The sequence below is a fragment of the Clupea harengus genome, chromosome 17 (genome assembly GCF_900700415.2).
Source record: "Clupea harengus chromosome 17, Ch_v2.0.2, whole genome shotgun sequence".
NCBI lineage: Eukaryota > Metazoa > Chordata > Actinopteri > Clupeiformes > Clupeidae > Clupea > Clupea harengus.
In genome coordinates, this window is record NC_045168.1 from 7,052,066 (window position 1) to 7,196,244 (window position 144,179).

The 144,179-nt window shown below is 44.7% G+C and overlaps 4 protein-coding genes across 9 annotated transcripts in view; 1 reads left to right on the forward strand and 3 right to left on the reverse strand.

Annotated features, from left to right (window-relative positions):
* The window catches only part of gfod1 (glucose-fructose oxidoreductase domain containing 1), a 34,395-nt gene extending 28,684 nt beyond the window's left edge, over positions 1-5,711 (reverse strand). Inside the window, exon 1 of the mRNA XM_012816222.3 lies at positions 4,910-5,711. Within this exon, the coding sequence (XP_012671676.1) occupies positions 4,910-5,162 (253 nt within the window). The 5' untranslated portion in view covers positions 5,163-5,711. The remainder of the gene's footprint in view (positions 1-4,909) is intronic.
* Positions 5,712-11,282: 5,571 nt separating this feature from the next.
* Positions 11,283-79,206, reverse strand: slc12a7b (solute carrier family 12 member 7b). 6 transcript variants are annotated; one of them, XM_031584038.2, is made up of 26 exons: positions 78,887-79,206; positions 47,388-47,482; positions 46,626-46,757; positions 40,338-40,484; positions 38,543-38,597; positions 37,915-38,045; positions 37,394-37,635; positions 36,185-36,396; positions 35,109-35,276; positions 34,485-34,583; positions 33,944-34,001; positions 33,335-33,509; positions 31,760-31,878; positions 30,153-30,251; positions 27,802-27,921; positions 27,551-27,655; positions 25,385-25,553; positions 23,520-23,715; positions 23,015-23,184; positions 22,354-22,485; positions 21,787-21,894; positions 21,227-21,334; positions 19,645-19,820; positions 17,041-17,055; positions 15,289-15,422; positions 11,283-15,001 (listed from the first exon to the last, which is right to left on the reverse strand). In XM_031584038.2, the coding sequence occupies exons 1-26, from the start codon at positions 79,041-79,043 to the stop codon at positions 14,910-14,912; spliced, it is 3,414 nt and encodes a 1,137-aa protein (XP_031439898.1). In that variant the 5' UTR covers positions 79,044-79,206; the 3' UTR covers positions 11,283-14,909. The 6 variants fall into 6 exon arrangements, with proteins under 6 accessions (XP_031439898.1, XP_031439901.1, XP_031439896.1 ...); XM_031584041.2 differs by lacking the exon at positions 78,887-79,206 and adding an exon at positions 66,729-67,048; XM_031584036.2 differs by lacking the exon at positions 78,887-79,206 and adding an exon at positions 54,487-54,681.
* A 10,393-nt stretch (positions 79,207-89,599) lies between these two features.
* Positions 89,600-95,001, reverse strand: aoc1 (amine oxidase copper containing 1). Its single transcript, XM_012816168.2, has 5 exons — positions 94,853-95,001; positions 92,498-94,042; positions 91,635-91,923; positions 90,454-90,586; positions 89,600-90,123 (listed from the first exon to the last, which is right to left on the reverse strand). The coding sequence occupies exons 2-5, from the start codon at positions 94,032-94,034 to the stop codon at positions 89,854-89,856; spliced, it is 2,229 nt and encodes a 742-aa protein (XP_012671622.2). The 5' UTR covers positions 94,035-94,042; positions 94,853-95,001; the 3' UTR covers positions 89,600-89,853.
* Positions 95,002-99,736: 4,735 nt separating this feature from the next.
* The window catches only part of sspo (SCO-spondin), a 98,440-nt gene continuing 53,997 nt past the window's right edge, over positions 99,737-144,179 (forward strand). The window contains exons 1-59 of the mRNA XM_042710239.1: positions 99,737-100,286; positions 100,638-100,847; positions 101,919-102,001; positions 102,532-102,702; positions 105,878-106,104; positions 106,673-106,775; positions 107,008-107,166; positions 107,879-107,964; positions 108,488-108,613; positions 108,913-109,069; positions 109,407-109,647; positions 110,218-110,359; positions 110,829-110,955; positions 111,384-111,556; positions 112,518-112,736; positions 113,296-113,461; positions 113,992-114,238; positions 116,415-116,598; positions 117,141-117,235; positions 117,650-117,906; positions 118,260-118,394; positions 118,848-119,050; positions 119,518-119,645; positions 120,446-120,555; positions 120,790-120,939; positions 121,401-121,494; positions 122,008-122,414; positions 122,586-122,822; positions 123,407-123,637; positions 124,685-124,807; positions 125,028-125,128; positions 125,472-125,697; positions 127,175-127,327; positions 127,773-127,913; positions 128,294-128,476; positions 128,747-128,897; positions 129,073-129,266; positions 130,462-130,578; positions 130,878-131,126; positions 132,240-132,367; positions 132,678-132,819; positions 133,250-133,420; positions 133,714-133,955; positions 134,052-134,073; positions 134,367-134,487; positions 134,923-135,136; positions 135,547-135,688; positions 135,884-136,051; positions 136,439-136,660; positions 136,806-136,961; positions 137,332-137,493; positions 137,914-138,078; positions 138,279-138,464; positions 140,216-140,338; positions 140,581-140,710; positions 141,094-141,219; positions 141,611-141,702; positions 142,189-142,368; positions 142,714-142,884. Of these exons, the coding sequence (XP_042566173.1) occupies positions 100,234-100,286; positions 100,638-100,847; positions 101,919-102,001; positions 102,532-102,702; positions 105,878-106,104; positions 106,673-106,775; positions 107,008-107,166; positions 107,879-107,964; positions 108,488-108,613; positions 108,913-109,069; positions 109,407-109,647; positions 110,218-110,359; positions 110,829-110,955; positions 111,384-111,556; positions 112,518-112,736; positions 113,296-113,461; positions 113,992-114,238; positions 116,415-116,598; positions 117,141-117,235; positions 117,650-117,906; positions 118,260-118,394; positions 118,848-119,050; positions 119,518-119,645; positions 120,446-120,555; positions 120,790-120,939; positions 121,401-121,494; positions 122,008-122,414; positions 122,586-122,822; positions 123,407-123,637; positions 124,685-124,807; positions 125,028-125,128; positions 125,472-125,697; positions 127,175-127,327; positions 127,773-127,913; positions 128,294-128,476; positions 128,747-128,897; positions 129,073-129,266; positions 130,462-130,578; positions 130,878-131,126; positions 132,240-132,367; positions 132,678-132,819; positions 133,250-133,420; positions 133,714-133,955; positions 134,052-134,073; positions 134,367-134,487; positions 134,923-135,136; positions 135,547-135,688; positions 135,884-136,051; positions 136,439-136,660; positions 136,806-136,961; positions 137,332-137,493; positions 137,914-138,078; positions 138,279-138,464; positions 140,216-140,338; positions 140,581-140,710; positions 141,094-141,219; positions 141,611-141,702; positions 142,189-142,368; positions 142,714-142,884 (9,622 nt within the window). The 5' untranslated portion in view covers positions 99,737-100,233. The remainder of the gene's footprint in view (positions 100,287-100,637; positions 100,848-101,918; positions 102,002-102,531; positions 102,703-105,877; positions 106,105-106,672; positions 106,776-107,007; positions 107,167-107,878; positions 107,965-108,487; positions 108,614-108,912; positions 109,070-109,406; positions 109,648-110,217; positions 110,360-110,828; positions 110,956-111,383; positions 111,557-112,517; positions 112,737-113,295; positions 113,462-113,991; positions 114,239-116,414; positions 116,599-117,140; positions 117,236-117,649; positions 117,907-118,259; positions 118,395-118,847; positions 119,051-119,517; positions 119,646-120,445; positions 120,556-120,789; positions 120,940-121,400; positions 121,495-122,007; positions 122,415-122,585; positions 122,823-123,406; positions 123,638-124,684; positions 124,808-125,027; positions 125,129-125,471; positions 125,698-127,174; positions 127,328-127,772; positions 127,914-128,293; positions 128,477-128,746; positions 128,898-129,072; positions 129,267-130,461; positions 130,579-130,877; positions 131,127-132,239; positions 132,368-132,677; positions 132,820-133,249; positions 133,421-133,713; positions 133,956-134,051; positions 134,074-134,366; positions 134,488-134,922; positions 135,137-135,546; positions 135,689-135,883; positions 136,052-136,438; positions 136,661-136,805; positions 136,962-137,331; positions 137,494-137,913; positions 138,079-138,278; positions 138,465-140,215; positions 140,339-140,580; positions 140,711-141,093; positions 141,220-141,610; positions 141,703-142,188; positions 142,369-142,713; positions 142,885-144,179) is intronic.

Genomic DNA, 144,179 nt, shown 5'->3' on the forward strand with positions numbered 1-144,179 from the left:
TGGCTGATTTTCTGACTACTCATGCACTTGCTCCAAAAAGCACCTATACGCAAACTCTGGCTCCAATTTGGCCAGAATGGACGACCAATTTTGGCTTAATTTCTTCAGAATGTACGCACGTGACACCATGCTGTCCATCTTTTTTACAATCAATGACTAAGACAAACAAGACGGCGTTCAGACAGCTGCCAACAATGGAATGGACCCAGCCCACATCTAAACCTGATCCTGCATCTCAACACCAGATCAGAGCCACAGTTGAACCTGATTCTGTATCCCAACACCAGATCAGAATCAATAGTCACAGGCTGTCCACATTATTAACAATAACATTAACGACAACTGTAACTATAACGATATGTGTCCACACCGACCAATTGTAGGGAAAATATAGGGAAATATAATTCATGTTTTAATGTTGAAAAAATAGTATTTACAGTTGTTATTATTATAGTTATTATTAGTGTGGACTGGCCTTCAGTGTCTATCTACTGTTGCCCATGTTTGCAGTGGTACCTATCTCGCAATGTTGTGAGCTGATATGAATGTTTGATATAAAAGGCGCCACAGACATTTCTGGGAATATGATTCCCTCTGGAGTTCTTCTTTATTAGGCAACGTGAACAGCTGTGGAGGGGATTAATCTTGACTGTGTTTTGACACAAGGACAAATTTGTAGAAACAAGCGTGCGTAATACTCCCCCAGCATGTTCTATATTCTCGTGAATGGATTTAAGGCCTGGATGGAACAGGGAGAGGTAGAAGTTAGTGGCCTCTCCTTACAACACATAAATTACACAAACACACAAAAGCTTCCTTGATCCTGATGGAACTGGAAATATTGCTATTCTGTTGTTATAAGACATTAACTCCTTATTTTGTATCTGCAACTCATTTTGGATGTGTCTGTCTCACTGAGACGTGAACCCCCCCCCCCCCCCCCCCCCCAGATAGCCTCTTTCCTGCTAAAACTCTTTGTATCCTGGTATCACCGCCCTCCCCCCATAGGTGAACCCCTCACCCCACTGTCTCACCTAAAGGGTGTGGTCATCCCCTCCCTTATTGTAATCTACCTGACTGAAAGGTATAAATGCCAACACATTCTGCTTTCAGGTAGGCCTTTCTCTAAGCACCAGCTGAGATGGGGTCTCCACGCCGAAATAAACTCCAGAAACCTGACTTCAACTCTCTGGTCCCTTCTTCAACTTAAGCGTGCTTATTGAGATTCCGTCAATCCACACACTTGATCCACTTTTAGACACCATCCTCCGAAAGAGAGAGAGAGAGGGAGAGAAAGAGAGAGGGAGGGAGAGAGAGAAAAAACGAATATCTGTGAAACACTGCTGTGGTAATCCTAATGCTGTGTTACTCTCCAGAGTGCCAAGTCCACACAAACACACACACACACACACACACACACACAAAGGACTAGGAAAGTTCCTGAGGAATGCAGGGGGGCAGGGGGGGTAAAGAAAGAGAAATCCCCATCCCCATGGACTGAAGTAATGTTGGCCAGCAGGACAGACTGGTTTTGCTGTAATTCAGTCACGTGTGGTTGTGTGTTTGTGTGTGTTTGTGTGTGTGTGTGTGTGTGTGTGTGTGTGTGAGAGAGACTGCGTGTATGCGAGCGTGTGTGTGTGTGTGTGTGTGTGTGTGTGTGTGTGTGTGTGTGTGTGCGCTGGTGGGTGGTGAAGTGTCACTATGCCGTGGAACAATTTCCCAGCAGACTCTGAAAAGCCCTGGTTTCTGCTCAGTAATATTTTCTGCTCGCCCGCTCACTCACTGACTCACTCAAACAGAATTCCCCACACTCTCACAAGGAGAGAAGATCCTCTTGAGAGTCGGCCGTAAATATTTCCCCCATTCTCTCTGGGCGGTTTATATTGGCATTGTGTTGCTTTCCAAGCCTGCATTCTTCCTCTGGGCTAGCTGATTAGCCTTATCGACTCGCCGCACAAGGCAAACAGGCAGCATCGACCTGATAAAGATCATCCCACACCCTGCGAGAGGGAAGTAGATTTGCATTCTGACTCAACCTTTCGAGCACCACAGTCACCAAACATTCCTGGGCCCGCAGACTCCACGTACCAACTTTATCCTAGGTGTTTTCTCACAGCATGTGTATTAAGATAAAAGCTACATGGATGCCAATGATGGTCTTTGGTCAACTAAACTCAACTATGTGGCATACCATTGATATTGATATGACAATGTATGAAAAATGGTACACTTTAGTATATCAAAATATATGTATGACAGTATAGTACTACAGCCTGAAAGGAAGGAAGTTTAAATGTGACTGTATCAGTTACACAGAAAAGGGGGCGGCTAAAGGTGTCTCCCATCACACCTATCGTTTGTCTATGTTCATCATTCTCAGCAATAATTATGAAGACAACAAACCAAATAACCCTATACAAGCTCATCTCTTCTGTGGATTAAGCACATTTGCTATTTGTTGACAGACCATAACAGTTCACACATGGGGGACGCTAACACACCGAATAGAGATCACTGTAGTAAAACTCCCCCACAGTAACAACCAGGAGCTGACAGCTACTAGAGACCAGTGCTGAGGCAGTGATTGTGGAAATCCGAGAGCAGGGCTAAGTGATGGCAGTCTGGTAACCGAACCTTCTGTAAACTGGGTTGAATGGTTCTGAATGTACCACAAATGTCAATTCTTTAAAGAGGAATTGTGGGTAACTACAGGTGGATTGTGGGTAACTGTTGGCCACATTTTACTGAGGGTACATGACAATGTAAAAGTATGTACACCATATATGTCTTGTGTAAACAGTACATGAGCCCAGCCTTTCATACACTTTTGATTCCATGATCTGAACTGATCCAACAATTGATTCCAACAATCTGAACTGAATGTATCCATGTCCTACAGCTAGAGTAGATAAGGTCAGCTTGCTGCTCAAAAGACAAGGCAATCTCTGGGGCCTATAGCCTACTCTAAACCAGATGTCTGCAGCTTCAGACATGCAGTCATTTCATTCATCAAGAAGAAGAATTCTCATAAGACACATAGACATACAATGTCCTCAACATCTGGACTCACTGCTATGGAGGCAATGCGCATGATTACCCATGAACAATAAGATATATACCAGAGTGGTTTTTCTATCATCAGACTGTTTCACCTGAAACCCCAGTTATGAGTTTGTGAAACAGCATTTCAGGATATTTGTATTAGCTTGTGCAGGAGGTTTTGTGAAAAAAAAACCCAGTCTCATTTCCCTTTGTGATTTGAAGTATCGATAAGAAAGCTCTTTACTTGACAAGGTAAGCTATGAGCTTCAAAAACCCTTCTGATGCGGCATCACAGGTTTCTGCTGAAGGTCACGATAATTATGCAGGGCACCTCCAGTGAGATTATGTCTGCTCAACATCTCATTAAACAGTAATGCCAATACACAGCCACGCTTCATTACAGAGATGCAAAGCAGAAAAGCAGCATAAGAGAGAGAGGGAGAGAGAAGGAGAGAGAGGGAGAGAGAGGGAGAGAGAGGGAGAGAGAGACGCAGTGGTCACCCTCAGGCCAACAGGCTAGATCATGACCCACTGTTTGAAACGCTACTGAGAGTTGTAATAACTCACAGCGAGAGACAGCCCCCAACCCCTCCTCACAGTGCAGTCCTGCCACTGAAGCATCTAGTCTCTTACGTAAGCGCCAAACCACCTGCGGTCATCAAAGAGTGTATCATGATCCGCCAGCCGCGCTGATGCTGGCTGGCTCAGACACTCGGCCAGCCCAGGTTATTTTTGGGTCATGGGACATGATCACACGTCCGGAAAATGAATCAGACTTGGGCTCCCACGGCTATTTTCTGCTGTCACTGGATCCAAGTGTGCATCAGTCCTGTCTGTTTGTCAATGATGTGTAACTGTACAGTGCTATGCAGTGAGTAAACCTCACTCCCTGACACTTTAAGAGACATGCTAGTGACAGATGGTTGCACCCATGGGTTTTAGCCTCCTTGTTAGCAGGCCTGCCTCCCACGCCAGAGGTTGCAAGTTCAAGTCCGATGCGGGACTGTGCTTGTCCACACAACGCAGGTTACAGATGCATCTGACTACGGTTCATGAGCAGACATGGAGGTTTCTGGACAGTGAGTGGCTCAGTCAGTCTCTGACTTACAGTGATTCATTGGTCAGGTATGTTTGGAGAAAGCAGGTCTTTCAGCCCAGTCATGGGATAACAGTGACTAACAGCTGGCTTGACCTGACTGAGAGGCACATCTGTGAATAGTTCAGTAATGACAAGACTACCCTTAGCGGCACCAAGTAGGGCATTAAATCATAATATATGTGAGAGTGACAGTAAGGTTTAGGCAGTTATTTGTATTTTAGGCTACAGTACAAACCCAGATTCAAGCGTGCCAACCTACATTAGCGAATGGTGTTGAAAGTGGGTGTGGTGCTTTGAACACGTCTGAATTTGGGATAGGCAATAGGCGAAATGGCAGACCTGCAGCAGCCTCAGAAAACAGATGCTTAAAAATTCAGGCTTTTAAAACTGATGAAGATGATATCGTTATTTCAGTATGACGTAGCTTTGTCCATCACGAACACGTCAAACCAGTGGAACGAGATCGCTCTATTGTGAGAATGAGACTTACCCACAAACGGCTACACTGCAGCCTAATTTGGGCTACCGAATCGACACATCAGCATCATGTCTTGAAAAAAAGACATAATAACACAGAAAAAAATAAGGAAAAAAAATCACACCAGTCACACGAGTTGCCACTCATAAATCTGTCAAATATCGACAGACGGAAGGATTACCATGTAGCTTATCCCACGCGTATGTGAAGAATGTCGATATATGGCACGCAATGACTTGGTTACACTGACACAAAAAATCCCTGCCTCTTACTTTCCATCCTGAACTTACCCAGTGTTTTGACAGCGATCTGCCTAGTGAGTGGCGGCGGCAGGTTAATGCAAACCAAATCTACATCCTGATGCAGCAGCACGTCGTCGATCCGGTTGGTGTAAAAGGGCACATCCATCTCCTTGGCTAGCTCCTCAGCTTCCTCCTGCGTTCGTCCCCACAGAGCTTTCACGGAGAACCCCTCGTTCTTCAAGAGGGGGATGATTACCCTCGCGGTCAGGCTCGTGCCAAACACGCCGACCCCGGGCAGCATGGCTCGCCTTTCCCCGTCTTCACAGCTTAACTCCGGGTTTCTGCGCTGCCATCGCAGCCTCGCACTATAACAACGCGGCAAAAACGCGGAGAGAAAAGGACAGCGACTCCTTCACATCAGGTGGCCATCCACCTGCGCAAAACGACCCGCTGTCATGCATTTTCGTACCCGCTCGGGTCGCCTCGCCATGGAAATCGGACTAGGCAACACCCACCACTAAAGCACACTATTAAAATTCAGAGCGTTTTAATGTCGCTACACGGATGCACCATTCTTATCAGTTTCTTGTAGGATATGCAACGCAGTCTGCGGTGCTCTACAATAAGCACGTCGCTCTCTCACTGCCGCTAACCAGTTATTCAACTAAACCACCAGTTAATCCGCGGATTTTCATCAGCTAAATCATTTTTAAAATTAGGATCCATCCACTGAAATTGGCCTTGGCGGGTCCATGGTTTTCGTAGCACAGAGTGCCCGCGGATCCGATGTGAAATGCTACTTGTTATTGATGTTGCAGCCCCGTTGTGCCGTGGTCCGTGCGCGTGATACGTCACTGTCCCAGTCCAGCCCTCTCCATTTTTAACCCTCTCAGTTCCAGACTCCTTCTCAATTAACTCATGATGCAAATCTCGCCTGTTTGTGTGTGCGTGTGTGTGCGTGTGTGTGTGTGTGTGTGTGTGTGTGTGTGTGTAAGAGAGAGAGAGAGAGAGAGAGAGGGAGATATAATTTATCATATGTGTTGATAATGTCCACAATCATGTTTTCTTATTTCCTTTTTAGGTTTCCTCACTGGTGTAGGCTTTTTAATATTTGATGTGTCTTGTGTGCTGCCATGGGACATTTAGGAAAGATTTGCTCAGGAGCGATACCTACATTTTCATTACATTATATATCCGTTAGATCTGATGTTTCTGCGTGCTAGCTCTATCGCTTACCTTTGGTAGTATTATCCAAAGGTCAAAGGTAACATGGACTACAGACAGGCCTTTCCAAGCTCTCTCAAATTGTATCTTAAATGTGGTCTTTTGGGAGTGCTGAAGTCATTATCAGCCCTTTAAAGCACTACAGTGCCACACCGAATGCAGAGATCCAAGATCTGTGTTTTGTGAAGGTAAGTAAAAGGGTTTTACGCACCATTTTAAATGTGTTGCTTTACAAAGTCAAATCAGTTTCATGAACATCAAATGACATTATGCAACTTATCTTATTTTATATTTCTGACAGACATTTAATATGTAGTATTACTTGTGTTGTCATGCGTACGAGTGAGATTCAGTGACTGGTTGTTATGGTCCCCTCCCAAGGCTTCCTACTATCAGTCATCTTTGCCTGACATGGACTAATGGACCAGTAAACATTAATCATTGACTCATTACTTTAATTCTAATTGTCCATTGTCTACAGATTTTGATCACTCCTTCTTACTACAAATTAACTGGAATTTCACCTTAGGTTATTAAAGGTGTAATACATAGAAATAGCCTAAATAAATAAATATCCTTATTCAACTTCTGCCGTGATAGTTCTAAAGACAGAACATAATGAGTGAGAACATAAGGTGTTTAATACTGTGAGTTTCTCTCTTTCATCCTTAAATGCATGTGTTTACTTACTACTTACTTAAATGCTCCAGCAATGTAAAACAAATAAATGAGATATGACATTATAACATGAAACCATGTTTGTTTAGTGGACCCAGCAATGCAGTGCCTCAGGTTTGTGGTAGGCCTCACAGAATTTCCATTTTTCCGCTATAAAAACTACATGTTGCAGTCTATTTAAAATATTTGTGTGCTGTGTAATCCCAATATAGATTTTAACATTTGAGTATACTCTAACTGCTAACACATGTGTGTGGGATGAAAATGAAAATGTTTGACAGATCTCCTTATCAGGGTTCAGGGTTCGTTCAGGGAACTGCTTTGAATTCTGTGAGGAAGAGCCCTCATAGCTAGCAGCTAGCATTTGAATTTCCTGATGATGATGCGGTGGTGGCTCTCCAGCCTTTCAGACATTCTTGGGAGTGATGGCATGAGTGCATGGCTGCCCCCCGTAGCACGAGGGGTGTCTCTCAATCGTTCTGTCACATCGCCTTAATTTGCTGATTCCTGCGTGAGAAGTGACACAATTTGCCTCCAGGGACCGCGAGGGTCTGTGCGATGTGAAGTGGTCCATTCAGATGAAACACTTTCATCTGAGCGCATAACTCTGAACAGACTCACTGACTTTAATGGGTTTAAAGGAGTGTTTCAGATAAAAATCAGATTTTCACAGATTACTTACCTGAAACGAAACTGCCTCTCCAGAAGATCTGTAATGTCCATGTTAGGCGCTTTTATGCGTTGAGATTATCCAATGTAATGTAATGGCGAGGATCCAGTCTAACAAGGCTGGTTTTTATGGTTTCATTTCTAAAGGTCACCAAAATGTGTGGCTCAATGGTTTTCTTTTCTGAACAACATGAGTGTGGGCCTGAGTCAGATCAAGAGTGTATGCACTGCATGCTGGGACCTGTGGCCTTGGTACCTGCCTCAACCAATCTCCTGTGTAATTCTGCCAATGGCCTGATATTTCAGTGGAGTGTAATTACATACAGAGGAAGGTCAGCACACATCTTTTAGATGGCTGCCACTTAGCTGTTATACACGTCACCGTTTATTACTCACGCAATGCAGTGGTATTGTACGGACATACATTCATACGATGTTTGGGATGACATAGGCAAATCTGTAAATACTTTCAGTGTGTGAAAACAAGGGCAGTTGGCATAATGCTATATAATGGTCCTCTGTCTCTATTACTTAGTTAGAGAATCAACATTAGCCTACAGGCTGAATGCATGTCAATGTCAATGAATGTGCCTCCTCTAAACTTGGTTTTAGATTGACTTTCCAAGAACTAGACATGATACAAGGTACTATGTACAGATGACATTGATAAGCGAACTGTAAAAAGGCTGAACTACCAGTGATGTAATATGTGTTTTTGCATCGCAGCCTTCCACAGGCCCACGCTGTCCCAACCCCCCCCCCCCGTGATGTAATCTGCCGTGTAGTTTGTTCGTGGCGAGCTGCTCATTGATTGGGCAAACAACTGTAAACATTAGGGTTATCTAAACGGCCACAGCACTTTGCCTCATCCTGAGTCTGATGGAACCTGTCTCAGTGTGCAGAGGTCCGTCCGTAGACAGGGAGGTGGAGTGGTGGACAGTGTGGGCCAATGACTGATTCATTTGAGTGTTTCACCACTTCACTGCAAAATCTCTCTCTCTCTACTGACCATCTTCACTCACAGCCCACAGAAATAACAGACTGTTAACCTGTACACTGCATGCCTGTTAGATAACACACTTAACCTCTGGATGAGTGTGACTCCTCATTTCACCTCCAGCCTGCTGATTGGGCTGGGCTGGGCTGGCTATCACTGTCCCCTCAGTGTGTGTGTGTGTGTGTGTGTGTGTGAGTGTGTGCATGTGCGTGTGTGTGAGTGTGTGTGTGTGTGTGTGTGTGTGGTGGCTGAGCGGAGCCTAATTGAATCAGATTGTCACGCTGCGGCATCTCAGCTGCTGGAGCTTGCGACGTGATTCGGGGACGTGTGACCAGCATGTGACCGACATGTCTGGGAACAGCGTCTGGACCACAGAGACACACTGCAGGCATGTGCGTGTGTGTGTGGAGAGAGATGAAAATAAAATGACTTTGTTAAGCAGGAGTACTACCACATCTCCATGTATAAATGTGGTGCTCTGTGCAGGTCATAGCCACAGTAGAAAAGTTCTCTTGATTTTGTGTATCTGTGGAAAGTCCACGAAAATGAGTGAGTGAGATTTACCATGGACCTATTGAATACATGCACACTAAAATATGTAGCTACCATTGCAGTGCCATTGATAAAATGTCCTGTTTTCTCCTTAACATGTGTTGCTCAGTGTTATGCACAGAGTATTTGACATATTAATCACTCGCCTGCCATTAATCGCCCCTTGTTGCTCCCGCACCAGCAGGCTCAGGACGAGCTTCTCCCCTGAGGCGGCCGCCCTGCTGAGCTCCACACCACAGCCCAAACGCTGCTGCACTCATTACTGCAGTCTCAGTACTTTATGTCTGCACTGCTCATTCTTGCACGGGCTGAACCTCTCACATTGTTCACATTACTATTATTTATATTGTACATACAAACAAATTGTACATATTTTAACTATACTGTACAATATACAACCGTTAAATCCAACTCTGTCCACTTCACCTTTCTATATAATCATCCGTATGTTGCTCTTCACTGTTAATAAGAATGTACACACTGTAAGGTATAGCATCACTTATGCTGTAGTGCTTACTTACAGTATATACACTCTTATACTATCCTTTTGCACTTCTGGTAAGATGCTAACTGCATTTCACTGGCTTTGTAACTGTACTTTGCCCAATGCCAATAGAGTTGAATCTAATCTAATCTAATCTGAAATGCATCATGATTTCTCCTGTTATTACTTAAGCCTCCTATTGTCCTAAGAAAAAGTAACAATTATAACTCTTAGGGGCATTATCACCCAGGATTCAACTCTATTTTTCTTATAACTATATGTGCAGCTTTACAGTTTTGCAGTTTTTGTTACAATTACAATTACTAGAATTCAACCAAATAGGTTTGCAGTCAGCTGATTCCGTCTCTCCAGAAGGGCACATGCATTACAAATGAGAGGGAAATGTTGTCCCCCAAAAATAGCACCAATATTGTTTTTAAAGAGGTTCTTTAACATCCACTTAGATATAGATAAACAGGGCAGAGCGACGGCCCGTTGAAGGAATTATACAGAAAGGAAGTTTGTAGAAGGGGTTTGAGAAAGGACGGTGGGTTTGTTCTTGACATTTTGGAAGAATATACACCTTCACACCAGATGAAGTAGATTATGTGAGGAATAATGCACAATGGGGTGTGCATTTATGGGTAAATAACGCACATCCATTGTAGGCAAATGGCACCCAATTCGTGATCGTGGGAATGTGTCAAATGTGATACTAGTCCAGAACAGCTACATCATAGTGGTTTGATTCTGCTTATCCCTGCATCAACAAGTGCCCCTAAGTTTTTATCTCAGCAAAGTTAGCTATTTTCCCACCTCTTCAAACAACTGATTAGCCGAGCATCCAATGATCCTCTCATAATATCTCTAAATTGTCAAAAAATGAGTTATAATGCAGTCTTCTCTCATCATTAGAAATGTGATGGCAAGAACTTAACATGCTAATATAATAAAGATGCATAAAGAAATAGAAAGATTTTTTCTTTATCTGGACATTCTAGCCGGTAATGTTGAGTATGAGGAAAAGGGCACACTAGTTTATCACACACTGAGAGAGATATAGCATCTCATGCTTGTTCTACATCAAAGGTTATTTCAGGTCATATTGACCCAAAGATAATCAGCGTTACCTTTTTTTAATACCAAGCACACTGAATTATTTGTTTTATTGACTAAACTGCAAATACAACTGATGTGACCCAGTATAACTGTATGATAAGCCCCAGTAACGGTCTTACAGAAGGCACAAGGCCCTCTGCGTCTCACGGGCTCCTCATTTGTCATAGCCTTTGACCTCTGTGACCGTCCTGGTCAGCAACAAGGTCACTTCCAGGGAGGGGAGAGAGAGAGAGCTTGTTGTGCGACGTCACTCAATCTATAAATTACAGTGTCACCTGCCAATCACTTCCTGTGCGCTTGAAAGCCCTGAGCTTATCTATGGCTAAGAGGATTTTCTGTATTTATGACCTCGCTGCTCTGACCATACACGCTCAGATGGCAGCGGCAGAGTGAGGCGCCCTCGTGGGCCGCCATCTTTATGGATCCCAGCCTCTGGAGTTCATCAAGGAGATGGCATCAGGGGCCCTCCGCTTAATCAGTTTATTGATCAGTGCAACAGACCTTATCAACCCCATTCATTGATCTCTGTGATGGTAATGGTGAAAAAGTCCAACTAGAGAGAAAACAGAATAAAATCACATTTGCTTTGACCTTTCATCCGAATGAGTAGTGGTTGAGTTAATGCATATGAATTCACTCCCCTGGTATGCCGGAACCATCATAAACACAAAGCAAAGCATGAGAGACAGCCAATGTGATATGTTCCAGCACTTTATTTAAATTACTTAAGAGGCACAAATTTAATTTAAAGGGCTAAGCTCCACTATGTTTGCACCCACATTTAACATCTCACAGGTCTTTGTTATGACAGTCTATCTAGAAAGCATAACAGCTCAAATGCATGCACACAGACACACACACACACACACAGCTGACCTCTTAATGATGTATAGGCCAGTAATGCATACACATTTGCATGTATGCACACGCGCTTACACACACACACACACACACACACACACACACACACACACACACACACACACACACACACACGCACACGCACACGCACACGCACACGCACACACACAGGCCATTCCTCAGAATAGAGGATTGGGGAAATGAAAGACAATACACACTTTGTGTACACACACACACACACACGCCCAAACAACTGGGAGAATGATTGCACAGGTGTTGACCTCTAGTAAGACCTCCTTGAGGTAGATTACATTCTCATTCATATGCAATTACCTATGCCTGTGTCTCTGCTATGTGCTTCTGAGAGGGTCTATGTCGATGTGCTCATCTCCCTGTGATTAAGCTTAATCCCTCTACCCACCTAGCTCTTATCATCATAGCTATCTGTTTAGGTTTGCATACTCCCGCTTCATACAGTGGCAGACACATGCCCACGTTTGAGCGGAGAACGCTATCCGCTGTCATTTTAAACTACTTCCTCTTTCAGAGCTAGCCTTCTCCTGCCCTTCTAGCAGGTCCAAAAGCAGGACTTACTGAAAATAGCCAGTAGATTAGAAGAGAGAGTGAGAGAGAGAGAGAGAGAAGAAAAATGGTCACAATTGTACCTCACCAACCCCTTAAGAAATAAAATAGACGCCCGTCTGTCCTAGAGACGGAGCACATATCGATAGTCAAGAATATGATGTTATGACTTGAAGAGGCTATAAAAAACTGCAAAGTAAATGAGTATAGTGCGGGAAAAATAAACACATACATTGCTGGTCAGCTCTAAGGTACACCACCACAAAGTACTGTCGAAAAACAAACAAACAAAATTACACAGTGCTTTGGTAATGAATAATTGCAGAGCTAGCAGAAAGGTACCAGAGAAATATTCTGAACAATGTACAGCTTTAATTTGAGAATTTCAGGAAGGTCACACCGTTTATGCACAAGTGTGTTGTGTGCTATGCTGTGCAATGCACAACTACGCCCCCTGCAGGGATGAGGGGTAGCTACAGCTGATGTGAACTGACACCTTGGGCCAACTTCTTATCATTGCAGCGCAGCCACTTTTTCAATTCAGCACCATAGCCTCAGTGAATAAACTACTGCATCTTTCATCTCCATAGATTCTCTTCTTAATGTTGCGCTTCCTACTCATAGTGATGGTGTCAAAAGACTTGATCCCTCTGACTGACACTTTAAAAAAAATGCTGTGTTTTATTGGTCGATTCCACACTGGTGAGATGGGGCTACAGGAGCCGTCCCATTGGTCAGATGGTGCTAGAGGAGCCGTCCCATTGCTTGTGTTAGCCAACGGGAGGAACATAAAGAGCAAATGCTTCCAGTTCTTCCTTACTTGAAACGTTTGGCACATTTTCTCCTATGATACAATGTCAGAACATCGAATATTTTGCTAAAAAATATGTAACATTTTACAATTTCACAACATAACAGTGCTGGATAAAAGTATGAGCTACACTGAAACAACGGCTTCCTCAGTAACCTAGAGAAGAAGAAGAAAAACAAAAGATCTTAAAAATGATCAGCTGGACTAAATTCAAATCACAAGACACAATGTAACTACAACTCACTGCACATGAGATCATGAGTATTTGCTGTTGAGTACTGTGATGATGAACTGCTTCCTACTGATTCCAGTCAACGTCTGAGTGATAAAGCCAAAACTTAAAAAGATTTCATAGTTTTAAAAAAAAAGTCGAAAAAATAAAACAACAAACCCTGTTGTGTGGAGCCTTTTGAATCAAAATGGCTATTCTACTTAAAAGAACAACGACGACAACGACGATGACAATAACAACATTTTGACCTGGTGTGCAAAGACACAGAAATAGTGCATCATCACCAACCTCAGTCTACTGATATACAATAATCATATGTACTGTAGGTCTTTATTTCAACTACTTTCTCCTCTTCCTCCAGGAGGTGGCTGCTTCGGTAGATATGTGAGGGTAGTCGTTTCAATCCACTCCCATGTCTCCCGCTCGCTCGCTCACCCACCCACACTCACAACCCAGCCTCACCATGACGACTAGTCACGATAACAGCAACACTGAGATTTGCGTCTAGGCTTTGGTACACAACTGTTTCTGAAGCAGCACAATAGCGCCGTGTAAATATGGTGGCAGCAGTGGCCAGTAAAGACTGAAATGAAGACTCCCCTTCATGAGGGGTTTCCCTATGGCTATGCTCCCAATGCAATGGTTACTCGTTTGACTCTCCGCAGACCCTCAGGCGCCCCGTCCAGCCAGAGCTGATGACCAACCCAAACTGACTAATCTGACCTAATGTGGGCCAGACCTAAACCGGATCTGGTCCAGAATCAGCTGTTGCTTGGAAAGGCCCACCCGGACCCGTTCAAGAGATATACTGTACTGTGTGAAAAGATATTTTTGTCACTTCACATAGGAACAACTATTGCACATTCTGATCCCACACTTACGCATTGGGCCAATCCCTTAGACACACACAGCCAAAAAACTGAGGCGACATTAGCATGCCCCCCCCCGGCCCACAACAAAAAAAAGAATACAATCCCTTCATATGACATACAGTTTTGTGAGAATATGGGACTTAAAAGATGACCTCTGTCTGACTTGCAAAAACAGAAGGTATTGTGGAACGGACAATGGGCATAATCTGGGTCATATAGAAAGGTTAAACTCCCCCCCTGACCCCCTTCAAAAAACAAACATATATGCCAGCTCTGAAGGTATAGCACCTCGAGTGTCTGGAGAAATGTCAAGATCACTCTCTTCATACCCTAATCCTTTGAGGAATAGGAACAGTATAGATTAAAAGCGTCTTCATAGGCTAGTTAAATGTCTCTGGTCAGGGAGAGAGAGCAGCCAAACTGTATGGAAATGTGCGTCTCTTCCTTCATAATTACCCCCCCACCCCAAACCTGGACCCCCCCACCCCCCAAAAGAGAGATACAACCAAAAGAAACAATAAGAGCAACATGAGATTATGTGTCTTACATACACTGCCATGGTCTGCTTAATGTACATTTGCTATTACAGATTAAAATACACAAAGAGGATGCATTGTGCGCACACACACACACACACACACTAGGGAGACTGACAAACCCAAGCACGACAACACGGGGGGTGGGCAAAGACAGTCTGTTGCCGTGGCAACATAAAAATGGTAGTATTCAGCTCTGGCCCTCAGCTGAAGGTGGGGGGGGTCACTCTCGCCACGCCTGCCGTCGCTTCTCCGACAGGTGGCACGCCCCATGGCAGGGTCGCCAAAAGGGGCACCCCACCCTTGAAAGAAACACCGCCAGTTGTAATGCCACTGCTAAAAGCCCCCTGCCCTAAATGGATTTTTCCGGAAACTGTCGAGGCATGGCAGGAGAGGGGGGCTGATGGCTGTTACCCACGGCAACGCAGTCTTTAAGAGTAGATGGTGATGACCTCGCGGCCGCCGCCCCGCACCAAGAGGACCCGGTTGAGACCCTCCAGCAAAACCTCCAGAAATTCCATGTCTAAGCACAGCAGTCAAGGAAGGAACACAAGGGTCAGATGATCTAAACAAGCCAATCAGAGAAAAGGGAGCCACATCATCCTAACTGGCTAATCAGAACGTAACAAATCAGGATTGCAATATTTGTGAACCACTACTGCAATTTTTTACATTATACAATGTCTTCCCATGATTTGAACATCTGTGCTGTTATTGCATTGAAATGCGTGAAAACAATAAAAAAAAAAAAAATCACAAACAAACAAACAAAAACCCTTCAGATAAACAAAATGAGGTGCTAAAGGATACAGTTCTCATCTCCACCCCGGTTCCTGGGCGGGCCCGGCATGTTGAGGAGCACCAGGTGCGCCCCCTGCGACTTGTTCACCACCACCCCGTTCAGCTTCACCGCCGTGTGCATGCGCCGCACGTTTGACTGGTTCCTGCAATACAGAGAGGGGGGAGGGGGGAGGGAGGGAGAGGGCATGACCTCCTGCTCTCTGAACTCCACACACAGGAGCAATCTCATTGGATGGGAGGCACAACCAGAGCCAATCAATGCAGTGGCAGAGGTGTGGGGGAGGGGTCAGAGGATGGGCTGGGTATGGCCACTCCCACCCGGCCAGGTGGCCCTGTGCTCCAAATGGTTGCCATGGTGCCAATAGCTTCCTGGGTTCAGGAGACTTTTGGCCAATTTAACTTAAAATAGTTTTTGTTTGTTTAGAATTTCTTCTAAATTGGCCTCTTCATCTGAAATCTAACAAATCAATGACTTTGATAAGGGCTTTGGATCTTGGACCCACAAAGCCACTCTGACACCTGTTGTCCTTCTCTGTCATTACTTTGGCTTTTGCTTGAGTCTGGCCATACTTGTGGTCATCTTAGATGTTCAGAAATACAACCTCAACCAGCACTGTTGATTCAGATGCAAATGAAAATGGCTATTAAAAGGTCTTACCTTAATAGCAGAGAGTTGCACTTAAACCAATCTCAATAGAGAACATTACATAATAACTAAGATACATTCATTTAGTGTGGCATTTATAAATACATGAATATTAAAATATGAATTAAAACATATTCTTAAGCAGCTTGCATGTCAGCACATAAAGCAGGATAGCTCAGCTGAAGTTACACTGATAGTTTTTGCACAGAATGGCTGTCTGGATTTGAGCCAGAACAGGGCCAGATCCGTGACGAGGTCAGATGCCCTCTGACCTGGTGGATGTTTTAGTCTTAATAAGGGTCACAGGGAGTCATAGGCTGCTCGCAATAAAATAGCTGCAGAAAATCACAAAACACACTTAGATGGCATCCTGTTCTGCTGATCATGTCAACACAGTTTGTTGCCCCCGGTGACAGCTCTCCTGTCCAATCGGGTGGCTGTATGAGGAGGGGTCAAGCAAATGGAGGAGGACCGTGTGATGTGTGTTCAGGGTTAGTGGGCCCAGCCTTCCATATGCAGCTCATGAAATGCACAAAGCCTCGGCAAGACCAGCAGCATCACAAACTCACGCCAGTCACTTGCACTGTCCATCTCTGCCCTGCGGTGAAAGGCCCCATTTACTAACATTCTCTCAGGTGAGAGGTAGATGAGAGAGGATTCAAATAAAATAAATCACTAGTAATCACTCAATCAGAAATATGTTTTGTGGTACATTTCCAACAAATCTGTGAATTTCAATGTGATTTTCCTACTGAACATGGAAGAACGGAGTGATGCTTGAGCTGATGATACAGAGTGGATCTAGACAGTGCAAGGTTTGGCCACACATGCTAAAGCCAGGTGGGACACTGCACTGCACTGACACATGCAAATGGAATTACACGGATGCACTTGCTGGGCCACAGGACACACGGCCATGGATGAAAGCAATGGGAAGCATGGGACAGACATGCACACAAGCACACGTATGCAGACGCGCACACACACACTTATACACACACACACACACACTCACGATAGGACGGGACTACTAGGACAAATACATATGATAAATACAAACCCACGCACACACACGCACACACACAGCTTTGGGGCAAATAGAAATGTCGACTTACAGACTCTCCCACTCTCTAGAAGGAGGAAAACGGGACAGAACAACAGAAGACAGGCTTAGACGTCGGATTTGCAAAAAAAAAACACACAACCACATGCCAATCAACACAACCCTCCGACCAAAGGCAGGCTTCCCTTCCCTTCCCTTCCTTTCCAGAGGTGCCTGATGTGTGTTGGCATTGAGAAAACAAAACGTCTCTCCAGCTTTAAAACATCACTTCAAAGCCATTCACTGGCAAAGCAGCTGGATAGAGACACAGCTGCCCGTTGTGAGCTGGGTGATGTTTTGGAGGATGCCAACACACATGGACACACACACACAAACACACACACATACACCTGATGAAGTTGTGTATTTCTCGAACTCAGAGACGTGCCTAGGAGAAGGTGCCGTACCCCCCCCCCCCCCCAGCAGCCAGTGCTGTGAATTTGACAGAAATAAGCCCACACTTTTGGAACACACATATCCACTTTTGGCCGCAGAAATGCAGAGAGTATGAGCTACTCAGTGGGACTACATCTCCCATAGTTCACTGAGAGGAGGAAGAGAAGCCAAAATTAGAGCAGAGAAACATCCTTCTATGGGCCTTGGCAGAGGACACGGCACTGCTTTGTGCAAAGACTTCTAGTTACACAGGCTCCTCTACCTTCTAACACGCCTGTGCACAGTATAATTACATTTATTTATTTAACTTACATGGCTCATTGTACAAGGCATCTCAGATTAAACATTTATAATAACACTGTATATGCAGCCTCATCAACAGCCTCATGACCGTCAAATGTAGGCATACAATCAGGTTCTGCAGCTGATTAAGTGTCCATACACATTGATTGCAGGGTTTCCGTTAACCGGTAATTAGCGTTTTTTTGCCTGGTAAAATGTATAAAAAAAATGATAAATTAAAAACTTGCCGGTCAAAATGTCCAGCAATAATGCTCATACAACATGTAATTGTAACTTACGAAGTGAAACAGCCTATTAACAGCACTTCTTTCCCCAAAAAGGGTGCGCCTTCCCCTGAGGTGATGATTGAATCAGAAGCTGCACCTCTCATTGATGCCAAGTGCGCACAACAAGATGTAGTGGCAGTGATGACGGCACTTCACAGTTTTAAGGGTTTAACTTTTGCAACAGCTTGCGAAGTGCTTATTTATGAGTTCAGTGAGCTGCACCCCGACTGGGCCACACTGGCCAAAACTGCCTGTGTTCTGCCCGTGTCAAGCATGCCAGCAGAGAGAGGCTTCACTCTGCATAATCAAATTAAGATGGCGCTGAAAAGTTGTCTGCAGGAGGAGAGAGTGACACGGCTTACAGACACGTTCGATTTCAAGTCGGCAGCGTAGGACTTAACCGCAATGAGAAAAAGGAGAACATTAAATGTTACCAGGCAGGCTACAGGCTGCATTCCATGCCATGTAAGCCTTTAGAAAAAATGTGTTGTTACAGGTCACAGATGTTTCGTAAAAGCCTACATTTTAGCGGCTAATGCTGAGGTTTTGCTCAATCAATACTGTTCATTGTCATTCTTTCGTAAACCTAGATGAACATTATATTTACATTTGAAACATAAACTGAAACGTGACCGGTAATTTGTCCGGTAAAATTAATTCTTTCCAGACACCAGACTGGCAAGAAAAAGTCCTAGCGGAAACCCTGATTTACAGCAGTACTGAATGTGAATTTAAGTGTGAATAGCTTTATTCTTTTGGGCAGTGACATCATTTTGGCTTCTCCCTTTCTTTCAGTGGACCTTCAGCGGATTCGCAACACATTTCAGTGGACTGCCACTACCTGCACATAACAGCTCATGACTCTAAAACAGACCTGGCCCTGACCAAAGACTGCAGAGCGCTGCTCTCTAATCTTTGGCCCTGCCAGAGGCCCGAGTCAGGAGGCCCCACAGAGAGGGACAGCCATCTGAGGGGGCCTGGAGGGGCTCTGTGCGCATGAACACACATGGAGACATGGAAGACATGGTGCCAACATGACCATTAGTCTAGATGGGGCGTCTGCATGCTTGTCGACACACTCGGTCGGATGTGTGTGTGTGTTTGTGTGTGTGTGTGTGTGTGTGTGTGTGTGTTTGAGACCTCTACACATATTAGCTTACACTCAGTCATGTTTTACTCAAACTAATGCAAAGGGGGCTGGATCAATCAGACTCTCAGTCAGACCTGGAATGTGGAATAGCTTTGGTATTGTGGTGTTGTGGTGCATTGGGTGTTCACTTGGTGTATTGTGCCCATGTTAATAAACCATGTTGTAGGATGTGGCATACAGTTAGTACTATTACGGTAACATTGGTCATTGTGATACAAGTTTCCAGTATTTCTGTATGTGACTCAGGTCAATTCAGTTTTCAGGTTTACTGCTCCAAGGATTGGGCTTGTATACTGCCCAAACATCAGCATGCTCCTGAATTTGCATCCCTAATTAATTTGATCCTCTTTAATGAAACTGCTGAAATCAAAGGTTTGCTTGTTTGCTTGCAAATACAAAAATACATTGGTTTGAACAGATACACAGTGAATCAGGATTGTATCTGAATACACCGTGTATATGTGTGTGTGTATGAAGTCTCTGTGTGTCTGGCTGTACTTACGGCTTCATGTTGAAGAGGTCGCGTACGGCTATGTTGGCGTTGGCCTCGCGGTTCCTGTTGCGTTCGGTGAAGAACTTTTCCTTGGTCCAGGTCATGTGGACCCGGTCGGGCGTGGCGTCAGCCTTGTCATTCATGGCTGCGTGAGAGGCGGTGTTCCGGTCGTGAATGAGCTGGGCCTGGAGACGAGTGGCAGTAAACTTGTGTCAACACTCGATCACAATCACTCGATCAGTCGATCAGTCGATCACTCGATCACGATAACTCGATCTCGATCGAGGCCATCTGTTAAGTTACCTTGGAAACCGCTAATGACTGATGAATACAAAGTTACATAAAGGCTGGCTGTGTCTGTTTTGAGTCCATATTAGAGTCAGACTTATATAACAAAGTGATCTCAGATTAATACACTGACCAATTCCTTTGTTAAAAGTAAATAGTAGTTACATTATTAATAAAAAATTCTATCAGGATAAATAATAGTTTAAAAAAAAAAAAAATTCTATCTGTACTTTCTGTATCTACAACCAACACTTTTTAAAAAAAAATTTAACTTATTTTCATTTTTATGTTTCAACTAACATAAAGAAAAACATGTAAAATAAAAACACAGGGTAAATAACTTAAATGAAGAGTGGAGTTCAAAATGGAGTTATTATAAGTATAACATTATAAGTACTCATGCATCCAATATGAATGGAAGGTCTTGTCAGATGATCATCTCAACACAACGTAATATAAACCATGCACATAAATGTATAATTAAAACAACAACAACAACAAAAACAACAAAAATAATGCAACTTCTACGGTAAGATATGTTAAGGTGATCAGTGACATGCAAAGAGACCACTACATGTGTCAAAGTACATGAACCAAAGATGGCGACACTAACATAACAATGGTGATCCAAACTAAAAGCTAGTCAGGGTGATACGTTCACAGTGGGCCCCTTGCACATGGGCTGGGCTGGGAGGAGGAAAGGGAAAAAGGGAAGAGGTAGGCACAATCACGATGAAAAGGGAGGAAGTGACATCACCGTCCACTGGAGGTGATGCATGCGGAGGGAGGGGACGCGTGCAGGACACCGGGACAGTTACAAAGCCAGTGGGACTGCCGGCAGGACGGCATCTTTATCACTGAACGTTAGAGATGCCGTCACTCCGAAGGGACCTTTTCACTCAATACAGACAAAACGTCAGGAGTGATTTCACAGTGGATTTGACCTGCTGCATCCCTAGGTCTGATAGTCAACCAATCTAGAACAGCTGATGCCATACTGAGTTTGGATATTTATTTTGGATGTCAATGCAACACTCGAAATATGCATCACTGGTGCACAATCGGAAGCCAGGATTGCCAGCATCCTATTGTATGCAGATGGACATAAAAAACAGAACCATCAGCATCATTATTTTGGTCCTTCGGGAGCCATGGCTGTGTAAGTGTGTGTGCTGCGGGTCACTGGGAGAGGGGTGTCATTGGTAATGGAGGTGATTTGATGTTTGGGGGGGGTTGGGGTGGGGGTGGGGGGAGTTGGTTGGGCGGTCTGGGTGGACGGTCAGTCACATGGAGGAGGGGCTACCTCGTCCTCTTGGTTGTCCTCCGTCTGCCGGCTCGTGCCGGGTTCGCTAGCCCCGATTTGGTTCTTCCTGCGGATGGAGCTACGCGACTCATCCGTGATGCTCTGAATCTGGGTCGGGGGAACGGCCCAGCAAGGACCCCAGGTAGAGGGAGTGGTGGCGAGATAGAACAGGTGGCCATATGTCATGCGACTGTAAATGTGCTAAAGTGCTGCAGGGTACAATTCTGGGCCCTCTTTAGTTAATTACAATGAGTCGATGAAGTCTCATCTACAGAGCTGTGACATTAGAGTGCAACTGTCTTCTAACATTTACTTCACAGATAAACATGGTACAATTGCAGAGATATTAATCAAAGCTTTTATGTAACAGCACCCTACTGTGTGTATCACGGTTTTACAAAAAGGCGGATTATACCAACTCTCATTTCTCTAAAATGCAATTATTATGTAATTGATTCAGGCAAAATTAACAGAATTGAGTTGTTGGCAGAAGGCCATGATAAGTATCTTGCTATGCCTCCCCCACACAGAAGGGGGGCGTTGTTGAGCTGAGGCCTTACCTCTCTTTCCCTCTCTGTCCTGGAGAGCTGCATCTGCTTGAGCATCTGGGTGCGCTGTTCCATCACCATGGTCTTCTCATAGGTGAAGGCGGAGATGTCACTGTCATGCTGTTAATCACACACGCACGAAAACATATTCAATATTCAGTTTTAAGCCAAAGCAACGTACAAAACAAGCCAATACAATAGAACTGCTTGAAATTTACTTGAATGAAATTCATCCCACATATTCATCTTGGCTGGCATTTCATCTTTGCCCATTTCTGTTCCTAAACACTAAAGCAGGGGCGTCCCTCTCTACCTTCAAGAAGCTTTTGAAGACCCAACTCTTCAGAGAGCACCTCCCTTCCTAACTGGCACCTTGACTAGTGCCTAACTTGCACTTCAGCAGTTACATTCCGGCACTTCTTTTTCCTTTCTAGGTCGTTTTTCTATTTCTTATGTAAAGTAGTATTTATTAGGTTTTTTATTGCTCTTAGCTTGACTGTTCTCTCCCTTGTACGTCGCTTTGGACAAAAGCGTCTGCTAAATGACTAAATGTAAATGTAAAACAGCGAATGTTCTCACCATCTCCACCACCTCAACCTCAGCATTCAAACGCAGGTGGTAGAGGAACATCTGGAGGTCCTTCTTCATCTGGATGCTGTTGTCATCCATCTGAGCCACGGTGAAGATGCGCATCTTACACTTACGCCACACCTGGGAGAGAGAGGGAAAGAGAGAGAGAGAGGGAGAGAGAGGGGTGGGGGGGGGGTGGTGGGGGTTGGGAGTGAGAGAGGGGGGTGGGAGGGGGAGATTGAGAAAGGGAGAGGGAGAGAGGGATAGAAGGAGATGGAGAGAGGGAGAGAGGGAGAAAGAGAGGGAGAGAGAGAGACAAAGGGGGAGCCACCAAAGACGCCAAGAGATAAACATGAACCAATGCAAATTGACTTGTTCCACTACACATCCTAGCCAATTCAACAACATTGATTGTATAGCACCAATCTTACTAAACTAAGTATTGACAACGCCCTGATGTCCTAATATTACAGACTCGCTGCAGACTTGGAGATAAAATTAAAAAAGGAACAAAATGACGAATGTGTTTATTTACCAACAGCCACATCATTGATTTCAATTGATGATGCTATTGCTTCCGAATAAATCATGCCCTTGTCTCTGCGTGCCCATTGGGCAGTACAACTTCTGTAGCATATTCCCCATCTATGGAGGTTCTGCTGTGTTCTACCTTGTGCTGTCGGAGCAGGAAGGGGAGGAGCATCAGCATGCCTCCATCATGGACGATCCACCACACGTCAATGGTGCCCTCCCCCAGCCTCTCCTGATTGGTCGGGAAGCTGTCCACATTCTTGGCCACCAGCAATGCTTGACTGGCCGCTGTGGTCTCCCTCACAGTTTCTGATTGGACAGAGAAAGAGCGGTTATAGACCGTATTGCACTGTACTACACCTCTGCATGCATCAGCACAGCTCATTGGGGACACACATTGGCCACTCTGTAATCACATTCCTGTTTCCCATTCATTAAACATGTACTAAATACTTAAATGTGCATTGCATGTTATATTACATATTTATTTATGTCAGTGTGTACTGATATACTCTATGCACACCTCCCCACACACACACACACATACATCTCTGGGATAATGTGGCACGATAATGTGGGAATGGTAGCGGTGGGTCTGAGTGGCTCAGTGCCAGGGCAGAGCTAGGTGGGTGGGTGATGCTCACCGATGAAGTTCTTCCAGCACTGGGAGTCGTTGGACTGCCTCCAGCTGCCGGGCCAGGCCATGAGGACGCTGTTGTGTTTCATGCCCCCGAGACCCGCCGACTGGATGAAGTGAGAGAAGCCGTCGCGCAGGTTGGATGACACCACCACGTGGCAGAAGCCTTTGGTCTTCTCAGCAGTCATGGACGACTTGATGTTCTGCACACACACACACACACACACACACACACACACACACACACACACACACACACACACACACACACACACACACACAGGAAATGAGAACAAATCAGATCGAAGAAGAGGGACAAATATTTGGGTCTAAACAATGTCTTTGGAACAGGAAACTAACAGGACGAGGAGAAAAACAAACATCCAATCCAGCTGTGAATAATCTAGCGAATGTTTCATCCAAAGTGACACGCAATAAAACCAGCAAGTAAAATCCATTCTGTTGTCATCATCACAAGGTTGGCAGGTCCGAATCAGAGCCATTACTACTCCACAACTCCAGTCCCGCTGATGAACCAGGTGACCTAGAGGAACTGAAAGCTGTTATGACATCTGACTCTGAAGGCTGCATCAGGACTACTGGAGTAGTGGATACATCACACTGTGTGTAATCAGCGTCTGTCTCTACGCTGTTTAAAGGCTTGAGTGTGTGTGTCTGTGTCTCTGTGTGTGTGTGTGTGTCTGCGCGTGTGTGTGTGTCTGCGCGCGTGTGTGTGTGTGTGTGTGTGTGTGCATGTGTTAGTGTGTGTGTGTGTGTGTGTGTGTGTCTGTGTAACTACTTTCCATCGATGCACTCCAGCAGCTGTTCACACACAGTTTACACCCAATCACAAAGGAGGTCATGGATACCCACTCCCCTCGCGACACCCAGGCACTACAAGTAACCGGAGAACAGTGCCAAAGCTCTACGGAGATGCTGCCTGCACGACTGAGAAGGCAGACTGAGAGAAAATAATGTTATCTAAAAACTGCGAAAATACTGTTATCTGTGTTAATAGAGATAAGAATGAACATATCTCAGCTTTAAGCAGATACTGGTAGATAACGTTACCACTACCACCGTTTACCACCTATACGTGTAAATGGGTATGTTGGTGTATTTGTGTCTGTTATATATTTATATATTGTATGTATGTCTATTACGTTTTTGTCCACTCAGTGCTCAGGTAATGCACAGCCATTTCCTGCGAGAGCAGTCTGTAAGGAATTATCTTAATCCTTCTTTTCTGCCAAGCTGCTGTTCCTCTAGCTACCAGGAGGTGGCAGTGTCTACCAATGTTTCGTCACACTGAACCCAGTGGCATTGCTAATTGCCCGGTAATGGAAACATTGGCAGGCATTTGGACAGCTTATCCTGACACAGTCACTCAAGGGGAAGTGCAGCCACAGCACCTCATCCTTGGCATGGCAGGAGTAAACAACTTGCACCTCAGCTGGGGAGGGGGGGAGGGGGGGGCGGCGGTAACATGGCTTTCCTTTTCAGTACACGGCATACAAAGAAGACCAACAAGTAATTCAACATCTACTCACGCTACAAATACTACACACTATAATTAATACTATTGTTTTTTTTTGTGTGCAAACAGACGGGCCCTTCCTCTTGAATTTCATTTTGAATATTTCAAATATTTGTGGAACATGATTCTCCTTTTCCTTCCTCATGAAAACACATTCTTATTTGCTTTTAAACATTCCTTGTGAAACACAATCCCGTAATAAAAAAATAAAAAAACAGAATAAAACAAAACCTTCCTTTAAAAATTCAACACAATCCATCCCTGGTCTCTGGTGTCACGTAAACATCCCTGACATTCAGCCGTATCACCCTATCGCCCTGGTCTGTGTCTCTCACCGTCTCTGCCTTCTTGGACTCCGTCTCCTTGGTGAGGTAGGTGCCCTCCAGCACGGAGCCCACGATGGTGAGGCCCTTGCCAGCCTTGAGCTGGCTCGTTAAGGATAGCAGGCGCGGGTGCTTTACACACAGCTCCGAGTCCAAGTTCAGCAGCACCAACAGCTGGGGCCTAGAGGAGAGGAGGGGAGGGGAGGGCAGATGATTTGTAGTATCACTTCAAGGATCACTGAATCTCTGGAAGGGTACTTAAACAAAAGTGTATTTATGACAAGTATTACAAACATTACAAGTAGTAGAATATAAAAAAATGCTCTTTTACAATGTTAGTGTACTTATGACAGCTATGTAAACTGTCTGGAGTTTTAAACTGTTCAAGTCGATTCGGGTAAAATTGCTATATACATATTAAAGGAGTTGAAAGTTACGTTGGAGTTGATAAAATGTGTGGCAAACTAAAAAAGAAATTTAACAAATACACAAGCACACACAAAACCACTGATCCACTGCTTAATTAGCATGTAAGCACGCAGCTATCAACATGGACGGCGGATCGGAAGTTTCTAACAAAAGTCAGCATTAGAGTTATGGCTAATTGAATCAAAGGGTTTAAGGGTAACAGCGGGCCGCACCAGTGGCAGTGATCACTGGTCATGCCATACACCACCAACAGTGCACTGGGATATTTACATGCAGAGGTTGTGCAAGCACAAGGGTAGTTACAAGGGACTGTCCCCTGAACATCAATATTTGACCAGCAGCATGAGCCCTTAGTGTTTCTGACGGAGTCACGAATGTACATGACCAAAGTCCAGAGTTAAAAAAAAAAAAACTTTAAAAATATTTACTTTGCATTCTGAATCTATGGTGGTTTCATTATGTGACATAATGTGACATGTTTTCTGAACATGGTAAGCACATCTGTTTACCTTCATTAAGGTAACTGTATACAGATGGGGTCCATGGTTGCCTTCTTAGGTGTAAAACCCTTTCCTTATTCTCAGCTCTTCCCTTCCTCATAGGGAGGTCTAGTGGTGTTGCCTTGTGTACAACTCTCAATAGAGATATTTCAAAATAGAGCTGTGGTGTAATAGGGGCCTGTTTGTCTGTGGAAATAGACATGCTGTGTCGCGTCTAAAATAAATAAATCAAAATGACACGTGTCTGACAGTTTTGCCAGCATTTGACGTTGACAAATTGTCCTAGTAGGTGACGGCAGGTCCAGGAGAAAGGATGCCAAGGTATATCACCTCTCATCTGTGTTTGTATCCAAACTTAACAAGAGACACACTCACACACTCACACACTCACACACACTCCCTTCCAAACGGGATGGCAGGATCAGTCTTCTATTAAAAGACATGGCGGATCGGAGGAGCAAGGTGCAGGCGTGTGGCCAGGCAAAGAGGCTTAGTGCGCCAGGGGGAACAAGGTGCGCAGAAACGCACAGGAGGAGGAGGCGGAAGAGGGGGAAAGAGGAGGAGGAGGAGGAGGAGGAGGAGGAGGGGATAAACACTCAGATTTTGAGTCCTCGTCCAGATGGCTACACGGCCACGATATTGATTGTGATTGTGTAGGCGAGCCAGTGGCCCCTGGGGACCGAGGCCAGTGAGGACAGCGCTGCGTTTGTCCCGAGTGTTTTATCTCTGCGCGGCTCAGAGATTGCTAGTCCAGCCCATTTATTCCCTGTGGGATTAGGGCTGCGTGCCCGGGGGGAATCACACACTGTAGCAGTGAGCTGTGCAGATTATGCAGGTGACAGGCCAGCTAACACAATCACAGGCCCAGTGGGAGGGACTCAGATGGGCTTTACGCCCACTCTGCTTACGAGTTCTGCTGAAAGCCAGTGTGATTGCACTTAATCCTGAGTTTATTGACTAGCTGCTGGAAACTCATCCGCAGAGAGATCTTTTCATGGAAAGCGACACACACACACACACACACACACACGCATGTACACACTCACACACACACACAGTATGTGTGCAGTATTTCTAGCTATCCTTGCTTTGTCCTGCACATATGGTCACATACTGTACATATAAACTCCTATTGGTTGGAAAGGATTAAGCCAAGTGAGGCAGTGGTGCTACTGAGGTATTGCCCTGATCCAGACTACTAACAGCAGGCCTTGAATCACACACACACACACACACACACAGCACTCACCTCCAGTTCTTGGTGTGTGGTGGGGCTTCCTCCAGGCGCATCAGGGCGTAGCGAGCAGCATTGAGGGAGAGACCCCGAATCCCATCACCCCACTCTTTCTCCGCACTGAGGACGGAGAGAGAGGACCAGAGATTTACACACTGAATACACACACAGATGAAAAACACACACACACACACACACACACACACACACACACACAGACCATGACTCGGGTGGTGTTGGGGATGTTCTAGTATCCCATTACTTACCCTCTGTATTCAATGTACTTGTAGATGCATCCTGCAATCACCATGGCGACCAGGGCGTAGTACCAGGAGGAGATGAACATTAGGGCCAGACACAGACTCATGCCCAGGAAAGACAAGGCCCTGGAGAGGAGAGGAGAGGAGATAAGAGGACATTACTCATCATCTCCCATATCATCTAACACAGTGTGAATCAATGTGTGTATGGAAATGGTCTTCCACCTTTTGCACAGACATCACTGACTTGGTGCATGTTTGTACATATATTTCTAGTACAGTAAATCCAACAAAAGCAGATAATGGTATATTTTTTAAATCACATGAGGGAACTGAATCTACTGATGCCTTTGATATGGTGCTGAAAGTTCAGGTGTATGCTAGTAGAGTTCTTCAGACAATGTTAATCGTTTCAAACAAAGCATGTCTAACTCTTTGAACAGTCTAATGCTTATTTAAGATATTACTGCTCTTTAAAACCACGTAAGCACGGTCCTACTAGTACTTCATGGCACACAATCATAGATACACTATCAGCCGTGCACTGGAGGAAACGGGTGATCTTACAAATGTGCATCTACAAATAATTTAGCAGAAGTTTCTATTTAAGGTCATTGCAGTGCAACAGGACAGCAAACATTACCACACTGTTCCTGAATTACTGGGCCATTACTGGTTATATTTGGAGCCTGATGGGGTCTAACATACACACACATACACACTCTCTCTCTCTCTGACACACACACACACACAAACACACAAACACACACACACACACACACACACACACACACACACACACACACACACACACACACACACACACACACACACACACACACACACACACACACACACACACAGAAATATGTAAGAATGAATGCCTAATCTGTCCCTCAAATTACAGCATGTGACATGTTAAGTGGTCCATGCGCGCACACACACACTGAATGCTTCAGTGCTAGAGAGAGCTGCGGCTGAAGTGTGTGTGCGTGCGTGTGTGTGTGTGTATGCAGGTGTGTGTCTGTGTGTGTGTGTGTGTGTGTGTGTGTGTGTGTGTGTGTGTGCGTGTGTGTGTGTGTGTATGCGTGTATGTATGTGTGTGTGTGTGTGTGTGTGTGTGTGTGTGTGTGTGTATGTATGCGTGTGTGAGAGAGCGAGAGCGAGACCGATACCAGTAGTGTGGCCTTGTGTGCCTCACGGCTTTTGTGACGTGTTGTCACTGAGTCAGTCAAGACACGGCATCACAACAAAGTTTTATTCAGAAAAATTTCTATATATTTGTCTAACCAAGAGTTCTTACAGAATCCTCTTTTACAGAGATGCACCACACCAATTCAGCCTGGAAACTTCTGGAAAGCAATGAGTCATAGTGTTCAGACACACACACACACACACACACACACACACACACACACTGGTCAGGCAGACACTCCTGCTAACGTGTGGATGTCTATGGGCCTCAGTGTGCTGTGTGCTCTCACATCAAATACAGCTTCTCAGGAGAACCAGTTTCATTGCTATTATATTATTTATAGAGATTTATTATTATTTTCATCCCTACATGGAGACAATTAGTGGAAGTATTTGGCAGATGCTTTTGTCCAAAGTGAACTGCAACTCATTACAGTTAAACAGTTCATTGAAATAGATGTATTTCACTAAATCAAATTCATTGATTTGACTGAGAAAAAAAGGAAAACAAACGTGATTAATGGCCAGTTTTTTGCTCGCCTGATTTTGCCTGTGCCTGCGGTTTGGCTGGGATTATAGTCTGACCAATCTCAATCTGCCAGATTTCTGACTAGACAATCCCTCTCAGAGTAATTTCAGTGATGCTTGTTCATGAAACCCCAACATCCCAAACCCCACCCCTCCTCACGTGCACACACACACACACACACACACACACACACACACACACACACACAGTCTTGACAATCCTCCAACACCATAACCACAATGAATCTCTATGGAAGTAGATCCAGACCATACAGAACACAAGGAAATATGGAGACTGGAAATACAAGGCCAGTTTTCCTCCCCCACATCTCACATGTCAGGGATGCTTCCTTTACATTCCCCTATCCCTAATGATCTTCCGTCTCTAGAACATTCCTTCCACCTCTTGGCTCAACTGGTAAAGTGAAGTGTCATCACCATCACAGTCAAGGATTAGATTTCAAGTTACAAACCAGGAAGAATAGAATACTGTAGAACACGTATACCTTCGATATACTGTGAGTCCTTTTAGATAGAAACATTCCTAAAGACTGGCGTGTGTGTGTGTGTGTGTGTGTGTGTGTGTGTGTGTGTGCGCGCGCGTGTGTGTGTGTGTTTGATATAGGGAGGCTCACCAGTGGTAGAACTTGAAACGAGGCCTCCAATTGGGTGTCCGCAGCAGAGTCTGCAGGGCACAGGCCAGATTCACAAACAGGTAGCACATCAAGAAGAACCTGAGCGAGAGAAAATAGAGCGAGAGTGAGCGAGGGACAGAGAAAGAGGGAGGCAGAGAGAGAGAGAGACAGAGAGACAGAAAGAAAGTGAGATGGAGAGAAAGTGAGGAGGAAGAGATGGAGACAGAAACAGAGAGAGAGAAACAGATAGAGAGAGAGAGAGAGAGAGAGAGATCGAGAGAGATAGAGAGAGACACAGACAGAGAGAGAGAGAGAGAGAGAGAGAAAGAAAGAAAGTGAGATGGAGAGAAAGTGAGGAGGAAGAGATGGAGTCAGACACAGAGAGAGAGAGAGACACAGAGATAGAGAGAGAGAGAGACAGATAGAAAGAAAGTGAGATGGAGAGAGAGTGAGGAGGAAGAGATGGAGTCAGACACAGAGAGAGAGAGAGACACAGAGATAGAGAGAGAGAGAGACAGATAGAAAGAAAGTGAGATGGAGAGAGAGTGAGGAGGAAGAGATGGAGTCAGACACAGACAGAGAGAGAGAGACACAGAGACAGAGAGAGAGAGAGAGAGAGGTCAGCTCATTCTTAACCAGCCCATCTGTCAGTGTATTTAGCACAGAGGAGACGAGCACAGAACACAACAGCACAGACAGGGAGGGACATTAATGTGAGAGGACAACAGCACAGACAGGGAGGGACATTAATGTGAGAGGACAACAGCACAGACAGGGAGGGACATTAATGTGAGAGGACAACAGCACAAACAGGGAGGGACGTTAGTGTGAGAGGACAACAGCACAGACAGGGAGGGACGTGAGTGTGAGAGGACAACAGCACAGACAGGATGAGCACAGACAGCATTGAGACTGAAGAGGGACAGGCGTGACGAGGCTACAAGAGGAGTGTGTATCTAACCCACACAGAGGAGGAAGTCAGCTGAATAGAGGCCGATAGGAGCAGGGTGAGGGGGAGATAAGCTGAAAGGGAAGAGCAGGAGACTAGACTATCATAGAGTATCAGAACAGAAAGAGGGGATGATATGGACGATCCACACAAAGGAAATGTGTTTGTTTGTGTGTGCATGTGCGCGTGTGTGTCCGTGTGCGTTTGCATGTGTGTGTGTGTGTGGAGTGCGTGTGTGTGTGTGTGTGTGGAGTGTGTGTGTGTGTGTGTGCAACAACAGGATAAAACACAGATCAGTCAGTGGGGAAGGAGAACAGGAAGGATGGATGGAATGAGGATGATGGCACATGCTGTACACAAACAAAATTAACTTCTGGTGTGTGTGTGTGTGTGTGTTTGTGTGTGTGTTTGTGTGTGTGTAAACAGGAGAAAGAAGACAGAGAGACAGTGGCTGAGAAGGAGAGGAGAGGGAGAGGGTCTTAGAATGAGGAGAGAGAGAGAGAGTAAGTGAGAAAGAGAGAGGGGTGGAAAACTACAAGATGTACAGAGAAAGGAAGAGAGAGGAAGAATGAGAGGAGAGGCGGAGGGCAAAACAGAAAGAGAAGACACGTGGACAAAGAGAGACAGAGAGTGAGAGAGAGAGAGGAGTGGTACACACATGGAGAGGATGGGGGCGACGGCGTCCAGTGAGGCGATGAGGATGCCAATCTCACAGATGAATGCTGTCATCAGCAGAGCCCAGGTGGGTTCACCATTGGCCTTCCCATGGCCAAACACCTGAGGAGAGAAAACAGCACAGGTTAGCACATGATTGTGTGTGTGTGTGTGTGTGTGTGTGTGTGTGTGTGTGTGTGTGTGTGTGTGCTCATGTCTGTGTATGTATATGAAGAAAAGTGTGTGCGAGAGAGAAAGAGGGAGAGAAAATGAGTGTGTATGTATGTATGTATGTATGTATGTATGTATGTATGTATGTATGTATGATGTGAGTGTATGCCTATGGGCATATGTGAATTTTGTGTGTGCTATTTTAACCTGTCCACACTTGAGGTCACAGGTACATGCCCTAGACACTAACAAGCGGGGTCTTGTGCTCACACCAAAGGTTATCTGTTGTCCTGTTACAACAAGCATATATAGCACTGTCTTTGAACTTAGTACATAATACATCACAAAAGAACCCTTTGGGCAAACACAAAGCACAAAAGAACCATTTAGGTAAACATAAAACGGCAAACATGAAGCAGCCAGATCAATGCATCTCCAAACACACATGATCCCACTTAATGTGTTAAAAAAAAATACTTAGAACCTAGAACTGATGAAGTATTGTAAGAGTGGAATAATTCTCACTGTAAGTGCTTAGAACTGCTTAACACTGATGAAGTATTCTAAGAGCGGAAAAATGCCCACTGTAAGTGCTTAGAACTGCTTAACACTGATGAAGTATTCTAAGAGTGGAATAATTCTCACTGTAAGTGCTTATAACGGCTTTTATAAAACAATTGGGTTCTATTGAATTATTTAGCTGTTTCTGATTGGACGAGAGACGTTCCATGAGTTGAAATATCCCAGGACATCCCAACTCGGACTTTTCACAGCTAATAATAAATCACTCCGTGATGAAACATTCTATAGCACGTTGATACAATTAAGCGATAACCGTTAATTCAAAGTTCTTATAATTCCAAAAGACGTTGACAATGGAACTATTTTTTTGTTGCGGAGAAACAATGGCGAAATAAGGCCTCCGGCCTTGTGGCTACGGCCGAACACCACCCGTGGGAATATCCCTTACCTACCCCACTCGCACTCGTACTATATTGCTTAAATAACTGATGAAGTGTTCTAAGAGTGGAATAATGCCCACTGTAAGTGCTTAGAACTGCTTAGAACTGCTTAGAACTGATGAAGTATTCTAAGAGTGGAATATTGCCCACTGTAAGTGAGAGAGCAGCATAAGCATAAAAGCTTTCAGCGTTACTGGTCATACACACAAATTAAACCCCCAAGGCTCACTAACATAGCTAGGCCTTGATCTTACACACTGAAATGACACTGTGCAAATGGCAGAGTTATGAAACGCATGAGAACTTCTCACTTTTCAGAGCAGGAATTGCGTGAGTGACTGGATTTTTCCTATTCACTTCACAGTTTCAACTCTGGTCATGTCTATCGCATATAACACCGGTCATGCCCACAGGAAGTGACAGAATAACAGAGAGTGGGATCTGACCTCCAGGAAGGGCACTATGCCATCACGCGCAATGGCCTGCAGCAGCCTGGGGGCGCCAGTGAGACTCTGAAGCCCCGCTCCACAACAGGAGAAGAAGGAGCCAATCACAATCACCCATGGTGACGGCCAGGAAAGCGTGCCAATCACAAGGTTTCCTTTAACCGAATCACCAAACCTGCGACAAGATAAAACACACACAAACGTGACAGAACAGTTCAACTCAGTAAGACTATGATCATTAGATTAAGGGGACATAGCAAAATTGTTAGGTAAGTTTGTAAATCTGTGTGTGTGAGTCTGTGTGAATGACTGCTCATGTGTATGAATTTGCAGAAATCAGTGTGTCTGTGTGTGTGTAAGAAAGAGTGTGTGTGTGTGTGTGTGTGAGAGCGTGTGTGTGTGTGTGTCGTCGTGAGTGAGTGAGTGTGTGTGTGTGTGTGCGTGTGTGTGTGTGTGGATAAATGCATGTGTGTGTGTGTGTGTGTGTGTGTCTGTGTGTGTGTGTGTGTGTGTGTGTGTGTGTGTGGATAAATGCATGTGTGTGTGTGGATAAATGCATGTCTGTGTGCTTTCTGTGGTGGGAGACAACACACACACACACACACTTACTTGTCCCGCAGGACGGTGCCCTCGATGCAGGCTCCAAACAGCACCGTACAGGTCAGGTCTGCATGACGCCAATTAAGGAAATTAGCCTCCGGGGGGCAGAGCCAGAGGCAGCACAAACAGCAGCCCAGTTCACAACAACCGTGACTGTGACCATGACTAAGCCGCAGGCTAATTCACCCCCAATACATGATGGATAAAATGAAAAGGTAATAACAGTGCCATATTATCCAAATGAACAAATGAGGCCCTTTTCTTCATTTCTACAATATTCCCATTAAGATACAGATGGCATATGGCTCCTGTATCAATCGATGTAAGAATACACCTAAACTACAGTATTCCATGATCATCATGTTTATAGGATTCAAGTAAACAATATCCATGATAATGTGTTACAAAAATCTTAATTTCTAACTTTGATTCACTAATTTTAATTTTGTTTTGAAAAGTAACATGTTAAAGAGAAGCAAAAACATGATTGAGTGGTGAGCCTCATTTTACTAATGTGACTTTGAGGCTTGTTGCAGTGTGTGAAGGATACAGATGATGGTGGTGGTTACTATGGCGAGGATGGTTCCTACGGGAATAGACTTCTGGGCGTCCCTTAGGTCACCTGACCTGTTTGATCCTGCCATGATACCTGAGGAGACAGCAGGGAGACAAGATAACAAAGATCTCAGCTTATCCATCTCATCTACGAGAAAACAGAGGATGTCTGTACAAAGGGCTCAGGATTCACACAGAACTAATCACTTCAACATCTGCAGTAGCAGGGAAAGTAAACAGTTCTTCACTGATGTCTGACTCAATGCAAATACGACTGTTAGAAAACCCAGACAGGCCAATAATTCCCAAACAGGATACATTTTACTAATTTAGTTTGCAATTTCAATCATTCCACCAGTAGAAAAATAAACAATGTTTGAATCACTATGTTTAAATCATTATGTTTAAAACTAAACATAATCAATTACGATCTCATGTTTCCACTGTTTTCAGCTGGTTGGTGTGGATATGGGAACCTGGAAGTAGTGCATCACAAGCCAAAAGTGTGTGTGTTGGGGTTATGTGAAGGCGTTTGTGTGTGTGTGTGTGTGTGTGTGTGTGTGTGTTTGTGAGTGTGTGTGAATGTTTTGTATTTACTTAGGAGTATGTGATGGCGTACCCGTGACTGAGGGGAAGTAGATGCCGACCAGCAGGGTGAAGAAGGTGGCGATGTCGTTGACCACGTATGGCATATACATGTCCTGAGACGTGTTTGTGGCCGGTTTCGACGGGAAGTTTATCTTCTCCACAAGCATACCATCAGGGCCATAAGTTGACCACATGTTCTCTGTTGAAGAGAGAGAGAGAGAGAGCCAGAGGGAAAGAGAGAGAGAGAGAGAGAGAGAGAGAGAGAGAGTAGGAGAGAGAGAGGGGAGATGGAAGGAGAGGGAAACCGAAAGAGAGTGAGAGAAATGGAGAGTAGGGTTCAGTCATCACTCTTGTAGTCAGAATTAGGGTTAGGTTTACAATTAGTACAATACATTACAACACATGATTACTCACTCGAAGTATGCCACTGAATGTGTGCACTATCATGAAGATGGCATCCATGTTGTGGATTACTTGCCTTTCATGATTTGCCGTGAAATGTTTGTAATGTACACCTGTGTGCTTAGACCTGCCAGTTCATGTTTGCGTATTACAAGGGCTGCAGGATGCAAATACCCCACCCCCTCAACCCCAAGAGTCAAATCACTGCTGTCAGTCAAAAATGTACACAAAATGGCTTTTAACTTGTGCTTGAACCCTTTTTCGGACAATTCAGACTTGTTCCTTCGAGCAGTCCACGGCTTATAAATGCTCACCTCACACCCTATTTACTTTAATACATGTTTCCTTAAATTACATCAACTGACCAGTAGAGAGCCTTCATTCAGATTAGTTGACCTTTTGTTTGGCTAATGCTCCATCTCATGGTTGCTACCCAAGCCCAAAGCCTGCATTTTACATCAGAATGGGAACAGACATATATCTCTAAATTATTATGCACCACATTGCAGGGACAACCCACTTGGTTGTAATAACATTACATCTCCTTGTAATGGAAGACGACAGATGGCGTCTCAAAGTGGGACCGATCGGGCCCTGATGTGGAATGGACGTGCTGGATCCCTTCCAGATCCAGTTGTTCTTAGGCAGATGGGCGGACTGATCACAATAATAATTTTTCTTTTTTTAGCGGATGGGTTGACGCACCTAATATGAGCCCACTCATGAGCCCAGGGATGCCCTGCACTTGGGTGACTTCGTTGTCCCTGAAGTACTCATCGCACGAGGCGTTGAGTGAGGGCCCGTCGCAGAAGAGGCCCCAGAGGTCGGTGGTGACCGTCATGTTGTCTATCACCTCCGTCTTCATGCACTTGTCGAACCCGTGGTTCTGGAGAGAGCGGTTCCCCAGCCAACAAATCCTAAGAATGACGAGAGGAGAAACACACTCAAGTACTTAAAGGAGCAACACCAATGGGGTCTGAGTCAGGCACAGTTTGGAAAGTTTGTATTCACATTCCTATTTACTTTACCTATTTTATTATTAGTCATACAAATACAATGCCCAGTGGTGTTTTATTTATGGCAAAGTATTTTTAATAAACCCTAACAGACCGCTGGACGCAATTTATGTCCAAATTTGTTGGAAATTCACACCCCTTACTCTTGGTTGCATAGCTCACAAAGTATGCATGCATTGCCTCTTGTCAAACTAAATGGCCAGGACTAGCCATTGCTAATGATGCTACTTGCTAGTCACAAACTATTGTGAAATAATCCAGTTTTGTAAGTAATGTAAATTCACCCTTTCAGATGATGCTAGTTGCTACTCTGAACAATGTAGTATGAGTAATCTAGATTTTAAGCTATAAATTGCATACTATTTTACATATACAGAGATATCATGTCATATCATGACATCACCAGATTACATGTATAGACATTCTTGTCCATACATATCTGAAAAATATATCCTCCCTGACATTAATATCTTTTGAGATAGATGTAAAAATAGTCACATTAAATAGACACAAAGTGATTTTCCCTTAACATGAAAGTATAAAACGTATACAAGTAATATCATATCAAATGATGGAAGATGTGGATAGCCCTAACTGTCCTGAGAAAATCAACATATAGCATGTATGGCTACCCCTTGTATTGACCAAGATAAGTCAAGTTTAAAAGTTAAGGTAGTGAAATTATGCTGAAAATAGGCTAGGCGTGTCATACAGTCACGCAAGTACACATTATCTGGATGTTATTATAGTCAACATGTCTATTTCATTTCTATTCTATTTAGTTTCATGTATTAATTCATCTAGAAGATGCGTTTATCCAAGATACTGAAATCACAACCTAGTGTTGTTAGCACCTTGCTCCACCTGCTACAGTTGAAGGTGTGTGCATTCAACTCACGGAAAATCTGGGGGTTCAAAGATGGTCTTGATGACCCCCGCGTAGATGGAGAGGATGGAGAGCACTACGCACGCCAGGAAGACCAACGCCAGCTTGTTGACGTACTTCACGCCCACAAAGACCACCAAAGCCATGAGAGCCAGACAGCCGGTGCCATAGACTCTCATGTTATTCAACATGGCTGCCGCCTCAAACTCCTTCTCCGTTGCTTTGAAAATGGCCGCACTTGGCACTATATAAGTCTAGGGGAAAATAGAATAAGAGTATATAGATTCACTTTATCCCATCATGTAGTTTTCCTGAGTCTGGGAAGTATGGTTAGGAACATGTAAATAAATGATAAGTGCGCGTATCCAATTTTTTGGATATAATAACTGATTAAGTTAGAGTTAGGAATGAGACTTGTCCTTAAGTTAACCTGTACCAACTGATGGTCACAACAACAACAGACCAAAATTCTACATACAAACAAATGAACAACGAAAACAAAGTAAACAGTAATTAGGATCTTGCTGACTTACCAAGAGAATTTCAATGGTACCCAGAATGTACATTGCTCCTGCAAACGTGGTGCCTAGATAAAAGCAAAGGCCCACCGCACCGCCGAACTCTGGGCCCAGGGATCGAGAGATCATGTAGTATGAGCCTCCAGCTACAAATGAAGCAGTACATTAGTTCCACAGGGACCAGTACCAGGGGCAACACATTTGTGATACTCAATCATGTTAAATACCAGAAGCTAACCTTAGACAACCATCTTTGTGTCTGACAAGTACAATTTCTATGTACAAGAAGATTCAAAACAATCATGTTTGAGCTTCAAGCATTTCATTAAATACATGTTTGCAGTGTAAGCAATCAGAATTTAAAAGGCTACCAAGGGCCAAAGGCACAATGCTATAGTGGGTGAAGGCTTACTGTGTTCAACATGCTACTGACTATGTCAGGGAAAATTAATTCTTCGTCACTGGGCTGGTCATTGGTAAAGCAAGGATGTTATTACTAATATGCTAGACTAATCATAAGTCAAGCAGAATCACTCATGAATGCATTCAGTGCCTCTTCAGCGCTTTCATTTGAAAGAAGAAGAGATGATAAATCAAAGCAAGATAAATAAAAAAAATATGAATGAGATTAGCACCAACCTACCTGGGACAACACCATTTGTTGCAATGGCACTCATTGATATCGCTGTCAGCAATGTCTGTGTAGATCAATAAGGGATTAGTCAGACCCGGATGTCATGTATCTCCATATGTCAGTAAATCAAAGTACATCAGATATGTTGCATTAATCCACGTCAAAGCAATACAAGAACTAGACAAAAAAAAAGGCAGGGCAACTCATCAAGGGTAGGATTTAGCTTCTTTTCTGTGTTTCAAGAACATTAAACGTTTTTTCAGGGATGTCTGCATCTGGCGCTTACGTAACACACCCGTGTGTGCCTGTGTGACCTTGACTTGACACAGTCGGACTGACCGAAATAAATCCCCTCACGGATGCTTCCTGCTCCCCCACCCCCACCACCACCACCCCCCCAGCCTTCACTTGGAAAATCTGGCCAAAAGCCAATTAGCTGGTAATTTACCTTACACAGAAGATTAGTGTTCATAGGCAGACTGTTAGTACGAAGCCTCATCGTTAATATATGTTTAGACTGAGCCTGGCTCTCACGGAATTGGGCAAATTTTTTTTATGCTCATATTTGGTCTAACACAAATTACTGGACTAAAGCCAAGTGATTTCAACATATCAACAAAGATAAATACTGTTTCCTTCCCACTGTGCCTACTTGTATTGTAATTTATGTTTAAAATTGAAATACTTGAATGGACAAATTGGCGTTTCAATAAATTAAATTGTGCTGCAGAACGAAGTGACAAATGTGAAGTCTTAGCCTCCAAACTGTCAGCAAGAAATAGTAAGAGTAAATGGAACATATGAAGCTTCCTGATTGCAGTTTGGAAAAAGTAACTGACTCTAGGGGCCTAAAAGGATGGCCAGAAGAGAGCTTGTGACAGCGTGTGACAGCGTGTGACAGCGTGTGACAGCCTAGTCAGCCAGTACTCATCACAGTTCCCTATGTAGGCCACCCTAGCTCATTTCATTACGGCCATTACACAACACACAAGCACTCAGAGGAAATCTATGTCCCGTCATAGTCACCACCTCAGTTGTGACCTGATCAGCCACACACCAGACACAAGGTCCGGGGCCACATCTGTCGCTCGTCTTCTCTTCAGAACAGATTAACTTTTTTCCTTTCAATTTGTCTGTCTGTTCATTTATCACATGTATGAAATGTTCGCTAATCATGTTCCTTGTCCAATATCTATATTCAAAAAGGTCTTGTCTTGTTAGGGAACTGATTGGATTGAAATGACAGAATTAAAGTGAGATCAAATGAAATGAAGTGAAATAATTCCATCAGAGTGAGTGTAACTGAGTAGTCTGTGATTGTGTCTTAAAATAAGAGTGTGGGCCAGGCAGATCAACACTGGCGATTACACAGCAAGCTGCCATGTCCTGGCAAACACAGGAGTGCTGTCTAAGACGCAATCTGGGCTAAACTTGGAGCCATGGAACAGTGGCCACCAACAGATGAATTGACTCTTGCACCGACTGAATAAGTGCACCACACACACACACACACACACACACACACACACACACACACACACACACACACACACACACACACACACACACACACACACACACACACACACACACACACACACACACACACACACACACACACACACAGGCACACAGAAATATCCAAACACGCACACACACAAATAAACCAACCCATCATCTAACACAGAAAACACACATGAATGTAATGGGGCATTAAAAATTCACTGCCAAGTTGCCGAGTGGTTAATAGCTCGTATGGTGCCAGGTCAGTGAAAACCGTGAGTTAATCGCGCTAGGCACTCACACAGGAGCAACACATGGCCACGATGATGAAGGACTCCAGGATGCCCGCTGTGCCAACAATCCACGTCATTCTCAGGAAGAGGATGACGCCCAGGATGTTCTGCAGGCACGGCAGGTAGACGCCGATGAACGTGCCCATCTGAGGACTCTACAAGCAGGGGACAGGAGCAGAAACATGACAGGTTAGCACTATCTAAACACATGTAATGAAGATCCAGAAGAGTGTTTATATAGCCTTTAAAGTCAGTATCACTGTCTAACAAAACATACACATACATCCTAAACATGTACGAAGCATTATTATCATACATATATATTATTTAATATATATTACATATACACATCAATATACATTTAATGTATTACATATGATGCTACATATAAAACTGAAAGACAATAAAAATCCAAGTTATTGATAGCACGATTTTGAGGACTTTCAGTTTTTTCCTTATGACGAAAAATAATTTCAAACGCTAACGCAAATAAGAACACTGAGATGCCTTTCAGAGTGAGTGCCCTTCCAACAATAAGAAACCACAGGATGTGTGTCTGTTGTGATCGAGAGGTACATTATTTAATGCTGATGCCAGGCTAATTAATGACTGCTTTCCCTGTGTTCAATAACCCGTCTGCAGGATGCATCAAAAACAAATAATCTCCACCACTCCCCCTCACAGCTGTAGCAAACCGACTCTCCTCGAAAATAGTCTAGATAAATGCTCTTGAGGTATCGGTTAAGGAAAGTGGAGAGCGAGAGAGACTAAAGCCCGAATTATAGATCTGCGTCGGTGTCCGTCCGTTTTACGGATGGGCGGGGAAACAGATTCGGACGGATTCGGACGTACTGTTTTTGATTTATACTTCTTCGACGGCTGTGGGTGTTGAAAACAATTCACCGCCAGAGCAGTGGGTGGAGCAGCGGTTTTTTGGTCACAGACGAGCTACTACGCGACCTCTTTGAGTGATAGAATTCGTCGATTGTTTATCTCCCTCCTCCCAGCCGTCACGTAATCAAGAGCAACAGGTGTAGTCACATGGGTCTTTGAGACACACTACATTACAATGAATAGTCTGTCTAACGCTATATATTCACTTGAAAAGGCAAACTTATCTCCATCATGGTAGGTATTATTTGTGTGAAAAATAGTAGCAATCTATAACAAAATGATATGCTTATCTTACATACACTATAGAAACTATTAAAAACGATTCAATGAAATGAATACTATCTCATTTTCTTTGGTATTTTTTGTCATATTCAGATTTGTAATGATGATTGCTGGGTAATATGTATGCTGTTGTCCAATGTCAAGTCTCTATTTGATCATGTGACGAGACGATATGATAGTTTAGGCGCAACATCTGAACGTCAAGACCAACAAGCTGACTGGGCAAATAAATATCTGTGACAACGTGATTACAGGAGGCAAACTGGTATCAGGGAAGAAGTTAAAAATAAACTGTCATCTGGAGAGTTTAAAAGAATACAAAACGAGGGGGAATCTACTGTATGGAGATATTTCTGCTTAGTAGTCAACTCGGATTTATTAAACCTGGATGGTTGGGGGAGAGAGATGAACGTCAAAACCGACAAACCGGGCCAGAGGCAAAAGCACCTGCAAGCTGAAAACAATGGCTTTCAAACATAAGCGTGATAAGGCATTGAACATTCCATATTTAAATATCTTAATAAGTAGTCAAGTCAACGTGTCTGCCTCACGTGATGGAGAAGTTCGTTTTTGAGACTAAAATAAATCACATTTAGGATAATAGCCTTCTTGTGTGCGGGGATTTTTTTTATGTCCTAGCTGTGACAACGCGATTACAGGAGGCAAACTGGTATCAGGGAATAAGTTAAAAAATAAACTGTCATCTGGAGAGTTTAAAACGATACAAAACGAGGGGGAATCTACTGTATGGAGATATTTCTGCTTAGTAGTCAACTCGGATTTATTAAACCTGGATGGTTGGGGGAGAGAGATGAACGTCAAAACCGACAAACCGGGCCAGAGGCAAAAGCACCTGCAAGCTGAAAACAATGGCTTTCAAACATAAGCGTGATAAGGCATTGAACATTCCATATTTAAATATCTTAATAAGTAGTCAAGTCAACGTGTCTGCCTCACGTGATGGAGAAGTTCGTTTTTGAGACTAAAATAAATCACATTTAGGATAATAGCCTTCTTGTGTGCGGGGATTTTTTTTATGTCCTAGCTGTGACAACGCGATTACAGGAGGCAAACTGGTATCAGGGAATAAGTTAAAAAATAAACTGTCATCTGGAGAGTTTAAAACGATACAAAACGAGGGGGAATCTACTGTATGGAGATATTTCTGCTTAGTAGTCAAGGCATTGAACATTCCATATTTAAATATCTTAATAAGTAGTCAAGTAAACGTGTTTGCTTCACATGCTTCTCCCCTGTACAAAAGCGTCGGCTAAATGACTAAATGTAAATGGATTAGACCTCGATTGTTGGACTATGTAGATCGTTTTATAACGAACTTTGTGCACTTAAAGTTTAAAAAAAAAAGAAACTGTCATCTGGAGAGTTTAAAACGACACTCGAGGGGAAATTTACTGTAGGCCTATGGAGATATTTCTGTCGGATGGCATCATATTCTATGCGGATTCTAATGAGGCTGTTTGATATGTCCAATGTAAGAAGTGTGAAGCTTTAATGAAATATGATTGATGCCATCCTCTTTCTCCACAACATGGATTAAACATCGATGGTTGGACTATGTAGATACTTTTATAAGGAATGTGTCAAGAAAAAAGATAATCTTCAATGGTAAGACTTGTTTTATTCGCGCCTCTTCTGGTGTAGCATATAACGTGAGTTTTATTTAGGCATATCAGATGCATAGCGTGTGTAATGTGTAGGCCATTTCATTCCGTTCTTGCAATGTGAATAATTCATTTCAATATGCTTATATCCCTTTTGTGCGCGCTTGTGCGTTTAACGGGGCTTGTTTGTGTGAGCCAGTGCATTTATCATTCATCTGTTGATGCTCGAGTTTAATGAAGGCAGGCTATTCTTAAGAAACGTATGTAAATGTGTCAGTAGTATGAACAGTTGAGACATTGACTCATTGGGGTTCGGACTAAATATTTTACTTGCTGTCGGGCTGGGACAAGTCAGCGCGATAAGGCATTGAACATTCCATATTTAACTTGGCATAGTCGCCCCATAATGCCGTGCGGCGGGCACATACTTTTCTCGATGTGATGCAGCGCATAGACATATATACATGTCTATGATGCAGCGCCCAACGATGTTCTTTAACAATGTTCCTTACTGTTCTAATTGCATGTCGTTGTTCTGTGTTGGGACGGAGTTTATACAGGTGTGTGACTGTAGCACAGTCTGTTCGTGATAACTTGTAGCAGGGCATAAAGCCCGTGCCATTTTGACATTGTATTGTGTTTAGTGTTTAATTAAAAGCCATAACAAATATTCCACACTTCCGTGATTTGTTACAATATCTTAATAAGTAGTGAAGTCAACGTGGATTCTATGGATTAAATTCATTTATTGACACATCTTTTCAGGACGGCCACAGCGCTTTAAAACGACGTGTTTATAAGTTACATTATTCAAAGATGGTAGATAAAAGGCGAGATAATCGCCAGGTGTAATAAGCCTACTTTCTCATTATGTGTGTGTGTTAGGGTTTGTAATGCAATGGTGTTGGCTGCAAGTTAACTCCACTTCACGTTAAGGTTAGCTTTTGTATATGAGCATTCATTTCAACTGTTCCATCATCTGAAATATCACGGTGTCGAAAAACAAACCTTTGATCTAAACAGAATATTCAGTATGGAATGGGAATATTTCAGAGCAGGGCTATCTTTTATCGCGTTTGACAAATATGCTCCGATTGCTGTGATGTCTCCTGTGAGAATGGGATAGTATTCTCTCCTATGAATTCGCGGTCATTTGAGCGTCCTTATAAGTGTTTCAGAAATATCTTCAGACCTCTTCTGTTATGTTTGTTCATAATCAACTAGAAGAAGCTTGTGAGACGGTCTACAGGCTATTCATAAAAAACATACGTAAATGTGTCATTAGTATGAACAGTTGAGACATTGACTATGTCTGGTTGGATTCCGACAATATATTTGAATGGCTGTCTGGCTCGGGCACTACTCTGTCGGACGCAGGCCGGGCTCGGACAGAAATATTCGGCTGATCCACACTCTATAACAGAATAGGAACAGATAGGGAATGAAACAGGAAATGTGAGATTCCGGAAATGATGTCGTTAGGAAATGATTTCGTTAGCGGACCAATCACAGCCAAGGGGGTATCCGTCGCTATCCGTTCGTATCCGAAAAAGTTACAAAAATCGAGAGGTGCACGTCGGTGTCCGTCCAGCTCTCCGAAGGGCTCGGATGGGCTCGGATGGGCGTTCCACCACGGGGAAGGGTGTTGCCAAGGCGTGGCTATGTGTCCGGACGGACACCGACGCAGATCTATAATTCGGGCTTAAGTCCAAGGGTGCATTCACTGTAGGGAAGCATTAGAAGAGGCAGGCCGACAGGAGAGATAGTGGTGTCAGGATGAAATGAAGGTGAAATCTATCACCTAGCTGGCATAAACAAGTTGAATGTGTACCAAAGAGCTTCTACAATGCACATTAGTGGAGGAGAAAGTCCAGTCCAGCAAACAGAAGGTCAGACAGATCAGGGACTACGGGAATCTCCTTAACTACACTTCCCAACATGGTGGCAGCAGTTCCTGGAGGACAGGGTTTTGGGTAACACTTTAATTGGATAGTCCACCTGTTGAGACTTTACAGATGTTTCTTTTGTATTTCTTTTCTTCAAGTTCAGTCTTTCTAATTGTTCACTGAACATCACCTTAACCAGACTCAACCCCTAACCTTAAACATAAGTATGTAGTTAACAGAGTTTCAACAGATAGTTTGTTCTGAGCATTGGTAGATAATCTATAGGGCACCATCCAAATGACCATGACCATGCTGAATTAAGACCCTCTAACGGCCAGAGAAGCACCTGTTTGATTAGGTCCTGTTTTCCAAGTCTACATTTACGGAAGGTGTATTCTCGGTCTAACAGCTAAAACTAAGGGTCTGATATGATAATGGAGCGGTGTTGGGGCGGGGGGGGAGAGAGTTGCCCATCGCCCCTTATGATGCCCAAGAATCGGAGTAACCAGGCAGGGAAAGCCTTCCAGTCTTTCATCATAAAGAGTAAAGATCTCACTGAGCAACAGGCAGGAGCAGGGATTGTGGATTGTGCCGTATGACTTGGCAACATGAAGGAGTTTCACTGTCAGTGTTAAGAAACTGGATCCCTCAGGAGTGTTAAGCTTGTCTGACACAAAGAGCTGTGTTAAGTATACCTACAGCATGACAATCAAGCAATCAAACTAAAGTCGGGATATACCTACACAAAGAGAACTCTAAAACATTCTTATAAAGTCTATGGTTTTAAGGATTACAAGATGAAAACAACTCCCCACAAGCTTCCTCACTTGAACATTGAAGATGGGTCAATTATATTTAATAACAATAGGAATGATATCCATTTCCAAGGTCAATTACAAAGAGGAACAGAAGGAATGTGCTCTTTAGGGTTATCTGGCCCCTTGATGTTAGCCAGAGAACTCTGTGGATTGCTGAGAGCATGCTCACGTGTCGAGTGAGCCAACTTTAAAGCATGCAGAAAAATAAAATATTTGCGTAGATGTTCAAAGTGCAGAGAACATGGTCACCCTGGTCAGGGACCCTATTATGCAATGTATGGTTTGCAACAGGGTACAACATGAGAGAAATGCACATAGGTAGACAGTGATGTATGCTTAGTAGAACCATCACAGAACCTCTGTGAACTAATGCAACACAAACAGGCAGGATATTTGCATTAAAAATCACACAAGGCTTCATTTGGTACGTGGCTAGTGGTTTATGTCACCCTAGTGATGGGGAGATTTTGGACTCAGCGCTGTGCAGCCTTAGACAGGGCTGGTTTAAAGTAGACAGGGCTGGTTTAAAGTAGTCAGGGCTGGTATTGTTTGCTAATATATGAGGAGGCACTTCAAAGATGGCATGTGTTTTAAGCAAATGGTCAGACTAATAAAACTGTGAGCTTTAAAAAAGCAGGAATTAACAGCTCTGGCATGAACTTCACACGAGGACTACTTCATAAAAGTGACTGCCTTACGAGCCATAATGTTTAATTGGCTGCTAATGGTAACTATGGTAACTGGCCAGGAAACAGGCGAAGACTCCGGGCCAGTGTTGGGAGTGAGCTCCTCACCTTGACAGCCTTCTTCTTGGCTCCCTCGTCGTCATCGGCCTCCTCGTGTTCCCTGACCCCCTGGGTGAGGTTGGTGTAGTTTGCCAGCTTGCTGAGCAGTGAGGACACCATGGGGTTACTGTCCATCTCCTCCTGCAAAACAAAAACACAAGCCACACATTCACAACAGAGATAAAATCAACAATTTCTTAGAAAACACAAGTGTGTATGGGTGTGTACCCATGTCTTATGTGTGTGTGTGTGTGTGTGTGTGTGTGTGTGTGTGTGTGTGTGTGTGTGTGTGTGTGTGTGTGGGTGTGTGGGTGTGTGGGTGTGTGGGTGTGTGGGTGTCCAAAATCACTTTTCCACACCCAAACTCCTATTCGTTAAATCAAAACTTGGAGAGTATTTTGTGAAATTACAGGCCTTTTTTTACTAAAGGCTTTATATATATTTAGTAAAAAAGGATGACTATGTAATAGCAGCTTAGACAGTCCAACACAGGGGCCAAAATAGACCCAGCAGTATGCAAATTGCGTTAGTCGAGAGAAAAGAGAAAACTGGTAATTTGGAGGTCTGAGACTGTGGCCAAAAAACAAAATGGCAGGAAGAAAGGACCTCTCAGATGTTTCAAAGCCACAGTGTCAACCTGTAAGGCTTATTTTGTCCGACACGTTCATGACTGGGCACTAAGGCCCTTTCTGCCACTCTGCCACATGTGACAGTCTCTTAGGTCAGCGGGGGATGAGTGAAGTGGCAGCCAGCTACGTTTGGTGTGTTTACCTCGAAGAGGGCCATGTTTTTGCCATCGTACAGCGTGCCTTTGTCATTGTCTGTGTTGTTGATGAATGGGCTGCTCTCCTTTGGGTTGCCATCACCTAAAACGGGAACACAAGAAACACAAGGGATGAGAACTATGAGACATGGCTGTCTCTGACAAATGTGAAAAAACTTCATCCTCAGTCGGAGGAGAAATGGACATGGCATGACTTTTTTTTTTTACACATAAGAGGGAAATTTCAGAGGTCAAAATCCCGCTTTCGTTGCACTGGATCAATCCTCTTCGAATTGGGTCATAGTGAAAATCAATGTTTTCCGTTCACTTGTCCTCATCAGTGCAGTGAAAGGTTGCTAAACGTTGAACACTACAAACCCAGACCCTTCGTGACATGACATGAGATGTGATGAGATGGATAAAAAACATGAACAATGCGTGCTGAGGTTCACTTGGAATCTGCCCGAATAGTTTTACGCCATCTGCATTTCATTTAAGATCTGACTGGAGATCTGCAGTGATGGTTGTGTAAGTGGCCTTGTAAAATAAGTCAATAAAATAAGTCAGACAAAAATAAATCAATAAAATGTGATGGTTGTGTGTGTGAGAGAGAGAGAGAGTGTGGGTGTAGCAGTTTATGGTCAACATGGTCAAAACACGGTTGGCTTTCAGTGTCTTCAATTAAATTTGTGTTTTTCAAGGATTGTTTAAAATCTAAAATTTGCGACTTGAAAAGAACTGCAACCAAGCCTGTGACCAAAGCTTTATATAGGAGCACATGCAGTTAGACTACATTTATTGTTCAGAGAAGGACGACACGCGTGGAGCCGGCAAGGTTTAAATAGTGATTCCCTGACCTACTCTTCATTTCAAATGTCATTTAACAAGATAAATGGAACAACACGGCAGTTATAAAACACATATAAAACTCAATTTGATCACTTCATCCCATTCACAGGCATGTAATGAGAGTAGAAAGTCAAGCATTTGCCAATATAGCCAACTTTAGCATAGATATAGCCTTTAGTATTGATATGGCCTTTAGCATAGATATAGCCTTTAGCAGAGATATAGCCAACTTAAGCATAGATATAGCCTGTAGCAGAGATATAGTCCGTTGTGGTTTTACTGTAATCTGTCTGGTTCTGGATACTACTGTATTTTCCCAGAATCCCACTGGGCCCTCGGGTAGCAAAAGGAAGGTCGATGCCAGCACACACACCTTCGCACCATTCACACCTGCATTTCACCCACAACGGCCTGCACCTCTTCAGCCGCCCAGGGCAACATTCTGGCATGAAGCTGTGACCCGAGTCGGGCCATTCACACTCTCTCTGCAGCGCGTTGAGGAAAGCAAACGTTTTGACGTGGAGTGTGCTGAAGGCATGGAGCTACTTATGAATACACTCCGCCCGAGAGAGAGAGTGCGGTTCTAAGACACACAGAGCCTGAGAATGACAGCACTAAGGCCACTGGGAAACAGAGTAGTTTTCAGTATAAAGTTTTCAGATTAAATTTAAAAGATCTTAAATCCCCCTTAAATTTTTCCTGAAACCATGCAATATCCCTTAATGTGTATCGAGGGGGCGTTCATTTAGGAGCACACTTAATTTCTCCTGAACCTGTTGCTACATAGAAGCCAACCCCTTATTTGCTACTGAAACCACGTAAATATTTACTTCAGATTCCTTTCCCAAAATTCCTATTAAAAAAATAACGTTTCTGTTTCAAGGTGTGACCTGGGTGGTGGCCTTTCACTGGTAACTTTTACTGCTTCATCCAGTCGCCTCACATAAGAGGCTTCCACCTTAAGCCCTAGAGCGGTGACTTGACAAAGCCCCAATGCCCTTGTGCATCCCCCCTCATATACACACTAGGGTTGCACCCGCATTGTTATACGTCCTGGCTACGGTCGGGGGTCTGAAGAGGTCAAACTTTGCCAGAAAGTAAACATTTGTTTTTTAGACATCATCATCATAGATATCTTTGTGATGGATGATTTATGGGTGCTCCATCACCTTCAGCCTCGGTAAATCCAAACTTGGCCCAATCCTATTTAAAGGGAGAGGTTAATGCTGAGTTGTAGCCTTAGTGCAGGGTCTAATTATGGTTCATGGGCTGGACTGTGACTCCCTCGTAACATTTCCTAGAATCCATGGAGAACCGGATATGTATTACAAGATCAGACTCTCCAAAATCCTCCAAAAACTTTTCTTGCGGACTGGTTATATACCACTGCAAAATTACTGTAACAACTTGCAAAGACTGGCTTAACCTTGAAGCTATTGATGGAGGTCCTGACAGTCAAAGGCAAAGGGAAAGGACTTAAAAACTATTTTACACAAAAAGACTTTTGAAGACCAGAGACAGAGAGGGGAGGCTTTGTTTCTGCTGACACAGAGCTGACCGATCCAGTTCTGACATTCTAAAAACTAACTTTCTCTGTGTACTCTCCCCTCCTGGATTAAATGAGCCTTACTAAGGCATATGTCTGAACATTAAATAACTTCCTATAAGATATAATCACAAGAAGCAGGCCAGCTGTAAGTAATCATGGGTCCCTCAGGATTAAACAGATGTTTCGATTCATTCTGAATGGAGATATGATGGACTTGCAACACCATTTAATACTGTCCCCAAGCGTGTTTTTTCACCTAAGCTGGCACTCTTAAAGGCATGAATAAGCGCATGCGTGAGTGTGTGTACGCTAGTGTGTGTGTGTGTGCTTAAGTGCGTGCATGCGTGAGTGTGGATATACGAGTGAAAGTGGGGGGTTGAGGTTTGAGGTATGACACTAAACATTATGGCCCGTTCTCCTGAGGCTTGATCCAGTTCCACTTAGCCAGAACGGAACCGGCCATGACCTACTTTACCAATCACATTTGCATCAATGCTGCAGACACACACACACCATCACTGATACTTTTCCAGGACGATCACTGGCGATTGAGTCTCTTCTGTTCAGAGACAGAATGGTGTGAAGGGTCAGGTCAGTGGTGAGGGTGAGGACAGGGAAGGGGGAGGAAAAGTGAGGGCAGACACGAGAAGAAAGTGCCCTGAAAGGGTGTGTGTGTGTGTGTGTCTGCCCTGAATGACAACGCTCATATCAGTCCATCCAGCTTTGTGTGGGTGTATTGAGCGGAGTGAGGGAAATGATTTTTGCTCAGGGCAGTAATGCGTGTCTGTGTGTGTGTGTGCGTGAGTGAGTGTGTGCGTGAGTGTGTGCGTGTCTGTGTGTTTGCGTGTCTGTGTGTGTGCGTGTCTGTGTGTGTTGGCCTCTTGCTGTCACAGTAAGCGGTGCAGGGATGAGTGGACGGGATGCCCCTCATTCCTCCATAAATCAGACAATAACAAACCTTCACACGAGAAGGGAGGGACTGCTCCAAAACAGACCATCCATAAAAGATCTTCCCATAGACTGGTTCAAAAAACAAAACAAACTCATGGTATGTGTGACCCAAATAGTCTACCAGTTCTACAGTCTTTTGACTGAGCGCATGTTAGATGTGAACTGTCCAGATACAACAATGCAAGAGAACAACAAGAAGGTGGGAAAACAGCTGGAATACTTTTTATACAGGAAACCACAGTATCGGCTATTGTCACTTTCATCTGGGATAAATCCTCTATTTTTGGTCTCAATGCAGTTTTACATTTCACAATGGAGGTGGAACTGGATCCTTGTTGGGCAGTTTTCATAGGGTAGGAACAGTATAGACACACAGACTTCTAAATGTGAGAAGTCAAGATGGCTGCCTTCAACATTATGCATGCTCTGGGCATGAAGTGCCTTATACGTGTAACCATTAAAAATGTCAGTGCATGAAAGTCTGTGAGTTCTGTGAGTTTTACACTTAAAGGAGTCCGGTCTCCGCCCCTAGCATAAGTTAATTTGAGCTGCAGCAGTGCAGAGTGCACTCATGTCAGCACTACCAACCGACTCCAGCATGATCCAATCAGTAGGCCCGAACGGCCTGTCTCTGGCTCCAGAGACTCTTTTCCAGACATAACTATCCTGACTATTCAGACGGAGTGTTTACCAACACTCCCGAGTCGTGAGACCCTACCAGTGCAATTCTGGGCAACACCGACACTGACGTTGGAAGCAAAATGCATGTTGTTTGTTATTAAGGTTAGCTATTTGATGACTCCGTGTCAACCAGCCATATAGGGATGTACACCAAAACTCACACAGACACACACACACACACACACACACACACACACACACACACACACACACACACACACACACACACACACACACACACACACACACACACACACACACACACACACACACACACACACACACACACACACACAATTGAATGTCACCATTACGGAGGAACCCTAGGAGTCTTAATTTTATTGTATTGGTTCAATGACCGTCACAAACATAATTCAGTAACTGCAAGCTTTAAAGTTGAAGCAGATGAAGGTATTTTAGGCTGAGGGAAATTCCCGTCCTCTGCACACACATGTGACTTCATGGGGACAGGGAAGAGAAGCTCACACTTTCCCTTGGCCTAATTATTGGTCCTCCAACAGTTTACCTTGCTTGTGAGTTACGAATGATTTAAAAACACTGAATAAGAAAATATAATTTAGGGGTGTCAAACCAAAGGAAAAAAACTTAACTTTTTGAGTGCTTTGAAAAAAGTTAAATATTTGAACAATTCTGTGACAAACCGTCCGTGGAATTGCCCAATTTCAAACCAGGATATCGTGTCACCCCACAAAATGTATGAACTTTCTATGCTTTCTGAAATATATGGATGAAAAAATGATTGCCATTTACTAAAATAGACTGAGGTATTTATCACCATTTTTATGCTTTTCTTTTTAATGGATGAAGGCGTTTGTTAAATGACAAATAGTAGATGATTAAATTATTAGTCTTCAAAATGGATACAACAGCACATCATTGATATGCCTGTTATCTGATACAGGTAATAAAGGTGGCCACTGTCCACTGTAAGTCTGATTGGAAAAGACTTGCTGGACTGGAAGATGAATGCTGGAAATGTTTACCTGCTACACCTTTCTCATCAGACAAACAACCCTGGCATAGCTGGGCATTCACAAATAGAGGGGAAAATCACCAGAATTAAAAACCCTGTTATTCCAGTCCATTCTCAAGGGCTCGCTCAGTGAATTCACACACTCACACACTCACACACACCCACTCACACACACACGTGCCTGGACTGAGAGGCTATACTGGGCTCATTATCACCTGGGAGAAGGTGTGTGCGTGTGTGTGTGTGTGTGTGTGTGTGTGTGTGTGTGTGTATATAAGAGGCAGTGGTGAGGAGGAATGACCTGCCGGCGTTGATAAATGACTGCAGGTGTGTGTGTGCGAGTCTCTACAGGAGTGTCGTGCGGAGCGAGAGCAGGGAATGGAACGTCCTTGAGAGAGCTCACCACTTGACCTCCACAGGCACGCACGAAACAATGGACTGTCACAGAGATAATGTGTGTGTGAGTGGCAGAATGCGTCAGAACGTGTGTTGTGTGTGTGTGTGTGTGTGTGAGTGTGTAAGTGCGTGTGTGTGTGTGTGAGAGAGAGAGACAGAGAGTTTAAGCATGTGTGTATGTGACCAGGTATGTTTGTGTGTGTGTGTTATAGAGGGTGTAAGTCTGTGTGTCTGTGTGTCTGTGTGTGTTGGGGGAGGGGTGTGTTGTGCAGGTGAGAAATACCAGGTAGCTTCTACAACCATATAGAACAGCTACTTCTGTCAGCACACACTGCATCTATTAGCCCTTGATGGAACCACAGGCAACAATCAGAAGTCACTAGTGTTAACACGCTGCATGACACGGGAGGTACTGGAGGAATAACATCCCTGTATCTCTACATCCTTACGCTGTCCACACCAAACACCAGTCCAAACGCGTTAGTCTCCAGCACACACTGCACAACACTGGCAGTTACCTCCACAAGCTTTTAAACGCAGGAAGTGCATGAAAACAGAAACTCAGATAGAATACGGTAAATATAGAGAATAAATGAAAACAGAAGCTAGGTGATGTTTGAAGACATTCAGACACCTGTTGAGAGTGTGTGTGTGTGTGTGTGTGTGTGTGTGTGTGTGTGTGTGTGTGAGAGAGAGCATCAGGCAGCGCACCAACTAGGAGCCTGAGCATCTCTGTTTCTAAGGGGAGTGTGTGGCCACACAAACTATTTATAACTGATAAGCTACCTCACATAGCATCCTAAGCTGCCTACAGCTCCTATGTTGGCCTGAGAGAGAGAGAGAGAGAGAGAGAGAGAGAGAGAGAGGGGGACAGAGAGAGAGAGGTAGATAGAGTCAGTCATTCCAATCTCTTTATCCACTACTGCTTCTAAGCAATTAAGGCATCCCTAGTCTGCCCAGGTAGCCAGAACCAAATCCATGCAAATCCAGCCCTGCAGCACCTAAAATATGTACCTGCAGTATCAGACTAGCTGTCTGCGGTACGGGCCACTGCCTTCTAATACTCCCCTATACGGAGAGGGGGGACAGGAAGGATGCAGGGGGTCCCGTTCAGACTCAAGTTCCAGGAAAATGTACCGCACCAGATGAGATCTCAAAAAACCATTAAGTCACCAGTCGTGAGAAAGAGACGATACAGTTCTTCCCAAATGTATGACAGAAAAATCAAACACGCGCGCGCGTGCACGCACGCACGCACGCACACGCACGCACACACACACACACACACACACACACACACACACACACACACACACACACACACACACACACACACACACACACACACACACACACACACACACACACACACACACACACACACACACACACACACACACGACGTACGTACGTACGTACGTATCAAGTTGGTTGGCTGAGAGATCAGTAAATGTTCGTTGGATTCGAAAAATTGAATGAATTAAAAGTACAACCTGATAAAGATCCAAAGAAAATATTGGCATCAAATCAAGTTCACTTCCTAAATTTACTCTAAATACTTCTAGGGACACTGGCACCACAACACAGACCTCTGCAACCAACATTTACCTCCGGCCCACGGACATCCATAACACTACCTGGCGTTTCCCTCGTTACCCCGTCTTGGGGCAGTTACTCTGCCACTTACCCCTCCGGCGCGAGGTTTCCCCCTGCTCCATAGTGCTGGGGTCAGAGGGTGGGGGCGATGGGGTAGTGGTGGGGGGGGTCCCTGATGAGGACGAGGGTCTCCTGAGCGATAAACCGAAGGATGAATGGATGGATGGAGAGAGAGAGAGTGCTAGCTTATCCCGCGCTCCGCAGATCCACAGTGACTCTCTGTGTGAGTGTGTGTGTGTGTCACTGGCAACGAGACGGCAGAGGCGCATCAGGAGCTCAGGGTCTGATCCCTGATCATTGCGCGTGCACGCACACACACACGCACACACACACACACACAGACACACACACACACACACGCACACACACTTACACACAGGGGAGGAGTATGCAGCACAGGGGGTGGGGAGAGCAAGAGAGCAAGAGAGAGAGAGAGAGAGAGAGTGGAGGGGGTAGAGGGAGAGGAGACACAGAGAGGGATGCTGTTACTATGAAGACAAGAAAAAAAAGAGGAAATAGACAACAGAATGTGTGAGAGAGAGAAAGAGAGGAGTGTGTAAAGAGACAAACGGTACACAGAGAGAGAGTAACATAGTGACTGAGATAGAAAAACGAAAAGAAGAACGTAAAGAAGAAAGAGAAGACAGTGGTAAGAGAGAGAGACAGAAAGGACAGTGGTATGAGAGAGAGACAGAGTGGACAGTGGAATGAGAGAGAAACAGAAAGGACAGTGGTATGAGACAGAAAGGACAGTGGTATGAGACAGAGACAGAAAGGACAGTGGCATGAGGGAGGGCTTGTTACTGAGAGGGACAGAGATGGCGGTGCACTGCTGCTTGCTTACTTACAAAAGGCTCCTTCACACCCCACTAGTCTTTAGACAGATCACACACCACAGCACGCTCTTTCTCTTCCGACACACACACACACACACCCACACCCCCACACACACACCCTCCTTAAGATCACAGCCACCAATAAGCATCCACCTCTACAGACAGCACAGAAGGTAATCCCTCCTTAAGATCACGGTCACCAATAAGCATCCACCTCTACAGACAGCACAGAAGGCCGCTGGCCAATTGGTGTGTGGATAAACCACCATATTCCTATGCTATATTTTAAGCACCATGAAGCGCATGTTGCCAGGTTTGTTTCTATCACTGGTGTAGTTCTGGATCTCAACATGGGGGCAGATAATGTGTTGGCCTTCATCACCCTGGATGACACATAGACAAAACCAACCCTCCTAAAACACGCACCTAACCAGGCAACCCTGAACAAAAGCGTGAGAGCAGAGGTATAAAGGCACAAAATAACAGTCACATACGACCGTGTTACAAAGCTGTAACAAGGCTAGTGTTAGAGATTGATTGCGGATCAATTGCCACTGACTAGTAATCACTTAATGGGATTAGATAAATCTGCTCCTTATATAAAGCAAACCAGAAAAAAAAACTGATTGCACTGATTTTTGATGCTTCTACCCAGCCCATTGATTTCTATAAGGATAGATTTAGTTTGGGCTGTAATGAAAGTATTATGCATTTTCACCTTCTCGGTCACTGCAGACGGAGAATGAAGGCAATATACACTTAACTTGATGAGTTGCTACAGTTGGTCACGGATCATGTGTGGGCAGAATTATCCATAGGCTCCACACACTCCATGACGTGACTGGCACATTGAGTGTTAGCATTTCACAGACAGCATAGAGTGGTGTGTGTGCACCCTAGTTTGGGCTGCCGTCATGAGCTGGCAGGCGAAACTGGCACCGTCCTCACACAGACCTGCACGAGATACAACTGAGGGCTGAGAATAGGTTGTCATGGGTTACGCTTAGGGTTTTGAAAGCTGGCTCCCGTTTGTGAAATATGGTCTAATTATGTTAATATGAATCTGCAATGTTGTAAGTTTGGTCACATTTGGTTGTAAATATCTGCTCTAATTATAAATGTCATGAGTTATAAATGTCATGTCATTTGAATTTTAAGTGTCACTTTTGAGTGTTTTAAAAGTTGATGACAGATTGGAAGCATATTAAGTTAAGTAAGAAGGTAACATATTAAGTAAGTCTTAACTCAGAGTGGTAAACCTCCTAATAGAAGAGCCCTGTATGCCTTTGTATTGCTAGGCAAATGAAGGGATAGGGCTCTTATATTAGGACATTTAGGCTACCACTTACTCCGAGTTAACTTGGCACTAAATAACCTACTCAGAATGCCCCCTGGTCTGCGGTTACTTGTCATGGTCAGGCGAGTGAGTTTTAGACGTCAGGACTGTGATACTTTGAAAGCTTTTAAGCTGAGCAAAGCCTTCAGGTAAAACACAGACCCGATTACATAACAGGAGCCTGTGGATTGAGAGAGGTCGGAGAGTGTGTGTGTGTGTGTGTGAGCTTGGGGCGGAAGTGTGTGTGGGCGTGTGTCAGCCAAGAGGCGGAGTCAAACCAGGCAGCAATCTGAAGAGCTAAACACTGACTTAAGCATACCGCGCTGAGCACTGCTGCTGTTGCTGGTGTATGTGTGTGTTTACACACTTTATTACTCTGTGTTTGTGTGTGTGTTCAGGACACATACGTACACACACACATAAGCACATTATTTAACGCAGACACAGTCTCAGGGAGGGAGCTCACATAATACACACACTGGCGCAAAATATATCAAGTCTTCTCTAAGAAAAATAAACATCTTCCTCACACACTTCCTCCCTGCCAAAGTGCGGACAACTGGCCTCGGTTTCAGTTTTTCTCCAGCAGTATTGAAATCTCTGAATAGTTCCTCTAAAACGAATCCTCTTCCAGCAGACTGACTTGAATGCATACAAGCACCATGCACAGCTCCCCACTGAACACAACATCCTTCTTCTTAATACAAGACTTTCTTAAAACTATTATAATAATAAATAACTGTTAAGGTAACTCAATAAAAGTCAGTTGGGAATAATGTTGTAATTATTAGTGGTATGATAAACTGTGGCCTGCTGATCTTGCTTAAAGATATGATTCAGCCCCAAATATACGGTATTATATATATATAATCTGACTTCCAAGAAAACAATGTCCAGTCAGTGGAATATTTTTTCTGCTCATTACATCTGACTCTTACAGAACTTCCACAATTATGATACCATGATGACTAGCGTGATTCTTAGCCCTCCCTCTGTTTTACAAAACACAGGCAGACACATTTTTTAAATGATGCTCTATCAGAAAAGGTCCATTGTCATGAGGTCAATAAATAAAAAAAAGAAAGAAAGAAGAAAAAGGCACTTGGCAAGTCTAAAGTGAAAAGGAAGGATGGAACAAATGAAAACAGTACCAAATTCCTCCAAAGGGGGGCACTGTGATACAGTACAGGCATGGAAAAAAACTCTGCTCCCGCCCTCCTAATTGACACCAGCTGTAGTGATTTAAAACCCAAAGCATACAGAGCGGACCAACTGCAAAACAAAACGGGTGTAGCAAGAAACAGATAAATAAACGTAGTCGGTGCTCAATAACAGAACACTGTGCCTGTCTCCTCCGCCCAGATCAGCTTGCTGTTGACTGTCTTTAATGATCAATTCTCTTATTCATCTCCGCAGGGCTACAGGTGCGCTCCTGTTCCCATTCTGGTTCTTGTGAACCTGGCCCCTGTAGGCGCTGGGTTGCCTCCCTCCCTCCCTCCCTCCTTCCCCTCCCTCCTTGCCAGACTCATAAAGAAGAGGAAGCAATTTCCTCCTGATGCAACGGCACTAATGAATCAGCTTAACACTCATTCTAATAAAAACAGCACTAGCAACCAGACAGAGAGGAGGGAGTTAGCGCTCAACCCAAGACCCTGACTCAGTAGAAGACAGACCTGGTCTCAGAGTGAGCTAAATATGACTGAATTAATACTGATACTACATTACTCTCAATACAATAAAACACAAAACGGCTCTTAAATATATATGAGTGCATTTGCAATAAGGGAATGTCTGTCTTTTCTTTCTCAGAAAGTCTTCTCTTCCTTCTGTCTTTGCTGCTGAAGAATAGAGAATAGAGACACAGGAATCGGGGGGGGGAGTTTAACAGCTGGTGGCAAGGTGCTGCTTTCAAGGAAAAGAGGAAAACACTCCCAAAGAAACAACGCAGACACCCCATGAAGTACAGGAAGGCCTGTTGGCTGACGGGCATGAGAATACAGTTTAAAATGGTGTCAGTAGTGAGAGTATAAGATCTTTAAAGAGCAGGTGTTTCCATGTCACATCTATAGCACACATGTAACATGTTACACATAACTATGTACAACATTGAGTACTGGGTCGCTATATAAGGACAGTGTGAATATGAAATAGGGAACAGGATAAGAGAGAGCCTGTCACACCTAGTAATTCATTGAGGTCATTTATGAGCCTTGTTACGCAGGACAAATATGTCCAAGTATTGCTTGCTGGTTTGTCTCATAAAACAAAGAGCTCTAGTTTTCTCCGGACTGTGGTAACTCTACCTCCGCTCTGCTGCTATGCTATGCTGTGTGGCAATAATGGAAGGCCAGGCGCCTGAACTCTCTGAACCTGCTGAGGTCCTTGCCATGCTGAAGCTGCAGAGAGGAGCTGCAGAGAAAGCCATGTTTTCACACTGGGACACGCAGAGAGGAGGAAAGAAATAAGAAAATGAGAGAGAGATAGAGGGAGAGAGAGAGAGAGAGAGGGAGAGAGAGAGAGAGAGGAAGAGAGATAGAGAGAGAGAGGGAGGGAGAGATAATGTATGCATGTGTGTGTGTGTGTGTGTGTGTGTGTGTGTGTGTGTAGGGGGGTCCCTTTTCTCCTCCAGATGTGTGCTGATGACAGGCTTAGACTGAGGCAACATGTGTGGCAGAGGATGAAAGAGCAAGTCAGGAAATAAAGAGAGAAAAAAAGGAATAAAAAGAAAAGAAAGAAAAAGAAAGATAAACACCACGGGGACAGAAAAATGACAAGGCAGGGAAAAGAGAGAAAAGACATGAGATGACAGACATTAACTGAGAGAGGCTTATAACAGTTCCTGTCATAACTGATACATTCAACTGAGAGAAAGAGAGACAGAGAGAGAGAGAGAGAGAGAGAGAGAGAGAGAAAGTGAGAGAGAAAGAGAGAGGGAGAGAAAGAGAGGTTTATAACAGTCCCTGGCATAAGTGATACATTCAGCTGAGAAAGAGAGACAGATAGAGAGAAAGAGAGAGAGAGAGAGAGAGTTTTATAGCACCACTTCCTGACTAACTCCAAGCTGTTAGCCCTCATTAACTAGAATGAGGTGAGTGAAGGAGCACAACAACGCAGCAGCCATCTGTACACAATCAACTGGAAAGAGCAGGCACACTCTTTCAGCCTAATTACAGCATTAATAACACCTCACACCACCAAGCTGTTGTGATCCCTCATAATATGAAAACACGCATCGCTAGCTATCTAGGCTAGTAGGACAGATTCACTTTACACATCCATAACCAGATTCACTTTACACATCCATAACCAGATTCAATTTACACATCCATAACCCCCAGATACTGCTATGTATTCTATGGTTATGTATGACTTTCAATTAAATTAATTAAATTTTTAGTTAAAATAGCGCCGAAACAATAAAATTGCCTGAACACCCCTGGGGCAAACACAATGGCAACAGTGGCAGGGAAAAACTCCCTTTTAACAGGAAGAAACCTAGGGCAGAACCTCAACTTAACAGAACCTCGACTTGATGCGATGTCTTTGAGATAAAGCAGACAAATCTTTTAACAGATGTAATCTTTAATATTTCACAGATGCAGCCTAATTAATTTCATAGCTAGCCTAGGATATATAATAAACAAGTGATATTTAATGGGCATATGAATTGAATTGTCCATTACATGTCAGTTTCATAAACGGTGAAATGGACAGAGCCAGCCATGTTAAAAGTGACAGCTGTCCTCTGACAGTTAAGGCCACATTAAGCTTAGGAAACATAAGCTTATTTTCTCCTCAGAGTCCTGCATGTAGGCCTCCAGTCCAACAGGGGGACCCATAACATTCACATGTCTACAGCACAGGGTGGAAGATCTGCTTCCTCTCAGGAGGAGAGCCACGAGAAGATGAGCCACATAGACATATATAGATGTATATATGTCTATGATGAGCCATGTCTGTGATGCACAAAGAGGGAGGGAGAATATACACACACAAACACACCCACCCACACACACACACACACACACACACCCACACACACACACACACACACACACACACACACACACACACACACACACACACACACACACTGGGTCTTATCAGTTCAAGCACATGGTGGGTGACCCAGAGTGAGATCAGAGGGTGTGCATACTGGCCAGGAAACAGGAAGCAAGAGGTGGATGTGTGTGTGTGTGTGTGTGTGTGTGTGTGTGTGTGTGTGTGTGTGTGTGTGTGTGTGTGTGTGTGTGTGTGTGTGTGTGTGTGTGTCTGTGAGAGAATGTCTGTGTGTGTGTGTATGCGTGTGTGTGTGTGTACATTTGCGTGAGAATGTCTGTGTGTGTGAGTATGTGTGTGTGTGGGGACTGGTGGTACCGGAAAAGGAAGACAGAAACCGAATGAGAAAGAAATACTGAAAGTGTATGTGTATGTGTATGTGTATGTATGTGTGTGTGTGTGTGTGTGTGTGTGTGTGTGTGTGTGTGTGTGTGTGTGTGTGTGTGTGTGTGTGTGTCTGTGTGTGTGAGAGAGTGAGAGTGAAAGAGGGACAGTGTGTGAAAGAAAGAAAAAGAGAAAGACCAAACATATATGTGAGAGAGGAAGAGTGCGAGGCAAAGAGAGAAAAACACAAAGAGAAGAGAAAAAGGAAAGAGGAAGTCTCTCCACCACCCTTCTCTGCACCCTTACTACTCCACCCCAAACAGCACAAGAGTTACACACAGTCTACTACAACCCCAGAGTTACACACAGTCTACTACAACACCTATAACCCCAGAGTTACACACAGTATATAACACCTATAACCCCAGAGTTACACACAGTATACTACAACACCTATAACCCCAGAGTTACACACAGTATATAACACCTATAACCCCAGAGTTACACACAGTATATAACACCTATAACCCCAGAGTTACACACAGTATTCTACAACACCAGAGTTACACACAGTCTACTACAACACCTATAACCCCAGAGTTACACACAGTATTCTACAACACCAGAGTTACACACAGTCTACTACAACACCCATAACCCCAGAGTTACACACAGTCTACTAGAGATGAACTGGTTAACTGATTTGGTTGGATACACTGATTCAGAGGGCAACAATATGAATCATGCAATGGTAACAAACAACCCATTCAAAATGGAAAAAAAGTGCGTGTGTGTGTGTGTGTGTGTGTGTGTGTGTGTGTGTGTGTGTGTGTGTGTGTGTGTGTGTGTGTGCGCAGTGTCCTGACCTGGTTCTTAGTGTCTGGTGTGTATATGGGTATGTGTGAGCCCATATGTGTGAGCCCATATGTGTGTGTGTGTGTGTGTGTGTGTGTGTGTGTGTGTGTGTGTGTGTGTGTGCTAGACTGTGCTAGTCTATGGCAGACTCCGCCGTCTTGAGTACGTTTAAAAGGTGGGTACAGGGTCTGCCAGGGTCACTCTCATCTCCCCACCACCCGCTGTCACCTCCCCAACCCAACCCTTCACCCACCAGGCCACCAATGCATCACCTCATATGGAAAGCATTGGGAAATACTTGAAGAAAGGGTCTTTAGGTCTTTTGTGTGTGTGTGTGTGTGTGTATATGTAAGTGGCATCAGACAACGATCCATGGCGATCATCTTCAGCTAGTCTGAGAATACAGAACGCAAGAGTCTGGAAGAAGTGGACTAAACGTGTGTCTCTCTTCTTCCTCCACACAAACTGTTCCCTGTCCATTTCCACAAATTCAGAACAGACCACACCTCGTAAAAACGCACACACACACTGCGTGCACGTACACACACACACACACACACACACACACACACACACACACACACACACACACACTCACACACACACACACACACGCACACACACAGACACACACATACCCTCCCCCTCGGCCTGGAGCTAGGTAGCACACTCACTGCTGCTGGGTGGGTTACACAATCCTGTTCTCCTTCTTATCACACTGTGGTCGCTGCTGAAGGCTTGGGAACCATGTGTGCTTACAGAACACACTGGCTCGTGCACACACACACAACAAACACACCCACACACACACACACACACACAAACAGGGTCTCTCAATATGTTCTCTGCATCCTCACCCCACTTACCCATTGTTAGCAGTCAAATCACTCCCACATGGAATTAACAGATAAATGAAGAGAGGGGAGAGAAGAGAAGAGAAGGGAAGGGAGGGCAGGAGAAGAGGAAAAGAAAAGAACAGAAAAGGAATTAAAGAAAAAAAAGAGGAGGGTAGAGAAGAGAAGAGAAGAGAAGAGAAGAGAAGAGAAGCGCAAACAACAGCAGAGAAACAAACACAAGGGAATTTACCAAATTAAAGTTGCGTGCGAGACAGACGGACGGACTGACTGCGTAGTGTGATGAATCAGATGAACATGGCCCAACTTCGGGGACAGAGATGAACGCAGGACGACACAGGGTGTCTGTCTGGGCTCCAGGCTCTCCTCAATGAATGGCGGCCTTTTGTATCAGCACACACAGTCATCTCAGTCACAAAGACAGAGACACGCAGATGCTGGGAGACTGGCTGTCTGGTGGGGACCTCCATCTGGGCGCACAGACAGAGGAGCTGTGTACTGGCAGTGGGGTTTGCGGCCATGAGCCGGAGCTAAACATCTTCACTGCTCACGCAAGGCCAAAGCAGTCCTCTCTCGCATTCCTGTCATACTTAAAAAGCCTTTTATAAGTAGTGGCAGGACTGGATAAACAGCACACTTATAGCGACACTCACACTCACACTCTCTCTCACACGCACACTCACACTCACACTCACACGCACACGCACACTCACACTCACACGCACACGCACACTCACACTCACACGCACACGCACACGCACACGCACACGCACACGCACACAGGAAATGAGAACAAATCAGATCGAAGAAGAGGGACACAGTTGGTCTCGCAGCAGCAAACTTTAACACTGCGCTTTCGGGGCTCTGTTTAAAAACCACCGAAATCAATTAAGCTGAGATGAGGAACTCACAGCCCTCTCAGGAGGGAGACAGGGTATGAGGACATCACACGCTATCAGACACAAAAGTCAGTTTGGCTGCTCCAAGCAGGCATCTTAGTGAGGCGACGAACATTTACATTTTTCCTTCATCTGAAGCAACTCCCATAATAATATGTGGTATGCTATGGCATCAGTATGTGTGGCATGGCCACTGTCGCTGTTAGCAGCTTGTTCCACCAGTAGGGCTACAGGAAAACAGGAAATACGGTTTGTAAATATAAAGGGACACAGAGCATCTGCAAACCTATATATTACAGCATGAGATGTGCATTGCTTGCCAATGTTACATAAAACATAATGTTTTATTCGATAGTGGTACAGGAGGTAGAGGAGTCGTTCAGCAATCGGAAGGTTGCTAGTTCGATTCCGACGCCTCCTCACCAAGTGTTGAAGTGTCCTTGAGCAAGACACTGAACCCCTAGCCGCTCCCGACGTGCAGGCTGGCACCTTACATAGTAGCCTCTGAGGCATTCATCTGTAAAGTGCTTTGAGTGCTCTATGAGTTGAAAAGCGCTCTATAAATGCAGTCCATTTACCATTTAATGTCTGATCAACAGTGTGTGTGAAAAACAGTTCTAGGAGTACACTGTGTGAGATGAGAAATCACAGAATAAAAGCAAGGTCATGAACCACTGACCAGCTGTGTCTTAGGACACTGTGGTTATCAGTTGAAAAAATGTCTGGATTTGGCTAAACTGACTCACTTTTCCAGGGAAAGACAGGCAAAGAATGACGGACACCATTTTACAACACTCAAGATACCCCATTTACATGAGCCATTATCTCAATCTATCAAAATGACATCCAAATAACTCATAATTATCTTATATTGTCCTTTGTCAAAATGAGATTCAGCTGTAAATCAACCATTTTCTTTTTTCCACTTGTAGTAGCCCCAACTACAGATCAACCAACGCATGATTTACACGACCAGACTGGTGGAGAAAATGGCACAACGCCACCGCCACCAACTTTCTGTTAACCAAAGCTCAGCCACAGGCTTTAGTTCCCTCCTTATTCATGACTGTGTGCACTTATAATCATATCTCCATCGAACAAACACCATAGTAGAATAAGCTACTGTGAGTTTCCAAATCCATTTATCAAAAAATTGAATGCCTAAGCAAACCATGCAAAAGGTTCAAGGTACCTTTTATCTTATGTCAACAGTTTAAAATCCAGTGTTTATAACAGCTCCCAAGATAGGTCCAAACAAGAGCAAATAGCCATGCTGTTTAGTTTGGCCGGCCGACGTGGTGACCTGGCCTTATAAAAAGCTCTGCGTGGGATGCTAAAGTGCACACTGCCACTCAACTGGCTCATGGCTACCCTGTTATTCAACTTCTTGCTTGCTGTTTCTTCCCTCGTGTGCTCTCGTAGCTCAGCCGTAATTTGACCCAGATGTGAGGTTCTATGCTCCGGTCCGACTGCATCCGTAATCAGGCACAGAGAGAGGAGTCAGAAAATCCTTCCCAGTCTCTGCAGAGTCGCACAGATACTGTTTATCAGACACGCCTTTCACCGGTGAATGTATCTATAGCTAAAAGAGGTTCAAAAGGTGCACTGCAAGATTCTAAATTGATATGTTTTATCAAATTCAGCGAAATACCCATCAGGGTCCTCTAGCTATCCGGTATGTTTGTGCGCTCAAAAAAAAATGGGAAACAAGGCGCATGAAAGGGAGGGCTGTAATTTGATTGCGTTTGCCAGAGTCGCAGACTGGACCTTTAATACACTAATGTTTCTACAGTATTTACTGTAATTTACTGCACCACTGTGAGCTTTTCAGGAGGGCCTTAGATACATGTGTTATATTTGACCGTTCATTTGCATGTTAACCCTTCCTCAAGTGAAATCATCTGCATCCTTGTGATTCCACTGAACGTTATGAACCACGGCAGACTCCAGAGAGCTGCCACTCGACCACAAAGAAAGATCTGGAAGGCGGCAAGGACAATGGAGGGCTGCGCACGTTGTGAGCCTGACCAACAAGTAGATGCGAGGATATCAACACCCCTCTGTGAGCCAACAGGAAGGGGACGATCAATATCTCCAACCAGCACCTGACTCCATCCATGGAGAGACACAGGCGGAGAGAGAGAGGGAGGAAGGAAGAAAGAGAGAGAAAGAGAGAGAGAGAGAGAGAGAGAAAGACAGAGAGGGTGGGAGAGACAGAAAGGGAGAGAGAGCAAGAGAGAGAAGGGGTGAAAAAAACAATCCCACCACAAATTGCGTGAACCTCTGCCAGTCGGGCAAACTTACATAACACAACGCTCAAGGACTCCATAAAAACCTCTGCCTTAATTGCACGGCATGGTAGCAATTAGAGGAAGACAGCCGATTGGCTGGTGGCTCATGAGGCGGAGGGGGAAAAAAACGTAAACACGACAAATTTTTGGCAGCTGTGTTCCACAGGAGTTAGTTAGCGCTTGGCATTGGGGCTGCAAATAAAGCTAGGTATAAGCTAAACTCAACGACCTCTGCCAATTACCGCATACCGAATAGGTTCCAATTGATTTGGCAGGGACATGACTGGTCTTCACAGGCCTATGGCAGCCTTATGGCAAGATGAGGTGGCGGAACAACACCGAAGAATGTGTACTAATTAGCCCGTCCATCTAAAGGGCTCTGCTCACGTTAGTGGCACTTTAGTCACTGAAGTTTAGCGGACGTAAGTCCAGAATGAGGAGGAAGGAGATAATGTGATAAAACTGGTGGGGAAAACTGCTGGAAAACCACAATCATTCATCAGGAGATAAACAGAGACAGAGAGGAAGAAGAGAAAGAAAGACAGAGAAAGAAAGCGAGAAAGAAAGAGAAAAAGAAACCAAACGTACACGCTCTCTCATGGCCCCTTCCTTCCTTCGCACAAGTGTGTAAAAACACACTGAAAGGCGTGACCCTTGCTTGCTGTCAGATAGAAGCGGAAAGAAAAAGAAAAACAAACGCAGGCAGCGAGCAGCGAGCAGCGTCCGCCTCTCCCTGCTCCTGCTCCTGCTGCTGCTCCTGCTCCTCTCAGCTGCAGCGCGTGGGAGCCATTCCTGGCGTTCCTGAAAAGCGGATCTCACCTGGGCCGTCCTCGTCCTCCTCCCGCAGCACGTTGTTGTCGTCAACGCCATCACGGGACGACTTCCCGCCATCCTCCACCGGGACCACAGTGAAGTTGGTGGGCATTTTCATACCCCTTAGGCTGCGCCTGGCTCTGGGTGTGAGGGAGTGTGAGTGAGCCTGAGCCTGAGCCTGAGCCTGAGCGTGACTTCCCCACTGCTCCCCGCTGCAAAAACCCTTATCTCTCCCTGCCTGCCTGCGCTTCTTGTTTGGTTAGGTTGGTGCTCTCTCTCTCTCTCTCTCTCCCCCTCTCCCTTACACACACACACACACACATACACACACAAACACACTCCCACTCTGTCAGCTCTGCGAAGTTCTCTGTTTCGCCCCTGTCTCTCAGAGACCATGGGCCTCATGTGACCAGCCCCTGTCCTAATAAGGAGTGTGTAGGGCCCCGCCCTGTGGACCGGCCTCCCTATAAACACACACACACACACACACACACACACACACACACACATGTTGGCAAGACGCCTCCTACTCCTGCTATCAGCGATGGCCCCAGCTGGAGACTGGAGCTAAAGCAGGCTGCTCTTGACACAGACACACACGTCCTGTCAGCATGGAGAAACTGCAGGATTGATTATCTTGAGTGACTCCGTTTACTGACGGGACCATGCCTTTAGTGGGAATAAACTGGGGTACTCAGAAAGTGTAGCAAGAAAACACTTACAAAGAAAGACACACCCAGACTCCGAACTACAACAACACTGACCCGCCAACACTGCAGGACGACTGGGACTGCTGAGCTAAACGTACAGACCAGCGAAGAAGAGACACGTACAAACTGTCACAGACAAACAAAAGCAGACTGCAGAACTCACATACCTAACATTTCAGCGTTACGTAACAGACCATCAAAAGACCAAACTCTTCACTGCGCTAAAATCATAACAAAGGCAGGGCGTGGCTAGGAGTAAACTTGAGAAGGGATGTATCTTATTGCATCAAAGCAGAGAATAAAACACAATCACAATATTGTTGGCGTTAAGCTCCTTAAACCTGAGCTTTCTACGGCAGCTAAAAATGCAATACTTGAGGACCGAAGAGGTCAGATTTCAGTGAAAGCAGAGATAGTATGTCTCTGATAATCTAATCTGGGCAGGAATTGACCTCTGGTGGTTGTTACTTCTTTGTGTGTCTTTCTGTTGCACCGTGATGCTGCACAGGGCAAGGCTAAATATTTGGCTCAACCCGAGGTCATCTAGTCTATTCTAATCCAGTGATCAGTGTATCACTGAGCAATGCCATTGGCAAATATCTGGATTTAGTGTATGATTGTAAATTAGATATATATTTTTTTCCCATTTTGTATATAAATGGCTACCTTGGTACACTTCTGACTAATTTACATTTAGGCTTACAAATGTTACACTTTTAACTGGCTTTTAGTGTTTTAACTAATCTTGGAAGGGTTATTATGTTATCTCCAGACAGCTAACCTGCTACATGCATAGTTTACACTTCATACTATCAAATAAGTAATGCTAACTTATCAGCTTCTATGTACAGCTAGTCATGTAACAGGCCACTAGTTCCTGAGATACTGGTGTGAATACTAATATTAATGGGAGATTTCATCAGTAAAATGCATAGTTCAGTGTCAGTTACTCAGACAGAAGCAGGAGCTTGACTGACCAATCAAAATTCATATTTCCACAAAGCAAAGGGAGTTATTGATAACCTGGAAGCCACAGCCTCACAAATATACAAATACATGTACACACACACACACACACACACACACACACACACACACACACACACACACACACACACACACACACACGCACACACGCACACACACAGGTTTCCTAAAGGTTGAATGTTGCAGAACTAAGAGAATATGTTCAATGTTTGCATGCAGAGAAAACATAATGACTCTGACCTCGTGTTTAAGGTTAGCTAACCACAAGGCCTCCTTTGGTTTGTATGTTCTGGGAATGAGGGCTGGGATTTTAATTGAGATTTCAGCGAGGACGAACCTCCATGAAGATGATAATCCCTTCCTGGGAAAAGCTTCTTGGAGAGATATGCATGGTTACAGGAGATATATAGAATGATCATCATGGCTTGGCTTTACACGAGGGCTGGATCTTATAGATCGATGGGAATTATCCCACTACGCCACCAAACCTTGGAGGTTTTTCTTGGAGTCAAACAAACAATGTCAGTTTTTCACAGAGGACAGACAGCCCAAACTTCTCTGGGATATTTCTTATAATTCTAAACACCATAGACAACTTAAATCTTTCTAGATTCATTTAACTGTCTTTTCAGTATGAACACTATGTGGTTGGTCCCGCCCTGTATCTGAATCAGGTCTGTGCCACATCTACTCCACAATGAATAACCTGCCGAGACAAAAGCTGTATACGTGCGTCAGAAAGTTTAGCCCATTGTGTGCCTTCCTCATCTCTGGTAGTTTTGGCATCATCTCAACCAGACCGGCTGAAAAGCCTGAAAAGCTTAGGGATCACACACCACCAGAGCACCAAACCGAAGGACAGGGAAGGAATGAGAGATGGAGACTTGTGTTGACGCAGATAAACCTGGAGGAATTTCAGACCAGACAGACACGGATTCATACTGAGAAGAGACTTTTCCAGAGAGACGCCACAGATACGGAGACAGCACAATGCGAGTGAAGAGAAGAGCATTACAGCCACAACTCTGTGCCATTCTACAAGACAGACAGGCCACATTAAACTGTCCTGGTTGTCCTCTCTGTGTCTGTCCAAGAGGATAACTTTCTGTCTCATTTCATTTCAAGTCTAAGAAAACACTGAAGCCTTTTGAAACCAATCTCTTTGTGGAGAATCTATTTTCCCTATTCCGGACACTGCGGTCCCACAATGGCGCTCCCAGAATAGCCAGAGTGCTATCAGGAGACGTCCGTCAGACAGGAGATAGGATTTCTAATGCATCCTGTTATCCAGGGGCAGGACTCTGCCTCTCACTTTGAGGTGCAGCTTATCAGCGCTAGGCTAACTAGTCTAGCACATCCTTTCACCTGCCACCAGTCTTCTGAATGAATAGCTGCGTTAACTCATCTGCTGAAAGGGACAAAGGGAGGAAAAAAGCATGAGTCCTATGTATACGGACACAGGTGCCGGATCAAAAGCTCTGTGCACAAACAAGTGAATAAAGACACACACATATCCACTGTTGTGTTGTGACACTTTGAGAGCACTGATTAGTTTGTGGACGTTTGGTCTTTGTTGCCAGAGGCGGGTGGGGGATTGTTGTCCCTGCCTTAAGTATTTCAAACAGCCAGCCGGTGTTTACACAGCAAACAGTTTAAGACTGGGAAATGTAGGCGAATGTAGGAGTGAAAGTAAACAAAGGTCACTGCACCATGACCCCTGGATTCAAAAAATGTCTTACAACATATATGATTTCAAAAATTGCAGGTTGACCTTGGGCTGCCTTGTAACCCTGAATCCATTTGGTGATGACTGCAAAGGTCAGTGATCCTCAAGCACAAAGCTGACAAAGAATCTGCAGGGTTAAAAAGCTCTGAAATAAAAACTAAGTCTTTGTGATCTAATCTTCAGCGCCTCCAATCCCCAAACACATCCCCAAATGTCATACATAATTACATAATAGCTTAGGTTAATAATTAATTTAGGCAGACAGAGGGAAGACCATTAACCCAAGACAATAGAGAGGAGGGAGGGGTTGAGACCATGAGTGAGTGAGAGAGAGAGAGAGAGAATGATTAGGCTAATGGCCATATGGGTTGACCTAACAATGACTGCTGACAACTAACGATGATGAAGGCCAGTTGAGACTGCTGATGGTGAAGGAATTAAGAGTTTTCATAAAGGATCTGATGGGCATATCAACAACATATCTGGCCTCTCCATCTTTGAGTGGAGGGGCCACAAAGGGCCAAGACAGAGCTGGACATCACATCTGAAGACTCTGTTCAACGGCCCATCACAGCTCCACCACGGCTCCACAGAATTCAGTTTCATCTAATGGATGATAACTCGGTTACGCCCTGTCCCCTTGATTACATTTCAACCTAGGAGAGTACCACTGTTCCACTTCTACTATTTTACTCCAGTATGAATTACCTATAATCATGACTGTATTTAGCCTAAGATGCACTTCAATGAAGTCTGTATCACTATACAGCTTGTTTACTTTCAGATGTATACAAACAAACGGCCAACAGCCTTCAGCACAAGAAAAGCTTCACATTCAAAAAGCATCACCCTGCTGCCTCCCTCAGGCCATTTTGGGAACAGCATTTTCTAAAAGTAGTAAACATGTGATGATTTTCTGTGGAGGACCCCTAAAAAAGATTATGACACAACCCTCAGAAGTCATTATATCATTAAATCATAATATAATCATTATCTGAGTACAATACATGTATGACCAAAAGACCACTTTAGACCTGTAGGTTACAGTTTCATAATGGCATTTTTGATTGTGTATTCAAATATTCACATACATAAAAAGAAACATTATATAATTAAAATAAGCTTGAAAACATTCAACTGATATTCCAGTTGCATAAGTCTGGCAGGGTCCTTTCTCCATTACGCACCCATGTTTCCAATGCACAACACTTCCTTCGTCACATTGTTACATTTCCATGGCATTTTACAGGTGGAAAATTCCACCTTTCCTGCTTGAATAAGAGCTAACAACACTGCATTTAAATGGCCGTTGCATGCAACAAAATCTGGGGCAATCCACTCTGAGGCAAGACCACTTTGCAACAATTCTGAATAGCTGTTTTGTACAATTTTCTGTTGAGGTTTTCTGTTCCCTAAATAGACCAGAGAGTGGTTGGATGGAAGACCATCAGGGGAAGAAAAAAAAACAAAAAAATAACCTACAACTTGTTAAAACTGGTTACAAGGGTCAGACAGACATGTGTCTCCACAACATCTTCTGCTACGCGCTAACGCTGCTATACATGCTGAACTCCACTATTCTGGGCAGTCAGGGTTCAGGGGGATCTGTAACACCAGGGCAGAGATCCTCTTTTCGCGCGGGCGATGACGAGGGGCGCTGATGCGTTTTTAAGCAGATGCCGCAGGGCTCAGATATCACCGTGGCGACCCTGTGCTGCGCCCAAGTCGTTTGGGCGCTCATCTGTGTGGGTTGCACGAGCAGATCAGGTGACGCCTTTTTCTCTTCTGCAACAGAATGCGGCTCACAACTGGAGAATTCCGCACTGACTGAGTGACAGGCTGGGGATGAGCGGAGCACTGCCACACATTCTGTCCTGAGGCTGGGAGAGGCTTCCTGAAACAGGGACCAGGGTGGGGTGGGTGTGTGTGTATGTGTTTGTTTGTTTGTTTGTTTGTTTGTTTGTGTCTGTGTGTCTGTGTGTCTGTGTGTCTGTGTGTCTGTGTGTCTGTGTGTCTGTGTGTCTGTGTGTCTGTGTGTCTGTGTGTCTGTGTGTCTGTGTGTCTGTGTGTCCTGATTTTTGTGCATGCATTTGGGTGTAAACAATTAAATTGCAAGGCTAAAATACCCACCTGCTTGTGCCAGAGGCTTAATTCATTTAGATGAAAAGGCTGACTGTGCGAGCCTCTCTCTGTCTCCGTCAGTAAACTGGGAGAGGTTTCCCTGTGACTGTGAGCCTTTCTCTCTCTCCATTAGTAAACTGGGAGAGGTTTCCCTGAGGGGTACCATGATCTCACCAGCTCCTGAAACCATTCGCCATGCTAACGCTAAATCAGCTCGGCCTATCAGGGCACTGGTGGAGTTCATATAGGACTGCATTATCCAGGGCACTGAGCCATGCGAGCACTTTATGGATCCTGTTTCCTGAGTGAAAATTAGTCGATGAGCTTCAGCAGGCTCAGTGTCCATGGAGCTGGTGTATAGGCTGGCCTTAAACGCACAACGAAGATCTCATTAGCTTTGCTATAGAGGCACTGAAAAGGAGAATACACAGTGTGGTACTAACTGTACTGACTCATCATTTAGGCAACAGGACAGTGTGTGTGTGAGAGAGAGAGAGTGTGCGTGTGTGTGTGTAATTGCGTGCTTGTGTGTGTGTGTGTGTGTGTGTGTGTGTGTGTGTGTGTGTGTAGAGGTAGAGAGGCAGAGTCTCCAAAGAATGCTACAAGCTCATAGATTGCACACACGAGGGCAGAGAGATATCCATAACTCAATTTGTCTCCATGCTGTGAGGCAGGCCCAGGCTCTGCCCAGGGACACCCCTCTCTCAGGAGGGCTACTGATCCACACGTCTGCGTGGAGCCGTGGAGTCGTGGTCTCAGGAGGATACACTGGGCAGGATGAGTCACTCCGTGATTAGGAGTGTGGTGGAAAAACACACAAAAGCCTTTTCGAAAGGTTAACAACATGGAGGAGCCATGCATAAACAAGTCAAGGACCCAACGCCTTATTATGAAAGCCAAACAGAGAGAGAGAGAGAGAGAAAACAGGAACCAAGTTTGCAAAAAAGAACAGACTCGTGGACAAAACATCAAGAATGAAAGTAAATGACTCAACTGAAAATCCCATGACAACCATAGCATGGTTCGTATTGCACGCGTCATACACAGTGTAACTATTGTTCCTCCTGTCTGTGTTGACTGACGAGGCCAAATCAATAGACAAGACAAGACATTATGTCTAGACAAGACATTAGAGACACACAACACACCTGTCCAAGGTTACTGCCATGGATTTTATGCCTGAGCTAAGATGTGCTGCTGAGTCCCGGAAGTAATCCTTTTCTTTCCTATTCTATCCTTGGCTTGCCTCAGTGTAGGGCCTTAAACTGAAAGGAATCCACACCCAAACTAGAAGGGCACTCGGAGAGCACAGACCTCTGTCAGGGCCAAATGCTCCATCTTGCAATGTTAATGAAAGTGAAAAATCATTTCTGGATGCGCCCCGTGATTCAGATCTACTCTAAAATGTGAGGGGTTCTTCCTTGGACCACGCTACTCCCCTCCACCGAGTCTCGTGGAAACCGAGCCGGTCATTTTTGCCTTATCTTGCTGACAAACAAACAGCACCGAAAACATAACCTCCATGGTGGAGGTAGGCTAATAAGATTGTTCCTCCAGAGGTCACAGTTGGCCTCACATTAGCCAGTGTTACTCTCACATAGCTGGAGCATTGGCCAGTGTTGTGCTCACATAGCTGGAGCATGTTGTTGAGAGGAGAGATGCTCCACTGGCCTCCGACTCCAAATAAAGACTCTCAGCTCTTCTCCACTTTCCGTCTCTCTCCCTCTCTCCCTCTCTCCCTCTCTGCCTTTGCTCCACGTTTGGCCAAAGAACAAGCATCTGCCAAGATCAACAACCAGCCTATTAGCCAACTTACTAATCTACCATTCATTTCATCCTGGCTGATAGTAGTGGAGGTCAAAAAGATCTATATATATATATAAAAAAGACATATTTATCCATCTATTAAAGTACAGAAATAACAATGTCCATGTCATCACTGTCTAATATCTGCATACAGATAAATATGACTGCACCTGAACAATAAGACTACTGCCAGCCCAGGATAAACCATACACAGCAAAACAACAACATGAGAAACAAAAAAGGAAGCAAATGGACAAATAGGCCTTATGTTCATTGTACAGCCAAGCCGATAGGTTCACGTTCTCACTTCTACATAGTTGGCATTTGACTCTCTGTTGCCATAGGCTTCAGAAGACAGACAATGAAGCATTCAGCAGCAAGATAAGAATCTATCAGACTCTCACCCATGCTAGATCTGAACCAGGGGGTATTCCGAGTACGTGGTTAAGTGAAAAACCTGGGCAGGTTAAATCAGAGTGAGTGGTAAACCTCCTAATAGAAGAGCCCTGTGGCTTCATTCTCCCAGTAAAACAAAGCCATAGGGCTCTTCTTTTCTATCACATACTTAGAATACCCCACAGATCTGTCTTAGAGTGAACAACCCAAGGCTTTTTTTCAATGGAAGATAACATTAAGGCAAAGGCATGAGAAAAACATGCATTTGAACTGAGCATACTTTCATATGCAATACTAAGTTGGAGATGCCAGGAGATGTCAAGGGCACAGCAAGCTTAACCATATTTCATCAATCCACTGGGAGAGCCTGTAACCCTCTTCCAGACTCCTAATCCACCTCTAATGACCACAGGCCTACTCAGATTGGGATAATTAGTCTGATAGGGGAGCAGTATGCTGCGCCATGGCAAGCTTTTCATTTTTCCAAAGCAAAGGAAGGCCACGGATACCCCGCCTGTTCCACTTATATCACTCAGATAACATCAGACAGAAAACGTCAGATGTCACTGCACGGATGTCTTATTTCACAACAACTGCGATGGCTTATGAGCACCACCGATCACCATTCACTTCCCAGGTCATTATTTGTTCACTAGCACTGATCACAAACAGAAAACACTTTAACCTTGACTGTTTGTTGTATACGAGAGTCCAGAGACTAAACAGGAAACACTAAACAGGGTAGGGCCACTGGGAAATGCATTTGAGTAGGTCTTATGGTCAATACTAGGGATGACCTCAAGAGAAAAACAATCAACACAGGGCTCGAAATTTCGAAATCCCTGATAGGCCTTCGGGCAGGCATTCTTCAGATTATTGTTGCTCGCAATAAAGTAGACCGCACCCCCCCACCCCACCCACACATTTTTTTATGTAGAAAGGTAGATATATTCGAGAAGGCAATACATTTTTTTTTTTTAAACATTTGTTTAACCAGCTTAACTGCAATGATCATCATAAAAATTATTATGCATCTTACTCATCTTACTGTTCTCTTCTTCCTCTGTTCTTCTCAGGGCCGCTGCTGGCAGAGTGTGACCTACACATACGTAGTGGGAAGTTTTTTCTTTTTGCTCTTTTTAGTAGAGCTGAAATACTGGCGTAAATCCATGCTCGTTATTTCCTTTGAACAGCTGTCACATTTTGATTTTTTTTCACATACACACGTCAGCAATTTCACAGGCTTTAGCATTTTCCCTCACTGTGCATATACATAAACTCACTCAGAGTGCGCTCACGACTCAGTCCGTGGACTACGGCTATATGTTTGCGCAAGAACAAATGGATAAAGCTGTAATTAAATTTGATTTAAATGCAAATTTATGTTGTGGTGTAATTGCTATGTTATGAGATATCATGTTTGTCCATTATGTGCTCCAAACAGTATGGAACTTTTGAAAAGTTTTGAAGACTCAAACCCAACCCGCCTAGTACTTTTCCGATTGACACACACACTTCCTGATGGACAAATCATCATGAGCAGCAGCTCGTTCGTTCAGTGGTCAAAGTACTTCCTCCAAATAGCAGAAAAGACGAATAATGACGGAATTTTATTCCACTTAGGGGATCCTTTCTGACAGCCCGTCAGACACTGTGTTGTGACATATTGGTAGCACAACATGAAAACTCTGTTTTCCTGGGATGTCAGGCTAGCAATTTTGTGAACCCTGCAACAAATTCACGGTCCTTAAACCCTTAGGTAATGGCAACTTCATTAAAGACTGGGCCTCGACCTGTTGGCAATAACTAATAGGCCTACAACTTGCAGAATCTCAATACACTTGAGGGATTAGCTAACAATGCCATGCTGAAACAGGACTGATCAAAAGGATGAACCAGACGATGTGCTGGTTACATGGAGGTGTGGTGCAGTAAGTGATATCTAACAAAGACATAGCCTCAAAAGAAACTGCCCCCCACGGGGTTCATGGCCTACCTCCAACAAGCAGTAAAGGTCAAAGCCATGGCCTCAGCCTCCTTTCAGCTCATATCTGGGAAAACTAAGATTACCTTGGCTAAATGGATCAAATGCAATTTGGAGATGTTAAACAGAGGTTCACATATGCAACGCCTTCTCCCATCTCTGTGTGTGTGTGTGTGTGTGTGTGTGTGTGTGTGTGTCCGTGTATGTGTGTGTGAGAGAGAGAGGAGAGTCAGTCGGCCTTTGAGTAGTGAGATTAGATCACGGCAAAGTAAAAGAACAGAGCGTTTTTAGTGGGCTGAAGAGCACTTCTGAAGACTGCTTAAGTGTCTGTCTGAAAGCAAATCCTGTTAACCCTTGCCTGAGATAAGGCGGCTGGTGAAATATGCCCCCAAACACACACCCCATCATATTGTCAACAATGAGCAATTACAGCACTGAAACAAATCTCATCATCTCATGCCTCGTGTCACAAAACAACCTTGTTCTTCTCAAGGACTAATTCAATTAGGCGATCCAATTAACCCCAGACCAGAGCGAAATCAGCCATTCAAAATCCATTTTCCGTGTTTCCAACATCCTCACTCAAGCCTTGATCTAGTGGGCCTTCAACACATCACAGTGCAAGCCTGAGGTTTGAGTGAGTGAGTGAGTGAGTGAGTGAGTGAGAGGCAGGTGATGATCAAGACAGGCATGTCTGGAGGTGATCACCAGAGCAGGGGTTTGAGCGGACATGTTGGATCTCCACGTTCCTCCATCTGCTGTGCGCTAAGTGTTGTCAGGCCCTAATGAGAACCTTGCGTGTGCTTTAGGATGGGCTTCCCTCTGAGGACGCTGATATAATAACATTACATCACTGAACACAACAACAGTCAGCAAAGTTGCAACCCAGCCCAGGCTTTTCCTAACTATATCAGTCAATTAGCTACACAGTCTTCTCATGAATCCTTACGTCACAGCACATCTGGCTTTTTTCTAATGATATCAGTTACTAAAACAGTCTTGTGATGCATCATTACATCACTGACATAACATCAACAACAGTCAGCAAAGTGGCTGGCTTTGCCCCCTATTTGGCTGTATCTCTCAGCAGTCCATTGACGTGCAATTCAAAAGACTGAATGAAAAAGCTTTTTTGTTTTTTGCTTGCTGTGATTTCACTCACTTTGGGCGCAGCAGCATTTCTGTCCATAGTGACAGGGAGAAATAATTTACGACAGCTGGAAATTTCTCCTGAGGAAAGGGGCGTGGTGGGTAGGGGCCTAAGTTGATTCCAAGCCATGGTTTGGCTGTAGTGGAGTGGAACACCCAGGCAATCCCCATATGCTTGAGTGTGGAAACACTTAAAAACAAGCCTCAGTTTTATTATATGTGTCTTCCAAAGTCACCCATAGGTGACATAAAACAATTAGCCTAATTTTAGCTTGCCGTTTCTGGTCATTTCTGTTTACCAGCCACTCTTGTTAGTGTATGAACACAATGGAATGTCCGCTGCTCCTGAATATAGCCGGGAATCAAAGCCAGTGGTCTGGGTATGTTAATTGCTTTGCCCAAGTGTATTCCAGGAACACCTAATGCTATTACGTGTAATGTCACATCTTAAAAAAGGAAAATGACACACACGTTCCTTTTTCCATTTGCATGGTATGACATGCAAAAGGGTGTGTGAGAACACAAGTGATATTTCTATCAACGCCAAAGCGTGAACAATGAAATGACATGATGCCCTGAATGGCAGATGGCGAAGTGGTAGCCAAGGTTGCGAGGAACACCGGTGTTGGGCCACATCTACACTGGAGGCAGACGCTTTCTACAAAGGCTATGAGAGGCATCCTGTTTCTGAACCCAATCTGCCTCGCACTGGGAAATAAAGACTTGGATTACTTGTATGACAATCTTGCTGAACTATAACTGTATCACATAGCATCATCCGTATTATTATGATGAATCCCTCGTCAAGAAACAATGCAACAGGGTAGACTACAAAAAAAGTATGCTCCGCACTAAAACAATATTTTAACATCGCAGGTTTTATGTTAACATGTCTATATTATTATTTTTATTATTGTGGGTATTTTTATCTGTTCTTTCAAGCATATCTAAGCCGTATTTCTCAGCAAGCCAACGATTTCACCAAAGTAACGAATGAAGTAACCTTTTAAGTACAAAGTGTTGCACACGGACGATATAGACTGCTATGGACACAGACATATGTTTGTTTAGCGGTCATGTAGATCATCTGCACATGTGGGCACCGTTATGTAACGACTAATTTGCAGCCGATGAGCAATTTGCTAATCACCAAAGCAACTTCACCCTGGCAACGCTCGTTAGGGAAGTTAACGTTACATGACTACTGCTGTCAGAGCAAATGATGGCAGAAGACAGGTTTGCGAACAGCGGCTCTCAAACTTTTGTCGAAAGTAATTGGTCTTACCGTATTTGTTGGGCTCTCTGCTGTACTCAAGAATGGGAATTACGCCTTGGTGGTCAATAACATCACCTCCCGCTCCTCTCCCTCCGTCCTCAGGTACTTCTTCACGGTTTTCATTGTCACCCTGCCCCACGGGGATGACCACAAATCTTTCGGTCATGTTTCTCCAGTCTTGTCCGATCGTTATCGGACCGCCCTGATCAAAATACAATTTCAGGGATCAGACAGTGTACCGCTTGAGTCATACCAGCCAATCTCAGCTAAGGAGTGCGAGCTGCACAGCACACAAAGTACGATGTATGGTATGGGGCAACACGCGTGGATGATCCATGGATTGATCAGACAATGGGCGTGCGCTGGCCGAGCCAACCATTGCCTGATTGGCTAAAGGGCACGCGAGTAGGTGTCAATCTGCGGCACTTACAAATCAGACGGTGGAAGGTTCGGCAATCGGCATTTGAGCACGAGCCGCAACCGGAGCTAATGTTCGGGAACTGTCTAACCCCTCACCCAGCCGTGGTGACCCATCTTTCCAATAATATCTGTTCGACCGTGCTGCCGAAAAGTTTTAAAACCAAGAATTAGTCATAATTCTGGCATATCTCGAGTGCATATCTTTATTTAACGATTTTTTTCATTGCCCAGGTAGGTTCACCTGACCTCCAGAAATTCAAAACATTTAATGGATGTATGTCAAAGCCGGATAATAGTCTGCCAAATATTATGTGAAATATGTTTGCTACCTCCGATATATAAATATGAAGTGGCCTAAACTGTACTAATGGAATCCTCAAGAAAGTGCTGAAACATCTCCATGTTTGGTAGATTAACTCATTCGCCTATAACTCAATGTAAACTGCTGTTGCAGTGACGTTGTAGCCTACTTTAGGGCCGCTAACAACAATGATGATGGTCCGTAGAACCATTAGAAGTGCAGTTTTAGCTTTATTGTAATACAGTTAAGATTAGCTTGCGTGCTTATCATGCGTGCCCTGCAGTCGACCTCTCATACCAGTTGTCTACTAAAACATCTGCTGAGAACATGTGTTAGCGTGCACCACCAAATACATGAAACGATTTCCTTTTTCAGACGTTCTCTGTTATGTGGCTTTTGACTCTTTCAGTGCCGTGGTGGTCTGTGGATGCTGAAAGTGTCCCACCCTGCCATGGTTACTGTTTGCCAACTGTGGCTTTCACTCAGAGCCCCAGCAGGACCACCAAGCACCAAGCTGAATTTAGGCCGTTTCAGTTTCATGGGGTGTGTTATGTGTTATTCTGAAAGTGAACATACTTTAGTCTATGAAAAAGAACATACTTTCGTGGTTGCCATAGTCACTCTTTTCACAGCCAAGCCAATGGTGCAGTAAACTGCCTCCTGCTCCACCAGGCTGATAATTAAGAGTCATCATAACACAGGTAAGTGGATGTATTAGATCCACTTATCTCCACACACCGTGCGTCTGTGACTTGTGGTGGATTTGAGAGAGTAATTTGTTGCAAGCATGTTATTTGTACCAGCCCTAGCGTATGACGTTTCCCCATTTAGCTTGGAGCCATTTTAAAAGGGCTTCTGTCAGGGTTCTTCCTTTGACTCCACCAGGCTTTACATTAGCTTTTAAAGATGCTAAAGTAAGGGGCAAGAAATGCTCTTGTTCAGTTCAGGGCAGTTCAATTCTTTGGGCAACCTGTGTCTAAGCTATGTGTCAGTACGAGTGTCAGTAATTCACAAAATCTTATACACATTTTATGCTAATGTTTTCTTGGCTTCACTTCTAAATCTCCAGAGTAATTGAACTCTGTCAGTGACAACTGACTGTAAAATGAAGACATGGACCTATCAAGGTTGTGAGGTGTTGTGAGATAGTGTGATTTAGTAGAAACGCGACCAGCAGGAACTTTTTCCTTGGAGGGGGTACTGTAAATGGGGGTGGGGGGGGGGGGGGGTAACCTACTTTACCCCTAGCACAGTTATCACTTCTTTCATGCTGATTAGACTGAACTATTAAAGAACCCGACCCAGGCTTTGGGAATTTAGAAAAGTATACAGCTATTAACAAAGCTAGAAAGTAAGATTTAGATGTTTACAAAGCACCTTTAATATTATGAATATAAGAAATGGTTCATATATAGCCTATGTCACGCAGGCTCATATCAATCATGAAACCTTAATAAAATCCTTTCATAAAAAGTGTGAAATCAAAAGTTATTAGGCAAATCATAGGCCCCTTGAAGGTACGCATACTTCTAGCCTACTTAAAGGAGAGACCACATCTGAATGAAGGCTGGCTGTTATATATCTCAGAAATAAATTGTGTGAAACAGTTTAGAGCCCAAACAAAAATAGGCGGGGGGGGATGGGTACCTGCAGTTGGCCCTGCTGGTGCATGGAATCTCTCATATTTGGACACTTTTTAGAACTGTACTTTTACTTTTTACTCCAGTATTTATTTTAGCCTTTTACTGCACTACATTTTCCATAAAGCCATTTAAACCTTTGTTACAACTAGTCTATCTACTATGCATTTTGCCTGCGCTGACTGAAATTAGCTGTCATGTGTACACGCGGTTCAAAACTCAAATCCAGTAGTCTACAGCACAGACACTATGCCACTGGTTGCCGTGTGGATAAGCAGCATTGAGCTTTCCCAAGTTGGTAGCCTAGCAGGAATAATTTCACTTCCATTAAAGGGGTATTAAAAGCTAATTAGACCTATGTAGTCTATGGACAACAAATGCAGGTTACAAAGTGCATACACATTTGAGTCAGCTGGATTGATTATGCTATAATAACAGATTCCTCTCTACTTTTAAATTGAGTGAATATCCGCTTTTGTGGCCCTGCCTTGGACCATCCGCTAGCCTAATTTGACCCAACTTCCGCTTGCTAACCAGGTCACTAGGCTATGAAAGCACATATTCTATGTTAGTAAACATGAATTGACAAATGAAAGTCAGACACAACACCGATAAATAAAGATAAAAAAGAAAACCTTTGGTCCAATAAAAGGAAGCTGTCGATAGGGGTGTCTGTCGCACCCCCCACACCCCTACCTCCAACGTCTATGGCGCCACAGTGAGACTACAGCAGGCATCGTGCTGTTCCTGTATTGTATTTGGCTCGTTATGGTACCACGACACACTGAAGTAGAGAAGAGCACTGAGAAGACAGTTGGCTGGTGCTGTGAGGCACAAGAAAGGGGAGATACCTCCTATCTTTTTTTTACTTTTTTAAAAACGTTTTACTTTCAAATTGTGAGCTTTGTGACTGTGTCACTAAGTCGAAGGGAAAATATGCTGCCTTAGCACTTCAACACACTAAGCGAACCGAGCTATCCTCAATATCAGGATGGCATTTCCTACATGAAAAAATACACTTCAGCTGTTATATTTATATGTGCGGGCTGATGTGATGATGTTCTGTAGTAGAGCACACCGCAGTGTAAGGACTGGCAGGTTTAAAGTCATATGCATTCATAGTATCACTGTCTATTCAACTAGGGGTGTCAGGCCCACCCTTTGTCATGGTCCAGTTGTTCTAGAAGTGTCCCTGGAATATTCCAAAGTTTGGAATCAGTCGCCCCAATAGTGCTGCTGCGAAAGGCTTGGATTGTGAATGAGGTTTGTTTTTCCAGCATAGGGAGGAAACCCTCACTGGAGCCCCTATGTACAATGTTCTCTGCCCGTAACATGCCTTCACCTCTTACTAATGCATGTCTGAAACCTCTTGGGGCCCATTAACAGGTCGCGACATGGGGCCCTGATCTAAGGCCAGAGATTTTTTCCTCCCTGGTGGAGCCATTTTGCTCATATCAGGAGTCTTTGTTCCTGGCCACAGCGGTGCTCTGGGCCTCCGCGTCTGCAGCTGTAGTCCTGTCACAATGCAGAAACTTCGAGGGGACCAGAAAAAAAGAAAACGCAGACTAACGGTTGGGGAAGTTATGCAACAGCAGGCCCAAGCAGGATCATGCAACAGGCCCTTTTTTCCTTCTTCTGGTACAACATGGGTGAGAACCCACACTGGTCTACAGGCTACTCTCAGTGGGAAACACTACAATAGCTTGCTGAGTGAAGGACAAAGTCATAGAAATACATTTAGAACTGTGATCCTCACAAGCTTATATTGAAAACAAACATCTTGTTTGGCAAACTGGACCTTCCCAAAAATATATTAGACTTTCTTGTTACTATTATCTTTCATCTTGAAAAAGGTATATAATAAAGAATTCTTACAAACACTATAGTTTCAAACGCAGTCCAAACAAGTATGAAATGAGAGTAATGGGAAGTGCACCAGCCACATGTTCTCTGTGCTCAGTATTGTTCAGGAAGGAGGTACTCCCAGTCAATACACTTTTGATTGAGTACACCATGTACTGGTGTCTCCACCCATAGTACAAGTAGCTCAGAAAACCATAAAAAATTCTCTTCTGTTCCATTTATACGCTTTCCACATGTCTGGAGGCTTGAGTGTGTGTGTGTGTGTGTGTGTGTGTATTTATGTACAGTATGTGTGGTGTGTGTGTGTGTGTTTATGTACAGTATGTATGGTGTGTGTGTGTGTTTATGTACAGTATGTGTGTATTTGTGTGGTGTGTATGAGTAGTGTGGTGTGTGTGTTTACAGACTTGTGTGTGTGTGTTTGAAGCGACGGGCAGCAGTTCTGGCAGTAGCGTTATCCCTGTGTGTCTCTGCAGCTTTGTCTCAGCTGTTGTGGGTTATTTTCAGAGGTGGACAAAGAGCGTTGGCATGGTTCACATACCGGTCATGGTAGGCCAGGCCAGGGTGAGGACCGTAGCACGCAAACATCTCCCCGCGCCCCCTCTACTCGCGTGGTGATGACGGGACACACAAAAATACATTACAGCTGATTTTACACAGAGCGCAATATAGTGACCCCCTGTTCAGGCGGTGATTGAAAATAGTGTGGCACAGTGCACAGTTATAATGCTGGGAAATTCTGTTGAAAAAAAATCCCATTAAGAAATTCATTCTTGATTGTGTTACATTTTCATAACTGCCTTTTCTTTAACTTCTGTTTTTGCTTGGGGGCTGTTCATGTTTGCAGGAAGCTTTGAAAAAAATGTAACTGTTTTTCTCTCGTCCTTTTTGGATCATATCATACAACCACAGGTAATTGTGGATGCTTTGTGGTTCTGGCGATATTTTTTATCATTTAGGCTTAACCACTCCAGTGTATTGTTTCAGGCTAAACCATGATACATCGGAGGCCATTTTCGTGTCAAATTAAATACAATCCGAGAAGTGAGGATTACAGTGGATAAATTAAAATCTGCTGAGGACTCTTTTGGAAGTTAAAATGAAGCCCAGAGTAAGCCTATTCAATAGCGTGTGCTCTGTGAGACTGCGATGTTTCCCCATAATGGTACTCAAATGTTGAAAAATGTTACAAAACAAAACACAGCAATATCATCATCACTTGCTGACAGTGTGAACACAGCACAATCCAACCTGAATGAGAATCAGCATGTTTTAAAAGCTTCCAGCGTAGGCCCAGTACATACATTTATAAACATTTATATACACTTTTTGGGAACATGGAACAGAAATATAAAGATAACGATTTTTCATTACAGCCCATACCACACTATGTAACATTCAATGCTGTGTTTAATCGCCACTATTTTTTTAAGAAAAAGGGTCATGTGGCCTCTATTATTCAACAAGGACAGGGTTATGTAAAGATGTTGCTAAGAAACCAAAACCTTTACTGCTAAAGGTCCACTGATGGCAGATCCTAATGGGCACCAAATTGCTCAGTTCTCATGTACGACCTGTCTTACAGATTCACAGACAATTAGAGACTGATGGAAATCTCCTGGGAAAATGAACACCCAAATCTGCAGCAATTCTCATGCTCTACAATTTTAAAAAGCAATACATGGATAAAGCATGGAATAAATCAATAGAAAAAAAAACCCTCATGTCTTCATTTCCCTTCGATGCTTGCAATGCACCTCGCTTGTAAGTCACATGACATGTACCTGCCAAATGACTAAATGTAAATATAAGATCATCTTTCCATATTGACTGATCGCCATTGACTGAAAACCACTAGCGAAGTAGATAGAGAATCAAGCCCAAAACCGCACAAGAAGTCTTCTCTCTGAGAGAAAAACAGTGCCTGTGTTTCATAGCCCCACTCTTCCCTGAGACTCAATGGGGGACGGGGTGGATGGCTAGTGGGGGTCGAAGTGCAGTCTATTTCAGGCCAAGGGTTAGTTATGAGGTGAAAGAAAGCTGTACTGTGGTGGACCTGCTGAATCAGGGGTGTAAAATGTAAAATGGAGTTCCATTTGAAACACCCCATAAAGATCACACTCACGATCTTCACACACTGTCAGCGCATGTCAGGGGTGAACGAGCAGACCTTGGGAAAGAGCACACGGGAAGGAAGGGAATATGAGGGATATTTACAATCATAGCTAGTAGAGTCCCTAGCAGGGGCGTCCCTCTCTACCTTCAAGAAGCTTTTGAAGACCCAACTCTTCAGAGAGCACCTCCCCTCCTAACTGGCACCTGACTAGCGCTTAACTTGCACTTCAGCAGTTACATTCCTGCACTTCTTTTTCCTCTTTTCTAGGTTGTTGTTTTTCTAATTCTCATGTAAAGTAGTATTTATTGTTACACCATGCTTTTTTATTGCTCTTAGCTTGACTGTTCTCTCCCTTGTACGTCGCTTGGACAAAAGCGTTTGCTAAATGACTAAATGTAAATGTAAATGTAAATAGCTAGTAGAGTCAGACTGAAGGGGATGTTTTGGGTTTAAACTACCAGTAGTTAAACAGTTTATGTCATGTGTATGATGGTATTAGGAATGTCTGAGTTGCTGTAGTGCTTAGGCATGACATGACAGTGTTGTCAGGTTTAATTGATGTGAGTAATTCAGTAATATCTGTGTTGCTGTGGACAGAATCAGTAGTTACACTACTGTTGTTGTACATGAGATGGGCATTAGGGGGCAGCATAGGACAAACTTTTCATGAATCTAAACTCATTTTATGGTCTTTTCTGCATTGTGATCAGGTTATGTCTCAGTCCTTTGACATCAAATGAGTCATACGTGTTTAAACACATTTAAAAACAAATCAAACAAATTCACAAGTTGGACAGTTTTATTCATCTCAGTTTGTGATGACATAAGCTCAAAGAGCTGCAATCAATGTCTATGTACTAAACCAGCCCTATTTTGCACAACAACCCCTAGACCCCAATGCTCTTTTATAATTTACATAGTATATACATGTATAGATTTAACTAGGAACAGGTTTACTTCCAGATTGATTTATGGTTTCACAGCATGCCTGGTATTCTACTGTGCGACTAGGGTATCTACAGTATGTGGTATTCATGCTATCTAGGACATAGACTTACTGCTGTGGTTTTCAACATTTGTTGTCCACATAATCCCCTTGCTAGTTTATAGGACACCAAACACTCCTTTACAGGTCAATTATGTAATGTGTCATAACAAATATATTTTCCCGTTTGGTAAGCACTGGTGCTCTGGAAAGTCTTTTTGTGTTTTTTTATTCACCATCCCTATATATTCCTATACAAATTCCATATTTATTTTCAGTAAGACAAAAACAAAAAACAGTTTAATCAAGGTACATCCCTGTGGGATGACTAACACCCCGTGCAGACGGACTCTAGTTTGTCTGGACCCGGTGAACCCCGAGTACAGATAGCCCTATCGTGCAGACGAACGCACTGTATCCGCACACTGTATCCGCACTCCCTCGAATCGGGGGTCCAAAGTGAGTAATCTCCGAATCCGATTGCTGTTGGTGTTCGTCTGCACGCTATCCGCATACCTAATCCGATTGCCCCACGTGATCGCATCATTAGACCAGCCAGAACAACGGACACAACCGGCATTATTTAATAACTGAATAGTTTGCCATGGGGCAGTGAGTTTGGCAGCCAGTTATAACAGCTCTCCAGTTTAAAAAAATATATTCTTCCTATTACCTTGCTCCTTTTCCACGTGAATTTCCCTAACGGGATTAATACAAATGTATCTATCTATCTGTTGTTAGGAAAGGGATGACATTAACAAGCCACACTTTAATCTATCACTGTTTAATCTATTTGCATCAGACCATTTTTCAAAAAAACAGTTTTTAAAAGTGTCAGCAATAGCCTATATGAGCAAATCTGACGTGAAAAGATTTTTTATTATAGACGGAAGTTTCAAAACAGATGAATGTTACGTTAGCTTTAGTCCTGTCAGACAACGATAGCGATAGCTACTAGCTAGCGTTAACGTTACTTCAGAGGTAGCCTACAGTACGTGAAGGACAAAGCCCTCAACAATAGCCTACATTTGTTGTTAGTAATAAAACCATGAAATTGGAAGCAATTGTAAACCATGAAACATTCAGGATCCACAGCACTTGCATTGTGGTCTCTCCTGCTCAAGCTCAGCATCTCCATAAAGCACAGGCATTTAAACAACTCAGACATGTCATGTTGCACATTGCTTTGTTGCACTGTTCTAAACTCTTTATTATCAATAACAAATATGATTATTTTTCGCTTAACCTACAGTCTGCTCTTACCTCTGATTTTATAAACCACCATAATGTGTTACTGTGCAGATTAAATGTAGGCTATGCGGCTAAGCTAAACGTTGCTAGTTGGAGCTCAACTACTGTCATATGTTATTTTGAGAGCATGCTCCTGTCTTCTTCTCCGTTTTCTTCAGTTGTCTGTAGCACCAAAGCGCCACCAACAGGCGTGGGGGATGTAATACAGCTGAGTCAATTGGATTCACTGGGTTCATGTGCACGCGATGTAAAAAGTGGGTAGGTGTGAAATAGGTGTGGAAACTGAACCCGAGTTCAGGCAAACTAGAGTCCGTCTGCATGGTGTCTAAATTCTGCTGGTGTTGGTCTTTCCCAGGAGGACAACTGGTCACCCACTGATGTATGTCCTGGATGAGCAGAAGAGCCTGCTGGTCTAGTCTGGTGAGTCAGCTAACCTTAAACAGAGCTGAGGTGGCTCCTTAGTCAGATGGCCAGTGTGCCTTTTTCTGGTAGCCAAAGACCAAATTACTCACTGTACATTTACACTTAGGCATACACTTATCCTGAATTAGACAAAGACCAAATTACTCACTGTACACTTACACTTACGCATACACTTATCCTGAATTAGACAAAGCTACTACAAACAAAGCACTGTTCTCATCTGTGTTTGAACGCCCTGAGAACCAAACCAGTGAGCTTGACACAGCTAGTGGCTGTACCTCCCCAGTCAATTGGGCCATAGGAACAGTATGTGCAGTTCACCATAACATCTCTGAAGGATGTATTGTCATGGTGATGGATTTCACAAGATTTGAGAATGGTGATGGTGGAGCAGCGATCGCTGTGGCGACACAGAGGAATGCTAGTCTCTTCTCTGAGGAATGAGCGACCCTCCCCTCCACCCCCCCTCCCCCTCCCTGCATCCTTTGGTCTTCCACAAAAACATTTGACTTCTCTGTCCCGGCCTGTTCGCGGTCAGGCGGGCTACCACTTTACCATACTCTGTAAAAGAGTTTGGTAAACAAACGGATGGGGAAGAATTTGTAATTGTAAACTCGTACTGACTGAACAAAGAACGTGTACCAGACCCCAGCGTCAGGGTTTGAGGCCGCTGATGTCCACTATACTTTGGAATTTCCTTGTAAAAGCTGCTAAAGGAACATCTCCTAGAGCTTCTGCGGCAATGAGGCCCAGTGTCAAAATCAAAGCGCCGTGTTCATTGTGGAGATTTACCAAAATAACATTTAAAACTGAAAAGAATGGCAAAGTGTAACCTTAATGGTTACTCCAAATGGTTTCAGAAATGCACGAGTCAATGAAGATAGAAATATTTATAAAAAATTCCATTAAAATAACATTAAAGATTGTCAGCCATTAACACACCTACTATGTTTGGAACAGTTCAAATCATTTTTATAAATTAAACGAAATCTTAAAAACTTGTATGCCTTGTATGTTTGTGAAATATACAATATGTAAAAAAACACATCTTCACTCAGTTGTTACAGTCTAGAAATGCTTGTTAAAGTCCATTTAAAGGTTCAAATACTGGTACTTTTGTTTAAAAAACTGTTTGCCACAGAATCTTCTGGCCCTTGGGTCGTATGGCCAGAAGCATTCTATGAGGGAGAAACATCCCTTCCGTGTTTGTTCATTCACTTCAAAACAAGTCAGAAGACACATCCATTCACCTATGCTCACACACCGACATACACACACACACAAACATAAACTCACACACATACAATGTCTAACTGGTAGCCTTTGGTCTCCCCGGGCAACCACCCAGGTGAATCCTGGACTGTTTGCCTGGAGATCCGGGTGTTTCAGCATTGTTTACTGACACCCCATGTCTTTCTTAGGGTTAAAGCTTTCCCGGCAGACCTTGCTAAGCTTCCTGGCTAAGCCCGTTGGCAGGCGGATCCCACTTCCTGCATCCTGGATGTTCTAAGGCATTAAGTCCAGACCATGGAGACTGCTCACGTCAACACTGATTCTCAGGCCCATCTCCAGGCACGGCTCATGGGGTCAACCATTATGACCATACCCGTCAGACGTGATGCGATTATTTAGAGATTGGAGAGGTTGTGGTGTTGAGGACTAATTTTTGTTGCATGTTTGCTGGACAGGTATTTGTGACACAAAACTATGTCCAAGGCCAAAGTGACCAAGCGGAGCTCATTTGATTTATTTGTTGTTCTTAATTCAATGTCATGCCAGCATGGAATCTCGTGAAACTTTGTCCAAGGGGTGTCAAGTCATGACACATACAGTGTGTGTGTATGTGTGTGTGTGTGTGTGTATGAATGTATGTATGTTTACATGTGGAAGTGAGCATTTTACAAATGTTGTGTAGAAATGTTCAACGCACATATTTACAAGAATCACAAGCACCTTCCCCCTGTCTAGTGTTTGAGCTCAGACCCCACCATAAGTGCCGTTGTAGCTGAATGCCTTATCAGTCACGCAGTGTCCGATCACCTCTGGGGTCCACCTCTGAATCTTGGTCTCGCCCTCTTTTCCGGGCCGGACGATTATCGTGCTGCGAGACGCAAGCGACGGGTCCTCGTCAAAGAAGTTGAAGGGTCGCAGGAAGAAGCCAACATTGTTGCCAGGCGTCGCCGTGTTCGGAATGTCCTCTGAATGAGGGACATGCAGGAAACCTACGGTCACCCAGGCAACCAGGTCCTAAAAAACATAAACGATCATAATGTTCACACACAGTACATGACTAAGTAATAGTAATAGTGGTACAGCACTCTTTAATTTGTATCTCAAGTGAAAGTCAAAGTTTTAGAAATCGGCCAGACTACATACAGCAGACCAGTCCAGTTTTCCAGAAACACAAACTTAAGCATACATATGAATAATTTTGTGTGGCTGCTGTTAAGAATGATGAGTTTTGTACCTTCGTGTCAAACAAAGCAGACTATTAAAGAGACAAGTTTAGGATTTTGTCTGGGTTTTGTTCACGATTCAGTGAGCCTATCTGAAACTATAGTTATGGGTTATCCTTACTTGATCGGTGATATTTTCATTATTGCGGATGTAGTCCTCGAAGGACACGACAGGCTCCCATGGATCATTCTGGGTGTATATACTACTACTGGTGGCTTCACTGTCCTTGTGTCGTGTTACTGCCAAAGGATACCTATGAAAAACAAGCAAATATGGCCGTCATATGTGACATGTATAACATATACATGATAATATATGTATATTATCAACGCAGGCCAATTTGACACGGTTACTGATACCTGATATTTCACTGATTACCAAATGGCCAAATTGGTTTCATCAGTGAATTAAGCCCTTCATCTCTTAACAGGGAGATCAGTTTCTAGAATATTCTTTTTTCTGCCTGCTCATTTAATTCATTAACACAATTACACACAAATAGACAGCATAATGCAGGAAAGGGTGTAACAAGTTAGTAAGAAAGTCGGTAAGAAAGCTTGAATGAATATTAAACTTGTATCAGCCTGGGACCTTGTGGAGAGGAAATGCAGATTGCAAAAGAAACATCTCTGAAAAAATGACGGCTTGAAAAGATCAGCTAATCCTCTCCAGCTTTCTCTTGAGTGCATCCTCCACATTCCCGACCCTAGAGTAGGTTATATAAGACTGACAGCTGTGCCAAAGAGAAATCAAACCTTCAGCATTTTGAAGGAATTTAAACAGAATTTAAACTCTTCTGAAAGTACATTTCCTGCTCCGCAGTATTGAGGGACAGGCATGTTCAGAATCTGCACTGCTATTGTGAATCGGAAATTGTGCCTTTGACAACTTTGGAACTACACGGGAATACACAATCTGGTAACAGCATGTTGCTATCACACTGTAATGCGACTGCACAATCTGGAAACAGCAGGTTGTTAGTTGTTAGCTTTCTGTTATAATCGCCACTGCTCTAAAGTCTGCCAGGTGTCAGATTTGTCTACAGTTCCTTATACTTTTACACTTGCTAATTGTTCCTAACTGCAACAATTTCCTACATGGCTTTGCCTGGAAATGTATCATCACTGGCACTGGCTAGATATATTTAAACATACATCTGACCCCACAACACCTCCATTTCTATGACCACCAACAGCAAACAGTTCCTGGTGCCAGGGAGACCCTGAGTTCCGTGCTCTGGGTCTGTTCCGTGTTCTAGGTCTGTTCCGTGTTCTGGGTCTGTTCCGTGTTCTGGGTCTCACCTTGCCCAGGAGATGCCTTTCTCCTCCTTCCAGCCCTTGGGCAACACGCTCTGGGCGTGGGAGTTGAACTGGATTCGGTAGCCCTTCTTGTGTCCCCACCGGTTCTCCTGGTTTGGGTTGTAGAAGTGCAGGTAGCGGGGGAACTTCTTTCCGAAGCGGAACGCTGCACTCCGCTCTGTCTCGTGCTGCTTCTTGTCGAGGATGGACTGCTGTATGGTGTGTCCTGGACTCCAGGGGTTCGACACATTCACAAACTTCAGCTCCATAGATTCAAAGCTGTTCTCCCGCCCTGTACACAGCAATTACATTGAGAGTTTTTTTTTGAGTTTTAGACATTATAGCAAGGAAAAGCAGAGGATAGAGAGGATGGATAATATCATCTGTTCACCGGTGCTGCCAAAGAAAAGCTAATGTTTTCTCAATGCAATATGTCCATATTCCTGTGCAGGCATACTATATTTAGGATGTAACTATGGGAACTCTGCAGAGAAACAGACAGCTGTTTCAGTTTGTGCACCTCTGAGTCATGCCGCATACGCGGGGATAGTAAATATATAAACGATAACAGATGACTTTGAATGACCACATTCGTCAGTATGACACAAGTGAATGCAGTTCTAGAATGCACAATAAGAGCTTTCAGCAAAATCTGACCTTCTCACAGCAATTTCAGCCATTTACAAAACTGGCAAGACAGTTATTTTCGTAGTGCTTGACATAGAAAATTATATAATCATAATTTGATATGTTCATTGTGTCCATGTATCAATGTTAATTTGCCCACCAATTTGAGGCATATCCAGGTCATGAAACACAAGTGAGTGAAATCTCCCCACATATATAGAGACCATAATTAAACTCACCAGCGACATCCAGGTCTACTTTGTAGTGGATTAGGTGGGTGTGCAGGTTGCCAAGGACGTAGCTGTAGACCTTGGTGCCGTAATTCAGCCCGTTGGGTGTGAAGAAAGTGGCGTGTATGTACCCAGTGGCACTCACTCTTGATTCCATTACGCCGTTCTGGTAGAAGTGGAAGTCCCAGATGTAGTCGTAGTTGTAAACAGTTGAGGTAGTCCTCAGCACTAAGACGTGGTTCTCGAGGCCAGCGAAGAAATTGTACCCTCCTTTGAAGTTGCTGTTGAAGTGGCGTCTCAGGGGCATAGCTGTGGTCATCTCGAAGATGCAGAGAGCGTTGCGGTACCGCACCGGCTTGTCCGTGTCGTAGTAGTGGTACATGTCCTTGAAGGTGGCAAACTCAGGGCAGTCTATGCCGGGGGCGAGCTCAAAGTCGGACGTGCCCATGGCCCAGCCGGCGTCGATGTACTTGGTCTGCATGGCCGCGGGCGTGTCGCCCGAGTAGAAGGCGAGGGCCTCCTGAAGGCTGACCTCATAGGCCACTCTCTCACCGTTGAAGCGCAGGTCGAAGATCTGGAGGCCTGCGGAGGAGCGCACGCGGAAAGCGAACGACCAGCCCGCGTACTCCACGAAGTTTCCGTCCACGTGGTAACGTGGCCCCTGCGGCTCCACCAGCTTGGGTCCGTGGATGTCGGTGGGTGTGTTGGAGTGGCCCCGCGGGATAAATGTGGAGTACAGGTCCGACGGGTCGTGCTCGGGCAGCTTGTGCTTTATCAGCGTGCCCTGGTCGTATTTCTCCATCAGCTCCTCGACACTGTCAAAGTACTGCCCATTGTACCACACCTTCTCCACGGCCCACTTCTCAGGGTCCAGATCTCGGTGGTTTATAAGGACTTCGAAGCCCACCGGGTGGATGAAGTAGCCTTCCACAAACTTCTGCAGCATGATCCACGACCGCCTCTCCCCAGGGGCCAGGCCTCGAGGAGCGATGTCCGAGAAGGTCAAACACCGGTCACCGCAGTCGCTAAAAGTGAACCCTGTGCTCTCGTGCAAAAGCCTGCGGGCCTTCTCCGCCATCTCCGCCAGCACCTTTATGAGGTGTCCGTACTCCACTGTCGTGATGGGCCGGGACTCGAAGCGGATCGGTCGACTACCTTTGAAGGTCTTGACCTCGTAGGACCTGGGATAGGGCAGGGGGCTGACGATGTACTCTGTAATGTTGGGCTCGGCCTGGTTACCAAACTGCACCACCACTCGCGCCTGCCTCGTAGGCTTGGCCTGGCCTCGGTCCAGTGCTCGGAGAGCCTCGTGTTTGCGTGGCACTTGAAGCTCCATCAACAGGATGCTGTTCTTGCGTAGGTCTTTTCCTTTGGCCAGTGTGAGCCCCAGCTCCTTCTGGGTGTGCAGGAAGTCCCTGACGGCTCGCATCTCGCGTGGGGTGAGGTCGGCAAACATGGAAGCCCCATGGTGAGCCCACTCCCGTTCCCTAGAGGCCGATGCCGGTACCGCCAGGAAGCAGATTAGAAGCCCCCAGCACGACCACATGCCTGCAGCTGTGGAAAATAAGAGAGGCTATTAAGCAACGCAACATTTTCTCATACACTTAAATCCCAGATCTCAAACCTCAGTGCTCAAAGAAAAGTCATAAGACATTCATTTGCGCCTCCCCTGAAAAGAACCTGTTAACTCTCCCTTCCTATCTTAAGTACAATCACAGTCATGACACACTAACCCTCAGCCACAGAAGATCTCACCTCTATCCAACTGAAGAAATGAACAGCACACAGTCCACACTACAATGTCTTATCACAGAGCCGTGCTTAGCTCCATATCCTGCAAGCCTTCTCTCAAGGAACAACCAACATAACGAAAAAAGAAAAGAAAAGGAACAAAAATCCATCGTTTGTCCATTTCCCTCGCCCGCCTCCTAAGCTCGCTTGCCCTATACATTACTGCTATTCCTTGGCATTCTTCCAATCTGGCCCACCAGGCCTATAACTACTCGGGTTCTGCTCAGCACAGCACAACCACCCATGAGCAGAAACAGATCAGTCCCACACCCACTCCTTTCATAACGCTCCGCTCCGCCGTGTGTGTGTGTGTGTGTGTGTGTGTGTGTCTGGCATTAAGGCTATATTCAGAGCGGCAGGAGAGCAGGCAGGTTCTGTGTGTGTGCCGTTGGTACACCACTTTATTGATTATTCATTTCTTAAAGATTTAGCAATAATGTTGTAACCCGCTTTTGTAACATGTTTACATAAGAATGTTTATGTAAGGCTCATGCATTGTGTAAATCTGAGGAAAAAACCCAAATCAGAAATGTTTTGTTTGAAAATAAAACAAAGAAATGCAAAAGGCCATACCTGTTGTGAGTGTTTGAGCCCTCCTGAGATTTCCTAGTCTGTGCTTTCAGAATCTTGCTCGTGGCCCAGGGGACTTGTGTGTATCTAGGCCAGTCTGTCGTTAAAACGCCCCTTTGAAGCTCCAGAGAAGCAAAAATAAAAATGCTGTTGTTCTTAGGACCTTCTGTATTTATCAACCCCTGCCTCACAGGGGAGGGCCATGATTGGTCCACTGCTGTCCATAAACCCATCATAAAGAATGTGAAATCTCAGCACTCTAGAGATAATTAATCTCACCCAAGCGAATAGCCAAATAGAGTCGGCCTCTTTTTCCCTCTCACAGGTGTTGCTGAGACACTCACACACTTTCCTTAAAAGGCCAAATATTTATCCGACCAAAAAAACTTCAAATGTTTTCAAAACTGAAAACTTCCATGAGTTACAGGACGGATACAGACATGGGCTGCTGGATCAGGAAGACATTCTCATTATAAACGATTCACTGGATCCACTTTATTGAAAGGAATATCACAGCTTATTTACTGAATGTCTAGACTTACTGGCTGAATAGGCTTTTCATGTCTTTTCATCTTTTTTTTAGTTCCTAGAAGTTAAAGGACATTGTTTTATGGGATATAGTGACATTCTTGGAAGGCACAGATAGCCTAGTCTCATCTCTCTCATCAGGGCATGGAGTCTAAAGGGTAACATGAGCTACATGTCGTTGATTAATCAATAAGCTACTTCCTAGAATTTGTTGTAGGGGTGTAATAGCCATCTCACTGGGGTAGATCCAATTTGTTTCTACAATGGCTGGCTACAAGGTGAAAGCCCTAACTTTGACATTGTGTTGACAAGGGATTTTTTAAACAGAACAGAGAGCTGTTTTCAGATTTATTGGTATCATAAGTATGGCTGTTATTTACAAAGAAGACTGTTTGCATGTGTAAATAAATATATTTAGAATTTAGAAGACAGAGCTGCTAGCACCAACATTATTGTTTACTGATACTGAAAAAGGAGATGGACTTGCAACCATGCAGCATCCATTTTGATTGGACAAAAGGGCAACAAAGCACCAGGTCAGAGTCTGTAAATTTCACATGGTCATTTTAAGTGTCACGTCTCTGACTCTGAACTCTCATGGAGGTTTTACAGCCTGCCATAATCCAATGACAGGTCCTGTCGGCCTTTAGATTTTGATATCAGCAATTAATCAGTAAGGTAAAGTCCAAATTAATATCTACGAAATGAGGTCACACACTTTCTCAATATGCTCATTAAGACAGCACTGTTGTGTCAAATAAGAAGTCTATTCGCTGGAAGGGGGTGGATTAACTCCCGCTTTGCATAGGGTATAGTGTGACTAAGGTTGATGGAAATGAGTTTATTCACATGAAATCTCATTTGCATTTACATTATTTCTGGTAAAGTTGCCCTGACAACCTAAAGTTATGAATCCATAGCTGTTCACAACTTCTCTCTTCATTAGGAAGTCCATTTTTATGGGATATAACACGTCAGATGGAACTGTGCAGCACGCACTCTTTAGCCGAATTTTCATGAATGCGCTTCAAATATGCGAATGAGTTCGATGGAAACCCAGCTATTGTGTCATCCAAACAGTGGCCTATGGTATGAGATTGAGCCACTTGTGAAACACCTGAGAGCACTCAGTGTCTCAGTGATAGCGGGGAACATGAAGTGCTGTGTCATGCATGCATGATGATTCTACCACAGTAGGTGAGATCTAACAAGGCTTACAAGGCAAGGCTACATTAGTCTAGGTATACTGCCCTCCAAGTGTGTATCCTAACACATATAGACAGCCAGCCTAACTCCTTTCATGAAAAATGCGAAGTCAGGATGTAGCCTCCAAGCTCCAGGTTTATTAATGAGAGAGAGTTAGGCTGGCTGTCTATATTTGTTAGGATACACACTTGGAGGGCAGTACACTAGGTCCTAGGTCGAAGACACATGTCTTAATGTTTTCAAATTTCCCCCGATATCAGGAAGTTGAATGTAAATTAATTTATGAACACTAGAACTTATAGAAATAGTTACAGTTTGGAAAATAGATGGAGAGGGGGCTTTGTATAGAAGAAAGAAAGAAAAATATGTTGCTTTTTAGAAGTGTGAATTAGAAACACAAAAACCCATTGCCAATGGTAGGGTCATTAATTTTGTTGCAGTAGTCATTATAAAGCATTATTATATGGCAACAACAGTACGAGCGTTCTGATTGGCTAATGCATAGCCATGCCTCTGGCGTATTGCCCTCTCAGGCGGGCAATACAGGATTGCGGTTTTGCCCTCCGAAGAAAATTTCGAAAGGAGCAAAAGCGAACACTCTGATAGTGAGTTTTACTATCCAGACGAAAATGAAAATAACAACAGCCAGGAGGAAATTCAAAACTTTATAAAACAGCAGAAAAGTGTAAACACTGAGAAAAAACAACAAGCGACCTGAAAACACTTAGGATAAAAGGTACTTACAGTCAATCGACAAGGGTCAAATAGACGAGAAGACTTGAGAGCTCAACAAAACTACATTTTTTCTATTTACAATTACAATTTCTTTTCATTTACAAAATGAAAGCAGATAAAAATGCCATATAATAACTTCCTAACCTCGGTCATGCCGGAAAATATCAAACTATCGTTATCGTTATCGTTATCGTTATCGTTATCGTTATCGGTCGATAGCCAAAGGCTCAGTTTGATATTTCCCGGCATGACCTCACTCTCGGTTAGTAAGTAGTTAGTATTGGACCTTCAGACATCGGGATGGACCATACAACTCAGCGAAACTCTATGCAACATTTTTTTACAGGAAAGTATTGGGGGTATTGGGAATTTGTTTCCCATAAATATTCCAAGTCATTTGTTTTGGTTTGGGAAGACAATTACGTAAACAAGCTGTGGAAATGAGTCTTTAGTGTATGGCTTTTGTATATTGTATTACGTTGCAGCTGTTCAGGCCTTAATGACGATTAGTGTGTTATTTGTTCTGTTTGTTTAGATTTGATGAAGATGATGATGATAATGATGATGACACCTTTTACACTTAAGATGAAAATAACAAGAAAAGGAAGAAGAATCTGAACAAAAAACACAGAATTATATTCTAAATATGGTGTTTCAGCAGTTTTGCCTGGTTGATATTGCCTTATGCAGAGCTCTTGCTGCAATGGCCTCAAACACTTCCAAAAACATTGTTTGTTTTTCTTTGTGTTTACAAAAGTAGCTGCCAAATATGCTGCAGGGGAGGATGTTTATGTTTCTATGCGCCATGGCCATTCGGCTGTTCCCAGGGAGAACTGGAGGAAGATGTCTAGTCATTCCCTCTGGTGGAACCAAGAAGGGCTCATTGAAGATGAGCCATTTCAGCACTAGCTTCACACTCACTCTGTCCCTCAGCAGGGAGAAAACAAAACAAACAATGCAAATGGCTAAACGTACAAACTGTGAGCTGTAGTCTTCACCACAGGCTGGACATCATTTCACAGACGTGTGCATTACCAACAGCCACGCATTTCCTTAAGTGACATTGTGGAAGACACTGTGCTGCATTTAACAGCTAAATATTAGATGCTCTGTTATCTGGGCTCAGTCTTTGGGCTTAAATTAATGTTATCCAGGCTCAGTCTTTGGGCTTAAATTAATCTTACCCAGGTTCAGTCTTTGGGCTTAAATTAATTTGATCCAGGTTCAGTCTTTGGGGTAGAGGTGTAGCCAGGCCGGTTCCTGCTCTGTGCATCGGAAGTCAGTTGATGACAGAGCATCGAAAGTCACACAGATAAACACTGATGGCAGATGTCGGGAGGCCTGAGAGGAGGTGAACTGGTGGAGGTGTTGAGTTACCAGTTCTGATGCTCAGGAGAGGAAGAAAATGAAGTTGGCAAGCACTTGCAAGACCAGTAGAGATAAGCATTAGGGGATCTGTGGCCAAACCAACTACGTTGCTCCTTCTAGAATGAAGTCTTTTGAGGTTGTTGGTTTAGAATAATGTAAAATGAGTTAGCAGGCACAACTGCAAGGGGTAATTAATGCCTTAGTTTGAGTGTGTGTGGTTCTGTGTGTGTGGTTTGTGTGAGTGGTTTGATGAGTGGGTTTCTGTCTTAGTTGGTCTCTGTGTGTGTGTGTGAGTGTGTAAGTGTTTGTGTGTGTGTGTGTGTGTGTGTGTGTGTGTGTGTGTGTGTGTGTGTGTGTGTGTGTGTGTGTGTGTGTGTGTGTGTGTGTGTGTGTGTGTGTGTGTCTGTGTGTCTCCTGGCATGGCAGCAGCTGTGTTTGTGTGTCCCTCCATTCCGGTCGGACGCTCTCCATTCATCCTGGGCGCTTGCTTGGGCCAAACGTACCCCGTGCCCCCCCAGTCATTTCATTAAATAAACGCCCCTCAAATTGACCCCCAAAGCACCTCTTTATAGGATTAGAGCCCCACAAACACCTCTCCATCAGACTAAGACCTGCTCCGTCCCTCCTTCCTGATCCCGCCGCCCCCCCCCCCCCCCCCCCAGTAGCGTTTGGTAAGATGGCCGCTGGGTGTATCCGTCCCTGGCTAACCCTCTAATGGCTGCCCTTACAGCTGTGGCCAAGGGGAATCTCCACCAATGGCTTTCTCCCTAAATGCCACTGCCATTCTAGGAATCCCCTGCCGTTTAAAACTTGTGGTCGGACCCAGCACCTGCCCCATTAGACAACACTGCAGCACACCACAGAGACGGCTCTGCATAGGATGCACACGGCACCAGGACAGTAGGACAGTACGCGTCCGAGCAAAGCGAAAGAGCGCTTAGACCCTGAGAGAGAGAGAAAGGGAAACACTGGCAACAAACAAACAAACTGGAAGCAAACTTTAAGGTTCTACCCAGAGGAGATATATTAGGAGCTGGTGGTAGAAGGAGGAGAGCGGCGGGGGTAGAGTTTGGGTTGTGACAGAAGTCAGGTCGTGATCGTCACGGAGACACTCAGGTAAGTCATTACTCCGACAGTCAACCTTGACCCTGGGTGTTAGACTATCTGCTTTTCACAAATACAAGGAAAGAGGGCATCAGAGTCATGTTTCAGTGCTGTTTTGGGAAATATCAACTGAGGTCATTCCTGAGAAGGCTGTTTAGCTTGTGTGTTTAGTAGAAATATATAAGAAAATGTTTCTTTTCTTCTATTTATCCAATTTTTGCAATGTACTGGTCCCTATATGTAGCTCATGATAGATTAACCAGAGATGAGTAGTAGGCTGGTTTGACGTGCCTTTCTTGATAGTGTTTTTTGTTTTGTTTATACGTATACCTGATCATGTCACTCTGACACTGACTTGGAGTTACTTTTGTGTTATTTGCATGGTACATCTCTGCTGCACGCAAAGGAAGTGGGCCGTTTGAAGAGTGTTTTCTGGAGAAAGCATGAAAGCTCTGATCGTTTCGTTGTTGGGGTTGCGGTTGGTCATGGGGATGGGGTAAGTGGTCATCGCCCGTCGGCTCTGATAGCACCTGACTCCCAAACACAGCCAGAACCACGCTGGGTCCACTGTAGAGTCAGCTTAAGGCAGAGCGTGTTTCTATCAGACATGAAATGAAAGTATAGATGAAGTAAACCAGATGCTGCTCTTAATGTATCAGTTTTCAGTTTGGGCACCAATAATAGATATATTTGGGTGTGATTGGAAATAACTGGAATTGCATTGAATTACATTGAAATTACTTTAGAGAGTGTTTTTAGGTTTTTGTTTTGTTTACTAAAGAATGGCTAAGGTGTGTTACTCGTCATGTTCCTTGCTCACACGGAGTCTTGTTTTGCAACACTACAGTCACTGGTGTGAGCACACACTGGAGGAGCGGGTGGAGAACGTCATATCCCCCCGTTTGCAGCGTGAAGTGGACTGCTCTGAGGTCTACCAGTACAACACTCAGGACTGGAGGCTGGATGTGGACAGAATGCGCCATGAGCACGGGGGGGATGACGGCATTGCACTTTACTACCGACAGCAGGGCCCCAGAGCATCGTGCTATGTTTTCAAGTGAGTGAAAGAAAGTACAGATCTCAACAGTTCATCGGTCCAGTACTAAGCACAGTCGCCATTTCCAGTGTGTTGTGTGTCTACGTCAAAAATGAAAGGTACAGTCTGTGATTCTGATCCAACGTACTTCATGTCAGTTTCAGCAAATGGCTCCTCATGGTCCTCGTTCGTACAAAATCCTTTCTCTGGAAATGGGAGGCAAACATAGTAACTTGGACTGAGCAATACACTATTCCAGCCAATCAACATATTGATTTAGGAACACGGAAGGGAGCCATTTTGATTGGCTGTTGACCTCAAATATTAACCATTTTTTAGCAGAATTGCAGACTGCATCTTTCTAACATTGCTGTATTTCCAGTGTAGACAAGTACCACTTCTCAAGAAGTTTTTATGATGAGGAATTTCCCAAAAATATTTTGGTTTTGATCTAAAAAAACACAGGATTAAAAGAAAAACGTCTGGAAGTCCAGTAAGCAATCAAAGGCTTCAAAGCTACTCTTGATATTTTCCTCTCTGTATGCTATCATTTCCTGGCGACACAGTGCTGGAGTGCTGAAACAACAGAGCTGAATGTTTAACAGTCACAGAGATCTTCCTCAGCGTGTCTCTGTTAACACCTCAGCTATTGCTGTTGGCCCCTGGAGCCAGGAGTCAGACCTGCGGCTAAGTGTGAAGCCTCACTGGCCCCTGTGCTCAGGTTCAGGTTCTAGAGTTTGTGATTTGGACTTATCCATATGCAAAAGAACATTGAATGTACTGTGAATGTGTGAATGTATGGTACATTCATAGGCACACCTCCACTGTTTCAAAAGGGACATTTCAAAAGATTTGATCGGGTGAACGTGCTACTATGTTGTATTTGAAATGCTTGTATATTGTTTGCATATATGTGCTGTGTGTGTGTGTGTGTGTGTGTGTGTGTGTGTGTGTGTGTGTGTGTGTGTGTGTGTGTGTGTGTGTGTGTGTAAGGGGGGGGGGGTGGTGGTGGTGGTGGTGGTATGCTTGTGTGAATGTATTCATGATTTTGTGTGTGTGTGTGTGTGTTCTGTCCTCCTGTCCTCTCCCCAGACCTCCGGAGATTGAGAATGTGTGGGTGAACAGGACAGTGAGGGGCTGCTGTGAAGGCTGGGATGGACCTCGATGCTCACAAGGTGGCATGACATACACATGACCTCTGACCCAGGAAGTGAACAGTTCATTTAGCTTTTATTTACTCTAAGAGAATCACTCCTGTTTTGATATATTTCTATTGCATAGTTCAGTCATATCCCTGTCTTAACACCACTCTCTAGACAATGTAATGTTCAGTCATATTCCTGTCTTAACACCACTAAATAGTAACCCCACTCTCTACACAGTGCAAAGTTGCATAACATATAATTCTCAACTGAAACCAGACTTGGAATATCAAGACAAACTTTTGCATATAACATCTCTGTCGTATTACACTCATGATGCTGTTGTCATGTCCGTATTTGACAGCTAGGGCTGTCACACATGAAGAGATGAAGACTTTTGCATGTTGCAGTTATTCTACCATCCTTCCTTGTAGCAGCCATTTTCTCTCTGTGTGTGTGTGTGTGTGTGTTTGTGTGTGTGTGTGTGTGTCAGTTGCTGGGGTGAGATACAATTGGCTGAAGATATAATTCTCTCTCTGTCTCTCTCTCTCCCTCTCGGTCAGGTGTCGGTGTGAGAGGCCAGTGCTTCTCCACGTGGAGCTGTGAGGAGTTCCCGGGCGTGGCCAACTCTTCCCTGATGGCCCTGGAGGAGTGCTGTGGCACCCTGTGGGGTCTAAGCTGGAGGAACGCCTCCGACAGCACCTGCCTGTCCTGCACCTACACACTCATGCCAGGTAGCTACAACGCTGCTACACACACACAAACACACACACACACACACACACACACACACACACACAAAGTGCCACATTGTGACAAACCTGTGCCAACTCAGTGTTATAAACTTAATAATCTTGTTGCTCAACTGGTAGAGCAAAGTGCTAACAGCACCAAGGTCATAGGTCTGATAGCCAGGGAGCACCTATGCTAATAGAAATGCACACTATATCACCCATGGGCAAATCAGCACCTGGGAGACAGAGTGAAAAACAGCCATGCACGCACGCACTCAAAACACTTGAAATCACACACATACGCATTCACGCACACGCATAGACACAGACAAAATAGGAAGAGCTGACGAGCCCAAAAGGGTCCATCACACAAAGAGTTGTGGCAGACAGTAGTTTATATTATAATGGGTTTAAACCCCTGGCTGCTAGATAGCAGTGTTGTTCTGATTGCTTTAAAAAAGTAAACATTTTTGACTCCAATTTTATGCATGTGCCGGTGTGTTCTTTATACTATGATAGTTTTCCTAAAATTATTTTTTTTTTTAAATTGCAAAATATGGCCTTGCTTACAATATTGCAATATATTGAATCGTAACCCCTGTAATGTATCGTATCACCAGATTCTTGCCCAAACACAGCCCTAATAGGTATAAATTGATATTTGATATTCCACACATATTCTAAACTTTAATAATATGCCAAACCCATGCCTATATTCTGTTATTCACACCTTAGCAAACCAGCTCATGGAATTGTGGGCCGCATAAACGAACAAACTAAATTGTTAAATCCAATCCAATTGAAAACTAAGCTGATCTGACTTATATCACACGGTGCTTTTGAAAGGATATGGTACATTCATACCACTCTGTCTAGATTGCATGAAATGAGTATGTAACATTGCAGATGAGAAACGCACACGGTGCAGACCCTGCGCTGTTACGATGCTCCCAATGCAGCTTAACAATGACCCAGCCCACAGCTGCAGCCTCTGACAGGCCCCTCACGATGTAAGAGTAATACCCAGATCACACGTGAACAGTTTCAATTTCTTTGCAAAATTACGCAAATGCTTAAAACGAACTATTTCTTAATTTGACGTGACATTCATGTGCTGTGCTGCTGTTCCTCGGGGGCTCTTACTGCAGTCTGGATCCAATCAGATCCAATCAGCTGCACCTCTTCATGTTACCCTTTAGAGAGCTCTTGATTCTGCTACAGTTTTAAGCCATACATTTTAGTTATGTGTTTTAAGGCATAAGCTTTTAGTAATGTGTTTTAAGGCATAAGCTTTTAGTAATGTGTTTTAAGGCATAAGCTTTTAGTAATGTGTTTTAAGGCATAAGCTTTTAGTAATGTGTTTTAGGGCATCAGCTTTTAGTAATGTGTTTTAGGGCATAAGCTTTTAGTAATGTGTTTTTTGGTAACTGTAAAGATTTAATTTCCTAGACCAATGAGGGAATAGGCGTCTGGAAGGTTTGGATGGATTCGTCTCTCTTTGCTTTGCTGAAAAAGTAACATTTGTTAAAACATCTTTCTTTGTTATGTTCATACTTAATCTGACTCCATTTTATGTGTCTGACTCCACTCTTTTGAGGAACCCAGTCTAAGCTCCTCACTTTACTGTATATCTATACCAAGTTTGTAGGCTGATCTCCAACTCAATGCACCTACGGTCTGTATTTGAATTTCCTCTCTTACTCATTACTTAGCGGGGTTCAAAGGAATAGAGTCATTTAAGGATCTTGCCACGGCCGGCCGATTCCAAAAGGCAATTCCACAGTCATAACCTGTAATCTAGTTCTGGGCTAGCTCAGCGGTCCCACAGTGCTGTTAAGGGGCATTTATCAGCTTGGTAAAGCGACGTGGTTCAGTTACAGAGCGCCAGACTGGTTGCCCGCTCTCAAATATGACCACCCAAATTCAGTGCAGAGGCTGAGCTGCATTCCTATCTCTATATTATATAATTAACAGTTCACTGCGGCATGTCTAGCCCAGATGAACCTCAAAGCGTGTTGTCCACTTTTCGGTCTGTAACCAAATCCTAGTCAGACGTTACCGGAACACCGTTACCTGAAGAGCCTTCAAACTAAGAACTTCAGAAGAGGTCACAGTGGGTCAGAATTACCAATGTATTACCTCAGGTACAACGGACTACTACCAGTTACAAAAACAAGTCTAAAGTGAAGAATATAAGTTTTTAAACACCATATGAAACATAAAAACACTCAGAGCACATGAACATACCTGGCTGCTTAGAAGTGGCTACTCACACGGATGTGAGGGAGATCTGGAGACAGAATGCTCCAAGTTCTTTGACTGCCTTACCCTTAAGTACACATTTTAGTCCTGCATTTGGCCTAATAATTACCCCCATAGATAAGAGGTTTCTCAAGATGAGAATCATACATAAACAACCAAAATGGAGGGAGTTCTCACCCAAATTTGGGGTGGACCCCTCCAAAGAGAGATACCTTTGCACTCTCACAGAGACCAGAATGATCAGGTCTCTGATATCCATGTTTTAATAAATATATACAGCTGTAGAACTGAGACCATTTTCCCACTCAGACTAAGACCATTAAAATAAACCCAAACATGACAAAGAAATCATATTACAATGCAATATTTCACTTAAGCACTCTTTACATTCATTCCTCTGCCCCTAGTTTCACCCCTTGAAAACCACAGAGAGAGAACCAGACACATAGGTTTGAGATAAGAGTCTCAGCAGGGGGTGGAAAAATCAACAATTGGGACAGTGCATCTCTGGAATGTTTGTTGGGGCCACCATAAACCAACACCTAGGCCCCACCAAATGAGAAGTTACTAGAGGAAGAATGCCATCTGTGATTTTCCACTGGCCAGATCCATTTCTGCCTTACATAACTGTAGTTCCGTAGCCTCCCATATACATTAATTTCCTCTCATTTGTGTCTCCTTATACTGTACACCCGTCGCCCATCCAATCATCTGATTGGTTTCAATGGGCCCTTGCGGTATTTCTTTTGTCACTGTGAGCTGTGATCAAACTCTTCCGACATGCCATAGAGTTATGAATTAGCACTACAAAGCACAAACAGGAGCAGAGCAGCAGCCCTTCTGAAGCTGTTGAGATAACGCATGATGAGTCATTGACTTATGCCCCCTCCCCCACAATCTTCTGTCCCTCCAGACTCCCAGTCGACACCTGTCCTGCGAGGGGGGGCTCTGCTGCGGTCTGTGCGTGCCCCCCAGGGCTCGGCCACCTGCGTGACGTGGGGTGGGGCGCACTACCGCACCTTCGACCGCAGGCACTTCCACTTCCAGGGCAGCTGTACCTACGTGCTGGCCTCCTCCACCGACGGCACCTGGGCCATCTACATCAGCACTGTGTGTGCAGGACAGGGACACTGCAGCAAGGTGGGCACACTTTGACCTCTCTCTGCTCTTCTAGAATATCAGTTTAAGAATTAAGAACACCGGATCAAGAACATTAGCATAGTCCTATACACTGTAGAGGCTGGCTGTAGAACCTGGGGTGGGCTGATTCATTCTACAGTCCGCTTGACAAGACTTTGGAGAGAGTAACGCCTAGAAACGCCCCTGTGCTCTCATAGGAAATAGGCAGAGGATTGTCCAGGCCTCCTTAAACACACAGAGCCCACAAGAGGCCATGATCTGGCTGGAGCTGATTGTGCACACATCTGCTGGATCAGTGCCATACCAAGCAGGATACACTTGGACCAGTGTTATATAGAGAGAGATAGAGAGTACTATCAGAGGCAATACTACAGCATGTCGTTCCACAATTTCTGCATGCCAAGTGAATAGTGTGTGTGTGTGTGTGTGTGTGTGTGTGTGTGTGTGTGTGTGTGTGTGTGTGTGTGTGTGTGTGTGTGTATGTTTGTGAGAGACAGAGTGTGTGTGAGAAAGATAGAGTGTACTATCTGAGTCAATACCACAGCATGTTTCTCCACATGTTCTGCAGGCCCTGCGGTTGATGCTGGGTCTGGACCTGCTGACCGTTCTCCAGGGGAACACGACTCTGAACGGCGTCACAGTACCACATGGAGAACCAGTCTTCCAAAATGGTACAGTCACCTTTTAGAGTTCACACTTTTCACCCATCACCCATAGACCCTGACTTACTTACACACTACACGGTAGCCTTTTCAGCCTCTCAAGAAACCTAGTTGGCAAATCATTTCATCCAGGAATAGTAAATAAAAAACGTGGATTGGCTGTTCAGGTTGTGTTCTTATAGATGACGATGAATCCATACTGAAAGTGTCCTCTGTGATATCTGCTGTTTGTTGTGTGCAGGTGTGACTGTGCATTGGCTGGGGGACTTTGTGTTTTTGGAGAGTGGACTCGGTGTGCGGGTGAAGTTCGACATGGACAATACTGTCTACGTGACGGTGACAGCAGACAACCTGGGCAACACCAGAGGCTTGTGTGGTGTCTACAACAACAACCCCAACGGTGAGAGAGAGCGAGAGAGAGAGCGAGAGAGAGAGAGAGAGAGAGAGAGAGTAGAGAGTAGGGGGGGGGGGGGGGGGGGGGGGGGACGTGCAGAGAACCCCAGATCTTTATTCTATCTCTCAAAACAGGACCTTTTTTTGTAACATAATCGCTATGTTTTTGTACCGCTTGGCTCCTCTTCATCGTCAAAACTGTTTGGATTAAGTTACGTGAGTAAGAGCTCCAGCAGGCCAATAAGGCCAACTCAGCCAGATGGCGGGATGGAGTTTCTGGGTTGTTTTTCCTTGAGTTCACATAACTTATAATAATAAGTGTGTTAATATCCCATTTCCGTCTCATTTTATCCCTCTTCATTCCCCTTCCCTCTGGGTTCAGTATTTGCAGTAACTCACTTGTGCTAAATTACTTGGTAATGATTTCTGTAGTGTTGCAGACACTCTCAGTAGCATGCATACAGTAAGGCTTTGGCATGTCCACCATATTGTTCCCTGTGATTTGTTGTTGACATGTGGTCTGAAGCCTGAACTGAATTGTCCGTGGTATAGGGTTTGGATCTGGCCATCACATTTTCTTGATGATTTCTTGATGATGTGTTATTGATAGTCTGACGCATAAGCTGACAGGCGTTTAGGCTTCTCTTTCACACAGTTTTGCTTATGATGTCCCAGACCAACCCCAGTGCTGATGCTTATGTGTGTGTGTGTTTGTGCAGATGACTTTACGCTGGCCAGTGGGAGTGTGTCTGCGTACGCCGCCAGCTTTGGGAACTCGTGGCGGGTGGCTGATAAGCAAACAGAGGTCTGTCCTGACTGACTCATATCTTCTTCCCAATAACAAAACACAGTGTGTGTGTCTCCTGACCCAACCTGACACGATGATGTTGCTAGTATTTGATCAGTGTCAAATGTATGTGTTGGAGGGAACATACAGGCAGACCCAGTAATGAAGGCAGAATACAGTAATAAAGTGCGCTAGATTTCTGTGCCCAAATATGGCCCATTGGGTTAAAGGTGTAGACTGATAACCTGTGGCTGGCTTAGGTGGTTCAATACGAAGTGCTGAAGTAATAAGTTCTGATTTTCTGTATGTCTTACAAAATATACTAGAGGCTTAACAGAGTGTTCACTTGATCAGTTGATCAATTTGATCAATTGATAATACAGTAAATGTTTTTTTTTCTATTGTGGGCATTAAGTTATTTTGATTGTTCAAGTGCTCCTGTGGAATGTAACGTTGTCTCTAGACTGGGAAATGTATTATATTTTGAGGTCTTTTGGGGCTTCTGGGTAATGTAGTTTGTTGTGCTCTCTCTCTCTCTCAGGGTTGTAGTGATGCAGCCGAGTTGGGCCACAGTTGTGACATCACTGGCAGGATTGCTCTACGTGGAGAGGCGGAGTCGGCCTGCCACAGGCTTCTGGAGACGCCCTTCTCACAGTGTCACCATCGAGTGAGGGAACAAACACTCACACACTCGGCACTGAAGCTTTTAAAATCATCTGTACTAACAGCAGTGTGTGTGTGTGTGTGAGTGTGATTCTGCATTAATGCGATAGTATATAAATATGTTTATATATATGTATGCGTGTGTGTGTGTGTATCTGTGTGTGTGTGTGTGTGTGTGTGTGTGTGTGTGTGTGTGTGTGTGTGTGTGTGTGTGTGTGTGTGTGTGTGTGTGTGTGTGTGTGTGCGTGTGTGTGTGTTTGTGTGTGTGTGTGTATTTAATTGTGTATTACTGTGTGTGTGCAGGTGGATCCAGCAGTCTATGTGGACTCCTGCCTGTACATGTTCTGCAGTCTCCCCAGCAGTGAGAGAGAGGGCGGCGTGTGTCAGACACTGGCCAGCTACGCCCGAGAATGTGCCCAACAGCACGTCATCATCAGCTGGCGCCGCCCTGGCCTGTGTGGTAAGACAGACAGACAGACAGACAGACAGACAGACAGACAGACAGACAGACAGACAGACAGACAGACAGACAGATAGACAGACAGCTTCATTAATCCCCAATGAAACATTGGCAGCCCTTCATATAAATCACAATTTTTTATTTTTTTTTAAATCCCTTTTCCCATGTGCCATGTGTTTAGGTACATAAGGCTTTCAGCGCCCGCCTCCATCTCCCCACAATCTCCCTCTGTGTCTTGCTTTCTTTTGTCTCTTTTTGATGCCCTCATTCTTTGGCACTCAGTTTTATGATTTCTACACAATGTACCCCCCCCCATCTCTCTCTCTCTCTCTCTCAGGACGAGTGTGTCTAAGGGGTCAGGTGTTTTCAGACTGTGTGTCCTCCTGTCCCGCCAGCTGTTCCTCCCCCCTGCCCCCTGCCTCCGGCCAGTGTCGAGAGGAGTGTGTGGGGGGATGTGAATGCCCCCCAGGACTGTTCTTGCAGGGGGGTGAGTGTCTGAAGAGGGAGGACTGTCCCTGTTTTCACCGCCGACGGTCCTACAAGGCAGGGGACACCATTCAGCAGCAGTGCAACACATGGTGAGTATGCTGTTTGAGTATGAACAGAGTAGTAAACATCAACACGTGGTGAGTATGCTGTTTGGGTATGAACAGACTAGTAAACATCAACACGTGGTGAGTATGCTGTTTGAGTATGAAGAGAGAGTGTAGTAAACATCAGGGACAGATTCAGCAGCAGTGCAACACATGGTGAGTATGCCACTGGGGTCAGCATCCAATAGTCTGTAGAATATTGATTAGGATTAGGTCTATGTATACCAGAGGGAATTTCAGACTACTTACAGCACTTATTATACTGAATTATGCATCTAAAGTGCATTACAGGAAATAGACTACTCCGGAAGGGCAGTTGCTGCCATAATATTTATGCGTGGAGAGTTTTTGTCACTTTCTTATGAAATAAAAGAGTCATTTTCATTCGGTCTTTCCTTCTCTCTCTCTTTCCTGCCCTCTCTCTGTCTCTCTCTCTCACTCTGTCTCTCTGTCTCCCTCTCTCCCCCTCTCTCTCTCTCTCTCTCTCTCTCTCCCTCTCTCCCTCCCTCTCTCTCTCTCTCTCTCTCTCGCTCTCTCTCTCTCTCTCTCTCTTAGTGTTTGTTCAGCTGGTCAGTGGCAGTGCTCAGGGGAGAGATGTGCAGCTCAGTGCTCCCTCATTGGTGGACTGCAGGTCACGACCTTTGACAAGAAGAAATATGTTCTTCAGGGAGGAGACTGTGGCTTCACTGCAGTAGAGGTGAGTGAAGAGCGTAGGAGAGACATCATGATGTCATGTGGTCACGCTGCAACCATTGCTGGCCTCTCTTAGGTCCATGCTTTATGTGTACAGAACAGCTCAAGTGTGTGTTCTCACCACCATTGCTAGATTGGTCCTGCCTTATACTCCCTCTCTCCCATTACCAGTTAAACTCACTTGTCTTCAATGGTTATTCAGTGACTGATCAAATTGATGTAAAATTGATCAAATGTAAATCTTTCTTATATGTGTATATGTGTTTGTCTGTGTGTATGTGTGTATGTTGCGTGTTTATTTTTGTATGTATGTATGTATGTTTGTGTTGTGTGTGTGTGTGTGTGTGTGTGTGTGTGTGTGTGTGTGTGTGTGTGTATGGGTGTGTTGTGTCTGTGTGTGTGTGTGTGTGTGTGTGTGTGTGTGTGTGTGTGTGTGTGTGTGTGTGTGTGTGTGTGTGTATGCGTGTGTGTAGGACTTTGTAGACAGGAAACTGGAGGTGACGGTGCGTGTTGGAGAGTGTGTGGTTGGAGGAGGTCGAGGCTGCCTGAGAGAGATGTCTGTCACGGCCCTGCGCACCACAGTCATTGTCACGGAGACTGGTACATATAACAATCCCTGACTGGTCATTTGTCTGACTGTCCGTCTGCCTGTGCATCTGTTTGATGATACATATCTGTCACTACTACTATTATTATAATAATAATAATAATAATAATAATAATAATAATGATATTAATGATAATTGTAAGATGAAGAAGACAACGTTTGAATTTGTATTTGTATTTGTATTGCACTTTTCAAATGTTTGCACAAGTGCTTTCCAAGATATGTATAGCAAATACACATAGGCCAACAAAAATCTAGAGCACAACCATAAATACCAAAAGAACATCTATCTATGAGTTAATCTTTCTGTCTGTGTGTGTCTTATCTTCGTCTATCCATGTGTTTATCTGTCTTTCTGTGTGTGTATTATCTCCGTCTATCGGTTCCCTTTGACCCTGCCCTGTCTTGTGTGTTGCTGCAGGTGCTGTGAGCGTTAATGGACGGCTGGAGGTGTTGCCAGTGGTGACGGGGGACCTGGTGGTGCGGAGAGCCTCCTCCATGTTCCTGCTCATCCAGGCGTTCGGAGCCCAGGTGCTGTGGTTCCTGGAGGGGCCGCTGGCTCTCATCACCCTGCAGCCGGGCTTTGCCAAGAAGGTACTACTAAGGTAGCTGCACTCTGGGGCAGTTACGTATCTGTGTATATGGAAGAGGCAAACAAACACTATTTCTAATCACTGTCATTTCTGTGTAGCAGCAATGTCAGTTCAAGTGATTAAAGTGTTAGCTTAAGACATTAAAGTGAGTAGAAACAGAATAGAGTACCTTTTATTTTCATATTTTTTTTAGGCAGCACCACCCAGCGGAGTGTACCTAGACCTTTGGATGTGTTCATAGAGCTGTGGATGTGTATATAGAGGCCCATTTATCTTATTTGTAATCATTTCTCCACTTTATTGATGATACATGACAGACCCCAGTGTATATGGAGCTGTGTCTGTATGTAGAGCTCTGTATGGGTATGTGAAGCCAGTAGAACTGAGCACACAGCCTTCAGTCCAACATGAGCATGACATGAAGCTGACTATGTACATGTCTACATCAAATAGTAGAGATATTGAGAGCTGGTGCTTTATATCGTAATATAAGTCTGGTTTAGTTCATCAGTATTTTTAAGTGAAACTTCACGTTACACTTACAGTCCAGCTTCTCTCCTCTGCTCTCCTCACGTCTTTGAGTCTGGCTCATCCTTTAGCTTGTCCAGTCTGAGGATAAAGTACATCATGAGAGCTGACCTCATGACCTTGGTGTTCTTAGAACCTCCGTCCTCCCAGATCCTCTTTTTTTCTGGGTTCCCCATTCACTCAAGGAACATCAGTCACTCAGCATTTTTTTATTTTGATAGAACTCCAAAATCAATTTTTATCAATACTGTATGAAAGTTGAATTGAACTGAATTGAATTGGAAAAACAATACTGTGACTGATAACTTTGGCACAATTTCTGTTATTGTTGCTTGTAAGGACTGACTTGTTAACTGACATAAAGCATCTCTGACTGTATGAGAAAGTGCCTTGGGTATTTGATGTGTTGATCACTCATCACCTATGTGTCTAAGGTTCGAGGGCTGTGTGGCACACTGACCTGGAGTCAGCACGATGACTTCACCACGCCGGAGGGAGACGTTGAGAGCAGCGTGGCGTCCTTCGCCAGCAAGTTCACCACGGGCAGCTGCCCCGCCCCCCAGGGCAGCCCGGCCGACCCCTGCAGCACCTACACCCAGCGCCGCCACCATGCAGAGAGTGTCTGTTCCGTCATACACAGCACCATCTTCCAGGTCACACACACACACACACACACACACACACACACACACACACACACACACACACACACACACACACACACACCATCATATTAACCCACACTCATAGCATCTCTACACATACTAACCCACACTCATAGCATCTCTAACTCATATATTAACCCACACTCATGCCATCTCTAACTGTGAGCTTTCCTATCTCTGAACAACTACCTAAGAATCACAATTACCAATAACTAATGTCTAATATTGAAGAATTAATAAGAAAATAACCAGTAACTGCTAAATAACTGCATATCCCTGCTTCCCTTCTACTCGAAGCAGAACTCTCTCTCCCACAGCCATGCCGTGACAGAAATAATTATAATAACTAAAAACTAATAACTGATCTTGACAAACTAATATCAAACAAGCAGTAACAAAGAGCTAAGTGCATATTTCAGTTTTCCACCACTGAAGCTGGTCTGTCTGTCTGTCTCTCTGCCTCAGCCGTGCCATGACGTGTCTGTCTGTCTGTCTCTCTGCCTCAGCTGTGCCATGAAGTGTCTGTCTGTCTGTCTCTCTCCCTCAGCCGTGCCATGACGTGGTGGATAGGGAGCCCTACATGCGTCTGTGTCTGAACGATGTGTGCAGCTGCGCCCCCAACAGGCCGTGCCAGTGTACTGTCTTCACTGCCTACGCCCGCCACTGCGCCCAGGAGGGGGTAGCCATCAGCTGGAGGAACCACACCTTCTGCCGTAAGAGGCCCCCCCCTGCCCCCTGCTGTACCCAACACTTAAGACCCCGTTCTGTCCAATGAGTCTGTGTCTCTCTGGGAACTTCCCTAACGCACATCCCCTCTTTCCTCTGTTTATGCACTGTTATGGAGACATTACACACAACAAGGCATCACTAATGGTTTAGGAACATCTGTGAAGTAACTTATTGATCAACTACTGTTATGGAGGCTTACATTACACACAACAAGGCATCACTAATGGTTTAGAAACATGTGTGAATGAACTTATTGATCACCCACTGTCATAGAGGCTTACATTACGCACAACAAGGCATCAGTAATGGCTCAGGAACGTATTGATCACTCATTGATCCTTTGTTATGGGCCTTTGTTATGGGTCCCCCACAACCACACACATACACCACAAACAGCCTCACACACTGACATACACAGGCACACACACACACATTTTCTATCCCTCTCTCTCCTTCTTTCTTTATTTTTACCCCTCTTGCTCTCTACTCATATTATCTCCCTCTCCCCCCCCAGCGGTGCAGTGCTCTGGAGGTCAGCTTCACCAGGAGTGTGGCCGCGCGTGTGGGGCCTCCTGCAGCGACCTGCGCCAGGGCTGGACCTGTGCTGGTGCCACCCCCAGCTGTGTGCCTGGCTGCCAGTGCCCGCAAGGCTTGGTGCAGGACGACGAGGGCCAGTGCGTGCCCGCCAGCATGTGCCCCTGCCTGAGAGGAGAGCAGATGTACCCGCCTGGCAGCACCGTCCAGAACAACTGCAACACGTGGTAGGATTTACAGGATTCATAATGATGTAGAATAATGCAGGACAACTGCAACATGTTGTAGGATTTACAGGATTCATAAGGATGTAGAATAATGCAGGACAACTGCAACACAGGTTTTAGGATTTACAGGATTCATAATGATGTAGAATAATGCAGGACAACTGCAACACGTAGTAGGACAGCAAAGGATCCATACCCACTTCTGATCTAAAGGCCTGGCTATGTAATTGTAACAGTAACAGTAAAAGAACAGGAACATTAACCACAGCTTTTTCTTTTTGTAGATATTGAATTATTATTCAATGTTATATTATTCGTAATTAATGTAATGATACGTAATAATTAATTATTGATTTATGAAGGAATCTGGGTGACTTGTTAGTATATGGCTTGGCATCTATTGTTTCCAGCTCAGCTTCAGCCAGTGAATGTGTGAATGGTCCAACCAGACTGCAGCAAACACCTCATTTAACCTCATTTAATGCCACAGTGCAGTTCAGCTTTACTGACCTGTCATATGGCCCTGTCTTGAAAGCGGATTAGAAAGCCAATTGATAAATGGCTGTTAACAGGACTGTATAGTCTCACTCCAGTAAGTGTTGGAGATAACTTCTTGAGGCAGGGCAACTACAACTAATGCTCAGATGCTGCCTTGATATGTCAGGAGGGTGTCAGTGGAAAATCATGTCAGTCCTGAGAAAATTGAGGACGAGAGAGAGAGAGAGAAAGAGAGAGAGAATGAGAAAAGGAGAGGGAGAGAAAGACAGAAAATGAGCGATCTTGTGTGAGTGGTCAATGATAGATGGATTTTATGATGGCTGAGTGATAAGATAGCTGTTGTTTTATGACTGCTGTGGCCTCTGTAGTTCTTTATTAGTTCATGTTAGATAAAGAGACAGTGACTCAGCAGGAGGATGGATGGACCGTCATGACCCCAACGCGGGCTCTGACTGCTGCTTCTAGAAGACTAGGAAGGCAGAGCCTCGCGTTTAAGGTTTTGCAATGGAAGTGAAATAATCCCAGTTTACTGCTGCCATACAGTATATGTGAAAGGTTTGGATGCTCTTTTATCATACTCACACAGACAGTCTTTGGCCTCTATTCGATTATGAGCTTCTGACGAGAAGCTAGTGAATGCAAGCTACAAGCGATCAGTTATTCTATAACAACAAACCTGCAGAGCCACTTTATGAGGGACCCTCTTGTAAAAGAGGTCTTCTCCTGTCTTATCGCTCTGACCTCTTCCTAGAAGCTTAACGACAACAATGTTTTTATGGACTCTTCTCAGTATGCTAACACTAGGCCAACATTAAGAATGCATGTTAGTTTGCACATTGGCATTATAAAGGGTTAAATAAAAGTTGAGGGGTGTGTGTGTGTGTGTGTGTGTGTGTGTGTGTTCTGGGTTTCATCAGAGGGTGTGTCTGCCTTCCTGTCTCCTGTGATCAGTGTGGTTTGAGGGGTCTGATGAAATCACTCTATGTCCGTCTCTCTGTCTCCTGTGATCAGCGTGGTGTGAGGGGTCTGATGAAATCACTCTATGTCCTGCTCTCTGCTCCGCCGGGATAGGTTGATTTCATTGCATCTCTTTTCCACATTACATCCTCAGAGACAAGATTAGATGAGATGAGATGAGATGGGATGAAATTAGATGAGATGAGATGAGATGAGATGAGATGAGATGGGTGATTGGGCACATCAAAGATATGGAGATCTGCCTCCAGTGGTGTCAGGGACTCTTGCGAACTGTATATGTACGTACGTGTGTGTACATGTGTGTGTGTGTGTGTGTGTGTGTGTGTGTGTGTGTGCGTGGGTGTGGGTGTGGGTGTGGGTGTGGGTGTGGGTGTGGGTGTGTGTGTGTGAGTGTGTGAGTGAGTGAGTGTGTACATGTGTGTCAGGGCTTTGGCAATATTGCAAGTGTGATAATGTGTAGTTATGAGCTGAGTAAATAAGTTGATGTGGAAATCATATACAAGTCCTGGACAATGAACTTGAGATTAGACAAGCCTATTGTCTCTCTCTCTCTTTCTTTATCACTGTCTCTCTCCCTCTCTTTCTTTCTCTTTCCCTCTTTCTCCCTCCCTCTCTCTTTCTCCCTCTTCTCTCTCTCTCTCCCTTCTCTCTTTCTCTCTCTCTCTGTTTCTTCCTTTTCTTGTCTCTGCGTCTCCTGTAGTGTTTGTCAGAGTGGGGGATGGAATTGCACCAATTCTAAGTGTCCTGAGGTGACTCAGTGCCCTGGATCTCTTGTCTACTCGCCCCGCTCCTGCCTCCGCACGTGTGCCAGCCTGGATGCCCCCCTGGCACCCTGCGCCGAGCCCATCTATGGCTGCGTCTGCCCAGAGGACACCGTTCTGCTGGTGGGCACAACCTCTGCCAACACACAACAGTCAGCATAACACAGCACCCAACAATACAGTCATCCTAAACTCTGTAGTTCAGAATGTTCCAACACACAACAATACAAACATCCTAAACTCTCTAATGTAGTTCAGAATGTTCCAAAACACAACAATACAATCAGTGTAAAATCTCTAATGGTGTTCATGGTCAAATGTGGTCACAATTACAGTTTGCATGGGTTTTAAACAGAGTTAGGAGGTAATATGTATAGTTTGTAGTTGGAATCTGAACACTGTTCAGTGCTATTCAGAAGAGTTTGTTTGTATGGGTAGTCTATATATGTTTTTGTTTTTAGCTGGGGTAAGCCCTCTTGACAGTGAAATTCAAGAAATAACATCAATGAGTCCATATAAAATATCCAGTCCGCTATGTAGGCATAATGTACAAAAGTAAATGCTGTTGGTACTTTGGTTCCTTTTACGTTTGTGTTGTGTGCTATCAATTTTCTTCTGAAACATTCCAGCATCTCCATCCTGGGCTAATCTTGTTTGTCTCTCAGGGCGATCGCTGTGTCCCCCCCAATGAATGTCCTTGTCATCACAATGGCAGAATGTACTTCGCCAACCAAACCATCACCAAAGACTGCAACACCTGGTGGGAAACACTTACAAAATGCTCAAAAAGACACACAGCAGAGTCACTGAACTCCACACTGAACTACACAAACACCACTAAATCACTGTAATACAAACACAAAGCACTTGCTTCAAGGACCAAGGCCACATGTCACTAGATGTTGTTTGGCTTGATACTACTCAACACAAACCATACTGAGGGTAATGCAAAACACTTCATTAGACATCATTCCTCTGTTTCTAAAATACAGAATACATGTGATAAATGAAAAACCTATTTTCCGTTACAATTTATGAAGTTAAACTTCAGTCCCTGAGGGCAGCGTTGATAACTGACCACACACGTAAACGGCTATAACATCATGAACTGCTGATGGTAAATAACCCTTATTTTACATGCTGTGTGCTCAAACTCCTTATTGGTTTCTCTAAGTGTGTGCCAAGCGAGACGCTGGCACTGCGGGCAGTCTCTGTGCGCTGGCACCTGCGTCGCCACGGGCGACCCGCACTACGTGACGTTTGATGGGCGCTGCTTCTCTTTTCTGGGCGACTGTGAGTACGTGCTGGCCCAGGAAACCGGCGGCCTTTTCAGCGTCACTGCCGAGAATGTGCCCTGCGGCAGCACCGGAGTCACCTGCACCAAGTCCGTCACCTTCACCGTCGGTAACACAGCCATCCACCTGCTGCGCGGTGAGGATATGGGGGTGGCATCATATAGCACGTCACATTGCTATATATTACTGTATAATAACTGCTCTTGGCTGAGGAGATGCAGTTAAAAGATATGCTACAACACTTTACGTAACTAAATATATACTGTCACTATACTGTCAGTACTGCCATCCACATACTCATTGTATATATGATTATACACATGCTGTGTCCACCTCTCACTGGGTGTGCTGTTTATCACACCTGTGTTGTTTGTGTCTGTCTATCACACCTGTGTTTTATGTGTTTGTGTGTCTGTCTATCACACCTGTGTTGTATGTGTTTGTGTGTCTGTCTATCACACCTGTGGTGTATGTGTTTGTGTGTCCCAGGGAAGGCGGTGACAGTGAACGGCATGCAGGTGTCTCTCCCTAAGTCCTACTCGGGCAGTGGGCTGATGCTGGAGAGGGTGGGGCTCTTCGTCTCCCTCTCCTCACGCCTGGGGGTCACACTGCTCTGGGACGGAGGTGGGTTCATAGTTTTTGCCCCCCCCTATGTGCCGCTAGTCCTGCAGGGACTTAACAGGGAGTTTTTCCTTGCCCTAGTTGCCATTGTGCTCTAAGGGGGTTAAGGCCCTGGGCTCTGTAAAGCGCCTTGAGACAATTGTATTGTTTTGGTGCTATATAAATTAAATGGAATCGGATTGGATTGAATTGAATAGTTGTCAGATGGGGAGTGGGGCTGGATGATAGAATGTGAGTTAAAGATGCGGTCTGCAAATCTGACGAAAGGTTGTTGATATTTGAACTTTACTCTGTGAACTTTAACTCTCAGTCAGACCTCAACATTTACATATGACTCCACATATGATGATATTACAGTCTCTGACACACATTCTTACACACACACATACAGTCTTACAGACACACACACACACACAGGCTTCTCCTTACATCTTCCACTTCTCTGCTGTTGGCCAGGCATGCGTGTGTATGTGCGACTGGCACCCAGTCTTCGTGGCAGGGTTGGTGGGCTGTGTGGCAACTTCGACGGTGACACGGAGAATGACTTCACCACTCGCCAGGGCATTGTGGAGTCGACGCCTGAGCTCTTTGGAAACTCCTGGAAGGTCAGCCCGTCCTGCCCCGACGTCCAGGACCAGGACCTCAGAGACCCCTGTGCGGTGGGTATCACTCCATTCCAACCACCAGGCACCCACACTGACGGCATGACTGAACTCTAAAATCAGCAGTCTATTTCAGATTTGGTCCAATAGTCTAATAGTCCAGAGGTTGTTTTCTTGACTGAAATGTATTATCAGTAATTAACTTCCGAAGGTTTAGGTTCAGGATTTAGGTGTAGGATTAGGGTAAGCAATGTGTAACAGGATTAGGTTTGGAGATGTGTAACAGGATTAGGGTTGGCAATGTGTAACAGGATTAGGGTTGGAGATGTGTAACGGGATTAGGGTTGGAGATGTGTAACAGGATTAGGGTTGGAGATGTGTAACAGGATTAGGGTTGGCAATGTGTAACAGGACAGAACATTGGCATTTGGCAGGACACAGCATGGCATTCTACAACATCACATAGAATGCCATGACCACAAACCTGACTTTATGGTGACTTGATTGTGACCTTTGACCCTCAGATCCATCCTCACAGGGTGATGTGGGCGAAGAAGAGGTGTGCGGTGGTCACCCAGGAGAGCTTTGGCGCCTGTCACGCAGAGGTGCCCTACCAGCAGTATTACGACTGGTGTGTCTTTGACGCCTGTGGGTGAGTGACGCATCCTCACACACACGTTTCACTTCCTTATTTGAGGCCACATTTCAAAAGAAATGTACGTAAGGAAACACATTTAGCAGAAGCAAGAATTGCTCAGACATGATTCAACCATGTGACTCAGTCAGCAGTAATTATATAGCAGCACGACAAATCTTATGGCTAAAAACAGCACCTTCTCCTTCAAATAGTGCAGCTTCCAATTATGGATGAGCTGGAACAGCCAACTACTTCGCTTTTAGTTTTTTGAAAATCTAACCATCCTGAGACCCCTTGTGACCATCTTATGCACAGGACCCAAACTGCCAAATATGAATACAAGAAATTGAGCTACGATAAAATCTAAACGATCATCATGATATTATGAATGGTTTTTTATTCCTTTGCATTTATACCTGGAGACTGCTACTACAGTGATATTAGTATTAGTGATATGAGTGTTATCTGCATATACAACCGACTTCTGTTGCTTTCCTATATACACTAATAGAACATTGTAGGAGAGTCCACCTATACTGGTTCATTCATATCATTGTTTTTGTTCATATCATGTTTTGTGTAAGGATACTATAAGTAAAAAAAAAGTTATATGTAAAAATATACATTATATATGTGTGGTCCTTTTATCTATCCGATAGATACAAAAAAAATAGTGTTGCTCCCTAACAGTTCTGCATGTATCGTGGTGCAGTGTGTTTCTTGGGCTTCCTGAGGTCCAGATAGTTTTCCTACTCATATCATGTGGTGTGATTTGCACGTATGTGTGTGTGTGTGTGTGGTGTGTGTGTGTGTAGGTGTGACTCTGGCGGGGACTGTGAGTGTTTGTGTACGGCCCTGGCTGCCTACGCTGAGGAGTGTAACCGCCGAGGAATCTACGTCCGCTGGCGATCTCAGGAGCTCTGTCGTACGTCTCATAAACATACATACAGTAGAAACATCCTCTAGAAAGGGCATATCTCCACCTCTCTCTCTCCCCCTCTGTCTATCTCTCTCCCTGCACGTGTTCAATCTCTGTACCTCTGTAATTCTCTTCATATCTCCCTCTCTGTCCCTCTCTTTCTGTCTTTTCTTCTTCCTCTCTCTCTCTCTCTCTCTCTCTCGCTCTCTCTGTTTGCCCCCCTCTCCTTCCCCTCTGTAGCACTGCAGTGTGAGAATGGTCTGGAGTACCAGCCCTGTGGCTCTGCCTGCTCCTCCACCTGTCCCGGCGTCACCGCCAGCCCAGACTCTCACTGCGGGGCCCTGTCCTGTGTGGAGGGCTGCTTCTGCCCTGCTGGCACTGTCAGTCATGGTGAGTGTGTGTTTATGTGTGTGAGTAGGTGTGTTTGTTTGTGTGTCCATGTATGTGTGTGTGAGTAGGCTTGCGTGTGTGTGTTTGTGTGTGTGTGTGTGCCCCTGGTGTGTGTGTGAGAGAGACAGAAAGCAGCAGTGCTGTCTTAGTGTGTGTGTGTGTGTGTGTGTATGTGTGTGTGAGAGAGAGAAAGAGACAGAGACAGAGAGAAGCAGACATGGTGAGTGTGTGTTTGTGTGCGTGTGCGTGAGCGTGAGCGTGAGTAGGTGTGTGTTTGTGTATCTTTGTGTGTGTGTGTATGTGTGTGTGAGAGTAGGTGTGTGTGTTGGGTGTTTGTGTGCAGTCCTACTTCCACTTCGGGCCCATGTCCTAGAACATATTCTTAACGTGTGTATGTGTTTGTGTGCGTGTGTGATTGTGTGCGTGTGTGTGTGTGTGTGTGTGTGTGTGTGTGTGTTCAGGCTCCGGCTGCATCCCCCCCTCTCAGTGTCCGTGTCAGTGGGAGGACTCTGAGTTTCCTCCTGGTGCCACCCTCACACAGCACTGCCAAAACTGGTGGGTTTTATTTCACACTCACACACACACACACACACACACACACACACACACACACACACACACACACACACACACACACACACACACACACACACACACACACACAACACACACCAGCGCTGCCAGAGCTGGTGAGTCACATCTCTTATATACACACATATATCATGCAGTGAATGAACTTCTGTTGATCAGGACAAGTAATCTCATCTCCTTATGTCTGTTCAATCCTAATTAGATCAACAGCAGTATCTATTTCAAGTATTAAAGTTCATCTAGTGGTCATCTAATGAATCAAATGAAATGCACTAGCGGTTTTTGATATAAGATAAACTAAATGAATTAGAGTATGACACACTAGTAACATTTCCTCATTCCATTTCTTAATCCTGATAAACTCTGTGTCCTCAAATCAGCCGTGTCAAAAGTCCACCAACTTCACATTTACATTATGCTGTATTGCAGTTTACATCAAATGTTCATTAAATGTACACACTTTTCCCCCCCTCCCAGTACCTGTGTGGGGGGTAGCTGGCAGCAGTGTGAGGGTGCCCCCTGCCCCCCCCCCTCGCCGTGTCTGGAGTCGGAGTTCCAGTGTGCCGGTGGGCGCTGTGTACCGTCCCTGTGGGTATGTGACAACGAGGACGACTGTGGAGACGGCTCGGACGAGGTTTGCCCCACCACCTGCTCCCCAGGGCAGTTCCGTTGCCCCGGGGGCCGCTGCCTGCCCCAGGCCCTGCGCTGCGACGGGCACCCCGACTGCGCTGACCAGGCGGACGAAGAGTTCTGCGCCCCGCCCACGCCCCACCCCCTGTGCCCACCAGGGGAGTTTCAGTGTGAGAGTGGGCGGTGCCTGCCCACCAGCAGGGTGTGCGATGGACGGCTGGACTGCGGCTTCGCCGACGACTCGGACGAGAGAGGTCTGTGTGTGTGTGTGTGTGTGTGTGTGTGTGGGAAATGGTGTGTATGTATTCGTGGTCAGTGGCCCGTGTAAATTGAATTTAATTGAGTTGTAAAATTAAATTGTCAGAACTCTCTCTTTCTGTGTGTGTGTGTGTGTTCATGTGTGTGTGTACATGCTGCGGATTCAGACTGTGGAGAAGTGTGTCGTGAGGGAGAGTTCCGTTGCTCCGGTGGGCGGTGTGTGTCTTACCTCCACCGCTGTGACGGCCATGATGACTGCGGGGACTTTAGCGACGAAAGAGGGTGTGTGTGTCCCTTCGGAGAGTTTCAGTGCCCAGGGGGCCAGTGTGTCGCACCTGAGAGAGTGTGTGACGGACACAAGGACTGTCCCTCAGGCACAGATGAGATCATCTGCCCTGCTAAAGGTACATGGAGCGCCATCTGGTGGACTGCACTGTCTTACATCATGAAATGAGGGTATGTACAGTTAGGGTGACCAGATGCAAACAGACCAAATGTGGGACGAGTATTTTGTGTGACACAGTGTAGGACATGCTACCACTGCTGAGAGTTTAACCTAAAACTGATTTAAAAACATTATATTATCTTCTGCCTTTTGGCTCATGAACACCTATACTTTGTCGATTCCATTTCTGCCAATTAAAACCCAAATGACCAATGAAAATGCAGGACATTACCTCCATATGCTGGATGCGGGACAAAGGGTCAAAAGGCTGTGCAGGCTATTGCAGTACAATATAAAGCTAAACACCTGGTCACACTATGTACGGTATTGTGAGGACTAAAATGAATTTAAATTGAATTAACTTCAATCTTCTTGAATCAGATTAACTTGATATTGAGCTGAAGAGACACCAAGAGGCTGCCAGTCTCGCCCTCAGCTAGTCAGCACATATGTATCTAATGGTAGATGTTCCTCATCCCAGTGTTTTAATTTCAGGATGATTGTAAAACTACAATACCCATCATCCATTCTTCCTGTCCCTAGGTTGTGGGCGGCATGAGTTCCGCTGTTCCAATGGGCAGTGCACTCCTCTGGCGTGGCGCTGTGATGGGGAGACGGACTGCCTGGATGGCAGTGACGAGCAGCAGTGCCCTAAGAGGTGCCCGCCAGGCCAGTACCCCTGCCAGAGCGGAGGCCAGTGCATCCTGTACCAGCAGCTGTGTGACGGGGAAGAGCACTGCAAGGACGGGTCAGACGAGAGTGTGAACACCTGTGGTGAGGATGGAAACACACACACACACTCACGGACATATACACACACACACACACACACACACACACACACACACACACACACACACACACACACACACACACACTCACGGACATATACACACACACACACACACACACACACACACACACACACACACACACTCACGGACATATACACACACACACACACACACACACACACACACACACACATACACACACACTGCAGGCACGGGTCAGACGAGAGTGTGGACACCTGTGGTGAGGATGGAAACACACACACACTCACGGACATACACACACACACACACACACACACACACACACACACTCATGGCAATATACACACACACACACACACTGCAGGGACGGGTCAGACAAGAGTGTGGACACATGTAGTGAGGATGGAAGCACACACACACACACTCACGGACATATACACACACACACACACACACACACACACACTCATGGACATATACACACACACACACACACACTCACAGACATATACACACACACACACTCATGGACATATATACACACACACACACACACACACACACACACACACACTCATGGACATATACACGCACACACACACACACACACACACACAAACACTCACGGACATATACACACACACACACACACTGCAGGGACGGGTCAGATGAGAGCATGGATACCTGTGGTGAGGATTGAAACGCACACTGCAAACACACACACTGCACACACACACACGTTATGCATACAGAGAGATGGATCGGGTGAGAGATGGAAGCGGAAAAAGGGGCACATCTACAAACACACGCACATAAACACAAACACACACAAACTCACAGCATATGCTGGGATTACCCAGTGGAGTTACACTGAGCCTCTCATCTTGTCTTGTGCGTGATGCAGCCTCGGTGCACACACACACACACACACACACACACACACACACACACACACAAACACACACCCACACACACACACACACACACACACACACACACACACACACACACACACACACTGACCCCTGTCTTGTGTGTGATGCAGGCTCGGTGCGGATCCCGGCGTGTGTGGGCAGCTTCGCCTGTGATAACCGCACGTGTGTGAACGCGTCGCAAGTGTGTGATGGTGCACCTGACTGCCCTCACGGCGAAGACGAGCTGCTCTGTGGTGAGTTGTTGGAGGGAAACATGAAAACATAAAACAATCACAGAAAAATCTCATCACTGTTACACTGCAATACTTACAGAGGCTGTAAATCCTGACATTCACTGTGTTGTAATGCTTTATGGAGTATAACTCCAGTATTTGTGATATGTTTATCTAGTCTCATGGTTGTGCATGTGGAACGCTCCCTGTCTGACTCAGTGACCATGACTCTCTCAAACAGACAAGATAACTCCAACCACCGTTCCCCCCGGTGACAGGAACAACACTCACACCTGTCCTGAGTTCACCTGTCAGGATGGAGGCTGTGTTCCCTTCAGAGCGGTGAGAGTTCACACACACAAACACCAGCACAGGTAGCACTCAGCCCTGCTAGTGGTTAGCATGTTAGCTAAGCAGCACACCCACTGTCATAGTGCCACTGAGAGTCACTGACTGACTCTAAACAGGCTGAGGAAGGGAGGTCCTCAAGGCTGAACCATAACATTGCTGGTATCCCTTTGTCTGCAGCAACTGTTTTATTTTTAGGTTACAAATAATTCTTCACTATTTACAAAAACAGAGCACCACGACTCCCGAGTGACGTGTGACGTGTGAGGTGAAGTGTTTCACTCAGTACTGTTAAGTGTAAGGGTTGTGTGTGTGTGTGCGTGTGTTTTTGGGACAGGTGTGTAATGGGGTCCCAGACTGCCCTGACGTGCCTCGGCCTGGGGGTCCCTCTGATGAGCAGGGCTGCAGGAGCTGGGGCATCTGGGGTCCCTGGAGCCCCTGTAGCCACTCGTGTGGGGCAGGCTCCATGATCCGCCACAGACATTGCCCCCTGGGGGGCGTTCTGGGGTACTGCAGGGGAGAGGACTCAGAGCGACAGCAGTGCTTCAAGGACTCCTGTCCAGGTGAGGGTGCTGTGGGTAACTCCTTTACACTACTGTGTGTTCTTGCAGATTTCACAGATGTGTTATATGTGCCTGTGTTGATGCCACCCAGAGCAAACAACAAATCTGACTTACCACTAAAAAAGAACGGACACAAATTCTGTTATACAGCCTTTATTTAAAGAAGTCACTTGGGCCATCAACTGCAATTAGTCAAAGTTTTTTATTATGTCATTTTAGTTTACATTTCAGAGCAGCCGAAGTAAAACATTTGTCAGAAAAAAACATAAACGCCTATTGTTTCAGTGTAGAACTGGGTTTTGGACGTCCTAGCAAACTAACATTTACATTTCCTGATTCAACAACATCTTGACAGTGTGTGTACAAAATTTGAAGCAGATAAACAAAAGTTTACATCAGTTTCGATATGGTGTCTAGACGTCTCCAAGTGTCTCATAACCTCTTCAAATTCACCAAATACAAAAGCAAATACCTGTCACTGTATATCAAGCATTCATACTTTTTTCTTGAGTTCTGTACTACAGAAAACCATTTGAATTAATTTCAGTGTAATATATTATATTTTCTTATATATTATATTTTCCTAGAATATATATGATGGTCTATAGCCTCTCCAAAATATACCCAACAACCTACCCAAATCCATATAGATCCATATTATCATGTATGTATGTATGTATGTATGTATGTATGTATGTACAGTATGGCAGGCAATGGGCTTATCATTTTAAACCTGAAAATTAGTACTATTGGATAGAATAGGTATCAATCAGTTTCTAGTGACTGGATTGGAGAAACAGACATTTTTGTACGCGGTCATCTTTAAGTGGAAGTGTGGGCACTAGACATGAAAATTACGGTAGAACAAGGAATAAAATGTACTGTGGCCAATAATAACTACACAGTTTCGTAGAAGAGATATATGGCTTTGATTAGTCAGGTATGTTTTAGAAAATAAATATTTGTCATGGCCAAAAGGAGTTTGAGAAGATTGAGATCATATGATATGGGAAATGGAGATGCGTTTTGAGCTGTGATGTAAGTACATAAATAAACCACAATAATATCCTAAGTTAAACTAGTGTCATCATTTAGTTGTTTGGACAGTCTACGATTTTTTCATGGCAGAAAACAAGACATTTTGGCAAAGATAGCATGTTTAAATGGACGATTAGTTTGATTAGGCATCAAAACTGTGCGCATAGCAGGGGGCACATCCAGTTGGACATAGGCATTTGATATTACGTGTGCTTGTGGCGGTATAAGTGCTTATTAAGATGGAATACTGTTTATGGTGAAATGTTTTTTATTATTGTGACTACATACACATAATTAAGACGATATCAGCTCTGGATCGCCGGCGATCCCGCTAGGGGGCGCTTCTGATCTAACAGGTTTTAAATTCAGATTCACCTTTTGTAATCAGTGTCCATGCTTTGAGCGTAAACTATATTGTAGCTCTTTTTCTCTTTGTCAGTTGATGGATACTGGTTGCCATGGGTCTCGTGGTCTAACTGCAGTAAGGGGTGTGGGGGGGTGGAGGTGCGCCGGCGGGAGTGTGTGCCCCCCCAGAATGGTGGCCGACACTGCAGTCAGCTTCCAGGAGAGACAGCCCTCGCCACCGAAATCAGTAAGATGCCAGCACCACTGTCTGCCACAGACCACACTATACATTGATTTAACCACTGTGATCTTTGGAACAGATATTACATTCATAGACCGCATATGATGATATAATATGCCATGCATGACATAGGCATAGGCAAAGACACCTAGGTCATATGCAATGCTATAATCAAATCATGTTTTTCAAGTTTAAATTGGATGTTGTGTGCGTGGTGATTTCTGTTGTCAAAGTCCAAGGATTATTTGAAAAGTATCACTGCCAGTAAAAGTAAAATGAGAATCTCTCTTCTCACCTACGCTCTCTTTCCATCTATTCTCTTTTCTTACACACACTCTCTCTCTCGTACTTGTCTGTCTGTCTGTCTGTCTGTCTATTTGTCTGTTTGTCTGTCTGTCTGTCTGTCTGTCTGTCTGTCTGTCTGTCCATCTGTCTGTCTGTCTTTCTCCAGAGCCCTGTCCTCAGGACGGCTGTGGCGGTAATGTGTCGTGCGCAGCTGGTCTGGTGTGGCATAACTGCAGCTCCTGTGCCCTGAGCTGTGCTCATGTGTCCCGGGGAGCCTCGTGTCAGCATCAGTCCAAGTGTTTCACAGGTGGGTCACCCCTCCTCACTCACCTCCATCTTGTTTTAGTGTGTGTGTGTTTTAGCCTGCTTGTTGGGTGCTGCTCATGTGTGTGTGTAAGTGTGTGTGTGTGTGTGTGTGTTTTAGCCTGCTTGTTGGGTGCTACTCACGCCTCTGAGGGGTGCTATGAAGAGAATTTGGAGGGGTAGGGGGCAGGAGAGGAAGACAAAGAGGATGTCCTGAGGGATATAACAAGCGGGAATAAAGCGTTGTTTGGATTACAGTATACTCACTCTTCTCTATTACTACTAGTGCACTACACTACTACTTGCACATATACAGGAACACAGGAACACTTACAGTCTCCTTGAGGAACTTAACATCCTAAACACACACATATACACACACAGGCTGCTGGTGTCCGGATGGCCTAGTGATGAACCATGAACAGAAGTGTGTGTCGGCGGAAGAGTGTGTGTGTGAGGAGTCTGGGGTGCGCTACTGGCCGGGACAGAAGGTGAAGCTGGGGTGTGAGATCTGCACGTGTGTGAGAGGGAGGCCGCAGGACTGCCAGCCCAACCCAGAGTGCGCAGGTCAGTCATCACCACTATCATCACATTGTAAACAAACTTGGAAACTTGAGGATCTTGTATTGTTGTATTGTGTGTGTTTGTATGTGTGTGTGTGTACGTTTGTGTTTTTGTGTGTTTGTGGATGTGTTTGTGTGCATGCTGTGTTTATGTGTGTGTGTGTGTGTGTTTATGTTTTTGTATTTGTGTGTTTCTCTATGTGTTTGTGTGAATGCTGTGTGTGTGTGTGTTTATGTGTGTGTTCATGTGTGTGTATGCGTGTCTATTACATAGTGCACTGTGGCTGGACGGCCTGGTCCCCATGGGGAGAGTGTTTGGGGCCGTGTGGGGTGCAGAGCGTGCAGTGGTCCTTTCGCAGTCCCAACAACCCCAGTACCCATGGCAACGGGAGGCAGTGCCGCGGAATTTACCGGAAGGCACGGCGGTAAGAGCTCCTTACCATAAAATTTGGAAGGAAAATGGAATAAATTGGTCTTTTTTCTGGTCTTTATTTTATCTGGTCTAAATTGGTCTTTATGTGTGGTATTATGTCATACATATGTTTGAAATAATGTGTGTTTGTGCTTCTCTCTGTATATGTGTGCTGTCTGTTTGATCAGCTGTCAGACGGGCCTGTGTGATGAGTGTGAGTTCCAGGGACTTTCTCATGGTGTTGGTGACCGCTGGAGGACTGCCCAGTGTCAGATGTGCCAGTGTCTGTCCAACCTCACGGTGCAGTGTGCCTACTACTGCCCATATACCATGACTGGATGCCCACAGGTGTGTGTGTGTGTGTGTGTGTGTGTGTGTGTGTGTGTGTGTGTGTGTGTGTGTGTGTGTGTGTGTGAACATGCTGTTCTCTCTCTCTCTCTCTCTCTCTCTCTCTATGTGGGTATGTGTGTATGTGATGATGATATGTGTGTGTGTGTGTGTCTGTGTTTGTGTGTGTTTGCGAACATGTGTGAGTGTGTGTGTGCACAAGCGAGTGTGTGTGTGTGTGTGTGTGCACAAGCGAGTGTGTGTGTGTGTGTGTGTGCACAAGCAAGTACGCATGCGTGTGTGTGTGTGTGTGTGTGTGTGTGTGTGTTGTTTTTCCATGCCCAATCTCCCCTCTCTTTTCTTCTGTGATCTCCTCTCAGTCATCCTGCTCCGCCCTGCTGCCAAATGCTTGTTTCTCCACACACTCCCTTTCTCACACACCTGCTCTTCTCTCTGTGCAACAGCTGGCACAGCTAACAGCCTTTTCTACCTCTCTCTCTCACACACACACTCTCTCTCACACACTCTCTCTCTCTCTCTCTCACACACACACTCTCTCTCCCTCTCTCTCTCACACACACACTCTCTCTCTCTACCTCTCTCTCTCACACACACACACACTCTCTCTCTCTACCTCTCTCTCTCACACACACACACTCTCTCTCTACCCCTCTCTCTCTCTCTCACACACACTCTCTCTCTCTACCTCTCTCTCACACACACACTCTCTCTACCTCTCTCTCTCACACACACACTCTCTCTCTATCTCTACCTCTCTCTCTCACACACACACACTCTCTCTCTCTCTACCTCTCTCTCTCTCACTCACTCTCTCTCTCTCACTCACTCTCTCTCTCTCTGTTTGTGTGAGGGCAATCAGTAGCCAGCAGAATTAACAGCCTTCTCTCTGTCTATTACTCAGGGATACACACTGGTACCAGGTGAAGGAGACAGGTGTTGCTACTGTGAACGCAAAGGTGAGCAAACAGGCAAATATTAGCACAGCAAATCTGGCCCACAGCGGTGCCCCAGAATAGAGCAGAATATCAACAGCTGTCATGGAGTGTATGAGAATTCACATTCTAGAAAATACACTATGTGTCTGTGTGTCACTGCACAGCAGGTATTGATTAATCTGATTAATCCCTTAATAAAAATGAGAATGTTAAATGTACGTCCTTCAGGGAAGAAAACAGATGACAACAAGATGTGTTTATTTTCACTGGAGATTTGTATGATATGTCTTTCAGGTGGCAATACTACAATCTCAGGAACAACTCCAGCCACTATTCCAATTAGTGCAAAGACCTCCAGTACACCAGGGGGCGCCATTCCCACAATTCCCACCTACCCTCTTCCTCCTGAAGGTCAGTGAAGTATACACTCTTAAGCATACTTAAGCAAAGAACAGCTAATACAGTGAAACGGTTTGTATTGTTTGTCATTTTGTTGATGTTTTAATGGCTGCACCTGATGTGGTCATGTGGTCTCAATTTGCACTCTCCACACTTTCCTACTTTCCTCTCTCTATCTGATTTTCTGTCTTTACTTCTATCTGTGCTTCACTGTCTTTCTCTTTCTCACTCTTTGTCTCCCTCTCTCTCTCTCCCCTTCCTTCCCATTCTCTGCATCTCTCTCTCTCTCTCCCCGTCTCTCTGTCCCCCAGATGACTGCTGGGCTCCTTTGGGGGTTCAGTCTCTCCCCTCGGCCAGCTTCACTTCCTCGTCCCACCAGCAGGGGCACCCTCCCTGGGCAGGGCGTCTCCATGGTTACGACTACCACAGTGACATGCAGGGCTGGAGTCCAGAACCACACCAGTACCATGACCTCCCACCAGGGGCACCAGTGGGACAGAGAGCCGGGAGGGAGCCGCCATACCTGCAGATAGACCTGCTGAAGTCCCACAACATCACAGGTACCATCACATTACAAATAGAACATCACAGTTACCATCACATTACAGATAGAACATCACAGGCACCATCACATTACAGATAGAACATCACATTACAGATAGAACATCACAGGCACCATCACATTACAGATAGAACATCACATTACAGATAGAACATCACAGGCACCATCACATTACAGATAGAACATCACATTACAGATAGAACATCACAGGCACCATCACATTACAGATAGAACATCACAGGCACCATCACATTACAGATAGAACATCACAGGCACCATCACATTACAGATAGAACATCACAGGTACCATCACATTACAAATAAAACATCACAGGTACCATCACATTACAGATAGAACATCACAGGTACCATCACATTACAAATAAAACATCACAGGTACCATCACATTACAGATAGAGCATCACATTACAGATAGAACATCACAGGTACCATCACATTACAGATAGAGCATCACATTACAGATAGAACATCACAGGCACCATCACATTACAGATATAACATCACAGGTACCATCACATTACAAATAGAACATCACATTACAGATAGAACATCACAGGCACCATCACATTACAGATAGAACATCACAGGCACCATCACATTACAGATAGAACATCACAGGCACCATCACATTACAGATATAACATCACAGGTACCATCACATTACAAATAAAACATCACAGGTACCATCACATTACAGATAGAACATCACAGGCACCATCACATTACAGATAGAACATAGAACAGATAGAACATCACAGGTACCATAACATTACAAATAGAACATCACAGGGACCATCACATTACAGATACAACACATTGCATCACAACAGAGCCTCAGTCACACCAGGTGGGGTTACAATATCACATGTGATGTTACATAATCACAGTCCAGACCTTCACACCTTCACATGCACAGGAGCTCTTGACATCAGTAGACAAAGACAGTGCACATAACAGTTTATCATTCATCAGAGATAAGTTAGTCTTTTTGAGATAATGACTTTACGGTTCTCTCTCTCTGTCTCTCTTTCTCTCTCTCTCTCTATCCTCCTCTCTGTTTGTGTCTTGGTCCCTCTGTGCCTTGCCTCAGGCATACTAACACAAGGAGGTGGGATGTTTGGCACCTTTGTGTCTAGTTTCTACCTTCAGTTCAGCTTTGATGGTATGCAGTGGTTCACCTACAAAGAGCTCATCACTGACGCCCGCCCTAAAGCCAAGGTACTAGCCAGAGCTTTGTGAGTGTGTGTGTGGCTGTGTGTGTGTGTGTGTGTGTGTGTGCGTGCGTGCGTGTGTTATTTCACATACTTCAGACAAAACACAAAAAAATTATTTAGGATGTTGGGATTTAAGCGGCAGATACAGTATGTCCAACATTGTTTCATATTAAATGGTGGTGGTAATGGTTTCACCATTATGAAATGAACTTGTGAATTGTATTGCACATATTTTTTCACTATGCTGTGCAGCTTTGCTCGCCATACATGCTTCCCTCCTTACATAGTTATCCATCTGACTGTGTGGTGTTCAGGTGTTCCTGGGTAACCGTGACGACCGTGGGGTAGCTCAGACGCGATTGGACAGGATGGTGTCGGCTCGGTTTGTGCGTGTGCTGCCTCACGACTTTCAGAACGGCATCTACCTGCGAGTGGAACTGATGGGCTGTGAGTCAGGTAAAGACACACACACACACACACACACACACACACACACACACACACACACACACACACACACACACACACACACACACACACAAACACTCACATACACACACACACACACACACACACACTCTCTCTCACACACACACACACACACACTCACATACACACACACACACACCCACACATATATTTACTCTCCATCTCCATCTAGCTTCAGACACTAAATGTTCAACTCTGTGTCTCACACATCAGTCTCCTTCCTTATGGGTGTTGAGCACACTGTGTTGCTGTATTTACACTGTCTGGATAGAATATGACACTCACACATAATCTGCCCCCCTGTCTCCCTGTGTAGGATACCATTGGCTGGATATGACACTCACACATAAAGAGTATGACACTCACACATAATCTGCCCCCCTGTGTCCCTGTATAGGATACCACTGGCTGTCCACCCCTGTTCCCTCTCTGTCTCCCATCACCCCTAAGCCGTGCAGAGAGAGGGAGTTCCGCTGTGAGAATGGACGCTGTGTTCCGGCCGGACCCGGGGGGGTCATTTGTAACGGAGTCAACGACTGTGGGGACGGCTCAGACGAGCGCCACTGTGGTGAGAGAGAGAATTCCCCACCTACACTTAAAGGACACAGAATTCCCAGCAGAATTCCCATGGCATTCCCACATTATTTCAAGCCCTTTATTATTTCCCTCGGAATTACCTGAATCCTATGTGTCATTACAGAACTCCAGCTAGACGTTATTGACATTTTCACTCTGCCCCCAGAATCCTCTCACTCTTCTTAAACAGCCAGTTTAATGTAATTTGTGCGTGCTGCTCAGATCTACTTTCTGTGTGACTTTCATATGACTTTTCATTCTGTGTGATTTTCATGTCCAACACAGGTACCCAGTCATCCACCACCCTTCGTCCCCATGGGTGTGCCACAGGTCAGTTCTCCTGTCCACCACCAGGGGTCTGTATTGATGCAGCACAGCGCTGTGACGGGGTGACTCAGTGCCCTGACGGGGCGGATGAGAAGGGCTGCACCCCCCCCAAACCCATCACCCCTAGCCCTCTACCTCTCAGGACGCCTGGCGTTGCCCCAGTTACTGCTGCCAGGACCAGACCCTCCCCAACACCCACGGTAAATCTTTACTTCAGATTTACTTTAGGATATACACTACATAGTAATCATGCCATTTTGGTTTTAAAACTTTCTTTTTTTTTGTCTGTTTGACAGGAAGGTGGACCTGGGTATAGAAGTACGTATGATGTGCTTTGTCCTTTCAAGGATGAAAACTCAGTCTGGCTCTCAGAAAAGCCACTTTGAAATTCAAATGCCACTCTTATGTCACATAATGATTTAAAAACTCATAGCACAGCAGATACTATCAGTGGTTGCTGTTGGCTGCTAATGCCCATACATTAAACCACTGCATGCTGCTATCACATGATAGCTTCATGCAGTCAGTAACACTAAGGGGTAAGGAGTTGTTATGGGACATTATGGGATGTTATTCTCGTCATAGTTACATAACCTCTCTTGTGTGTCCAGGAGTGTGCTCCTCAGCACTGGGTATGGAGGATGGCAGCATCCACTACGGTCAGCTGACCTCGTCCACCAACCGTCCAAACAACCCTGCCGATGGGGGACGTCTCAACGTCTTCCCTAACGTGTGAGTGGGTCCCATCCGAGCAGAGCAAGCCTCCCTTAGACAAATGCTTTACAATGGCTTAGATCCTTCAGTAGCAAACAGCATACCTCTGAGGAAATGAATAATAGATTGCAATAGAATAGAATAGAATAGTATAGAGGTTTGATATCTAGATCTATTTCTACTGTCGCACATGTACATCTCAGTAGCAGCTGTTACCTGGGATGCCTTGAGATGACTATGTACATGTGAGAGAAAGAGGTTTGCTTAAGTCAGAATGTAGGGCTGCCAAAGGGGTTTGGGCAATACTCTATCAGTGATGTGTATGCAAATGTATATGTGTATGCTAATGTACATGTCCTGCTATTATTTAATGAAGGGATGACACAAAAGACTGAATTATACAAATAGAAATCAATCACATTAATAGCAGTTTCGTGTGGATCTCCCCCTCAGTCCTGTCATGGAGCCCGGGTGGAGCCCATTACCCAGCGACCCTCATCCCTACTTCCAGGTGGACTTCTTGGAGCCCATGTGGGTGACGGGCATGGTGACCCAGGGCAGTGAGCGCATGTGGGGCTACCTGACCAAGTACCGCCTGGCTGTTGCCCTGGTGGAAAGCCACTTCACCGACTACACAGACAGCGGCAGGATAGGCGACACGCCTAAGGTGAAGAGCAGTATCTAGTAGACAACCTGGATCATAATTCCCTGTGATTTTATTTCTGAGAGGTTTTTAGTCAACAAATATATTTTAGCGCACACACCCACACAGACACAGACACACACACATACATATATACACATACACATATGGGGAGAAACCACATCACACACATACACGGACACATAGCGCACAACTCCCCTTGCACTCTACAACATGCACAGTATATGTAAATGCCAATTAGTGATGATATAATTCATTCTTATTCCCGGTTAAATGTTTTTAGTTAGGTGTAATTGCACATATGTGGGAACTTTGCAATAAAGGTAGATATTTCTTGAACTGCTGTGTGTTTGTGTCTGTGTGTCTGTGTGTGTGTGTGTGTGTGTGTGTGCGCGCATATTCGCACGTGTTAGGTGTTTGAAGTGCGGATGGTAGGTATGAAACCGGTGACGCGCTGGTTGAACAGACTGGTGAGGGCGCGGTACCTGCGTATCATACCAGTGGAGTACCGACATACCTTCTATCTGCGTGTGGAGATCTTAGGCTGCAGAGAAGGTATGAGGGTCACAGAGGGTCTATGTTTGGGATTTTAATCAATACCACTAAATATGCAGCTTTACTAAAGTGGGCGCAGGAAAGTCTAAATAAGGCATATCACATTGGATACAGATTACATTTTATTCAGACATACATTTAATTTACAAATTCACTATTTACATCCTTGTTCCTGTATCTGTTTTATTTCTCCAGTTGACCTCGTGACCCCCAGTAGTGTGACGAGTGCAGCCCCAGTAGTGATCACACCCTCGAGGTGTGTGAGCGGCACGTTTGCCTGCTCCAGCGGAGAGTGTGTCCCTGTCGCCGTGCTGTGTGACGGCCGCCCCGACTGCCTGGATCACTCGGATGAACTGGGCTGTGGTGAGAGAGGCGCACTGTGATGTAGAGAGACTAGGGCTCAACCTAGAGAGCAGCTGTCTCTGCAGGAGAGAGATGTCATTGGCCCTGATCCGGCACTGATCCGGCACTGATCTACCACATCTGCACCAGACCAGGGCCAGACCAAGGCCACAGACATTTTGCCAGTGAGGGTATAGAGACCGATATAGACATTGATATAGACATAGATATAGTAGATGTAGATATAGACAGGGACATAGATATAGATATAGACAGGGACATAGATATAGACAGTGTTTTCTAAATACCCATTCATTCAGCTTGTTGCAGATGTAATGTAATGTACACTCAGCTTGTTATATGCAGATGTAATGCTAATCGTACCTGTACCCTATGTCCTTCCAATAGGCACAGGTTCCCCTGGGGTTCGGAACCAGACAGTATACACAGGAAGTCCAGGAGTGCTGACCACACGAGCCCCTGGCGTCCGCCCAGACGTGTCTGTAGTGACAGGTGAACCGGGTGTGCACAGGGTCACCACCCCCAGATCCAGAGTCACCCCATCCTACTCCCCTGGGCTCCACACCCCTACGGCCTACACAGGACGACCAGGACTAAAGACCACACCAGGTGCAGTTTCTACAGCCATCTGGCAAGACATTACATCTAGCAGCTACTTTTACCCAAGTTCACTTACATTACAGATACTGTATATATATGTGTGTATGTGTGTGTGTCATCAAGTCTCTCTGCCATTTTGTCTGTTGGCCTGCAGGTCGTTTGGGCACCTCAACACCCCATGATGGTGGTTTACCCAGAGTGCTTTGCGTGGAGGGCCAGTTTGCCTGCCGAGTGTTTGGCTGCATTGATGCTGCGCTGGTGTGTGATGGGCGGGAGGACTGCATGGACGGCTCTGATGAAGACCACTGTGGTAAAGGACACCTTTGACCTTTGACCTGTCATTGTCAAGTTCAAGTCAGGGCCAAGGTCGTGGTCATTTTGTTCTGGTTGCTTCTGGACTTTACATGGAGCGTACAGTGCCAGTATGACATCATCTTGTGTCATGTGTTGATAAGTTTATGAGTTAAGAATTCAGTGTCATAGAATCTAGCATCCGTCCAATCAGAAGAGTGGCATTACTAGGATCACTCATGTATTTTAAACCGTATTCCGTAATCTTTCATATGGATTCTCTATGAATGAGTGAAAGGATCATGTTGTAGATTCTCTGTAAATGAGTGAAAGGGTGAAGTTGTAGATACTGTCTGAATTAGTGAAAGAGTAATGTTGTGTTATCTCAGGTATGCCAACCCCTATACCTGCGCCAGTCACACCTACCCCTCTAGGCCCCTCCCCCTGCTCAGACAAGCAGTTCACCTGCTCCAGTGGAGAATGTGTGCACCTGGACAAGAGATGCGACCTGCACAAGGACTGTGCAGACGGCTCGGACGAGACCAACTGTGGTAAGGGCAGCTGGAGGACAAAGGGCATGTGTACATCAGTGTCATTCAGAGGCTTTTAAATCTCCTCTATGGAGCTGTAAGTATAAAACAGACCTCTCTTTGGTACACATCCATAGTTTAGTGTTGTGTAATTTGCCCATTACAAGATACTAAGAAGATACCTTTTTTAGAAGCAACTCATAATACAATTCCAATATAAAAAATGTAAAAGATTATCTGAAGATACTAAGACCAGCCCATTGTAATTACAGTCGACTGACAATAAGATGATCTGAAGATACAAAGATGAGATCATTGAGATTGCAATGAATGCATGATTGACATGGTGACATATTGATACTAAGAGCAGCCCACTGTGATTGCAGTGGACTAATAATATTATGGTGATTAGGCACTAAGACTACCCCATTGTGATTGCAGTGGACTGCATCATGTCGGCGTGGACGCAGTGGAGTCGCTGCAGTGTGACGTGTGGTCTGGGCTCACTCTTCCGCCAGAGGGACGTGCTCAGGGACGCCAGGACTGGGGGGGCCTGTGGGGGGGCGCAGTTCGACAGCAGAGCCTGCTTCCTGCAGGCCTGTCCAGGTCAGGAGTACTGTAAACACACACACACACTCTCCCCCTCTCTCTCTTTCTCTCTCTCTCTCTCATGCACCGCACTATTGTACATTCACTCATTCTTTCTCTACCTCTCACATTATTTGATTCATGTGCATCTCTATTTCTCACTTCTCTCTCTTTCTGTCTTTTCCTTCTCTCCCTTCCCTTATCTCTCTATCTCCCAGTGGATGGGGCGTGGTCTGATTGGACCCCCTGGTCCCCGTGTGATGTGTCCTGTGGTGGGGGTCTGATGGTGAGGAACCGCTCCTGCTCCAACCCCCCTTCCAAAAATGGGGGGCACGACTGTGAGGGGATGACCCTTCAGACTCAGACCTGCAACACGCAGCCCTGCGGCTCACACCCTCAGACAGGTGAGCGCCATGGCAACCACATCACCCACATACCCGCACCACGCAGCCCTGCGGCTCACACCCTCAGACAGGTGAGCGCCATGGCAACCACATCACCCACATACCCGCAATACGCAACCCTGTGGCTCACACATTCAGACAGTTGAGCGCCATGGCAACCACATTACCTACATACATGCACCTCACACATTCAGACAGGTGAGCGCCATGGCAGCCACATTACCTACATACCTTCAACATGCAGTCCTGCAGCTCACACATTCAGACTGGTGAATGTCAGCAACATCACCTGCCTATGACACAAGCGAGGGGTCAGAGTAACCACACTGACACAATGGGCCTAGTGTAAAAGTCCTCACATAGACATTGGCATAGGGTAAAACACATATACATGGTGAAAGATCTCGTAATTTCGTCTTAGATCCAAGGTTACGGTTTTGCAGGTAGTCAGGAACTCGGGAAAGTGTTCAACAAGAAATGGTTTATTCCAGTGCAAATTGAACAATCAACTTCGCATACCGAGGTATACGAGAGGAATCTTTCAAAGTATTAGCCGAGGCTCACGTCTCTTATACAATACAATTAACATGTAAACAATAACCTTAGGTATGGGAGGGGAAATGGTGTGTCTGGGGTTAGGTATCAGAACTGAAGGGATGACTGCTAATTAATCTGGTTAGGACTCTCACCCTAATTTAATACATATGTCTGTCCCACACCTAGTTTGGCAATCAACTAGCTGGCTTCATACAAAGGACCAGGATGCAGGCCTGATGGCTCTAAGACAAATGGCAGGAACCAGACCTAATGGGATTAAGAGACAGCTTTGATGTCTCTGTAGACTGACCATTTATGCATACCAAATATCTATGACAAATATCAATTTCAATGAAATCTAACAATGGGCATAGGGTAAAACACATATACATGGGCATAGGGTAAAAGTCCTCCTTATTTGTATTATGTAGTTTGTTCACTTTTGGAATTCTATCTGTCATTTTGTCATTTAATTTCTCACCTTTTACGCCTGCTGCCAAGCATGACACTTGGCTGATGTGATATAAATGAGGCTTTGTTTCATAATTGCCATAATACATCAACCTGTCACACTGTCTAATCTGGCTATTTTGCTGTGTCCAAACTAATTATTGATAGTTTCTGGCAATACTTTTCCCCACACACTTATTTATTTAAGGACAGTAACTGAAAATGTCACCAACACCCTCTATATGATGCCACGTTTATTTTAGTTTTACATTGGCATATAACACCATACAATTATAAGGTGTTACATATGGTCTTACTTATGGTGTTACATTGTAAAATGTAGTGCAAAGTGCTTCTAAACTGTATGGGGCTCAGGAATGTTTATGATATTTATGATTTTTTGTTTGTGTGTTAATAATATGCCATTGATGATAGGCTGTGTTAAGGTGTTGTGTTGGTGTGGTTAGGCTGTGTTAACTGTGTTCTGTGTTGATTCTGTTACACAGTGTTAACTGTGTTCTGTGTTGGTGTGGTTAGGCAGTGTTAATGTTTTGTGTTGATGTGGTTAGGCAATGTAAACTGTGTTGTGTGTTGGCGTGGTTAGGCTGTGTTAATGTGTTGTGTTGGTGTGGTTAGGTTGTGTTAATGTGTTGTATTGGTGTGGTTAGGTTGTGTTAATGTGTTGTGTTGGTGTGGTTAGGTTGTGTTAATGTGTTGTGTTGGTGTGGTTAGGTTGTGTTAATGTGTTGTGTTGGTGTGGTTAGGTTGTGTTAATGGGATGGTGGTGGTGAGTGAAGCGGACTGCCAGGGGGGTCTGGTGGAGCCGTGCCCTTTGACCTGCTCTGGACTTTCCTCCGAGAGGAACTGCAGCTCTATCTGTGTCGCAGGTGGGTCACATTACAATATACTGCTTGTGTTAAACTAGAACCTTCCCTACAGTTATACATACCTAGGGACCAAACACTAAATAATGTCTGCATGCATGTATGTCTGTTTGAGTTGTATCTGTGTCTTTGCATCTGTATGTATGCGTCTGTGTGTTTGTGTTTGTGTGTGTGTGTGTGTGTGTGTGTGTGTGTGTGTGTGTGTGTTTGTGTGTGTTTGTATGTGTATCTGAATGCTTTCCCAGGATGCCGTTGTCCTCCTGGTCTCTACATGCAAGATGGTGGCTGTGTGAATGCCAGTCGGTGCAGGTGTTCACGGGATGGCATGGTCCTCCAACCGGGGGACAGCGTCACTAAGGGCAACTGCAGCACATGGTGAGTCCTGCAGACGGACAGAACCTGAGGGTTGGTCACCCAGACAGCAGCCAACTCTGGGCAGGATCTGGCCAATATCTGACCTCCATCTAGCCCTGATGTGGCCCATATCTGACCTCCATCTAGCCCCGATGTGGCCCATATCTGACAGATCTTAGCTGACCCTGGACCCTGATTTGGCCCAGAGCTGGCCTTGTTCTAGACTTGGTTGTACACGGGGGTGACCTGGATCAGGCCTTGAGCTGGTGGAGATCCCCTCTAGTCTCAGCTGCTTTTTGAGCGGGGGGGGGGATAGTTTTACCTATCTGTGTGCATCACAATTTTATTATTGACCTTCAATCAAAATGGTTTCACGCTGCCGCTCTCTCTTCTCGCTATCATAGTGTATGCCAAGATGGCCACTTCCTGTGTGACCCCTCCAGATGTGTGGTAAGCTGTGATTGGTCCGCTTGGTCGCCATGGACACCATGTGACAGCACCTGTGGGACTGGTTTACGCCAGCGTTACAGGTATGTGTGTGTGTGTCAGCCACGGAGACAACAAAATTATGCTAATTATGTTCAAATTAAGTTAAATTACAAACCAACAAATCCAACATGATGTGCTAATAATAGATGGAGGTATGCATGTTCTGGTAGCTAAACTTGGTACAGCAAGGTGCCAATAGCTTGTTTGTGTTCATGTGAGTTCAGTCATGTAGGCTATGTATATAACAATGTTACAGTAGCTGTAAGTGGTGTCAGATAAAAGCATCTGCAAAAGTGAATAACTGGGATATAAGAAATCTCATCATGTGAACTTATCCTGCAGCAGCATTGAATAAGTGCCATCATGTTTAAGGGAATAATAACTGGTTGATACGAATACGAATGGATATGAGTACCTCTCGTCTGCTCTCAGGTCTCCAGTGAATCCCTCAGGAGGGGTGAGAGTTCAACCGTGCTCTGGAGATTCCACTGAGGTGCGACAGTGCTACACGCCCTGCCTTCCAGGTTAGCAGTAATACAGTAATTTAGGGGCGTACATTTAGTTGTAGTTGTTACACACCTTTCTGAACAGGTAAGGTACCCAGCCCTCTAGTTTAGCCACCCCAGTAGAGTCATGTAGAGGCTTATTTAGTTATAGCTTTTACGTGCCTTTGCAAACAGGCTAGCTACCATAATACACAGTAATTTATGTTAGCTAAAGCTGTTACACTCTTTGCTAACCAGGTTAGCCACCCTAATACAGTGAGTTTGGGGCTTTTGTTTCACCATGGTGGCTACACACCCCACCCACTCACACTGGTACGCTGTCCTCTGCTGTATTCTCTGAGAACCAACTCTGTATCTGAAGAGAGTTACACTAGCTCTCCATTGCCATTGCAGGCCTTTTCTGTTCAGTTAGGAGACAGAGATTGGTAAAGTTCTAAAGAGAGTTCAGAGTTCAGCTGTCAGTGTGCTATATGTATGTTAGTGTGTATGCCTGTGTTTACCCAGATGAGAAGGGGGCGCCATGGAGCGAGTGGACTTCCTGGTCGGAGTGCAGTAAGACTTGCTTCCTTCATGTGGATGATGTGGGGCTGAGGACACGCTTCAGGAGCTGCAACCACACAGACAGCACCCACTGCCTGGGGGAGGCTGAAGAGCAGGAGCCATGCAACACCAAGTACTGCCCAGGTAAGCACGAGTACTTAGGAATAATCAATCACTGACCAGGTAAACAGTACATGTGAATAATGTCAATACCTACAAATACACCAATCACTTCCCAGGTGATCCATGTGAATAGAATATACCAGTCGCTGCCAAGGGCACCATGAATCGTATTATTTGAATACAGCAGTTACTCTGCGGTTGCTGTACACACATGTAGAACATATGCACTTTAATCGTACTTTCAATGAATAGAAATATGACTTGGCTTTTGACATCACTTTCCTTCATTAAAACAACCTATTGTTAATCTTGAAACTAAACTTCTAAACTGTCGTTATCTTCCTCTGTAACCCCGTCTTGCTCCAGTGAATGGTGGTTGGTCAGAATGGTCTCCATGGTCCCTGTGCTCGTCGGAATGTGACTCTGGAGCACAGACTCGAGAGCGCCTCTGCAGTTCCCCCTCCCCACAGTATGGGGGCGCCACCTGTCCAGGCCCACACATTCAGACACGCGACTGCAACTCCCACCCCTGTTCAGGTGACCTGTTGCTTTGTATGACAGTGATTGCAGAGTGACTTGAACCTCTGCCTTTCAGCTTACATAAATATGACACAATATACAGTACTGTGTTTTAGGCAGGTGTGAAAAAATGCTCTAAACTAAGAATGCTTTCAAAAATGGAAGTGTTAACAGTTTATTTTCATCAATTCTTCATCAATTAACAAAATGCAGTGAATGAACAGAAGAGAAATCTAAATTAAATCAATATTTGGTGTGACCACCCTTTGACTTCAAAATAGCATCAATTCTTCCAGATACACTTGCACTAGTTTTTGAAGGAACTCGGCTGGTAAGTTGTTCCAAACATCTTGGAGAACTAACCACAGATCTTCTGTGGATGTAGGCTTCCTCAAATCCTTCTGTCTTCATGTAATCCCAGACAGACTCAATGATGTTGAGATCAGGGCTCTGTGGGGGCCATACCATCACTTCCAGGACTTTCTGTTCTTCTTTACGCTGAAGATAGTTCTTAATGACATTGCCTGTATGTTTGGGGTTGTTGTCCTGCTGCAGAATACATTTGGTGCCAATCATACGACTCCCTGATAGTATTGCATGATGGATAAGTATCTGCCTGTATTTCTCAGCATTGAGGACACCATTAATCCTGACCAAATCTCCAACTCCACTTGAAGAAATGCAGCCCCAAACTTGCAAGGAACCTCCACCATGCTTCACTGTTGCCTGCAGACACTCATTATTGTACCGCTCTCCAGCCCTTCGGCGAACAAACTGCCTTCTTCTACAGACAAATATTTCTAATTTTGACTCATCAGTCCAGAGCACCTGCTGCCATGTTTCTGTACCCCAGTTTCTATGTTTTGGTGCTTAGTTGAGTCACTTGGCCTTGTTTCCATGTCGGGGTAGAGCTTTTTGGCTGCAACTCTTCCATGAAGACCACTTCTGGCCAGACTTCTCCGGACAGTAGATGTGTGTACCTGGGTACCACTGGTTTCTGCCAGTTCTGAGCTGATGACACTGCTTGACATCTTCCGATTTCGAAGGGAAATAAGCTTAATGTGTTTTTCATCAGCTGCATTAAGTTTCCTTGGCCGACCACTGCGTCTACGATCCTCAACGTTGCCTGTTTCTTTGCGCTTCTTCAAAAGAGCTTGAACAGCACATCTGGAAACCCCTGTCTGCTTTGAAATCTTTGTCTGGGAGAGACCTTGCTGATGCAGTATAGCTACATTGTGTCTTGTTGCTGTGCTCAGTCTTGCCATGTATGACCTTTGACATGAAACTGTCTTCCACAACCTCACCTTGGTAGC

Coding starts and splice junctions, on each gene's coding strand:
- slc12a7b (XM_031584038.2), bottom strand. CDS start 79,043: ATGACCGAAAGATTTGTGGTCATCCCCGTGGGGCAGGGTGACAATGAA. Junction 38,598..40,337: donor TGGCCATGTGTTGCTCCTGT/GTGAGTGCCTAG, acceptor TGATCTACACAG/ACATTGCTGACAGCGATATC. Junction 34,584..35,108: donor CTACTTCCCCTCAGTCACGG/GTACGCCATCAC, acceptor CTGTCTCCTCAG/GTATCATGGCAGGATCAAAC.
- aoc1 (XM_012816168.2), bottom strand. CDS start 94,034: ATGTGGTCGTGCTGGGGGCTTCTAATCTGCTTCCTGGCGGTACCGGCA. Junction 90,587..91,634: donor AAAGGCATCTCCTGGGCAAG/GTGAGACCCAGA, acceptor TGTTTTTCATAG/GTATCCTTTGGCAGTAACAC. Junction 90,124..90,453: donor ATGAAAATATCACCGATCAA/GTAAGGATAACC, acceptor TATGTTTTTTAG/GACCTGGTTGCCTGGGTGAC.